At 38.5% G+C, this 144179-nt stretch overlaps 2 protein-coding genes across 2 annotated transcripts in view; one reads left to right on the top strand and one right to left on the bottom strand.

The window, feature by feature from the left end:
• The window catches only part of LOC145996683 (very long chain fatty acid elongase AAEL008004-like), a 37089-nt gene extending 36906 nt beyond the window's left edge, over window positions 1–183 (top strand). The window contains exon 6 of the mRNA XM_083133208.1: window positions 1–183. This exon is cut by the window's left edge and continues 3516 nt beyond it. The gene's annotated coding sequence lies outside the window, so the exon portion shown is untranslated.
• A 25112-nt stretch (window positions 184–25295) lies between these two features.
• On the bottom strand, window positions 25296–129585 carry LOC145996631 (very long chain fatty acid elongase AAEL008004-like). The gene is made up of 9 exons (XM_083133203.1): window positions 129199–129585; window positions 73420–73572; window positions 48816–49006; window positions 47257–47337; window positions 45054–45110; window positions 40100–40205; window positions 34644–34780; window positions 33173–33345; window positions 25296–26858 (listed from the first exon to the last, which is right to left on the bottom strand). The coding sequence occupies exons 2-8, from the start codon at window positions 73475–73477 to the stop codon at window positions 33187–33189; spliced, it is 789 nt and encodes a 262-aa protein (XP_082989329.1). The 5' UTR covers window positions 73478–73572; window positions 129199–129585; the 3' UTR covers window positions 25296–26858; window positions 33173–33186.
• Window positions 129586–144179: the final 14594 nt, after the last annotated feature.

The raw sequence follows: 144179 nt of genomic DNA, 5'->3' as shown, positions 1-144179 counted from the left end.
TATGGAAAAATACCTTATCAATATAGCATAATGAAGACAGTATTTGGCATAGACATATCACAGGTGTAAGTCACCATACTATTTGCAAGGTCGGAACTTTGTAATAGTACTAATATCGCCTTATTTTCGTTATTACATTCATATTTTCATGTATTGTACACCATATGTAAATTGAAAGAATATTGTATGAAATGATAAAACTTGAAAATAAAATTTATTCTTTTTTTAGAAAAATAATCTTGGTTGCATTTTATTTACATATGTGGTTTATTTCCCAACTCTCCTGATTGAATTAAAACGTCATGGCGTTGTTTGAGAATACTGAAGCTTAATGAATTTATGTACCACACTATTTGAGTTGTACATACCATGAGTTATTACAAGAACATGCGCTCAAAACTAACTTCAATTCAATAGAACAGTTGTTGAACTGTAGTAATGGGATTGTGGACATAATGGAATTGCATTCTAAACATACCTAACTCACTAACCCTTTTTTAATGCCGACATGCGTATCAAATAACAATTATGCTCGTATCTGTTTACTACAAGATTGCACAATTCAAATGTAACTAAATTATATTTGTGATCTGGCGTGTTAATTATTTAGTATAGGCCAAAATTATATCCAAGCACTCTAAGAATATACAGGGTGGCTCAATAAGTCACTTAACACCCCCAGTACAACGCCACTGCGGCATGGAACGTGAAAATGGCGATGACCAATCGTTATCAGGCCAAGGGGGAACCACATTGACGTCACCCGCATGGTCGGCAGCCATCTTGATGTCCGCCATCTTGAATTCAACTTCAGAAATTTAAATGGGAAGGGGGTCGTGCGACATATCAAAATGGGCTAGAATTTCACCAGGAAAACAACTGTGACACTTGTTTTCACCTAACTTTAATTGTTGCAGAGTTAACAATACCACAAAGTTATGGCTCAATAAGTCACTTAACACCCCCAGTACAACGCCACTGCGGCATGGAACGTGAAAATGGCGATGACCAATCGTTATCAGGCCAAGGGGGAACCACATTGACGTCACCCGCATGGTCGGCAGCCATCTTGATGTCCGCCATCTTGAATTCAACTTCAGAAATTTAAATGGGAAGGGGGTCGTGCGACATATCAAAATGGGCTAGAATTTCATCAGGAAAACAACTGTGACACTTGTTTTCACCTAACTTTAATTGTTGCAGAGTTAACAATACCACAAAGTTATGGCTCAATAAGTCACTTAACACCCCCAGTACAACGCCACTGCGGCATGGGACGTGAAAATGGCGATGACCAATCGTTATCAGGCCAAGGAGGAACCACATTGACGTCACCCGCATGTTCGGCAGCCATCTTGATGCCCGCCATCTTGAATTCAACTTCAGAAATTTAAATGGGAAGGGGGTCGTGCGACATATCAAAATGGGCTAGAATTTCACCAGGAAAACAACTGTGACATTTGTTTTCAGCTAACTTTAAATTTAAGGGCGATTTCCGCATGGGAGAGTGACACGTCCTTTCCTTTTTGCTTAAATGTTTATTGTTCAAATAATCGTTAGTATGTGATTATGTGGTATTTATTGTTAGACCAATCACTGAAAATGTCCGGATATTGACTTACCGGTATGTACATATCTTGTAGTATTGGTTGGCATGGGAATTCCGATTGTGTTTTGTCTTTACATAAAAGTTTAAAAGAGTGATGATGTGAATTGATCGTGTCAAGAGTAGCATATTTCCTTTTTCACTGATCTGAACGAAAATGCCACTAACACGTGAGGAACGGATTGCCATCATATTGATGTCAGGGGAGAGAAGTACGCGTGACATTGCCGCAGACTTCAATAACCGCAATCCTGCAAGACAACCGGTGTCACATGTGGCCGTCAGCCAGTTGCTGGCAAAGTTCCAAGATGCTGGATCTGTGGATGACAAGCCGCGACATGGACGTCCGAAAACAGCCACGGATGAGGGTACTGCTGTAGCGGTGTTGGCATCATTTGCAAAGTCCCTAACCCGTAGCACACGGGGACTGGCACTGGAAAGTGGTGTCAGCAGGGGTTCAATTAAAAAAATTGTACGTGACCACCACTGGCATCCGTATAAGATACAGCTGCAGCAGCACCTTAGTGAGGACGATCCAGACATTCGTTTGCAGTTTTGTGAGTGGGCTATAGCACAACTGCAACGTGACCCTGCCGTCGATAGCAAGATTCTGTTCAGTGATGAGGCTAATTTTTGTGTCGGGAGAGGTGAATAAGCAAAATCTGCGGTACTGGTCACCCGAAAATCCACATTGGACAGATCCCAGCAAGGTGACGGGAGGCGGGAAGCTAATGGTGTGGTGTGGTACTTGGGGTTCCCGACTTGTTGGTCCATTTTTCATTGAGGGCAACTTAAATGCAGAGGGCTACTTGCTTCTGCTACGGGAGCAGATCTTACCATCCTTACTGTCCGAGGATGGGAGCTAGCCTGAATGGTTCCAGCAAGATGGTGCTCCACCGCACTATGGGATGATAGTCCGTCAGTACCTGGATCAACAATTCCCTCACCACTGGATTGATCGCCGAGGGACTGTGGAATGGCCTGCACGCTCACCTGACCTGACACCATTGGACTTTTACCTCTGGGGACACCTGAAAGCCATGGTGTATGCTACGAAAATCAGGGATCTGGCCCACTTGCGCACACGCATTGTGGATGCCTGTACTGCAATAACTCCTGAGGTTCTTCAGAATGTGGTAAGGTCATGGGAGAGACGATTACACGTGTGTGTTGCGCAAGAGGGACGTCATATTGAGCATGTGTTATAACTTTGTGGTATTGTTAACTCTGCAACAATTAAAGTTAGGTGAAAACAAATGTCACAGTTGTTTTCCTGGTGAAATTCTAGCCCATTTTGATATGTCACACGACCCCCTTCCCATTTAAATTTCTGAAGTTGAATTCAAGATGGCGGACATCAAGATGGCTGCCGACCATGCGGGTGACGTCAGTGTGGTTCCCCCTTGGCCTGATAACGATTGGTCATCGCCATTTTCACGTCCCATGCCGCAGTGGCCTTGTACTGGGGGTGTTAAGTGACTTATTGAGCCACCCTGTACAATACTTTTCTCAATAGTTGTATTATTTGCAATTGTTGCATAACTTCCAACAATTTGATATCGCGTTCTACCTATATATGACTAATTATAATTATTTTTAAAACGTGCAGACTTGTTAATTTACATTATACCTTCGACTTAATTTCTCTGAGAGCTACAAGAATATTTTAATTGCTGTAACTGAATTATCCCATCTCACAACCTGTAAACAAATTAATTGTGGAAAAATACAGGAACGAATTGAATTAAGCATGAAATATTTGCTTGGCTGGCTTATTTTTATATAGGGAAATAGTTTTGGTAGGCTACACTTTTAAAAGTGCCAACATTTTCCATTTATGTAACTCCTCGAGTGAAAATTCCCATGCGCAAGTTTCTCTTATTACATGTAGGCTTAATATCGATGATTTCATAATGCTACCTTCAGTAAGAAATTCTGGGCATATTTATTGCTGTTTTGTGCAGATACGTACATATTGAAACTTTTGGGGTTGTATGAACAATACAATTTCCGATTGATTGATTTGGTTATTGTACTTTACTTTTCTGCTACTTTTGACTAATAGCGAAGATGAGGATGAATGGTGAGAAGATGAAATGGATTAAGAGACAATTGGAAACACACATGTACAGCACACGACAGAAGCCCCACAGAAATGAAAATATTTATTGAGTCCATAATCATCATAGTTTACAGCCTAGGTCATTTTAAACCAGAATTACAACTTGCACGCTTGAGTGGCATACAAGTGAGAAAATATTGCATAAAAATAATAGTATAAAATAATTCTAGGCATGTCATTAATTGATGTATCCGACTTTACAATAGTCGCATCCTAAGATTGAAGTAAATCCAAGTATTATTGTATAAAACTAGAAAAAATATATATCGGTATTACATTTGTTGCAAATGAGAAATACTTTCTGAAAGAAAGTCGATTTTCTAGTACTTCATTGTTGATGAGCCTACACAAAGGAAAATATGAGATTAAACGGAAGGGGACAAAAGAGGGGAGAAGAGAGAAAGCGAAAGGGGAAGAGAAAAATCAAAGAAGGGAAGAAAATAATGGACAGAAGTGGATAGGAGAAAGGCAAAGGATGCGAGAAGAGATGAGGAAAATGGAGCAAAGAGGAGAGAGGATGGAAATGAAGATGAGAGAAGAGGAGTTTGAAGAGGGGAGAGGAGAATGGAGTAATAGAGAGAAAAACGAAAGGAAGAGGAGAAGAGCGCAGTGGAGTCGGAAATCTAAGACAAGAGACGAGATGAGTGGGATGGAGACAAGAGGCGAGAAATAGAGGGAGAGCAATATGAGTTAAAAGCAGAGGAGGAGGAGAGTAGAGAAGGAGAAGAGAAGAACATAAGACACTGGAGTCGAGAGGAGAGAAAATGTAGTTGCATAAAATATCGTCTGGGCGTCAAGGACTGATGCATTGATCAAATTATCGACATAAAACATTCAATAAAATTTCTAAATGTATTGGAGAATGTATTCGATGGGTGCGAGATGCCTCTTGGTTGAATCAGAGCAAGATAAAATCTTCCACGTAAGATGTTTGATTCTACCTGCGATTATACCACTAAAAACATGAATCAAATTTAATATTCATAAGAATTATCCAATTTTTCTCCACTTCTCGGTTCGTTGAAATGGAGATTTTTTTATTTCCCCTCCCCCCATCGTTAATTCCAAACTGAATCATTCATTTTCACACGGCGTGGACAATGAACACAATGGGATATGTCTAAAACGTATGAAAATTTTCTGCTACCGGAGGGGTTTGAACCCACGACCATCAGGTTGACAATAATGAACGGTCCTGAAAGCAGGTAGAAGCAGCTGACCATGTGAAATGTAGATCAATCTCTCCTACATGTAGTGTGCAAAAATACTTGTTTGTAACAAAGAAAACGAAGGTAGTAGGAATCGGCGAAAACATTTAATGGAGAATTGCACATGACGAGAACTTTTCATTCTATATTTGCGGAGGTATGCTGGCATTGAACTCGAGTGGGAAAAGGGGTACAATTAGTATGTACTGTATTGCCACAAAGCAGACATTTCGGCTGTAATAACTAATAACGAGTATACACGTATGTTATGATGTTCTGAACACTCATAAATGTTAACCTCCTTTCCACGTACTTCACCTCAGCAACTACAGCCTTGGAGACCAACGAAGCTCTGGCGTCTGAACCTACGGCCAGCACAATCCTTTGTAGTGTTGTTTGATTTGACATTTTATTTTTAAGTGCACTTTATGCACAGATAGGTACCCTTGATCACAAAGCGACGACGTTACACTAAGCAATCGGGGAGGCTACCTTTGTATGGTTGTCTATATGGTCTCCAATGTATTGCTAAGGAATATATCTGCTGAGTGCTCCAGTACCGCCTCTGTTTTTACCCTGTGTAAGGAGGTTTTAAAGACACGCATGCTGATTTTCTATACATTGTAAGGGGCTTGGCCTCATATAATATGACGGGTGAATATAGCCTAAGTGCTGACACATACAAAATTTTCATTTCAACCAATCAACATTCTTCCATGAACATCGGTAACAATTAAAAACAAAATTAATGGCTAGTTAATACTACAACAACAAAAACGACTATTATTATTATTAATAATAACAACAATAATAATATCAATTATTATGATTATTATTACGTGTAATGAAATAGGACTAAGGACACATGCTGCTAGAAGAATTCAATGCACACACCACATAAATCATATGTTTTACATGAATTCTAAGGTGAAAACCAACAAGTGTAATATGTAAAATTAAAGATAGGCGTTTACGCTACATTGTTTGTTTGGAACATTGTCTTCTCAGATGGCTAGATTATTAACAAATTAATGTTAAATATAAAATTAATAGTAAAATATACGATGTGTTTTTACTAATCCGTGATTAACTACTTAACGGTTGCTTCTATCGAAAATCTAAACATGACATTAAATATAGAACATATATTAAGCTTTCATTTTAAAAAATATTTGTTGAGATCGGGCCGTTGGTTTCAGAGATAGTCATTTTTTTTTCAAATGTCAACATCCGCCATCTTGGATTGGCCGCCATTTCTATTAGCTACCACTTTGAGATGGCAAGCATGTTTCTTTGGTATCCTTACACACCCATATAACTGTGGCATAAACAAAAATTAATACCCCCAAATTATACCGACTTCTTGGCTTGCCCTTTACAAATTAAAAATATACCAGTGAAATCCAATAATATGCTCACGTTCCGAAGTTCTCCCCTGTGCGTTGCACCATGCCATGAAGATATATAGAGGGTGTGTAGGTAGAGCCTCACACTTTCTTGATCTCGGCCATAGTGGAGGTGATGTGATCAGCACCACGCTCCGGCCGCCTTTGCCCTACCCCGGAGGGTTGCTCCCAGGTACCCATTGATGACAGGCTGGGTGATCCCCAGAGAAAAATTCCACCCGCAAATCACCAGGAACGGAACCCGGGGCTCCCACGTGGCAGTCGGTCGCTGTATCGACTTTTAAAGGAAATCCCCTAAGCGGAAGCTTCCCCCATCACACTTCATTCATTCATATCATTTTCACTGAAGTATCTAGTTCAGGATTTTCAGGACAGACAATCACAAACATCCACGTCAGAGCCGGGATTCGAACCCGGGACCTCTGGCATTGCAGCGCACTGTGTTAACCACTCCACCACGGAGGTCGACAGTGGGCTACCGCGGCTCACCTTAGATTATGTGCAGTTAGTTTCCAAGTTCTCCACACATATGTACATTTTCGAACTTAGCAGTTATGTTAGTTTACTGTAACTTCGTTTTTCAAACCTTCCCATTGAATTTGTACTTTTCCGTTTACCAGCAACGACTCTTAACACAATTATCACGTTCTGAAAATATTCAACGTCTTAAAGAGCGACAACATGTATTTACTTATCTTGAATTTTGCTTCGAGGTTAAGGCTACAGTGTGTTCTTGTATCTGTTTCTGGAATGTTACTACTGACGAAGAGGTATGATGGCATTTCTTATTAAGCAATAACTTTATAAGGTCGATTTGTTAATTTATTGATTTGATTTATTTTTCTTCGCTTTTCTGCCACTTTCTGTCAGTGTGCGAATTAACGGGAGAGAGGTGTCGGGGATTGCCCCCCACAAAATATTTTATCCCTGGCAAAAAAACATTATTTTTATCCCTGCCAGGGATGTTTTTATCCCCCTGAAAGGAAATGTAATTGAAAGCGTACCCTTTCTTAACTATGTAACAAACAGAATTGAAAAATCATTCGTGGCTATTAATGGTCCGGTCGTCTTAAGATTTCCCTGCCCAAAAATATGCAACCTCATGGAAGTGGATTAAAGAAGGACGCCATTCGGCAACTGACCAACCTCATCGGGCTAACAAAAAGCTGTTTTCCACTTAAGATTTCATGGCATAGTGCTGATATTTTACATATATTAAAGTGCTCACAAGAAACTTGTAGGTAGATTAGACGGACGTTAAGTTTGAACTTGGAAATTTAAAATTTTGTCAAGTTTTCGGTGTTACTAATTCGATAGCTCTTTTCGTGTGTGACTTTGGATTTTCTTAGAATGTAAATACACTGTTTCTAAATTACGTCTAAATGTTATCATAAGATTTAATGTATTAAGTAGAAACTTAGAACTGGAAGGCAATAGTAGAGTTTACTGACTGTTAAAATATATACATATTTGTATACACCTCCCAAAAAAAGATTTCCCAAAATGAAATGACAAGCACGCCACCGATTGGGCACCTCCCTCAAAGCAAATAGTTTAATTCGCACAGTGCTTTTGGTTATCTGAGTTATGATATGATGAAGGAACACTCACAAAGAATACCCATGCTCATGCCGGGATTTGAATCCGAGACCCTTGCCGTCGTAGCGCGCAGTGATAACCACTCCGCCACGGAAGTCGGCTTTATAAGATCGAGATCGTGAATGCCTGGGGTCCTGCTCCCCCCCCCACCTCCCAAGCTTCCCCTCCTTTGTCACTTCATGTCACAATGCAATGAGTACGGAACACTTCGTCTTCGACTTACACAGGAATTCCATTCCATTCTTATAATTGTAATTCTTAGTTTATGTTAAAGTACGCGTAAAAAGGCAAGGCAAGGTTAATGCTGTATGTTTCCATTTGCCTTGGATTCGAATCATTCCTCCTATTATATTGAGTTTACCGCAGGTAGTCGTCTCTTCCGTTGGAGATTTTGTGTAATTTGATGCAAGGCGTAAGCGTATCGCGTCCAATGTTGCCATATCTTCTACTGAAGGGATGGAAACCTTGAGGCAATAGAGAGCGCCAACTTTTGTAGTACGGAACCTTGTGGAAACTTTCATTAACCGCACGAAGAGTCCTGAACAGTGGCGGTCCCTCCATGGAACAGAGGGAACAGGCTGTTCCCTCCTACTTACTGCGCTTTTGGGCTATTTAAATTATTTATATTAACATAATAAGAACACTTTTCTCTCGAAATCAACGTTTCCAAAAGTAACACTGAAGAAAATCTTTCACCGTGGCTGGACGTTTGTTGACGTCATCTACCCCCAACGCATCATGGTTCTCACCCCATGCTCTACCATGGTCTCTTAGTATCATGCCCTCTACTGTCTGAAGCCGAGTATTTCCGACCACGTGCGAAGTTAAACGATCCCCACGGCACCACGGAAGCTGAACACTCTAGCTGTTCCCTCAGAGAGATATTGCGGATTCGCTTTTCTTCCAGTTTTTGCTATGTGCTGAAGTTTAATCGCGTCACAAGTGATACATTTGAGTGTAGAAAGTCTATAATCCTAATCTCGTTGAGAACTTGCGTCTGACATTCATAACGAACTGGAAAAATCTTCTACAGTCTAAGCGTCTGCTAAATGCCTTGGCTAAACGCTGGAAAATAGCTTCCGAGGGAACAGCTCACATCCACCTGTTCCACCAACCCCAAGACCAAAGTTTCAAGGCATTATTTTTATCCCTGCCAGGGATGTTTTTATCCCCCTGAAAGGAAATGTAATTGAAAGCGTACCCTTTCTTAACTATGTAACAAACAGAATTGAAAAATCATTCGTGGCTATTAATGGTCCGGTCGTCTTAAGATTTCCCTGCCCAAAAATATGCAACCTCATGGAAGTGGATTAAAGAAGGACGCTATTCGGCAACTGACCAACCTCATCGGGCTAACAAAAAGCTGTTTTCCACTTAAGATTTCATGGCATAGTGCTGATATTTTACATATATTAAAGTGCTCACAAGAAACTTGTAGGTAGATTAGACGGACGTTAAGTTTGAACTTGGAAATTTAAAATTTTGTCAAGTTTTCGGTGTTACTAATTCGATAGCTCTTTTCGTGTGTGACTTTGGATTTTCTTAGAATGTAAATACACTGTTTCTAAATTACGTCTAAATGTTATCATAAGATTTAATGTATTAAGTAGAAACTTAGAACTGGAAGGCAATAGTAGAGTTTACTGACTGTTAAAATATATACATATTTGTATACACCTCCCAAAAAAAGATTTCCCAAAATGAAATGACAAGCACGCCACCGATTGGGCACCTCCCTCAAAGCAAATAGTTTAATTCGCACAGTGCTTTTGGTTATCTGAGTTATGATATGATGAAGGAACACTCACAAAGAATACCCATGCTCATGCCGGGATTTGAATCCGAGACCCTTGCCGTCGTAGCGCGCAGTGATAACCACTCCGCCACGGAAGTCGGCTTTATAAGATCGAGATCGTGAATGCCTGGGGTCCTGATCCCTCCCCCACACCTCCCAAGCTTCCCCTCCTTTGTCACTTCATGTCACAATGCAATGAGTACGGAACACTTCGAAATGGATTAAGAGACAATTGGAAACACACATGTACAGCATACGACAGAAGCCCCACAGAAATGAAAATATTTATTGAGTCCATAATCATCATAGTTTACAGCCTAGGTCATTTTAAACCAGAATTACAACTTGCACGCTTGAGTGGCATACAAGTGAGAAAATATTGCATAAAAATAATAGTATAAAAGAATTCTAGGCATGTCATTAATTGATGTATCCGACTTTACAATAGTCGCATCCTAAGATTGAAGTAAATCCAAGTATTATTGTATAAAACTAGAAAAAATATATATCGGTATTACATTTGTTGCAAATGAGAAATACTTTCTGAAAGAAAGTCGATTTTCTAGTACTTCATTGTTGATGAGCCTACACAAAGGAAAATATGAGATTAAACGGAAGGGGACAAAAGAGGGGAGAAGAGAGAAAGCGAAAGGGGAAGAGAAAAATCAAAGAAGGGAAGAAAATAATGGACAGAAGTGGATAGGAGAAAGGCAAAGGATGCAAGAAGAGATGAGGAAAATGGAGCAAAGAGGAGAGAGGATGGAAATGAAGATGAGAGAAGAGGAGTTTGAAGAGGGGAGAGGAGAATGGAGTAATAGAGAGAAAAACGAAAGGAAGAGGAGAAGAGCGCAGTGGAGTCGGAAATCTAAGACAAGAGACGAGATGAGTGGGATGGAGACAAGAGGCGAGAAATAGAGGGAGAGCAATATGAGTTAAAAGCAGAGGAGGAGGAGAGTAGAGAAGGAGAAGAGAAGAACATAAGACACTGGAGACGAGAGGAGAGAAAATGTAGTTGCATAAAATATCGTCTGGGCGTCAAGGACTGATGCATTGATCAAATTATCGACATAAAACATTCAATAAAATTTCTAAATGTATTGGAGAATGTATTCGATGGGTGCGAGATGCCTCTTGGTTGAATCAGAGCAAGATAAAATCTTCCACGTAAGATGTTTGATTCTACCTGCGATTATACCACTAAAAACATGAATCAAATTTAATATTCATAAGAATTATCCAATTTTTCTCCACTTCTCGGTTCGTTGAAATGGAGATTTTTTTATTTCCCCTCCCCCCATCGTTAATTCCAAACTGAATCATTCATTTTCACACGGCGTGGACAATGAACACAATGGGATATGTCTAAAACGTATGAAAATTTTCTGCTACCGGAGGGGTTTGAACCCACGACCATCAGGTTGACAATAATGAACGGTCCTGAAAGCAGGTAGAAGCAGCTGACCATGTGAAATGTAGATCAATCTCTCCTACATGTAGTGTGCAAAAATACTTGTTTGTAACAAAGAAAACGAAGGTAGTAGGAATCGGCGAAAACATTTAATGGAGAATTGCACATGACGAGAACTTTTCATTCTATATTTGCGGAGGTATGCTGGCATTGAACTCGAGTGGGAAAAGGGGTACAATTAGTATGTACTGTATTGCCACAAAGCAGACATTTCGGCTGTAATAACTAATAACGAGTATACACGTATGTTATGATGTTCTGAACACTCATAAATGTTAACCTCCTTTCCACGTACTTCACCTCAGCAACTACAGCCTTGGAGACCAACGAAGCTCTGGCGTCTGAACCTACGGCCAGCACAATCCTTTGTAGTGTTGTTTGATTTGACATTTTATTTTTAAGTGCACTTTATGCACAGATAGGTACCCTTGATCACAAAGCGACGACGTTACACTAAGCAATCGGGGAGGCTACCTTTGTATGGTTGTCTATATGGTCTCCAATGTATTGCTAAGGAATATATCTGCTGAGTGCTCCAGTACCGCCTCTGTTTTTACCCTGTGTAAGGAGGTTTTAAAGACACGCATGCTGATTTTCTATACATTGTAAGGGGCTTGGCCTCATATAATATGACGGGTGAATATAGCCTAAGTGCTGACACATACAAAATTTTCATTTCAACCAATCAACATTCTTCCATGAACATCGGTAACAATTAAAAACAAAATTAATGGCTAGTTAATACTACAACAACAAAAACGACTATTATTATTATTAATAATAACAACAATAATAATATCAATTATTATGATTATTATTACGTGTAATGAAATAGGACTAAGGACACATGCTGCTAGAAGAATTCAATGCACACACCACATAAATCATATGTTTTACATGAATTCTAAGGTGAAAACCAACAAGTGTAATATGTAAAATTAAAGATAGGCGTTTACGCTACATTGTTTGTTTGGAACATTGTCTTCTCAGATGGCTAGATTATTAACAAATTAATGTTAAATATAAAATTAATAGTAAAATATACGATGTGTTTTTACTAATCCGTGATTAACTACTTAACGGTTGCTTCTATCGAAAATCTAAACATGACATTAAATATAGAACATATATTAAGCTTTCATTTTAAAAAATATTTGTTGAGATCGGGCCGTTGGTTTCAGAGATAGTCATTTTTTTTTCAAATGTCAACATCCGCCATCTTGGATTGGCCGCCATTTCTATTAGCTACCACTTTGAGATGGCAAGCATGTTTCTTTGGTATCCTTACACACCCATATAACTGTGGCATAAACAAAAATTAATACCCCCAAATTATACCGACTTCTTGGCTTGCCCTTTACAAATTAAAAATATACCAGTGAAATCCAATAATATGCTCACGTTCCGAAGTTCTCCCCTGTGCGTTGCACCATGCCATGAAGATATATAGAGGGTGTGTAGGTAGAGCCTCACACTTTCTTGATCTCGGCCATAGTGGAGGTGATGTGATCAGCACCACGCTCCGGCCGCCTTTGCCCTACCCCGGAGGGTTGCTCCCAGGTACCCATTGATGACAGGCTGGGTGATCCCCAGAGAAAAATTCCACCCGCAAATCACCAGGAACGGAACCCGGGGCTCCCACGTGGCAGTCGGTCGCTGTATCGACTTTTAAAGGAAATCCCCTAAGCGGAAGCTTCCCCCATCACACTTCATTCATTCATATCATTTTCACTGAAGTATCTAGTTCAGGATTTTCAGGACAGACAATCACAAACATCCACGTCAGAGCCGGGATTCGAACCCGGGACCTCTGGCATTGCAGCGCACTGTGTTAACCACTCCACCACGGAGGTCGACAGTGGGCTACCGCGGCTCACCTTAGATTATGTGCAGTTAGTTTCCAAGTTCTCCACACATATGTACATTTTCGAACTTAGCAGTTATGTTAGTTTACTGTAACTTCGTTTTTCAAACCTTCCCATTGAATTTGTACTTTTCCGTTTACCAGCAACGACTCTTAACACAATTATCACGTTCTGAAAATATTCAACGTCTTAAAGAGCGACAACATGTATTTACTTATCTTGAATTTTGCTTCGAGGTTAAGGCTACAGTGTGTTCTTGTATCTGTTTCTGGAATGTTACTACTGACGAAGAGGTATGATGGCATTTCTTATTAAGCAATAACTTTATAAGGTCGATTTGTTAATTTATTGATTTGATTTATTTTTCTTCGCTTTTCTGCCACTTTCTGTCAGTGTGCGAATTAACGGGAGAGAGGTGTCGGGGATTGCCCCCCACAAAATATTTTATCCCTGGCAAAAAAACATTATTTTTATCCCTGCCAGGGATGTTTTTATCCCCCTGAAAGGAAATGTAATTGAAAGCGTACCCTTTCTTAACTATGTAACAAACAGAATTGAAAAATCATTCGTGGCTATTAATGGTCCGGTCGTCTTAAGATTTCCCTGCCCAAAAATATGCAACCTCATGGAAGTGGATTAAAGAAGGACGCCATTCGGCAACTGACCAACCTCATCGGGCTAACAAAAAGCTGTTTTCCACTTAAGATTTCATGGCATAGTGCTGATATTTTACATATATTAAAGTGCTCACAAGAAACTTGTAGGTAGATTAGACGGACGTTAAGTTTGAACTTGGAAATTTAAAATTTTGTCAAGTTTTCGGTGTTACTAATTCGATAGCTCTTTTCGTGTGTGACTTTGGATTTTCTTAGAATGTAAATACACTGTTTCTAAATTACGTCTAAATGTTATCATAAGATTTAATGTATTAAGTAGAAACTTAGAACTGGAAGGCAATAGTAGAGTTTACTGACTGTTAAAATATATACATATTTGTATACACCTCCCAAAAAAAGATTTCCCAAAATGAAATGACAAGCACGCCACCGATTGGGCACCTCCCTCAAAGCAAATAGTTTAATTCGCACAGTGCTTTTGGTTATCTGAGTTATGATATGATGAAGGAACACTCACAAAGAATACCCATGCTCATGCCGGGATTTGAATCCGAGACCCTTGCCGTCGTAGCGCGCAGTGATAACCACTCCGCCACGGAAGTCGGCTTTATAAGATCGAGATCGTGAATGCCTGGGGTCCTGCTCCCCCCCCCCCACCTCCCAAGCTTCCCCTCCTTTGTCACTTCATGTCACAATGCAATGAGTACGGAACACTTCGTCTTCGACTTACACAGGAATTCCATTCCATTCTTATAATTGTAATTCTTAGTTTATGTTAAAGTACGCGTAAAAAGGCAAGGCAAGGTTAATGCTGTATGTTTCCATTTGCCTTGGATTCGAATCATTCCTCCTATTATATTGAGTTTACCGCAGGTAGTCGTCTCTTCCGTTGGAGATTTTGTGTAATTTGATGCAAGGCGTAAGCGTATCGCGTCCAATGTTGCCATATCTTCTACTGAAGGGATGGAAACCTTGAGGCAATAGAGAGCGCCAACTTTTGTAGTACGGAACCTTGTGGAAACTTTCATTAACCGCACGAAGAGTCCTGAACAGTGGCGGTCCCTCCATGGAACAGAGGGAACAGGCTGTTCCCTCCTACTTACTGCGCTTTTGGGCTATTTAAATTATTTATATTAACATAATAAGAACACTTTTCTCTCGAAATCAACGTTTCCAAAAGTAACACTGAAGAAAATCTTTCACCGTGGCTGGACGTTTGTTGACGTCATCTACCCCCAACGCATCATGGTTCTCACCCCATGCTCTACCATGGTCTCTTAGTATCATGCCCTCTACTGTCTGAAGCCGAGTATTTCCGACCACGTGCGAAGTTAAACGATCCCCACGGCACCACGGAAGCTGAACACTCTAGCTGTTCCCTCAGAGAGATATTGCGGATTCGCTTTTCTTCCAGTTTTTGCTATGTGCTGAAGTTTAATCGCGTCACAAGTGATACATTTGAGTGTAGAAAGTCTATAATCCTAATCTCGTTGAGAACTTGCGTCTGACATTCATAACGAACTGGAAAAATCTTCTACAGTCTAAGCGTCTGCTAAATGCCTTGGCTAAACGCTGGAAAATAGCTTCCGAGGGAACAGCTCACATCCACCTGTTCCACCAACCCCAAGACCAAAGTTTCAAGGCATGCAGTGGCAGGACAAGAAGCGAATGTTGCGAGTGTTGTATGATCGACCGGCTGAGGACGAAAGCCTTTAGTTCATTCAACTTTGCAGAAAATACAACAAACCAACACATATTCTAACTGAATTAAAAACTAAAACGAAATCATACACAGAGCATTTTCAAACGAGTTACTACAACTCTGTAAATTATTAACTGGATATTCTACCAGTGGCAAATTATATTGTTGTCCTTGTTTAATACTGAGAAGGGAGTCTGGAACAGGTCGGGTTTTGTCACATTAACAACTTCTACTAACAGGGTGGCTACTCACCGGGAATTTCTTGAATTCCGGGAATTATGCGTGAATTATTGGCTCCGGGAATTGTGCGTGAATTCTGCTTGAAATTTTCTCTGTAGACATGAAAAATTGCAACTTTTTAAATTCCCAATTCCATTGAATTTATACATATTTATTAATGGCCTGAAACAAGTTTTTCACAGTTTAGGTTTTATTTTTATTGAGGAAGGTAAATAAAGCTGCGTGGAAAATAAAACAGAATTCTCTCAATCCATTTGCTTTGTTAGTGTTCTTTGAAGAACAATCCATCTGATAGACTGAAGATTATTGCAAGATAAAATATCTTGAAGTTGATTAGGTAAATTTAAAATTCTTATAGAATTAACAATTTTTCGTAGATTACTATTTCCCGTAACATATGTGACTTGTGTTTGTAGATGTATTTATAGTCCAGAGTAGAAGTGGCGTGCCCAGGATTTTTGTAATTGAGGAGTTACCTATACTTTTTCTCGGTAGTCCGCCCTCATTTTGTCATATTTTCCTAACATTGACGTTCCTTTTTTAGGAATATTGGGCCAAAGGGGGGTATAACCCCTACCAACCCCCCTTGGGCACGCCACTGCCGAGTAGCTATGTGAAATGACAAATGTAAAATCCGCGCCTTAAATTATATATATGTACCGTCCAAGTGAATTAGAATTATTGGATTCATTGGAACCGCACAAACCATATATTGTTAATTAATATAAGTACCTATTTGTTTGTGTGTATGTGTGTGTGGGTGGTGAGAGACTGTAAAACCTTAGTTTGAAATAGAGAAAACATCCGCTTGAATTTTTGTAAAGTTCGCTTTGAAAACCGGGAATTATACTTGAATTTTATTATGGTCCTACAGTAGCCACCCTGACTAATCCAGCGAACGTCATGAAAAACTCAACCATCTGTGTGCCATTATTGGATTGAGAAAGTTTGAATTACAAGAATACTCAACTCTATGAAAAAACGTCAACTTAATCTACGAATAAAGAGATGAAACAGGTCACGACAAAATATTATTTTCTTTCTCTGATGACTCACAAATGTATATCAAATTTTTCTTTGTTGCGCATCAACAATTTTATTTTTAATGTTTTCTTTATATTATATCACATTTGGTTTAAAATTAGTATTGTCATATAATTTTAAAGTGCCTCATGTTTGTCCCTTCTGACATTTCAATAAGGGTTGAATTTTACTTGATCTATTGTATTATATTAAGACACCCATGCGATGGGGAGCAAGTGCAGGTGTCCTGTTCCCCTGCCTGATTTATCACCGCACGCCACTGGTCCTGAAGATTACATGCTTCGTAGAAAGGAAAATAAGAAATGAAGAAGCTTTTGATAATAGTGTTAGGATGCAAAATTTTATATTCATTGAAGAGCTCTGACGTAAGGCATTTGATGTGGTAGTAGAGATAATCGTAATAATCAGCTTGGCACATCATACTTTCCTGTTAGCACCACAGTTTTCTATTGAAAGGCTCGTGTTGAAATTTGGGCAACACCTCATGGAAATTTTCAGTCGTAATATCTAAGAACGCAGTCTAGACGATGCCAGAATGCACTCTCTACAAAAATTGTACATAAATATTGTGAGATCTTGTAGGTAAGTAATTTTAATCTATAGTTAATTTGGCTAAAATCTGAATTGAATTAAATACACAATCTTCCAAATTACTAAATATATATGTAGTAAATGTCCAACGATTGTAAATTTGTTATTTCTGTATCAGGTAGAATATTTCGTGGAATAAATTTTTTTTAAATATATATCTCAATTGTTCTCAAACAGTCTTAATAAATTAGAATTTTATAAATTGCAACCTAGGTGTCATCTCTTGTTGAAAATTTAAGTATGTTGAATTTGTGCCGTAGGTATATGAACAAGAATAAGGAAATCATTTAACTCCTACCGATTAGATACAATTGAACAAAGTAAAATTAATTTTGAAATTTGACATTTGTTTTCTTTATTGTATTGAATTGTAGTCCTATACTAATGAGTAGAGCTAGGATTTTCATGACTTAGCATATTTTTTTTTATTGGTAAGGGTGATGTGTTCCACAAACATAAAGAAATTAATATTATGAAGAAACTAATTAAGTTAAGGTGCTTTTGAAGGGCATATTTTGGCATATTTGGCCATTTTTGCGTGATATAGCATATTTTGACAGATTATTGGTCAGCATATTTTTTTCATTTTCAAGAAATATACAGTTATTTTCGAGGTGGGTTCGTTCTTATTGCCATGTTTACTCGGTTTTTTTTTTTTAACTGTAGCAAAATCTTTTTCATTTTTATTTGAAAATTTAGAGAAAGTATTCATCGTGCATTGCAACTCAGGGTCCATAAAGTGAACTAAAAAAAGTACGTATGTGAAAATATCTCAGCATGAGTTAAACATTGATGTTTGAAACAGTCCAGTTATAAGGGCATATTTTTCAAATTATAGTGCATATTTTGTGAAATTTTAGGTCATAAGAGCATATTTTATTTTGCATATTTTGGTGATATTTAGGTCATAAAAATCCTAACCCTACTAATGAGAAACCTGAAATTCACTTGATGTAAATTTTATGTAATAACTGCATATAGAATATACATATATCTATTATTAGATCTATAGATGGCCACTTTACAATTTGCAGTATTTATAGTTTCTTAGATACAAGGGTTGATAGGTCGGAGTGAAGGACATGGTAATGTAGAGTAATATAAGTAGTACAAGATAAAAACCAGACGGTGAACAATTAACATATTTAATAGAAACTGGACGTTATGTCCGAAATATTCAAGTACATTGAATCATGCAGTACGAATTCACACAGAATACATCTGCTTATGATTTCTCTTTTTTCTGGCCGTCAAGACCAAGCCTTGTAGCCATACGCTTAATACCTGGACCGTATCAAGGGTCGTTCAACGCTGACCGAGATATTTGAACATAAAAGTAGTGAATAGCTGGAGAACGACAAAACTGCCGGAGGATGTAGCTTTATCTTTCGTGAGTATTGCGCATTCGTCCCGATGTAGTTAGCGCATGAGCAGTAGTGTTAGCGAAAATTGTGCAAGTAATGTATCTGTATCTCTGCGACAGCGGTGTTTAATCAAATTCCTTGTAAAAGAGAAGGTTAATTCAGCTGCCACTTTGAGAAGTTTGCAAGCACAGTATGTGGAAAAACCGTGTAACGGGCAAAAGTGTACGAATGATGTCAACCGTTTGACGAAGAACGATAGTTGATGACGAATGAATCACATGGACATGTTCGTTCGACTGGGACATGCAAGGTGTTATTCATGTGATTTTTTAAAGAAAAGGTCAGAATGAATGCCCAGTATTACTGCGCAGTTAATGCAATTCGCAAGAAAGACCGGGAATGTTGTCCGGAAATATCATTTTTCACAATGACATTGCCCGACCTCACACGGTCAATTTGGCAGCAACAACTCCCTCAGAAATGCACTGCCAGGTTTTGTTCCATGTCCCTACTCTCCGGACTTAGCCTCTGTGATTATCAGATTTGTTTGAGCTCAGCTGCACGAAACTAACTTCTAGCGGTATTGGTCGTTCATTTGAACGACAGTGAGCGAGCTCCTGTGAACTGCCTCCCGAAGAGGAACTACCATGACCCATTACTACTGTCACTCAGACTGGGGCGTTTTCATCGTGCCACTTCGATATATTGTTGCGCATGCGCTAAGTGGTCGAGTCCACTGCAAAATAGCGGGTGACGGCTGCGAGTGGAACGCATACGGGAAATAGGTTTTGTGATCATCATCGTCTGCTGAAGCAACATTAATGTTCCACACACAGTAACGTGTGTACCTACCTACCTCCCCTTCTCGCATGTAGGCTGGTCTCGTCTTCAACCTCCCCGATGGCGCGGTATTCGTCTTATAATCAAGGGGTCCCCGGTTCGATCCCCGGTGGAGGCACATAGTGGTTCGGATCCAACTTTAAACTGTAGGTCCAGTCCCGATTAGCCTTATTGTGCACAAAGTGGACTTAGAACAACAAATCAATCAATCAATCTTGTCTCGCCTTGCGCCATCGGAAAGTTGTGTGTACTTAAAATGAACAAAAAGAAGTTCGCACACTAAACTTCAACAACATAATTTTCTTTGAGTAACTAAAAGGGAAAGAGGCAGTTAAGTGACGAAATAAGGCCGAGAGAACTACCTTCATTCTCTTTATAGATAAAAGAGCATGTGTTGCGAAATAGTCAACACTGGCCAAGGACATTATATTTTATATTGGAGACCTTTCGCGAAGATTTCAAATTTACTTTGGAAGGGGTTGTTAAGATTGGCATAACGACTACAAAAAATAATGTCAAGAAAACCTTTACTGTGAGTTGATAAATAATCATTGTACAAAGAGTAAAAAGGTGCAAGAATAATATTTGCTTTTAAATATATTAAATATATATATATATATTGCGAAAAAATATTCAGTTTCTTGACAATCTGCCTCCTTTACACACAGAAATGTATCAAGGCAGAAAGTCCCATAAGGTAACCCAACAACACCAGTTAACACCACGGTATTATATACTTAAAAAAATAGCATGACGACAACCAGCATGACTGATTAATTCATCATCAACCAAAGATTGACTCTCCAACAGCTACAATAATATATCACGAGTCCTTGAAGAGGCACATACCCTATTGTTGTTAACGTCTCTCCCACACACTTTCTTTCGCACCGTCGACACCGCGCTTCAACCGCATTTAATACGACCGCAAACGGAAGGAGAGAAAGTTGTGTAGCGGTAGAGAGAGAAAAAAGAAGTTTTCAACAGCCTTCGAAACAATTTCACCTTGCCTAACCTCGGCACATTAGACGAAGCGACAAAAAAGAAAATAAGAGTTTAAAGGAGCATTACTGTGTCAAGGTGAGCGATTTCATGCCTGGGTTGTGTTACTAAAGGTTCATTAGCTACTTACGTTAGTCTGTTTTTTTTTTTAAAGTGCTCTATGTTTCTAGCTAATTCGTAGATGTCACTACTTATCCTGTTCCGGAGTGAACTATCCTCTTATTATGTATTAAAGGTACAGTTGGATCTATGAGTTTTACCGTGCAAACTGTCCATCACCATGTTCGTGCACTTTGTTTGACACAATAAGAGCTTCAACCAAAACTCAAAACAAGCTGTTGACAACTTCTGCACCAGCATACATAAAAATCCATCGCTTAAAAACACACAGGATGTAAGAGGAAAATTAATTAAAATAGTCATGGACAATTTGCACGGTAATACTCATGGATCCCACTGTACATGTTTCGCTTATGGTGTATGAATGCTAAATACTAGAGCTGAGCCGATGTATCGATATGGGAAATTTATTTATCAATACCAGCTGATATTTTTCAGAATATTTGGTCTTTTATTGGATCTGCAAAAATTCCTCCGACACTTTCGCGGAGTCTAGTTATTCTGGAAATTATGCAAAATTCAAACTTTCTTTTTATTTTACGCCAATTGTGCATGAAAAATTCTGATTTTGTGATTACATAACATCTATTTTAATATTCTGATGTAATTCTTGAATATTATAAACCAAATTTCTTTGTAAATTGATGCATATTTACACACTGACATTAATCAATATTTTGAACAACTTTTATTAATTATTACAATTTTAAAGAATTGGTATCGGTCCGAATTGATAACAGTATCGGTTCAAATGGTATCGACTCAGCCTTACCAAATACAGTATTTTCTTGTAGAATGTGTTCGATTTTGAAGGGGAAAGCCAGGGAATTCCCTAACTCTTTGCACATCTAAATTCATACAAAACTGGGAAATGTTCTTTCTCTTCAAAAGTTTCATTTTATGTACTATAACCCCTATTATTTATTATTTATCAATACTTTTTAATATTACAACTTACCTTTAACCTAGGAACATGCCGTGTATGTGGAAGCAATGGACAAACATCGTGATCTCATCTCCTGTTACTGACATTGACATCTGATATACAGAGTCGTTTCAACAATTAAGCCAAGTTGGGTCGTACTGAACTATTTATTTTTAATATTTCTTATTATGGTTTACTTATATTGTTTTTTTATATCTTGTGTTCATTTTCAAAGCAATTTTTGTTTCACACACTTACCTGAGTTGTAAAGTACATTTCTAAACAACTCCTACTTTTAAATTTGTTCATTGTTCACACAACACACTGCTTACTTTGTGTGTGCCACTTTCCTGATTTTCATAATACGAGTACAATCCCACTTCGGTTTGCAGACAATGTTTTACTTTTTGCTTTAGTGATTGACTGATTTGGTTGATTTTACTTCGCTTTGCTGCAATCCCCAGGCCGGGATTCGAACCCGGAACCCCTGGCATCGTAGCGCGATGTGCTAACCTTCCGCCACGGAGGTCGACTCTTTACTATACTGAAATGATATATCGAACACATCGACATTCCATGGAAATTTCGTATTGTATTACATTCATAGAACGATGACAGGCATAATTATTGCACGGAATTATTATATATTTGTGTAAGAAGTAAATTCGAAATATACAGGGTGGGCCAAAAGTCCCACACCACCCCTTGTAAAAATCGTTCTAGTGGAAATTGATGAATAACAACCATGTGTGACCACATTAGGCCTAGGGGGAAGTCATAAGGTGGGGGTGCCCTTGACGGCGGCCATCTTGAAAGCCGCCATCTTGGATACAAGTCCAGTTTTGTAAATGGGAAGGTAGGCATGCGATACATGATTTTAGGCTAGAATTTAATAAGTAAAACAATGGCGAAGTCGTAATGTTGAAATCTTCATTTGTTAAAAAGTTACAGGCATTCAAATGTTGGAATCACACCTTCATTTTTTATTTGTTGCAGGTGCCTAAATCATGCAACTAACCACAGAGGAGAGGAAAGAGTTAATAAGGGCATGGGGTGGAAGGAGTGCAAGGGTTGTAGCAGCTGAATTTAATGAACGGCACCCAGATCGACATCCTGTGTCTCATGTGAGTGTTGCCAACCTCTTCCAGAAATTCATGGATACTGGTTCAGTAGCGGACAAACCCAGGTCTGGAAGACCCACTACTGCAACAGACGAAGGCACAACCATAGCAATGTTGGCATCTGTTGCAACATCACCACACCGCAGTACTCGTCGCCTCTCAGCGGCATGTGGTGTCAGCCGTACATCCATCAGACGCATCCTAAAGAAAAACAATTGGCATCCGTACAAATTGCAACTTCAACATTATTTATCAGAAGACGACCCAGATCGACGCCTGGAATTCTGTGACTGGGTTGCCCAACTTGAAGCAGATCCCACATTCGCCTCAAAAATCCTGTTTTCCGACGAAGCGAATTTTTATGTGCAAGGAGAGGTCAAAAAAGGTAAAGGTATAGTGCTCTCCTGTGCATAGCACCACGCCATGAAGGCGTATAGGGGGTGTGGGGGTAACGCCCCACACTTTCTTGATCCGGTCATGAGTGGGGGTGATGTGATCAGCATCACGCCCCTGACCGCCTTTACCTCCCAGGGTTTCCCCCAGGTACCCATGTTATTCGACGCTGGGTGGGCGCCGGGGCCGCTTCCAACCTTAGAAAATTTCCCGGATTTGAACCGGCCGGGGATCGAACCCGGGACCTTGAGCATGGTAGTCAGATGCACAGGAGAGCACTTTACCTTTACCTTTTTTGACCTCTCCTTGCACATAAAAATTCGCTTCGTCGGAAAACAGGATTTTTGAGGCGAATGTGGGATCTGCTTCAAGTTGGGCAACCCAGTCACAGAATTCCAGGCGTCGATCTGGGTCGTCTTCTGATAAATAATGTTGAAGTTGCAATTTGTACGGATGCCAATTGTTTTTCTTTAGGATGCGTCTGATGGATGTACGGCTGACACCACATGCCGCTGAGAGGCGACGAGTACTGCGGTGTGGTGATGTTGCAACAGATGCCAACATTGCTATGGTTGTGCCTTCGTCTGTTGCAGTAGTGGGTCTTCCAGACCTGGGTTTGTCCGCTACTGAACCAGTATCCATGAATTTCTGGAAGAGGTTGGCAACACTCACATGAGACACAGGATGTCGATCTGGGTGCCGTTCATTAAATTCAGCTGCTACAACCCTTGCACTCCTTCCACCCCATGCCCTTATTAACTCTTTCCTCTCCTCTGTGGTTAGTTGCATGAGCCACCGCGGCCAACAAACAAAACTGTCGCTATTGGTCTGCTACCAATCCTCACTGGGTTGACCCCTGTAAATTGGTAGGAGCTGGTAAAGTTATGGTGTGGTGCGGCCTATGGGGTACCAAACTAATTGGTCCATTCGTCATTCCTGGTAACCTTAATGCTGATCATTATTTGGCAATGTTGCGTGATCTCATCCTGCCGTCCGTGTTGTCCGAGGATGGCACATTTCCCTTATTTTTCCAACAGGATGGTGCACCTCCCCATTATGGATTAAACGTCCGTGATTATCTGCATGAACAATTTCCTGGACGGTGAATCGGGCATCGTGGTCCCATTGAGTGGCCGGCAGGTTCACCCGATCTGACTCTATTGGATTTTTATTTGTGGGGTCATTTAAAGGTCAAGGTATACGCCGAGAAGATCAGGAATGTTGCTCACCTGGAAGAAAGGATCTTTGCAGCCTGTGCTGATATTTTACCTGACACACTTAGCAGGGTCATGGACAATTGGGGTGAACGACTACACACGTGCGTGGCGCTGGAGGTCGCTCACGTAGAGCACCATATGTAAAAGTGTGATTCCAACATTTGAATGCCTGTAACTTTTTAACAAATGAAGATTTCAACATTACGACTTCACCATTGTTTTCCTTATTAAATTCTAGCCTAAAATCATGTATCGCATGCCTACCTTCCCATTTACAAAACTGGACTTGTATCCAAGATGGCGGCTTTCAAGATGGCCGCCGTCAAGGGCACCCCCACCTTATGACTTCCCCCTAGGCCTAATGTGGTCACACATGGTTGTTATTCATCAATTTCCACTAAAACGATTTTTACAAGGGGTGGTATGGGACTTCTGGCCCAGCCTGTACTTCAATGCAAGTTACTGTTGTTTAAATTTCGTACAGCTATTTAATATTTTCTTTCAGACAATGCTATACGTTTTCCTTTTTTCTCGAAAAGCATCCAAGGCATGCAGCATATTTATATTATTATTTATTTAAAGCCTAGTGTTCTTATTGGTAAAGGTGATCTTAGCTATTGAAGTAGTTTGTCTCATATTCAACGTTAGGAGCATAATTCAGTGGAATATGATTTGATGTGTAGGTCCACATCCAGCCTATCTAAAGTGCATTTCAAAGAAACTTTCTGAAATTGCTAAAATCGTAGGACACAAGAACACTAAGTTAAAGGATCTCGAGTTTATTTCGTTGTTCGATTCCAAGGTAAAAATGTAGGCCCAGTCCAGTGAGTTATTGTGTAAGCTATTTTATATACTCATTATCCATTCCTATTAGCGAACAGAGATAGAAAAGCAACAAACATTATAATATATCTATAATGAAGCATGATGTTTTTCATACATTTCTTAAAATATGTATTTTTTATTCTATGTTGTGTATATTTTATGAACCTAAGGAAAGTAGGGATTTAGAGTATAAAATTATTAGAAAACTGAAAACAGCTACCACTCATAAATTGTTTTATTAATTTTCATGATAATAATGTGATGCTTGCAATTTGCGTTTTTTCAATATTCAAAGTGAAGCAATATGCATCATTTACAATATATTATACAATACTTCGAGAGGTAGGAACATACACACATACACATATATTAACACACACAAACAATTATAATACACTGGAATAAGAACCAGTATGTATTGGTTTTTAACTGGTAAATGTAGAAACATTTTCTACAATGTCTATAGTGTTTTCCAATAAAGCATTTCGAAAAATTCAATTATATAGTATATACACCTCAGTTACTACAGTAACACCTATACCTAGTAAATTGTCTTTTAACTTTGTAGCTTTGAGATACTGACATATAGTAAGTTGAATAATTATCATTCAAGAAATTGGAAATTTTCACCTTAAAAAAAATTGACTCTTTAATTCGATTCACATCCCAAAATATTAACCTCTATTTTGAAAATGAACTGATGAGAAAACGACAGTCTTTCAGTTGTTAATTTTGTATTTTGTGAATCACAACTGACTAAACTAAGTCATGGAGCACTGACAACCTTGTGAAATGATATAGGCTATTTATTACACATGCTACAGTCGCTCATTATATTTAATATATGAATGGCAGGATTATTTCATACATTTCAACACTCAGTAAACCAGCAGATTGTCTATTATTCGAATAGACCTTTATACACACATCATTTCAGTCTTTTTATACATCGACATCCTTGTGATGTGATACATTATTGACTCTTACCATAGAAATATTAATATTCTAATAAAAACTATTCAAATTGTCACAATAAGCATCTCAATGTTATTTATAACCATATTACTCATATGATGTAACAAACTTTTAACAAAAAAATATTGAAATTTTATTCGATTAATGAACCTAACCATTGATATTTGTCTTAACGCGATATGTATCGAATTTTCATATAAACCGATTGTCATAACATTGAACTGACTAATTCTCGACATTTCAAAGTCTATTCCTATTAACAATATTGGAACTATAACATTTAAGGTACAAAGATTGGCCAACATCATTGTTATTCGAGAACCTGAAGTTACAAAATACATTTCCAAAAATGCATATTCACATATTCATCTTCATGTAACAAACGCACGGGTAAAAATTAAAGATATAACAGCATGTTTCAACAAAGAGAATATTAATTATTTTTCTTTAGCATGTATATTTTTAGAAAAATCATTATCAACAGTTAAAGTGATAGTTTTAGCAGAAACTACGGACTCTGAACATGAACATCGCATCATGCACATTAAAAATATAAAACACACGTACTTACATAGCTACAAACATACACTCGATCACAAAAAATATATATTTAAACGTATTGTCTTGCACTGAATACGTCATTGAAAGCAAAGAACTGCAGCACTCTTCAGAATGTTCTAAAGGCACGTCTCTGCAATCCATTTTCTTCGAGTATTTTCCGTCATAACTTAAAATGTAAGTTATTCTGCGCCATGTTATACGGTTGGAGACGTTTATACATAATACAATGCAAGTTAATTTATTCGAAGTATCCTGAAACGAAAATATAATGTTTTGTAAAATTATAGAATTAATAGTCGCTTTTCCACTACTCATTAAAATAATAGGAAATGAGACATATAAACCTTAATTATTTTATCTTTATACTTTGAAAAATATTTTTTAATGCAATATTAAACTCCGTATTCAAAATGTCTGATTATTAGTTCAATTGTGGAAATGGTTCATGCATTACATTAAAAAAATCGCAGTTAGATAGCGATGCTTAACTTGTTCGGGTGCAAGAGAAACTGTGTAAATTCTTGCTTTAAATTTCTTACAATAAATGTTATTAATAGTCATGTCATGGCAGAAAGTACGAACAGTTTTTTATATCACATCACTTCTCAAACCAGGAGCCCTGAAAATAGTCACGGACCAACTGATTAAATATAACATACAGATAGCTGCCCTACAGGGAACAAGGTGGACAGATAATGTTATATGGGAAACAAAGACACATGTTATACAGTGGCAAAAATAAAGGAAATAGAAAAGCAGGGATGGCGTTCATAGTAGAGAGAAGAATGAAAGAGAACATAATTGATTTTAAGCCTATAGATGAGAGAATATGTAAAATAAGAAGGAGAACTAAATTCTTTATTGTAACCATCATAAATGTCTATGCACCTACAGAAGAAAAAGAACAATTAATAAAAGATGACTTCTATGATAACCTAGAAAAGTCAATAGACAGTGTGCCATCCAGCGATGCAAAGATGATAATGGGGGACCTGAACGTACAGATAGGTAAAGAAGAAATCTATAAAGAAACAATTGGAAGGCACAGCCAGCTTACATGGAAATTCGAACGATAATGGTCATAGATTTATTGGCAATTAGTAAAAATATGATGATAGCATCCACAATGTTCCCCAGAAAACAAATCCATAAATATCCATGGAGATCACCTGATGGAGGAACCAACAATCAAATAGACCATGTTTTGATAGATCGAAGGAGAGCAACAAGCATTATAAATGTACAATCATACAGAGGGACCAGTTGCGGAACAGACCATTACCTAGTCAAAGTAGTCTTCAGAGGACGAATAACAAAATCACAAAGAAACAAACATATGTACGATATTAAGAAACTGACAGATAAGATACATAGTGAGAGGTTTAAGAAAGAATTAGCGCACAAACTAGAACAAGTAGGCACAACCAACAAGCAAGTAACAGAAGAAGAAGAAGTGGAAGAAATATGGAATAAGATAAAATCAAATATTGAGGAAACAGCAAAGGTAGTGTTAGGACCAATGCAGTACAACAAAGGGAAGGAATGATTTGATGAGGAATGCAAAAGGGCCATCCAAGAAAGAGATACAGTATATCAGTCATATCTAGATAGACCAACAAGAGCAAGGAAACAAAAACTGGAAGAGCTAGGAAAAATAGTGTATAACATATGTCGAATGAATAAAAGAAAACATGTAACAGAGAAAATAAATAAAATCAATCAAGACTTTAAGCAAAGAAATACATACGTGCATACAATGAAATAAATAATATAAGGGAAGGATTTAAACCAAGAACAAACATCTGCAAAGATAGAGGGAAAACATTCTGGGGAATGAAAGGCAAATATTAAATAGATGGGCTGAACATTTTGAACAGTTACTGAACAACACAAAACCCCAAAATGAGGACCAAGAAATGAGACCAAGCAGGGAAGAAGAACCAAAAGATCCACCCACACTAGCAGAAATTCGAAAAGCTATTCGGAATCTAAAAAATAACAAAGCACCAGGGAAAGACAGGATACCAGCAGAAATATGGAGGGAAGAAGCAGTTAGAATCCCTACACTTACTCCTGTGCTATGTCTGGAGCCTAGAACATATGCCAGATGACTGGAAAGAGAGTATAATTTTCCCCATATTCAAGAAAGGGGATAAACAAATGTGTGAAAATTACAGGGGAATATCGTTGCTGTGTGTAGCATACAAGATATTGATAAGCATACTTAGGGAAATACTACAACGATATGCAGAAGAAGCATTAGGAGAGTGCCAAGCTGGCTTCAGAAAAGGCAGGTCTACAATATATGAAATACAGTCAGACAGATACTGGAGAAGTGTTGGGAAGGGAACTTAGAAATAACACAAGTCTCTGTCTATTTTAAACAAGCCTATGACTCCATTGAGAGAACTAAAATTGGAAACATATTGAGTACATTCAGAATATCCACAAAATTAATTCGATTGGTAGAAATGACGATGCAGAACACCAAACCACGTGTGAAGATACAAGCAAATATGGGAGAGAGCTTTTCAGTTAAACAAGGTCTCAAACAAGGAAATGGCTTGGCACCACTCCTGTTCAATCTGTCTTTGGAATATGTGATAACGAAACTAATGATAGATACCAGAAGAACATTAGAATATAAGTCGACCCAAATAGTTGGATATGCAGATGAACACCAATATCATAGGAAGATCAATAAGATCAATTAAAGAAGTAGTGGAAACACTAAGACAAGAAAAGGAAGGAAATTGGATTACAAATTAACACAAATAAATCAAAAATATTAGTCCAAACAAAGAAAGCAAAGTCAAAAGAAAATGATATAAAAATTGGAGAACATGAATTGGAAGTGGCATCAAGTTTTCCTTATCTAGAAGTATTCAACACAGACAAAAATGATGAGATGATAGAAGTAAGAAATAGATTACAAAGAACCAATAATGCATACTTCTCATTACTACCATTCCTTAAATATCATGGAGTAAACCATAGAGTCAAAGTTATGTTGTATAAAACCCTAATTCCAAGTATAATTATATATGGGAGTGAAACATGGACATTTAATCAAAGCGGGGCTGAAGTGGTGGACTTGTTTGAACGGAATATACTGAGGAAGATATTTGGGCCAATAAAAGTGCAAGATATCTGGAGAATAAGAACCAATCAGGAATTACTTGAACTTTTCAAAGACGTACCCATCTCAGCTTATATAAGAGCTAGAAGGTTAGAGTGGGCAGAACACGTATGGATGACAGCCAAATCCCCAAGAAGGTGATGCAAGAAAGTTTTGGAGGGAAAAGATCAGCGGGGAGACCCAGAAACAGATGGGAAGACGTGGTTGGAGCAGATGCAGTACAACTGCTTAGAACTAGGAATTGGAAGAGAGCAGCCTTGGAAGAGGAGGATTGGGGAGGGCATGGACCGAATACTGACCGGAGCGCCATAGAAGAAGAAGACGAAGTTTACATCACATCTTTATAGTATTAAAGTGGAGTAAGATGCGAAGGAAACCAAGTCTCAGCACTGCAACATTCGCTTAGGAGACTCAAACAAGGATGCACCCTGTCACCAGTCCTATTCTCACTGTTCATAGATTGGGTAGCACATGAGATTAAAATGGACCAGAATTCAATCCCATACATAGGAGTGCAAAGTATACCAGTTCTTATGTATGCAGACGACATAGTCATCTTGTCCGAGACAATAGAGGGTTTACAAAGGGGTATAGATAATATATTGAGGGGTGCAACAAATATAAAATGAAAGTAAACATTAAAAAATCAAAAATTATGACTTTCAAAAATGGCTATATGTTTAGCGGTCAGGAAACATGGATATACGGGGGGGATTTAATGGAGCGGGTTAAAAACTTCACGTACGTGGGGACAATACTTTCCTTGAGAGGAAGCTGGGCACACCAAATAAGAGCAAGAAAGACTAAAACAAAATATGCAATAGAACAAGTCATAAGGACAATAAATAAGGCACTTCAAATGCCTTTCTCGGTCATTCAAAACCTCTATTCATCAATAATATTAGGAACATTAAACTATGGAGTAGAATTGTGGGGGTTAATGGGGACAACACAATAACCGGCACACAAACAGAATTCTATAAGAGGATAATGGGCGTAAGCAGAGGTACGGCCAACTGTGGGATCCTCAAGGAATTGGGCTTGAACAGGGACACGGTACAAGCACGAATGACGGTTGTTAAATATTGGATGTGATTATCATTAGAGCACCAAACTACGCTGAGGGAACAATGCCTAGAAATACAGACAAGGGAGGAAAACTTTCACAACTGGGGTTGGGAAGTGAAGAATCTTATACAAGAATGGAATAGGTTAGGTATGGAAAGAGGGAGGAAGGGGGGAGCATTTCAACAGAAAAACAAATCGGAGACAGATTACTGGACATAGACAGACAAGAAATAACAGTAGACTGACAAACGAAGTCCTCAATCAGAGAACAGTTAAGAGTAAGAGAATGGCGGAAAGCGAAATATATTAATGTTGTGGGGAAAAAAAGGAAAGAGGCGCGCTGGCATGGTTCAGACTAGGGGGATGAAAACAATTAAGGAAGATAAACGAAGAAAAATAAACGATAGCTTCTATGTGCGATGGAGAGAAGACGGACGAGCATATCCTCCTGAACTGCCCTTCTACACGTGACCTAAGGGACAAGTTTCTGAAAAACTTAACAGGGAGGAAGGTGATAGAAGTGGCAAACGATAGAATAAAGACAAAAAAAGCGGGACAACAAGTGGGAAAACACCTGTGGGAAGTAATAGAACTGCGGGGGAAAGCTATTAGAGAAAACAGCGAAATTATTGATCATGCTCAAACCGAGCCATCTTTATAGTGTAACGTAAAGTGTGAACACCCCTTATCACATAAAGAATTTTCTTATATCTAATTTTCTTATTTTCTTATATATGATCAACTACTAAAAGTATCTGTATATTAGCATAACTATGGTACAATATTAATGCATGGCTGTAAGGGAAGAGTAAGTGTGTGTAAAGAAACATTTATGTAGTGCGTACAACGTACAGCTCGCACAAGGAAAATACAAATAAAATATTACCAAATATTAAAGTGGATACATTTTTGTTACAAATGTGTACATAATATTGAAATTAATAATAAACCAAAATCAAGTGTTGTTGATTTCTTAAAACGCTCCCAGAATAATATATAAGAATAAAAGGAGAGAATATTTAGAATAGAGGATGTCGTGTACAATGTAAATATTAATCGTTTGCTTTACCGTGAATTTTTATTCAGGTAATGGAAATTTTTCCGTGTATTTGCGATTTTCAAAATATGACAATCCTATGCAAGTACGTCAGAGTTAAATTTTGTATGGGGCTTCATATTGACTAATTCTTTTGTAAGAATGAAGGTTCTACGACACATAAATTCAATGGACAAACTTGTGGGTTTCTGTATTCTAATCTTGATTTCTTCTCCAAGAATTTTAGAGATTTTATATTATAAAATTGTATCTCTGAGAGGATGTATATTTGGACTTCATCGTTCTTACCTTTTACATAGACTCTTTCAATTATATAGATTGTAAAAAATAGCGTTCTTTCTTTATGCATATTTTGATGGCGCAGAAATTTTGCAATAATTTTCAATGGTGTCATCAGTGAAAAAGGAATGTGTTTGATTTGTCAAAAACATGAGTCAGTCTTGCTAACCCACACAATAGAAAATCCGTTTGAAGGACACGTCATTCCAACTAGTCAAAGCTAACCGATTCTGTTTATTAATGAATCGCATAGTCATTCATGAATATATGATTTTCACGTCAGCAACTCTTCGTGTTACGAAGCTGATCATTATTAAAATACGCAAGGCTTTGAGTAACTTGAAAACAATTGAAAAGCGCAGTGTGTTGGCCTAGTACCATTCACAATACCTGGTTACCTCCTCACCGTAAAGCTTGGTGAACAGGTTGCGACACGGTGTAGAGATGGGATGTTGGTATATGCCTTGGAGAAGAGTATGCAAACAGTATTTCACTTTAACCTAGCGGACAATACACCCAAGTCTCAGCAACAGTGATGAACGCACAAATCCGATGCCAAAAATTTCCTCAACTTCCCCTTAAATTTTTTCATAAAGGCCCAAATTATTGTCAATTTGTCTCAAAATTTACCCTCCTCCTCCCTAGGAAGGGAAAATTCTAGTAAACCGCAATTTGAATTCATAGAAATAAACAGTGTAATCACACGAACCTTTCCTGGTCAATGTATTATTACCAGTGTTTTTTTATTGTGTGTGTGGGCGGGAAGTATGTGAAGTGCTTCTTAAAGGGAGAAAACAAACCAGTGCCTTCTTATGAAGGTTCGTGCAGGCAGCCTTTGGACGCATGAATATACAGAAATCTGACATAGTGTTAAAGCAGCTTCAATTGTGGGCACCCAATATTTCATTGACCTGTCGCTGGACCCCTTTGGAGTGCAGGGCTTAGGGCCGCACCTTTAAGATTTGCCCTGCAGCAACTGGATTTGATAACGTGCTCTTCTGCTACTTACTTCGCAATACTAACCTTAATTTTTGGTGTTACGTTGATTTCACTTTATACGCCCGCCTGTAGAAGTCCGAGAAGAGGAAGAAGAAGAACATGGCGTTCACTCCTAAGAGGACGGTGATTCCCTTTGGGTAGTTGCAGCCGTTGAAGAGTATCTGCGCCGAGTGGAGGAACACCAAGCAGAACTGACCCTGCCAAACAAAAATATACGTGCTAAGCATGTTGGACATGTCGGTGAAACAATCGATTCTGACTTTGTATTGCTATTTTCATATTTGTTTAACGTGACGAGATTTTTAAAACAACAAAGTGGGACATTTTTCATAATTTCCTGAAGGAAAAACTGTACGGCAAAACACATTTTACACATTTTAATTTTCATTATTATTATTTATTATTTTTCAAAATTAACTAATTAACTATAAATACTGTGATATTCACTGCATTCTAACCAGCAGTCCTTTAGAATTAGAAGCCATTGATTGATATTTTGACGATAAATGGATCTTCTTCAGTACATCCTTCTTTTCAAATAGCATTTTGTTAAAGTTTGCACACGTCTCATTAAAGTTTCCTTATTAATGAACAGAGCTTTCTAAGTTTCTAAGTACTGAAAGAGCCTTCGTCATTTGTTTACAAACCATTCGTGTACAAGAACACTCGTTTAGTGGGGTCATTAGTTTCAGGTAAACAGAAAAGAAACTCCAATATTTTAAGAAGATTGGCACATTGTTAACATTGAAATGTTAACACAAAATAATTGATATCCAATAATACGCCATGGTTTCATAGTAATAGTAGAGAAGGTGTATTGTTGCAGTAATAAGTCATTGTCACAATAAGGAGACATTTTGGCGTCAGGTTTTACGGTCCAAAAATGTCGGGACAGAGACTCAAAAAATGGGACTGTCCCACCTAATACGGGACGTCGGATTACCTTATATTTTTTATCAATTTCAAGTTGTGTGAACTAAATAGCTGTAACTTCTTTCACAAAGATTTCAATAATTAATACAATGAATGTAATGATCAATCAAAATTTTCGGCTGCCTCGGCAAAAATGGACATGTTGCACCCTTCAAAGTATATGAGAAAAAAATCTCTTATCTTAAACCCTTGCCTTGAAGTTAAAAGAAGGGGTGTAAAGAGCTCCTTGAGAGAAATCAAAAGTGAATGGTTGTAAAGGGGCCTGCACAGGACACACTAACACATTAAATAGTTAAGGAGACACTAAAAATGTCCTCAGAAACCGTGTAAGAGGCTCGCTCTTCTCAAAAAAACTAAAAACATTTGGTAAAACATTGTCATCATCTCCCAACATGGATGATAAACAGTTGGGAAGATTAAAACTTTGTCTGAGGACCCACCTTGCCGGGCGAAAATTTTATCTTGAACCGGTCCTGGTACGCAGAACTAAAATACAGTACACTAACTGATTAATTCCTTAGCTTTAACGTAAGCTTGTACTACCAGTAAAGAGGTAAGTTACCATTTGGAGTGAGGTGAGGTACTTCTTCCACCACAAGTACTTCTGGTACTGGGGTCCCATGGCTGACACCAGATAATACCCGTACATAATGATGTGGACGAAGGAGTTGATCACACCAAGGAGAGTGCCATGACCACCTGGAAAATAATTCAAACAGTTTCACTGTTGCCCGAAGAAAGTACTTTAGGCTCAAGAAATTTACTTAAATCTAATTACAAAGTTGTACATTTTCTTTTTTGCAAGGTTTAACACGTCTCTGTATAATTTATGCTATATCTATCACCATAAACTGATCAACATTCTTTCTATTGGCTTTGCTCATAAGAGCAACCCTCATAGCAGGCCCGTAGCCAGAATTTAATTTCGGGGTGGGGGGGGGCTCAACCCTTATCAGCACGGGCGTCGCTAGAAATATTTATCAGACCATAGATAAAACTTGATTACTACAAATAATGATGACATTAATAAATATTGTTATTTTACAACAATAACTATTATAAACTATTAAAAATATACTAATTTCAATCCAAATTTATTGTTGTTATTACATAAATGGAGAGATCCACATCCACCGTATCAGTGAATATCTAATACAATTGTTGTCCTTTATTTTTCTTATATTTTGTACAGTTAGTGTACTAACTAACTAACTAACTCCCTAGCCTTCTTAAACCCGAAGGTTCATGACTGCAGCAACACAGGCCTTCCATCTTTCCCTATCTTGAGCAAGTTCTATATACTCTTTTCCATCCCTACCGATTTCCCTTAGGTCCATCTCAACGTTGTCCCTCCATCTTCGTCTTGGCCTTCCTACAGGTCTCTTACCATCAGGTTTCCCAACAAGAATCCTGTAAACTCCTCTTTCCTCTCCCATTCGTGCCACATGGCCTGCCCACCTAAGTCTTCTTGATTTAATTATTCTAATAATATCTGGACATGAATACAAATTATGTAGTTCTAAATTATGTAACCTTCTCCACTCACCTGTCTCCTCATCCCTTTTAGGTCCAAATATTTTCCTAAGGATCTTATTTTCAAATACTCTCAATTTATGTTCCTCTTTCAATGTGAGGGACCAAGTTTCACACCCATATAATACTAGAGGCAAAATTACTGTTTTGTATATTTTAACTTTTAGTTTCTTAGATATTAAACGAGAAGACAAAAGTTTATGAAGAGAGAAGTAACATGCATTTCCTGAATTAAGCCTACTTTTTATTTCCTCTTTAATATAATTTTCATTTGTTAATATTACTCCTAAGTATTTGAATTTGGAAACTGGTTAAAACGAGTTGTTATCAATAATTAGATTTTGATTATTACCTAACACTTGGTTTCGGCCTGTAAGCATATATTTAGTTTTCTCTTTGTTAACTTCCAAACCTATCTCTTTAGCAGTTTTGAAAAATATTTTAGCATTATTCTTAATTGTATTCACATCATCCCCCAGTAAGTCTACATCATCTGCATATGCTAACAACTGAGTCACACCATTTAATTTTAGTCCTTCTTTAGTTTCTTTTACCGTCCTAACAGCATATTCTAAGGCAAAATTAAAGAGCAATGGAGATAATGCATCTCCTTGTTTTAACCCATCATGAATTGTAAATTTGTCAGACATATTAATACCCACACGAATTTTACTTTCTGTTTCACTGGTGCATATTTTTATCATACTAACAAGCTTCTTAGGTATTCCAAATTCTACTAATATATTATATAATTTATCTCTTTTGACCGAATCATATGCTTTTTTGAAATCAATGAATAGCTGATGGACATTTTCATTATATTCCCACTTTTTTTCAAGTGTCTGTCTGATGTCAAAAATTTGATCTGTAGTTGATCTGTTACGTTTAAATCCACATTGATAATCACCTATAATTTCATTAGCATATGGGGTTAGTCTTGTTAAAAGAATGTTAGATAATATTTTATATGTTGTTGAGAGTAGAGAAATTCCACGGTAATTATTGCAGTTCATTTTATCACCTTTTTTAAACACAGGAACAATTATGGATTCTTTCCACTGTTGAGGGATTTCTTCTTTATTCCATATTAAACAAATTAATTTATGAATTTGACATATTAATGAATTTACACCATATTTAATTAACTCAGCTGGTATTAAATCAATGCCAGGTGCTTTGTTATTCTTTAGCCTTTTAATAGCATCTTTAACTTCAGTCAAGTTAGGTTCTGGAACTAAAGGTTCTGCTGTGTGGGCTTCATTTACTTCTGATTTATCTCCTACATGGACATTTAAAAGTTCATTAAAGTAGTTCTTCCATCTATTTAGAATATCGCTTGGGTCAGAAAGAAAATCACCGTCTTTATCTTTTATCAAGTTTACTTTAGGTTGCCACCCCTTTCTAAACTCATTTACACCTTTATATAAATCTCTGATATTTTTATTTTTGCTGTTTGTTTCAATTTCGTTAATTTTGCTTTTCAAGTAATCTCTTTTTTTACTTCTAAACGTGCGGTTAACTTCTCGCTTTATTCTATTATAATTGTTTAGATTTGTATCATCAGAGTTATTTAACCACCTAAGTCTAGCCTGATTTCTTATTTCTATTAGATTATGACATTCATTATCAAACCATGGCTTACTTTTTCTTGGTTTATGGTATCCTATACTTTCTTTAGCTGCTGATTCTATTGCATTACGTATGTGCTCCCAATTCTTATTTACGTCTGTTTCATTTATATTTTCATCATTATTTAAATCCTGCAAAACATCAAATCTATTTGACAGTTTAATTTGGTAATCTTTCTTAATTCTTTCATCAGTAAACTTTCCTGTATCAAATTTTAGAACTTTTAGATTTTGTTGCTTATGATTTATCACTGCGAGTCTTTCTCTTAATTTAGCAATTACTAAATAATGGTCACTGGCACAGTCAGCACCTCTATGTGTACGAACGTCAATTATACTAGTATGCCTTCTCTTATCAATGAGAATATGATCTATCTGATTATGAGTTTTACCATCTGGAGAAGACCAGGTATATTTATGGATATCTTTATGTTTAAAAGTGGTACTTTTCACAATTAAATTCTTTGAGGTTGCAAAAGTAATCAATCTTATACCATTATCATTACTTGATTCATGAAGACTTTCTTTACCAATCGTGGGTTTAAATGTCTCTTCTTTTTCAATCTGTGCATTACAGTCACCTAACAAAATTTTCATATCATACTGAGAAAATTTATCAAAGACCTGTTCTAACTCTGTATAAAAATCATCTTTAGTATTATCATCTTTATCTTCCGTTGGTGCATGTATGTTTATTAAAATAATTTTACACCACCTACCCTGTAAAACTGCATATGATATCCTATCATTAATAAATTCTACTGTTTTAAGAGCCGAGATAATTCTATTATTTATGAAAAAGCCTGTTCCAAAATTATGATTTTCAGTACCACCATAGAAAAAAGTATAATTTTTAGATTTACAATTCCCTTCTCCTGGCCACCTAACTTCCTGGACAGCTGCTACATCTAATTTATACTTAACTATCTCATTAACTGTACACTGAAATGCCCCAGGCCGGTAAAGGCTCAGAACATTCCAGGTGCCTAATTTAATATCCTTATTCCTAACGTAGATCTTATCCTTAGTCCAGGGACCTCCCAAAGTAGTCCCCACCCGGAGATCCGAACGGGGGACTATTTTACCTCCGGAATATTTTACCTTGGGAACATCCATGGCCTTATATTGCTGTTTCTTGACATTTTTTTTTTTTACAGTGCAGAGTTGTCAGCTCTACGCCTAACCCCCAATATGAATGGAGGAACTACTACACAAATCATAATTATTGTATTTTGTTATTAACTTTTTCACAATTGTTGAAAGAAAGTCTTGAACAGCTAGTGGTAAATTTTACTCATAAAGTTTATATTCTATGACGTTTCACAAAGTAAACTATATGTCTTGGAAGCTGTGGATCCATTTATTCTTTGGATTAAATGGAAGAATATAAAAATATAACCTGGTTCTTCTATTATACACTAAACTTTTTTTGATATAATCCAGTTTTTACTGTGGTTATAACATTATTTCTGTTATTAACAATAAAAATAATATTTAAATTAGATATTTGTAGGATTTCGGGAGGCTTCAGCCCTCTTAGCCCTACCACTGGCTACGTGCGTGCCATATAGGCGTCGAGTTTAAAGGGGCAAGGCACTTTCTGCCCCCCAAATTCCTCAAGAAGTATATACATTATACGTTAAAAAATATTGTTGTCAATCTTGCCTTCCAATATTTATGTGAACTGCTAAATGTCATTTCCATCTTCCTCTTTCTGTCTCTCTCTCTCTCTCTCTCTCTCTCTCTCTCTCTCTCTCTCTCTGTGTGTGTGTGTCTCTGTTTGTCTCTTTGCTGTGCTTATATATCCCTGTCTCATCTCTCTGTGTCCCTTTACTTTGTCTTACTTTCTCTCTCTCACACACACACTCACACTCTCTCTCAATTTCTGTCTGTCCCTTTTTCTGTTTACATATGTGTCTCATCTCTCTCACACATACACTTACTTTCTATCTTCTCTTTCCCTCTGTTTGTGTCTGTCACTTTCGCTGCTTATGCATGTGTCTGTGTATCTTCCTGCCTGTCTGCCCCTGCCTTTCTCTGCTTGTATTAACAAACCAGATGTATTTGAAAGTCGCCTTGCTCCCTCCATGTAACCCCTTTCCCTCTCGCCCGTTCTTTGGTCGAGCTCTCTCTAGTTACTAATTTGCTTAGTGTACTTGTTTCCGTTCACTTGCTCCACACACTCCTGGGACAGAGTATAGGTGTGAAACCAAGGGGAAAATAAAGAGATACGAGTTAGAATTGGAGAAACATCAACATTTTGACCCCAACACTTTGCAAGTTAGTTAGATTTTTCCAATGCAGGAACTTGCTTAAACTTCATTTTTTACAATGAAGTACTTGCACACATCTATCTAGTATATCAAATGTGGGATACCTGAAGAACAAGCTCATAATATTATTGAAGAATTTTCAAAAACATACTGCCTGTAGATTCCAAGAGATAGTAAAGTTGACTTTTCCACAGCGAATTTTGCTTCAAATATTTGCGTTTAATCCCATTTTCATGATTCGAAGAAGAAATTACGTACGCATTGTTCAGAATCTTATAAGATAGAAAAATGGCAACAGATATCGTTAGCTAAATTTCTTAATAGGTGCCTTTATTCCTAGCAACGATTACGTGAATATATTTCATAAGTTATTGTCAACAATGTGGCCGAGTTGTGTTTCAAAAATGTAAATGAAATTCTCCAGAAAGTTACTGATGTGTGAGGGAATTACAAATCATAATAGAACAAAATGTCATTCATTAATAATGATTCATATTCATATGAAAATATTTACAAGTATTCATAACATTTTTGTTTCTTTAAGAGCTTATGAATAATCTCTTTTGGTGAGTAAAATTTCTTACCAGCCAAAAATTTTGTTCCAATCCAGGCGCAGATTGGCATCATTGTATGATGATACAGATGTAGAAAAGACACTTGATTTTGCTTCTTTCGCATTACAAAGAAAACCTGAAATTTTGATCAATCATTAATTAAATAACTCTATATTAATGTAATTCTAAATTATAAATTTACATTATATTATACTACATTATAAATCCAAGTATAAAATATATTTAATAGTAGTAGATATTGACATCAGTGAGACATCAGAACAGCGTTAGAAGTCTCAATACTTATACATAAGTGTTCAACTTGTTCTTTATACATTATTGAAGTTCACTAGAATGAATTCGAGAAAGAGCATGAAAAACTTCATTATATAATTAATATTTCTAACGGTGCTGTGAAAGACCTGTGACAAAAGTTACTTAACATAAACTTGTCACATTCATATTCGAACATAAAAATCCTACTGTTGAAAATACATGTACTGGGTGTTCATAAAATCCCGGTACCATTACAAAAAAACGTAACTCCAAAACTACATGCAATAGAACAATGCTGTTGATTGTAAAATGAGTTACAACTCTCGACGTTTATATGCCAACCATAATTTTTCAACATGATGGGCACAACCTCATTGGTCCAAGGATGTTCGAGGTTTTTGGATAGGCATCTCCCTGGCAGGTGGATAGGCCGTGATGGACACCCTTGCATTTCTTCTTCTGGGGGTATGTCAAAGATTGTGTTTACCGCACTCCTGTTCCAGATGTTGCTACTCTTCGAAGAAGAATAACGGAGAGTATCCTAACTGTTACTGGTGATATACTGGGGCGTGTATGGGGAGAAGTTGATTATCGTCTTGATGTTCTGAGAGCAAAAAGGGGTGCACATTGAGTTGTATGGCATATAAACGTGGAGAGTTGTAGCTCATTTTGCAATCAACAGCATTATTCTATTGCATGTAGTTTCCGAGCTATGTTTTTTTGTAATGGTACCGGGACTTTATGAACATCCTGTATATTGGTTTCTTTTCAATGTTGAGAAATATGTGTGTCTGTTTGTATGTTAGAACAGCACTATGAAGGCAAAATAGCAGTTATATCTTCTTTACGTGTTGAAGTATCGAAATGAAAAATGACGTAGTGATGTGTATAATAAGACACATCCATTATGAAATCTGATAACGTTATAACACAATAAATTAAATTTGCAAAAATAAAAATTTCCAAAGTGTGATATTATGACCGGAAATATTTTTATCACTCATACTGATCTTTATATTTGATTCGAATTAATCAATTAAGAAGGTAATAAAATCTATATTTTTATTAACGACATAAATGAATTACATCATATTTTTTAAAAAATATATATGTAATGATAAATTGGGAAATTAGTGTGAAAAAAATAAATATATATTCTCATGCAGCTATTGAATGTTAAAATTAAGATAGATGATTTTAAACTACTACCAAATATTTTTTCATTGACACGTTTCCGTTGCTCACGCAAATCACACATATATGAATTCGGTATTGTTGTGAAGTACGGGGGCTATCCAGAAAGTAACTTACGTTTTGGTGGAGTGGGGCGAAGGGCGAGGCTAACGCCGCCATCTTCGTGTCACAGCGTCCCCTCACTCAGTACGCATCCATCTGTGGTAGCGTTCGGTTCGTGTTGCTTCTGCTGTGTTCACTGTGAATCTTAAAATTGTGTGCTGCAATCGAAAGTACTGCGAATTGTGAAGTGCTGTCAGTGCTTAGAATCTTGTTGGCGAAAAACCACAAACGAATTTAAATTCATCGGTATCTTTGTGAGGTGTACGGAAACGACGTAATGAGTGAAGGCGGAGTGAGGCAGTGGTGCAATATGTTTAAGAATGGCCATCACTAATGTGCACGATGTAGAGCGAACTGAGTGATGAAACGCTCTGACACCAAGATATCGGCGTTATACCGCCCCTCGCCCACTCCATCTAAACGTAAGTTACTTTCTAGATAGCCCTCGTACATTATATATTCTTTCATATTTAGTAGCACAAAATCAATTATCCCCACATTCTCAAATTTTACATGTAAATATAAATTAGTATTTTTTAAAAAAATACCGGCCTCGGGTGCACAGGTGCAGCTGAAATTTATACCATGTGTAGTGTTATTTGTTCTCAAAATCAGTGATATTTTTTAAAAATATTCGTGTTTTCATTTAAGCACACTTTTAATGCGAAATATACTCTATGTGATCAGAAGTATCCGGACACGCACCTGAAAATAATGTACAAGTTTGGGCAACCTTCCATCGGGAACACTGGCAGTCAATACAGTGTTGGCCCACCCTTATCCTTCATGACAGCGTAAACTCTCACAGGCATACTTTCAATCAGGTGCCGGAAGGTTTCCTGAGGAATGGTAGCCCGTTCCTCGCAGAGCGCCAAAATGAGAAGAGGTATTGATGTGGATCGATGTGGTCTAGCATGAAGTCGGCATTCCAAAACATCCCAGAGATGTTCTATGGGTTTCAAATCAGGACTCTGTGCAGGCCAGTCCATTAGTGGGACGTTCTTGTCGTCAAACCACACCCCCACAAGCCCTGCAGTATGGACGGGTGCTCGATCGTGTTGAAAGACACAATGGTCATCCCCGAACTGGTCTTCGGCTGTAGGCAGCATGAAAGCTGTTAAAATGTCAACGTAAGCTTGTGCCGTGACATTGCCATGTAAAGCAACAAGGGGGGCCAAGCCCCCTCCAGAAGAAACATGACCACACTGTAACCCCGCCACCTCCTAATTTCACTGTCGGCACTATACAGACTGGTAGATGTCGTTCACCAGGCATTCGCCACGCACACACCCTACTATCGGATCGCCACATTGTGTACTGTGATTCACCCTCCACACAACGGTTTTCCACTGTTCTACGGTCCAGTTTCGACGCTCCTTGCACCACACGAGGCGGCATTTGGCATTTGTCTGTGTGATGTTTGACTTATGGGCAGCTGCTCGGCCATGGAAAGCAAGTTGCCGCACCTTGCGCCAAACAGTAATGGTGCTTGGAGTAGATCCTTATGGAGTTCGGAATTCCTGTGTGATGGTGGCGATGGATGATTGACGATGATGCTGTACGACCCTCTTCAACACTTGATGGTCTCTGGAGGTCAACATGGGAGGTTGGCCTGCACGCTTTTGGGTTGTACACATCCCTTCACTATAACATTGGAAACAGTGGACAGAGGGATGTTTAGGAGGGTGGAAATCTCACACAGACTTCCTACACAAGTGGCATCCAACCAACTGACCACGTTGAAAGTTTGCGAGTTCCTCAGACCATCCCATACTGCTGTCTTACACTGTCTGCAGACTACTGAGTTCGCTGACTCTGTGTTCCACGCGGTAGATGGCAGTACTGTGACGCCCTCTATGGTAAACACACGTTTCGCGGTGTGTCCGGATACTTTTGATCACATAGAGTACATACAATTATACCTTCTGCCTGCTTTTAAACTAGTATTTTTATTTGTAGATCACATGACCTACACCTGGGGTATAAAGTGTTCCTCTTTTAAAAGACACTTAAATTATATATTAACTATAAAGCCAAGATTAATGATAGAGTTAAAATCCATAAATAAATTTACAGTTTACCACCTATTATTCAGTCATCTCATTCTTGTAACGATGATTATTTTCTACTAACCACAGAGATATTGGTACAATAGATTTAATTTTCGGAGTATGATCAGGAATAGTTGGAACATCATTAAGTATCCTAATTCGTAAAGAATTAGAATAATCAGGAAGCCTAATTGGAGATGACCAAATTTATAACGCAATCGTAACCGCACACGCATTAGTTATAATTACACCATGGACTGTATTTTGCACACTAACGAGGCTCTGGTGTCTGGACTCACGGCCAGTATTATCCTCCGTCGGGTTCGTGTTGTGTTGTTTCTATATGTTTGTGATCGTCCTTTCATTCATCTTATCACCATTCATCATCATCTTCGCGATTAGCCAAAAGTGTGAGAAAAGCGAAGTAAATTAAAACTAAATCAATCAATCAATAATCACCGCCCGTTCGTGACAGTTGCATACGTTGGAAACTATTTTTGAGGAAGTTATTTTAAAATTACTTCTCGTGCGATGTTACGGCTTCCGTATATCGGTAGGTGAGCATTAGATCCTCGCCAAAACTGTGACCCTTCTTTCGGTAACACATTTTTTTTCTCGCGCGATAAATACCTGTCTTACAAGTCCCGTGTAGCTGTAGGTGTATACTCGATACCGGCGAACAGCGGTGAGAATAATGCTGAGAACAAATTCAATCCTGGAAAGATTAGTTTCTGGAGCTATAGTCCAGATAGGGGACCAGCATTCAAATATATGGAAGATAATAGATTTCAAAAATTTCTTAATGGAGGATTGATTTTGATTTTCAGGAAACCTGTACGGAAGATTAAGGAGACGTACGTAGGTTTTTTTTAGTAGTATCTGTAATGTACTTATCAAAGTTTAGCTTTTCCTCATTGATAACACCATTTTTTTTAGGAAAATTTCTTGATAGGCTTGTTTTCAATAGAATAAACAGAATCCACTTTGATCCTTTTAGGGGAATAGTAGGTAGGAATATTTCTGGGAGCACCACAGAAATAGTTCTGTAAGAGTTCCTTGTATGATTAATGAGTCATGTTCTGATGAGATGTCTTTGAAAAGTTTACAATTATCGGCAAACAGTACATTTAGAGGGAGAGAAGACAGTCTGCCAGGAAATAATTTGTAATAATACTATCGTTATTTGTAAATTTTTCATTCATGCTAATTTCATTGTATCACTGGAATGAATAACAATTAACTTGATCGTTTAAATAGTGAAATTATTTCCGTATGTACAAAATCACATGTGAAATTTGTACAGATTTTGAAAGTTTTCTAGTTATATTACACCATTATCAAAGAAAATGTTATATACTTACTGTGTCCAACAATTCGACAACCTTGCACATAAAATACCACCAGCACGCTTTAGCCATCTGAAAAATAAGGCATTATAAATGTTATTACCTTCGTACTTGCGATTTATGCTTTTGAACTAATCCTCTTTGTTATTATTTTTTTACTACACGCATTTTATTCTTATTTCTGCAAATTTATTATAATTTACTAATTTCTTCATTTGACTAACACTAATGTTACTAGAAATAACTTTGTTATATCTTGAATGGAAATGTGAGAATAACAATAGATCAATATTTTATTAAATCCTTGAAACTCAGCGTCATATTGCTTAAAATTACGAACAAAAAAAATGCAAACTTAGGATTGACGATACTTTGCACACTCGCACCATCTATTGGCGGAAATGTGAAATACATGCAGCAACGCGTTGGTTCATTCTGGTAGTTCTTCTTCACACTGATTTATTTTATAGTGTTTGTGAGTCCTGTTGCTGATCTACAAGCTACATAACATAAACGTAATTAAAATGGCGAATATCAATATGCAATTCTAGTCTCACCCTGACCGTTAGCTTAGTGTACTACAATAGAACAATGTAAAAATTGAGAAGACAATCTTTCAGGGATACCAGCAAGGTCTATACACAGAGAAAAAGTTAATATGAAATAACTAATAATTGTTTCTGGTAACAAAATCCTTCAGTAATCGTGCACATTTGTTTAGAGTTACCAAATTTACTAAATCTATTAAAAGATACCTAATTTTTGTTTGAGGTTACCAAAAAACTTAACCAAACAAATCAGTTTCTTATGTGTAGGTTTTGAAGAACTAGCCTCACTCACATCTTCAGTATCTGAACTTCAATCGATGAGGATAAGAGTGGCATTAGCTCCGAATTCTTGAAAATGAAAGTGACGTTCGCTCTCAATCCCTGAAGATGAGAGTGACGTTAGCTCTCAATCCCCGAAGATGGAAAGTGACGTTAGCTCTCAATCCCCGAAGATGAGAGTGACGTTAGCTCTCAATCCCTGAAGATGAGAATGACGTTAGCTGTCAATACCTGAAGATGAAAGACATTAGCCCTCAATCTCCTAAGATGAGAGTGACGTTAGCTCCCAATCCGTGAAGGTTAGCGTGACGTTAGCTCTCAATCCGTGAAGGTGAGAGTGGCGTTAGCTCTCAATCCGTAAAGGTGAGAGTGGCGTTAGCTCTCAATCCGTAAAGGTGAGAGTGGCGTTAGATCTCAATCCGTGAAGGTGAGAGTGGCGTTAGCTCTCAATCCGTGAAGGTGAGAGTGGTGTTAGCTCTCAACCCCCCGAAGATGACAGTCATTAGCTCTCAATCCCCCGAGATGAGTGGTTAGCCCTCAATACCCGAAGATGAAACTGAGGTTAGCCCTCAATACCCGAAGATGAGACTGACGTTAGCCCTCAATACCGGAAGATGAGACTGACGTTAGCCCTCAATACCCGAAGATGAGACTGACGTTAGCTCCCAATCCGTGAAGATGAGAGTGACGTTAGCTCTCAATCCATGAAGATGAGAGTAACATGAGGTTCCAACCCGTGAAGGTGAGGGTGATTTTAATTGTTAATGCCTGATAAGTGTGACGTTAGCTCTCAATCCATGAAGATGGGAGTGACGTTAGCTCTCAATCCATGAAGATGAGAGTAACATGAGCTCCCAACCCGTGAAGGTGAGGTGACTTTAATTGTTAATCCCTGATAAGTGTGACGTTAGCGCTCAATCCATGAAGATGAGAGTGACGTTAGCTCTCAATCCCTGAAGATGAGATTGACATTAGCTCCCAACCCGTGAAGGTGAGGGTGACTTCAATTATCAATCCCTGATGAGTGTGACGTTAGCTCTCAATCCCTGAAGATGAGAGTGACGTTAGTTCTCAATCCCTGAAGATGAGAGTGACGTTAGCTCTCTATCCCTGAAGATGAGTGTGACATTAGCTCCCAACCCGTGAAGGTGAGAGTGACGTTAGCTCCCAATCCCTGAAGGTGAGAGTGACGTTAACTCCCAATCCCTGAAGATGAGTGTGACGTTAGCTGTCAATACAAGAAGGTGAGAGTGACGTTAGCTTTCGATAGCTCGGGAGCTTATCCGGAACTGATTTGGTTGATATTTCCAAGAGAATTCCTTAATAATTCGCCACCAGGAATTATTTCACAGTAAATTGTTAAATTGCTCTGAATTATTCTTAAAACTTACCCTCATTGCTATCGGATTGTCTGAGTAGTCCACTGGTTGACATGTATAGCTATAATCCTTGAGCCAGCCACCTTGCAAACCCTGAAAGAAAAGAAATAAATTATACAACTCAGCGTGTCATGTAATGTATGTGTTTATTACTCGTATTTACTAATATTTAGAAATTTATCCAAAGCAATGATATTTTCCACAACAGACGCGATTACCCGCATCTATAGTTAAACATTTTTTTTTTAAATCAAGTATGTCGTAGATGTATACTAGAGTTCATTAAAGAACATGATTATCATTTCTTTTTTCGAGCTAATTTCTAGCCTGAACTTCTCTTTTTCTTCGTAAACCTTTAATTTTGGCAGTTTTCAGGAAAATTGTTGCAGTATTTTTTCTACGACGTTCTTCCTCAAGTCACTCGTCCATCTATGGATATGTAGATTGTTTGCCCTGCGCAGTGTCTTGTGGGTACAAAAAGTCTACCGATAAGTAGGGTTAGAGTATCGTGTAGGACACACACGCTCCTAGTCCAAGTCCAAACGTGAAATGTACACACTGTCCCGGGAATATGTGGAGCAAGGCTGCATATCTGTAGAGAAAGGGAGACTGCGGGTTGGTGGAGCAATGCAGTTCGCTTGCTCCAGAGATTACCGGGATAGTGTGTTCAGCCATAAGTGTGGAGAAGATGGCATACACATGTGTTCGCTAGCGTTCCCGATAACTCCCTCTAGAGCATGTTTGATACGCTTACGTACTCAGGAAGGCATAGTTTTTTTTTCCTTTTGTGTGGAAGATTAATTCAGAACGATGTTTTAGGTGATATGTACAGTAATAAATGTACTGTAAAATTACGGCCATTTCTGGGCTGTAACGAAACGACCCATTACTAACAATTCACAATGTTTTGTCAAAGCCCGTCCAGAGAAATGATTCAAAACGTAGCTAGAAACATGTTGAGACTTTCCATACAGCACAGAAATATCCAGGAGACATCTAACTGAGATTCGTGTCGGAGTTCTGGATATCCAGTAGACATCTATTGGATATCCATATATCCATCCCGGGATATCCCCATAGGATATGCAGAAATAATATGATTTGAACATTCTGTGGATCACTCTTGAATATTGTATATCTTTCCGTGGGCATCAAAACAGTCATGTCAATTTTTTAGTAACACGTGCACATATACCGTATATCCCATGGATATTCATCACCGGAGATCTCATGGATATCTAATACGGGAGATTTTCTGGATATCCAGGACGGAGTATCCAATGGGCATCCATAGCTAGATATCCAGGACTGGATATCCCATGGTCGTCCATTGGTCATCCATAGTATCCATGGGTCTGGTCTGGACATTGTGAATATCCCATGGATATCCCTTGGAGATTTGTGTTGCATGGATGTTCGATGTACATGTGAAAGTCATGCTTATAACACTTGCTGCAGCTATCCATACACTTAAGTCAAAATGGTCAGCGTTAAGGTGTACTTTTATGCTGAAGATCCTGTAGTACTTTCACGTTCTACCTTATCATGTGACTGTATGTATAAACACTTACCTCCCAGACTAACCATATGCTGAAGACCACTTGAACGAAATTGTAGGCAAGCAGGGGATATTGCAGATTGTATGGCTTCCTGTCTTTCATAAACCTCGGCCCTGCCTTCGTCACGAAGTATAGATAGGATACCAGGATTGTTAACAAAGGAGCTGGACTATCCATGAGGAACCAGTCACTTGTTCTTGGATCTGGAAGACAAAGCAATGATCAAATATTGTAGCCACCTTAGAAAATATTTGAGGAACATTACTTAACTATATACTCACATACATACTTGGGAGGTACCAAATAAACTTTAAGAAGTGGAATATGAATACATAAACGTAATCTCAATTACATTATCTGTGTACTGTTATTATATTCGAATAAATTCGTGTATAAAGAAAGAAGTATTTCACCCTTTAAAATTGTTAAATATGTATTTTTTTAATTCAGTGTTCTAAGTGACATCTACCTTTCAGATTATAATTCAACAAAAAAAATATGAAAGAAATGGGAATTAGACATTGTATTTTATATGTGTGGGCCATCATGATCACTGACAAACAAAACCACTCAATATTTCACTATCCCATGCTCATTCCCGTACCGGGCTTCCCCGATGGCATGGTGGTAACGTCATCGCCTTGTAATCAAGTGGTTTCGGGTTCCATACGCGGTGGAGGCACATGTTGTTTTGAATCCCACTGTAGGTCTAAGTCGAGTCTCAGTTAGCCTAGTTGTGCATAAAATGGACTTAAGAACACGAAAGTCAGAAAACTCATTCCCTTGCTTACCAATAGGTATGAAGAATATCTAATAAAACATGAAAATTAAATGTGTCCATTTTGTTGCAATATTGAAATCGTATATCTTGCCCACATATGGAGTATCAGGCTCATGTAAATATCTATACAGCTACATTGTGCTCTAATCAGACTTCAACTTAAAGAAAACTAATAAATGAAACAATATATCTCGGAATGTCCACAAGGTCTCTTGAGGTGCAAAATGAAGGACAACTTTGGGTATATGTGAAAGAGAATGAGATCTCACATTTACTTTTATGTAAATCACATATGTGGCCTTCGAATTCACGCAATTTACAATACGTCAGATAGGTATTCCTTATATCAGAGTAACAACATCATGATTATGACATATGAGTCATTCCATGCGAAATCAACACAGCCTTTGACCTGACCATCTCCGATTTTCATGAAATTTGGTAAGTTGAAACTATGCATGGAACTTAGTAAGTATAAAAATTTTTAGTTTCGTGCGTCTTGTAATTGTTAAATTATTCAAGGTCAAAGTTAGCATAAATTGCCCTTTTTGAGCCTGCTTAGCTATACTAAATGTGCTGTAAGTCCGCCACTATTTTGCCTAGGAAGCTCAAATAAAGCTTATTGTACAGGGAATTGAACAGGCTTTCCAGTGATATATAACAAGCATACCTTTGAATAAAATAATAATTTTGTCACGTGACCTTGGCTTTTGACCTTGAATATCTCAAAACATGTCATCACCAAAAATCGTGAAAAAAAATATTTGGTCCCTCATACCATACTATAAAACATACCAAAAAATCATTCTGGGACTGCAATGGGATCAGAAGATACAAAATAATATGTGTAACTATGTGACTGATAAAAGCCCCATTACATGAACTATAACGAGTCAAATGTCCCTTAACACCCCCTACAAAATGTGAAGGAGTTATCCTGGGTATAATTGGTCATAAAATAAATAGGTTAGGCATAGGGAGATCCCTAGCCGTGTGTGTGAAGCGCAGGTCCGGCAAATTGTTGACCGCCATATTGAATTCAACGCAAAAATTTCAAAGGAAAGGGGGTGATGTGATATATCAAATGAGGCTAGAATTTCACGAGAAATGAAGTGACGAAGGATGTTTCAACGTATCTTACGCCAGCAAAAAGTTATACACATATCTTTCACTTACGATATAAACACATTATAATGTTGTCAATGTTCCTGTGAGCACACTCGTTGACGTCTCTCACACTCGCATAGAACATTTGGTAATGTAGCATGTGCAACAACATCGCAAGCAGCAACTATGGCTTCTCTCAGATGGTCAATATCAGGGACTTTTAGTGCATGCACCATACTCTTCAAATGTTTCTGAAGGTAAAAGTCCTCCTAAGATGTTAGATCTGGGGAATGTGCAGGCCTTTTAATAGATCCCCGTGTGCCCATCAATCTACCTAGAAAATTACCATGAAGAAATTGCGAAAATGTCCACATAGTGTGGTCACACTCTGTCCTGTTTCAAAACTCTCGAAAAGTGCCATATCCCGTAAGCAAGGGTGAAAAAACCTGTTCACTTAACAAATCCAAGAAGCCCTCACCATTTAAGGTTCCGTTGTTGAATATGGACCAACCATTTCCGTTCGCCATACATTATACCACATAATTAGCTTACCAGCAACAACCATTCGACTGAGCAAATCACAGGTATTGCATATTATTTTTATTAACTTCACCGTGAACATAAAAATTTGCCTCGTCACTGAAGAATTTTTCATTCCAAAGGAAGTGTCACGTAATTGTTTGAAATACTTTTCCCAATATTCTTCACGATTCAACTATTTGGTGAATGTAGCTGATTAAAATCATATGCAATGGTGCGTATACTTCTTTCTCTCCCAAGACGTCAGCGTGATCTCGATGAGTTCCTAACACGTTAGGAGTATTCCAATGCATTGTTTTTAACACCTCGAAAAGGAGAAAATGGTTACAAGCATGCAGTAATAAATTTTTGCTGGTTAAATATATGTTGGAAAATCCTTCGTCACTTCATTTCTCGTGAAATTCTAGCCTCATTTGATATATCACATCACCCCCTTTCCTTTGAAATTTTTGCGTTGAATTCAATATGGCGGTCAACAATTTGCCGGACCTGCGCTTGACACACACGGCTAGGGATCTCCCTGTGCCTAACCTATTTATTTTATGACCAATTATACCCAGGATAACTCCTTCACATTTTGTAGGGGGTGTTAAGGAACATTTGACTCGTTATAGTTCATGTAATGGGGCTTTTATCAGTCACATAGTTACACATATTATTTTGTATCTTCGGATCCCATTGCAGTCCCAGAATGATTTTTTGGTATGTTTTATAGTATGGTATGAGGGACCAAACATATTTTTTTCACGATTTTTGGTGATGACATGTTTTGAGATATTCAAGGTCAAAAGCCAAGGTCACGTGACAAAATTATTATTTTATTCAAAGGTATGCTTGTTATATATCACTGGAAAGCTTGTTCAATTCCCTGTACAATAAGCTTTATTTGAGCTTCCTAGGCAAAATAGTGGCGGAGTTACAGCACATTTAGTATAGCTAAGCGGGCTCAAAAAAGGAAATTTCTGCAAACTTTGACCCTGAATAATTTAACAATTACAAGACGCACGAGACTAAAAATTTTCATAGTTACTAAGTTCTATGCATAGTTTCAACTCCCCAAATTTCATGAAAATCGGAGATGGTCAGGTTAAAAATTGCACATATCTGTGTTGATTTGGCATGGAATGACTCATATACTAAAAGGTACTTTAAAATAAATATTTTTTATTCGACATGGTGTAGCACAACATGTATGTGTGAACCTGACAAAAATCCTTTAGAGATTTTTTATTGAGCCAGACTGTGTTTTGTTTTCTAACTGGACTCAAGTAAAAATTAAAATTTTACAATACGATACTATGACGTTTCTTTGTCCCTTGCTACTTAATTCTTCCACTAAGTGCAGGCATTGCATTGTGGGAATTTTTCCAGCAGTGTTCCTGCATGGAGAGGCTCTGGAGTTCACGCAGCCTCTAGCAAATGGGTACCTGGTGGCAACCATGGTAAGGAGGCCGAAACTTGGTACTGATCACATCGCCTACACAGATGGCCTCCACATGTGTGTCTTCACGATATGGTGCAATGTGCAAGGGGTAAGTTTGCTGTCATTGTATTCTTACACCAACACCACCCCGGCTCCTGAGATCAAAGAGAGCAGTTGAATTTCCTACTGCGCCTGCGCACTCTTCATATGTGCAAGTCAAGCACTTTTCAAGGTCGTCCTTGTAGATCGAATCTCATTCAAAGCGAGATGGTTATTACTTCACTCGCTTCTTACAACCACTTCTTTATATTATTAAGTACACTTGCTCAAATTAATGTTCCACGTTTATTTTCCTTCTCGACTACTTGAAATACAGCAGAAAAAGTGCCGCTTTTAAGCATTGCGCTTTGCACCTGCTGATATTTTCAACCTTGAGGATAATACTTTGCACAGTTAACCTTGATTCTTGCTTTACACTGCATAAGAAAGATATCAAAATATCTGTTCTGCGTCACTAATAAAGTTATTTGTAACCCGAAAGTCTCGCAATCACGTTTATTGTTTCTTTATACAAGTCAATAGTGCCGTGTGCAGTTTTTTTTTTTTTTAGGGGGCGCTGTTTATTCAAGCCTTGGAGTTGGCTTGTGAACACCCCATGGTGAGACAACAAGAGGCGTGCTTCGAGCACTGCTAGTAATATATCCCAAGTTCGGTAATTTTTTTTATGGATATGAATTTTCTCCCTTCCCTCATCTAGCTTACACACAGTCGCACACACACATATTTATACAAACACACACACACACACACACACACACACACACACACACACACACACACACACAACTACAGCCATGAAGTGTATTTTTCCATAGGGCCCTTCCCTTGAAATTTTCCCAACACGTACCTGAGACTAAGAATCTTGACTTCACTGAAATCTGTCTACTTACAGGTATTATCCATAACAGAGATACAACTGCAATATAGATGGAGTAGCACCTTAGGACATTTAATTAGGGGATATTTTTAAAAATTGAAAGAGAGACGCCTAGGGTAAGAACAGTAGAGAATGGTGACAGAAATTCATTAAGAAATAAGTAACTAAATAAATAGAAGACAAGAAAGAAAGGGAAACAGAGATAAAAGAGAAATACGAACAGGTCAATAATACATCCTCATGTATCAACATTTGCTCCGGCTCATCCGGTCAAAATTCTCCACTCCGAAGACAAATTCTTAAATCCATCTGAATCGACGTTAAAATCTTACCTTTATAAGATTTACTCCTGTAGATGAATTTGCCAATCTTTGATAGAGAAAGAGACTTGAGGACCTGTTGTTATTCAACAGGTCGCAAGAACAATGTTGGAATCAAGGTTTTTGTCGAAACTCGTAAAGACTGAACAAAATTGTATTAAGCAGAGTGGATGCGATAGGGATATTAGTTCTAGCTTTACTCCACAAATAACAACACTTTCGGTGCTAGTCAATATCATCTTGAAAGAACAACTTCAGGGACATCATACCATTCAAGAGAAAGAAAGAAGCCAGTTCGTGGAAATTACCCTCCCCCAAACTGGTGAGTAGAACAGCGTTGCATCGTCAGGCTTTTAGCTTCCTTACTCTGTGCCTTGGAAGCAGCGATGATGTGTAAACATTTATTTGCCGCCAGTAAACATTTTGAACTTAACCAGAACATACAATGGTCCCATATCTATCGAGAAATCTAAGAAACGGTAAAAAAAGGTAGAGGTAAAGTTATCCCCTGTGCATAGCACCACGGCATGAAGGCGTATAGTGGGTGTGGGGGTAACGGTAACTTCTTGATATGTGCCAGTACATTCCACGTTGATGCAGAGCACTTTATGAAGAACTGAACAGTAAATAAGTTTAGTATTGATTTTCCTTCATTCCAGTTGGATTTAGTTCACTGTAATTAATTTTGTTTTCAATTTTTAATTTCAAAACTAAGCAACAAATTTTAATATAATATTATTAAATCATGTATTAATTATCATACTAATATTATTTATGTAGAACATACAATGTTATTTATGTAGAACATACACATTTTTCCTGTTATTTTCGTTGGTGTTATTAACAGTGTAAAAATAAGCGAGTACCTTGAATGTATAATCTCAGTTCTATTAACTAACCAACATCCGTGCCTGGTATAAACTTGATCCGAACTCGCTTTTTTGTTTATAGCATCCTAAATTTCATTGTGTGAAAGTGGGAAAAAATATTTGGCGAACTAATGCAAAGTATTTTAGACTAAAAACGTATGCGTGTAACTATAATGTCTTTATTTGGATAGGAAATGAGAATATGGGTTCAGTTAACAGTGTTTCTAACCCATCCTTCTTGTTTCGCGAAATATCTAAGACACAACTAAAATTCAAGAAGCTATCAAATAAATACAAAAATTGATACATTGCATAACTTCGGTAACGTGAATCACGCGTGTCTCAGCTAACTATCTACGTCCTGAAGGAGGTCACAGGGGGCCAATCCCCCTCTGAAAAATAGAAGTCAGGCTACAATTATATATTTAGCACATTAATTGTTACAGTAATTTGTGAAGTAAGACCGGGAAATTGTCGAAAAATACGATAATTTCAAATCAAGGCAGTGTTTTTCGAAACGGCAGCACTGTTTTGGAGGAACGCCTAGCTTGCTCCGGCCTTTGGGGAAAAAAACTGCTTTGCCCTTCCTTGAAAAATTCTACAGACGTCCATTCCCCTGGCAACAAGGAGTGTGGGTGGAATGTACGAGGTGCAGCTGGTGTTTATTATACCAGTCCCAGACGAAACTTAAAACCGGTTTAGGTTTGGAAACCTCTGCAATTTATGTGAATGAAACAGGATGCGAATAAATATTACTCATCACAGTGTGCTTCGCGATGTCATCTGACGAGACGACGTTATCGTCTGCAATGTAGACAGGTACAGGGGAATGTTGAGGCTCCCAAGTTGAAGAAAAAACGGAAGGTAATACTGAATGGAATTCTTTGGGAGCTAACCTCCTATGTCTCGCCATTTGCATTCGATGGTTAAAAAAAAATACGGGAACATTCAGCCTTCTTACAGCTTATTTTAATTTTCTCAGAGAACGGATCCTTGAGTTGGTTTTTGAGCCAATTTTCTGCAACTTTCGACTAATCGCGACGATGAGGATGAACTATGATATGATGAAATTGAGGAAGGGACGCTCGCGAAGAACACCTATGACCAGGCCGAAATTCGAACCCGGGATTCTTGGTGTCGTAGCGATTATTATACAGTAATAACTATGCAAACCAATGAATATAAACCAAGTTTGTTAAAGCATTATTATTATTATCATAAAATAATAATATATTCTTTGGAAGGCATTGCTTTGCTACTCTGCCTACAAAATGACTGAAAATTCAGCAAAAATGTTTTCCAGTTGTTTTTTTTTTCTTTTTACATTTCACAGCTAATGTACTGTTATTAACATTATAACACTCAGTTCAAGAAAATAAATTTGAAAGTTATGGTGTAATTTTCGCCATAAATTTTGTTGTGCGACCTCTAACATAAAACTCTAAATTTTGGAATTTTGAAAACTGTTGAACAATTTTATTCATTCTTCGCACTAAATGGTACAACCTGAAAATATAACCAGTTTCCTGTAGTTATACTCAATTTTTTCGATTTTACTCAGTTTTTATTTTGGTTATTCTGTTTCAATACTAACTAACTGAATTTTATTTCTGTTATTAACAATAAAAGTAACAAACTAAGCTTTCTGCTTTCTTGTAACTTGAAATGAACGAATTTCCAGAAGGGGTTGACGCACTGGTTCAACCACTCCCCACATTCCTCCCGACCGCCATGGTGAGTTCTACCGATTTTGTACACGTATAATATTTCTCACGTTTCAAAATAACCACTTCCTATATTCGCACATCAATTTTCGCCGGGCAAGTTTTTCTTTCTTTTTCTTAATGTCGGCAGCGACGTGTATATGTTCTTGGATGTTAATTTCTACAATCACTCACGGTACACCAACAGTTCTTGGTTTGTTTTTCTAGTGCTAGACTGTCATTCCACAGATCTAGTGAATTCATATTTCTTTGTGGTTGTACTCGAACATAAGAACGTCGCATCCTCCCCCCCTCCTCTTTCCAATGATACATATGAGATCTTTGGTCCTACGTCCATTATGCTTCTTCCCCTTTATTTTCAATCTGAACTCATTACGCTGTAAAAGAAAGCAAAATTTTGCACATTAGAATACCAACAGTAAGCTTTAATCATCTGAAAAATAATGCATTTTATAAATATTTTACAGTTGTACTTACAATTTACACATTGAACTTACCGATGTACGTATATGAGATGGGAATTGGGATTAATTTACACATCTCATCTTATTTCTCGAAATGTATTGTGATGTATCAGATTTCTTCGCACGACAAAAAATAATAGCACTCGAAATTACTTTATATTGGTTCTTGATCGGAAATTGCAAATATTAAGTGATCAATGCCTTTAAAAAAATCTTAATTATTCCATAGCATAATGTCCAAAAATTACGAACAAAAACTGTAAACTTATACTATTTGATACTGTTCACTCAGCACCATCTTTATACGCCTCGTTCAAAGAAGAGTTGTAAAATATATTTCAGTAACAAATTCTTGTGTTGTATGACCTCTCACATAAAACGTAAATTTTGGAATTCTGAAATCTATGGAACCATTTCATTTTTTCTTTGCCGACGGACCAGTCCCCTCTCCCAAGTTCTACAGATGTTGTACACATACTTTCTTCAGTTCAAATGACAACTTTCTGTATGCGCACATTAATTTCTCTTAATGATGACGACTACAGCGTGTATCTGTTCTCGAGTATTATATCTGATCTCGAGTAAATTTCCCCCACCCCCTTTCCTTGTAATATCTTCTGTCCTAAGTTAACTGTGCTTTCCACTATTTTTATGCAATCTGAGTTAATTATGCGAGTAAAATACGAAGAGAGTTAATCTTCCAAATAAAAGACTACCATCAAGCATTTTTACAAATGTTTTGCCTTTGTACTTGTTATTTATGCATTGAACTAAATGACTTTATTCTGGGATATTGACATAAACACATTTTATTCTTATTTCTGCGAATTTATTATAATGTATCATCTTCTTCGTATGACTAAGAATAATCTCGTATCACTCGAGATAACTTTATGTTGTGTCTCGCACGAAAATTGTAGATATTAGTTGATTAATACTTTTAAGAAAATGCATTATTCTTTAATATAATGCCGAAAGTTATGAAAGAAAAAGTGGAAATTTAGGCTATCTAACTATACTCTGCACACCAGCACCATCTTCACGCGCCTCGTTCAAAGAAGAGCTTTAAAAGTTGGGAGGCAATGTTAGTCATAAAGTTTATGTTGTGCAACCTCTCACATATAACTCCAATTTTTGGAATTTTGTGAACTGTGGAATCATTTTATTAATCCGTTGCATTAACTAGTAGAATATGAAGACATATCTGATTCCCGTAGTTTAAACTCAATTTTATGTTTGTTATTCTGTTGAAACACTAACTACTGAACCTTATTTCTATTACTAACGAAGAGAGTAGCAATATTTATTTTTTAATGACGCCGACAGCGACGTACTTCTGTGCTAGAGAATCTGTTAACATCTCATTCAATCACTCAGGGTACACAAACAGTTATTGGTTTCTATTTTTCTTGTACCAGAATGCCATTCTACTGGCTCTGTGGCGGCACTCGTCCAATGATATATATGAGATCTTTGGTCCAACGTTCACCGTGCTTTCGTGATATAGTTAGCGTAGTAGCAACTATGTCGCTTTAGTAACAAGGGGTCCCGGCATCGAATCCCGATGGACTTCTGGTAGCACTTTAAACTGAGGTCCAGTCCCGATAAGCCTATCTGTGCATAAAATGGACATAAATCCAAACGGAATTACAATTACATTATACCGGGTGTTTCATAAATACTTGAGATGTTACAAATATTTATTGGAAGTTAAGTATTGAACTTACGTTAATGAAACCAGTCCAGAACGAACGAGGAACTCAAACAGATTTTTTAAACACCTACAAATGTTCAATGTATGCACCACGGGTGACACTGCACGCATCGACACGATAGCCTACTTCTTGCCACACTCGCATCAACATAGGCCTGTCGATAGTGTATATCGCTGCGATGATACGCCCTCCCTTAAGGCTGCGATATCCCGCGGCATCGGTGGGACGAATACCCTGTCTTTGATGGAACCCCACAAAAGGAAGTCGCACAGTGTAAGGTCACGTGATCTTGAGGACAAAAACATTGGACAAAACACTGTGAGGAATGTGGGTGATTTTAGTGTCGCCTAGCGGCAAGGATATGAACTCTCAGCTTAACGAAACATGCACACACAAACTGTTTGCGTTCCTATCGTGTTGATACGTGCTTTGTTTTGGTTCCAATTAACCTTTCTTGTTCATTAACGTGTCGTCAAATGTTGGTCCCGCACCGTGGCCGAAGGGGCCTAAGGCATCATGCTTTGGACTCCGGCTACGGGACGCGCCCAGGTTCCATTCTTTTTATCTTTTCAACTTTCTCTTCAACAACTTTCCTTCCGAGATTTCGGTCTATGTATGAGACCGGTGGCCACCCACCATTTTGAGGAAATTGGGGAGCTACGAATGAGTAACGTAACCCGATCACGCAAACCTGCAAGAACCACAGACGGTTCGCCGTGCTGACCACTACGCACTTTATTTTAACTCGACCAAGCACAACAAGTTTATTTGTGCACCAATGTAACTTTTTATTTCATTACTTCTCGTTCAATGTGCCTGAGAAATCGTCTGGTGAAGATAGATCTTCCGTTCAGTCAGCCATGGTTGTTCAAAAACCACCAGTCATCTCGCTGACCTCCGGATGAAGCACGCATCAAGTTCACATCCACTTAACCTCCAGTTGAGGCGTTGACCGCAGATGGCAAAACCCAAAATTGCAGTAACCTCTTATTTGCCCTACCCGAACTTTAATCGCACATTGAAAAACCGGCCCTGAGTGAGTGAGTAGAATTAGATGGGAGTGAGGCCCGGCACCTCAATGGGCTGCTACACCACGGGTTATTTTATTTTTTCCTATTATTTGATAACCTACTTGCCTTATTATCATAGGAACACGACCCGAGTCGAATCTGAGCTTAGTAGTCCAGGGGCATATGTCAATATTTCTATAGTCCGTGGGTTTTTGAATGAAGGGAATATATGACTACCGGTAATATGTTGCTAGTGTGGTACACAATAATGTACTACCGGGTGTTTTGCCTCAATTGTGGCAGAAGGCCTATGTGACGTCATAAATCCAAGATGGTTACCGCTTCATGGACTATCAAAGAAAAAACTCCTGTAATACTGGTTTTGGAAGAATTTTTATAGATACATGTTTTGTTCAGAATTGAATAAGGAACAAAATTAATTTTTACAGTTTTTTTCATATCTCGCACTGTTATGGAGATATATCTAGTGAAACTATTTCGTGCACCTTTTCTGGAAGGTTTCTATGCATATTTTACACTTTACTTGACATTCTGGCATATAAAGGGGGAAAATTACTGCCTGTGATATTTTGTTGATGCCTACTATTGTGGCGTATTGCCTGTGTGACATCATACATCCAAGATGGTTGCCTCTGCAGACATTAACAAACAAAAAGGACCCTATCTCTTTAACTCCTTTAGGAGTAATTTTGACCATTTGTAAGTTTGTTGGGTTTTTTCTCGAAGGGAAGACATGTGTATGCTTTCATTTGTTGGCATGCAATCATGCATTATAATGTGTCAGAGACCATACATGACGTCCGAAATCCAAGATGGCCGCCTTGGAGGTTCTGCACATGATATACTGTCCATATCCTGCTTTAGAGTTCGATTATCAGATTTTTCCAGAGGCATTTCCTGTTAATAATTAAGAAGTGAAAAATATTATTATAATTTTTATAACTACAGTAGTATCCAAAAGTTAAACATAACTAAGATATGAGAAAATGTTTTATTAATAAAGTGACAGTACTGCGTGAAAATTAATCAAAACGTTATATGGTATACAATAGAGTACAATTCATGAAATTATTTTTTTTAGTGCAAGGGCACACATGCAAAAAATAAGAAAACAGAAGATACTTCCTTGACGAAAAAAAGAAACTTGTATGGGGTGAAGTTATCCTGAACAGCTACACAACCTTGCACGACGTAGAATGCACGCTATTTATAAGGTGGTTCAAGAGTTGTATAGGCAGCTGGTTCCATTTCCCATGAAGAGGAGTGCGGAGCTATCGAAATGTCTTTGGTGGAGGATCGCGAGCTAACTCGTCTCCTTAAGACACTACAGGATTTATGTCTGGGGACCTTGGTGGCCAGTCCATGTGGTGGAATTTTTCACCTTCAAGAAAGTCATCCACCAATTTCGTTCGATGCGCACATGTATTATCATCACCTTTTCATCCTTGAAGTTGAAGTCTGAGCTAACTGCGCCTCTGAAAAGTCGCACTTGTTGGAGTACCTCGTTTCTGTGCCTCTGGGTAGTAAGAGTCCTCCAGCAAAAACGTACAGCTCCGTACGTCCATTGAGGATGATGTCTTCCCATACCAGTATTCCATCTCGACCAAACTGATCCCTTTCCACGATATTCGTTGGATTAAATCGTGATCGAGGTTCTCTCGAGATTAATGTGCGACGGGAATCATTTTACAAACTGAATCTGAACTGATCTGTGAAAGAGCACGTTCCTCCGTTCGTTGAGGGTTCAATTTCGATTATGCTGACTCCACTGTAAGCGGGCTCTTCTGTGCACTGGATCAAGCGGGACACACGTAGAGACCAGCTATCCTGAGTTTCAGTACACAGTTTGACGAGAGAAACTCTAACCCCTGCGGTGGCTGCAAGCTTTGAGGACAGATGTCTTGCAGGCATCGTCCGGTTTCGTCGTGCAGTTAATACCAGAAATCGGCCCTATTGTGGCGTTGCTACTTGTTGACAACCTTCTTCTGGCCTACGATGTACATCTAATGTGTCTTTGAACCGTCGCCAAAGCCTGGAAATGACTGTGGCACAGACAGTCAACGCTCCCGTGACTTCAGTCTGTGTTTGACCTGCTTCCGGACGTCCGATGATACTGAACTGTCTCTTTGTAGTGCAGATGAAGAAGAGTGTGAAAACAATGACTTACAGGACACTCAGATCAGTGACGAGGAATATGAATAAAGTTACTATATTGATGGCATGATATTTCCAAAATCATTACAACCACTCTCAATCTTGATAACAGGTGAGCTGCTTAAATTTCAAAAGACAATGCGGAATTCACAGGCGATGTTATTTCTCCTTTACTGTAATATTTATAATAATAGTAATGATGATGATGATGATGATGATGATAATAATTAATATTTTTCACTTGTTACTTATTAACAGAAAATTCCTCTGGAAAAATCTGATAAACGAACTCTAAATCAGGTTATGGACAGTATTTCATGTGCAGAACTTTCAAGGTGGCCATCTTGGATTTGGGAAGTCATATATGGTCTCTGACACATTATCCAGCAAAACACCTGTAGTAATAGATTGCATGCCTCCAAATGAAAGCAACTTCCATACACATGTCTTCCGTTCGTGTAAAAACCCAACAAACTTACAAATGGTCAAAATTACTCCTAAAGAAGTTAAGGAGATAGGGTCGTTTTTGTTTGTTAATGTCTGTAGAGGCAGCCATCTTGGATGTATGATGTCACACAGGCAATACGCCCCAATAGTAGGCATCAACAAAATATCATAGGCAGTAATTTTCCCCCTTTATATGCCAGAATGTCAAGTAAAGTGTAAAATATGCATAGAATCCTTCCAGAGAAGGGCACATAATAGTTTCACTAGATATATATCCATAACAGTGCGAGATATGAAAAAAAAAACTAAGAATCAATTTTGTTCCTTATTCAATTCTGAACAAAACATGTATTTTTTTTTCTAAAGCCACTATTACAGGAGTTACGATGGTTTTTCTTAGTTAATGAATGAAGCGGTAGCCATCTTGGATTTATGACGTCACACAGACCTTCTGCCACAATTGCGGGCAAAACACCTGGTAGTACGTTATTGTGTACCACACTAGCAACATATTACCGGTAGTCATATATTCCCTTCAATCAAAAACCCACGAGATTACAAATGCCCCTGGACTATAGGAAACATTTTTTTTTCGGAGCAATTTTACAATACCGGACACTTCCCCAATTTCTTCCATATTTCGCATACTAAATAATTTAGGCCTCGTAATCACGAATCTGCAGTTAAAATTTGGCGCTCACGTGTAGAACTTGCAAAATAAGCGGGTCCGTGATCGCAACCGACACCCTCGATTTCTCAAGAAAACCAATTTTTATCGCAATATATTTGGTGTTTCGAATACTTAAAGAACGAAACATATATTCGTGATATTACTACGTCCCCAAATTTTAACTATTATCCTAACCTAAGCGGCCTAACCGTGCATGGTTCGTGGGGCTATTCGTGAATGGATTGTGGGTCTACCCGTGCATGGTTCGTGGGGCTAATTGACAAGGTTAATTTGCAAGTTCTACACGTGAGCGCCAAATTTTAACTGCAGATTCGTGATTAGGAGGCCTAAATTATTTAGTATGCGAAATATGGAAGAAATTGGGAAGTGTCCGGTATTGTAAAATCATATCATTTTTTTCTTCGGTTCCCACGCGAACTGAAGGCCAACGTCTTTTTAGCTGGGAGTGGTCCAGAGCCCCTGCTTGTTACGTCACTACGGAATTGGAAGCCTCACAGGATGTCCATCGCTGCATCCGTGAAAAGAGGAAAAGTACTTTCTCTCTCATTTTTGGGCGCCCGGCAAACATTGGGAAACCTGCCCAATCGGTGTTCACGGGACAAATAACTTTCTAATTGCTACACATAGCGTCCCTCTCCCGGTCTGGGAGCATTTTATCTTCCAGTAGCAGGAAGTGGTCGAGCTGGAACCGGTGTCGATTTGGGAGACGCCGCTCTCTCTCCCGAGGCGTTCAAGTCCGGTCACTTTTTCGTGAAAGGAGTCCCGCTCTGCCCTACCCACCCTTTCCTTATTCAGGGTGGCTATTCACAGAGAATTCCTTGAATTTCGGGAATTATGAGTAAATTATTGCCTTGGCCAGTTGGGCCAACTATTCACCACCCCGCATTTTCTTTTAAAAAATCGGATGATTTCAAATCAATAGATGATCTTGGAAGTATCTTGAATGCTGATGACGGATATGACATAAATTTCTTCCCATTACATTAGGATTTTTTTTCCTAGATGAGTATTTTTCTCCACGTCATTAAGTTCAATCAACCCATTACATTATAGCATTGAGTTTTGGACATTTAGTGAAGAAAATTTTAATCAGGTATTTCGAAAATAGAACTCAAGGTTTACAATTTTCATGTCAATGTGTCTCGTGAAGATAGAAGGTGGATTAAATGCTTACTACTTATTCTATGTGCATTCATAGTTCAAAATTGGAGAATTTGTATTGTAATAAACCAACATTTTCCCACCATCTAAACAGAGCCATCTATTGAGGAAATGATGGAACTACACATTTTATTGTGAAATTAAGGCAGTTAATATATTGCTATTTTCTGAAAAAACTAGACGTGATGGGTAAAAATGGATTAGTCAGAGACAACAGTTATCTGTGAGTCATCCAAACCCATGCAGGCCTGTGATCTTTGCCGTTGGCTGTGCTGCCTGGTAGAGAGATTAACATTTGGATGTTTTCGGAAAGGGTGACCCCTTACGTCCACAGAGGTGGTGAAACAATAACGATACTCTGAGTATAAAGTAGGCTTAAAACAAACTTTGAGTACTGAACTTTGCCAATCTGTACTTAATTTTATGCGTTTTACAGGAATTTCTGGAGAAAGGGAGGGATATGACCCAAACTAACCCCCCTTTGAGCACGCCGCTGATCTATTTAGAAAGAGACAGCTTTATCTCACACATACTTCTTCACGTTTTCGTCTCTTTCGCCGCGTCTCTTATTCTCTGAAAGAGAGCGAAAAGAAAGAGAGGTGAAGGAACAAGAAAGAGAGAAGAGAAAGGTGAAAGAGGAAGAGTAACATAAAGAGATAGAGCTGAAAGAAGAACGTACGCGCGTGCACACATGCACTCCCACATACATAAACCCACACAGGGAGAGAGAGAGAGAGAGCGAGAAATGAAAAGAGAAAGGGATAGAGGAGGAGTGATGGTAGAAATAGAACAAAAGATGGGTAGAATTAGGAGGAGGTATAAGAAGAAGAAAAAAGGGATAAAGAAAGAAAGATGGATATAAAGAGATATGATGAGGGTTAAAATAAAAGTGATAAAGAAAGAAAGAGAAATAGAGAGTATGGATAAGGCGAAGAAGGGATAAAGAAAGAGAGATGGATAAATAAGAGAGAGGATGGATGAGAAGAAAAAAGATAAGGAGAGACAGCAAAATGGATAAAAAAGAGAAGAACAAGGGATAAGAAAAAAGAGAGATGGGTAGAAATAGGAGGAAAAATTAAAAAGGGATAAAGAAATAAAAATATAAATAGAGGAGGGATAAAAAGGAAATGGGGTAAAGAAATATAGAGAGATAGGTAGAAATAGAGAAGGGATAAAAAGAAAATGGGATAAAGAAACAAAGAAAGAGATGGGTAGAAATTGAGAGAGGAGATATAAAAGAAAAGGGATAAATATATGAAGAGAGAGATGGATAGAAATTGAGAGAGGAGGAATAAAAAGTGAAAGAGAAATAAGGCAGTCCAATTTGCATAACAAGTACCCAGATGTGATTGTTGTTTGAGGTTCGGCTGTTTCTTGTCTTCCGACATTCAAAGAGGACAGACATGGCTATAAAACGGAGCAACTGATGCTGGTTGCATCTAACACCCTCGCTTGTGCCATTATGCAACTTCGAAAGCGACGATAGAACGCATTAGGCGGGTCGCCGGGTTCAAACCCGGATCGTGTTTCGATGCATTTCCTTATTTCGTTGCTAAATGGGTGAGAGGTTAAGGTGTCGCTGTCAATCAGAAGTGTCTCCAGGTTCGATCGTGGCGAGAGGATTTGGGGACAAGTAGTTCACAACTTGAGGCGCAGATTCTTATGGTCTTCCCTGATACTGTTGATTCATTTGGTTTAATTTACCTCGCACATCTGCCACTTTTGGCTAATCGCGAAGATGATGATGATTGATGATATGGTGAAATTCATGAAGGCACACTCATAAAGAACAACAGGCCCAGGCCAGGATTCGAATCCAGTTCCGGCATCTCTGATACGGCATCGCTATTCGTGAAATAACGTCTCCTTCCCTTTCAAGTAGATTATGTTAGATATTTTCAGAATTATTAATATTTAATTATTATAAATGAATGTATAAAATAAATGTATTTAAAAAATAATAAAACTATAATTAATGAGAGATAAAGATATACAAAAATATATCGAACGAGAGAAAGGAAGAAAAGATGATACAGAATGCGGAAATAAAGGAAAGAGGAATAGTAAGATGATGAGAAACGGAAACATAGAAAATTATAAAATTGAGAGGAAAGGAAAGAGGAATATGGAAAGCTCAAAAGAAACAAAGGAAGAAAGAGAGAAAGAAAGAAATTACATATAGATAATAAGACAAGGAAGAAAGGAGAAATAGTAAAATGAAGAGGAACAGGGAAAGAAAGGAATTTATAAACGACAGAGAAAGAAATGGAAAAGAAGGAAAGATGAAAAGAAACAGATGAGAAAGAGAGGAATGGAGGAAGAAAAAATATACAGAATGAGAAAAGAAAGGAGGGAGATATAGAGAAACAAAGAGTAACATGAGAAGTTATAAAAGGAGAGAGAGTGAATGAAAGAGATGAGGAAGGGAAAGAGAAAGATCAAGAAACGGGAAGATAGAAAATATGATAGAGAATTAAAAAGGAAAGAAAATGTAAATATTGGAACGGTGTCGTTTTTAGGGATGGAGGCGACCTTTGTAGGGGAATGGTTAGCACAGAGCGCTACGACATCATTGGTCTCGGGTTCGAATCATCACCTGGACATGGGCGTTCTTTATGAGTGTCTCCTAATTTCATTATATCATCAGTCATGCTCAATGTTGCAATTAGCTAAAAATTGGTTTGTTTGGATTGTTGTTTTAAGTGTACAGTAAAACATCGTTAATCCGGACCCCGATAAGCCGGACTTCGCTTAATCCGGACAGGCAAAAGGAAAAATAAAAAGCAGAATGCAAGGATTTAAATGTGGATAGAAGTCAACAATTGCATTCGTCATATTGCTCCGTAACGGCTAATAAGAATACGTACATCCAACGTCCAAGGGAGAACTTCCCAAAGAAAAGGCAGTCAACCACTGATGAAATTCTGTGTCCCGCAGACTTTCGGGAAGAAGCCGGATTGACACAGGAATGCCCTTTAAATACACCATAATGAACCTGTTTTGTTGCTATAAACGGAGTTTTAATGCCCTTTCTACTGTTTTTTTAGGTTATTTCAGTTAATCCGAACTTTCGTTAAACCGTTCACCTTATCCCCCATTAGTCCGGATTAACGAGGTTTTACTGTACTTTATGCACAGAGGCTAATCGGGACTTACATTTTAAAATGTGTTTTGATTGATTTGTTTTATTTTACTTCACTTCTTGTGCCACTTTTGGCTAATTTGCGATAGGGATGAGTGATGATATGATGAGCAGACACTCTCAAGCATCCATGCCGAGGCCGGGATTCGAACCCGGGACTACTGGCGTCGTAGCGCGATGTGCTAACCTCTCCGCCATCGGGATATCCGAACCAATGTGCAATGTGCCTCCACCGGGTATCGCGCCCGGGATTAGCCAAAAGTGACAGAAAATCGACGCTAAATAACAAAAAGCGGATCAAAATCGAGCAACGGGAGGATGAATAGTGATAAATTGAAAAGAATGAAGGGACGATCGAAAACAAACACAGACGACACAAGCCCTGCAGACAAGTATGGCTGGGTGTTGGTCTACTAGGAGTCCGGGCCTCGTTGGCCTTACAACATTGCTGTTAACTGGGACGTAGAAGTGAGGTTTTCATGTGGCACACATTCATTATTCGTTCTCATTGTTGCAATAGAACCAAAGTGACAGAAAGCGGAACAAATCGGGAAAGGCAACATTGGATAATCTCTGCCTTACATAACAATGAGGTTCCAAACGGAACCTTTACGTTCATTTCTCTCTGACATCACTTTTCCCCTTATCACTTTCTACTGGAGAGTCGTCTTACCTCCTTCCCAAAAGCTTCAGATAGAAATAACACGGAGGAAATGGATGAATGCTATTTCCGCTTGAAACCATTACGACTAGATCGACTCGCTTCCTTCTGTTACGTCACCACAACTTTTCCCAGCCGTCCAGCGACACTGCTGACCGATTCAAGTTTATGGTTAATGGACATTCCATTGGTCAGGTCCGTAGAAAGGAACCTGCCCAGGACCAACAAGCTGTCTTCTCGCATTCTGGAGAACCGGATTTTGAACAGTCACTAATCGCATGCAAGTCTCGTTCCGGACTTCTCCTCTCTAGGTAGTTACTCAAGGTTAGTTACATGTGGGCTTTAATAAGTGGAGAAACTCCTTCACCACTGGGAGAACCAGTGTTGCCTCATGAAGGGAAATTTCCCTTTTGCAGGGTAATTTGGACCCAATTTTTAGCCAGAAGGGAAATGGGGATTTCGATGAAAAATACCACAATTTCAGGGAAATTTTAAGACATCTGACTCTACATTATTAAAGTTTATATTAGTATCCAATTCCATATCCTAACTAACTAACTAACTCTCTAGCCTTCTTAAACCCGAAGGTTCATGGCTGCTGCAACACAGGCCTTCCATCTGTCCCTATCTTGAACAAGATCTATATACTCTTTTCCATCCATTTCCTTTAGGTCCATCTCAACGTTGTGCCTCCATCTTCGTCTTGGCCTTCTTACAGGTCTCTTGCCATCAGGTTTCACAACAAGAATCCTGTAAACTCCTCTTTCCTCTCCCATTCGTGCCACATGGCCTGCCCACCTAAGTCTTCTTGATTTAATCATTCTAATAATATCTGGACATGAATACAAATTATGTAGTTCTAAATTAAGTAACCTTCTCCACTCACCTGTCTGCTCATCCATTTTAGGTACAAAGATTTTCCAAACGATCTTATTTTCAAATACTCTCAATTTATGTTACTCTTTCAATGTAAGGGACCAAGTTTCACATCCATGTAATACTACAGGCAAAATTACTGTTTTGTATATTTTAACTTTTAGTTTCTTAGATATTAAACGAGAAGACAAAAGTTTATGAAGAGAGAAGTAACATGCATCTCCTGAATTAAGCCTTCTTTTTATTTCCTCTTTAATATAATTTTCATTTGTTAATATTACTCCTAAGTATTTGAATTTGAAAACAGGTTCAAACGAGTTGTTATCAATAATTAGATTTTGATTATTACCTAACACTTGGTTTCGGCCTGTAAGCATATATTTAGTTTTCTCTTTGTTAACTTCCAAACCTATCTCTTTAGCAGTTTTGAAAAATATTTTAGCATTATTCTTAATTGTATTTATATCATCCCCTAATAAGGTTACATCATCTTCATATGCTAACAACTGAGTCACACCATTTAATTTTAGTCCTTCGTTAGTTTCTTTTACCTTCCTAACAGCATATTCTAAGGCAAAATTAAAGAGCAATGGAAAAATATGCATCTCCTTGTTTTAACCCATCATGAATTGTAAATTTATCAGACACATTAATACCCACACGAATTATACTTTCTGTTTCACTGCTGCATACTTTTATCATACTAACAAGCTTCTTAGGTATTCCAAATTCTACTAATATATTATATAATTTATCTCTTTTGACCGAATCATATGCTTTTTTGGAAATCAATGAATAGCTGATGGACATTTTGATAATATTCCCACTTTTTTTCAAGTGTCTGTCTCATGTGAAAAATTTGATCTGTAGTTGATCTGTTACGTTTAAATCCACATTGATAATCACCTATAATTTTATTAGCATATGGGGTTAGTCTTGTTAAAAGAATGTTAGATAATATTTTATATGTTGTTGAGAGTAGAGAAATTCCACGGTAATTATGGCAGTTCATTTTATCACCTTTTTTAAACACAGGAACAATTATGGATTCTTTCCACTGTTGAGGGATTTCTTCTTTATTCCATATTAAACAAATTAATTTATGAATTTGACATATCAACGAATTTCCACCATATTTAGTTAACTCAGCTGGTATTAAATCGCTTGGGTCAGCTAGAAAATCACCGTCTTTATCTTTTATCAAGTTTACTTTAGGTTGCTACCCTTTCTAAATTCATTTACACCTTTATATAAATCTCTGATATTTTTGTTTTTGCTGTTTGTTTAATTTCGTTAATTTTGCTTTTCAAGTAATCTCTTTTTTTACTTCTAAACATGCGGTTAACTTCTCGCTTTATTTTATTATAATTGCTTAGATTTGTATCATCAGAGTTATTTAACCACTTAAGTCTAGCCTGATCCAATTTCATATTCACATTTTTATTATTTTTTCCTGTTCCCTCTTATCTGCTGCTTCGAATATAAGTCTGTATCTATTTATATTTCTGTTAAGTTTATTGTACGTCGATTTTATGCACTTTCGGATAATAGTAACGATGAGGATTAACGATTAAATGGATTCCTGACCAGGATTCAAATCTGGGACATCTGGCCACAAAGCAATGAAGCTGACATGTATGTGAAAAAATTGTTTATTTCTTTTTTCATATTAACATGAACCAATGGGAATACTACTACTACCACTGCTACCACCACTATTATTATTATTAATAATAATAATTACAGCTACTTCTACTGCTGCTGCTGCTGCTACTACTACTGTTATTATTATGATTACTATTACATTATTTGTTTAGGCGAAGGAAAAAATTGGTCCAAAATGGGAAGTTTTGCCCCTTGGAAAGGGAAATTGTGCCCTCATGTTGTGGCAACACTGGGGAGAACGTCTTGGAAGGAATAAAAATATAATTGCTAACGCTTGTTCACAAAGTTACATGCAAACTGTGATGTGTGTCCGCGTAAACCACGATTATCTACACGCTGCGTGTAGAGTACTGCATAGAGCCACTTTCATTCACCTCGACCGGGTGAAAAAAAAATATTTTTGAGTCGCCTCTGAACCTCATGCAAATATAACGATATTATCACGTTTAAATTAATCTAATATATTACTGTTTGTTTTTAGTTTGAAATTCAAAAATTGAAATGTATTTAATTAACGATTGAAAATGATTGTTATGTGTATTTTATGTCTTTTATTGTGTATTTTCCTGTTTGTTTCTAAAAGTGTTGGGCATCTAGACTTGAAGCTGTTATATACACAACTGTTTCTTTCTTTCTTACTAATGTCTACATTATAACATGTCACTTTTATAACATAGAAAGTTTACAATATATAAATATGTTGTTGTTCTTACCACTGTGTATCTTTATACTGTGGCCATCCTGGCCTAAAGAGCTGCATTTAAGAAAAATATTTTAGTAGGCTTTGTTTTTGAAGTCGTTAAAATTTTACATAAAATATTTTAGCAATGGAAGAGAGACATCTAGTTAATTCCCACATAAACAAGTGTTATACAAGATAAGCAAAAATTCTTATGTAAATTTTGTTTCATTTTAATTTGTAATAAATAATAACAAAATAGGGGAAGGAAGGGTAAAGTGGCCACTCTAAGGTTTGATGAATTCTTATCATACCTATTTAATCAACAAAGTTATAGATACATAGACCAATAGTAAGTATAATAACTTTACTTCCAATTTCTATTTTTTTCCTTTTTTAATAATTATTGTTTAGAAATGTACACGTTACTTTTTTTAAAAGAGTATGAAGTGGCCACTTTGCCCGCTAAGGTTGGGTAAAGTGGCCAGCCCCTTCCCATTATACCTGCATAGGTAAATGAACAAATCACATTGATTCAGAGTGTGTATTTAATCAACACAAGCTGAAGTAATACACATTAAGAATAAGTATTATGTTTTTTAAGTATTATCTTAAGTATGAAATCTTTACAAGATAAAGTAAATAATAATTCGTAATCAATAGTCTATTAATAAAGGATTAGGGGTAGGCCTATTTGCAAAATTCGCACTGAAACTCATCATCTTCTTCGTCACAACCGGCGCACTCTTCATGTGCCCACTTCTTACATTTTAAACATCTAATCCATCCTTCATTGCCTTTCGAGTTCTGTCTGTTTCGTGGTCACTTTGCCCGGAATGACGCCATTACAAAAACTGTGGTCTAACGTCTAACCTACATGACTTAGCGTTTTCAAACACACATCATTTAAAAGGTTATTTCACGCTGATTAAACAGCACAAGAGCATATAATTATAACACTTACTATTATTTAGCTATAATCAAAAAATATACCCCTTAGCTAAAATCAGACTGGCGAAAAAACAATAAAATGAGTTCACATCTACAAAAGTGCAGTCTCCCGCTTCAAAGTCACAGACAACACTGACAGCATCCGTGGCGACTGCTTCGCCCGGCTCCCGCGTGGCGAAAGCGCTATACAGCGAAGAAAACTCACATGGCCACTTTACCCGTCCTTCCTCTTTATTTACTTTTACGTAATTTCAGCCTCTACTTGATGTAGAGATAATTGACAACAAACTTAGGATTGAATTACAATACACAGAATTGCTCCCGCGCACACACACACACACGCGCGCGCGCGAATCGTCAAACGGCTTTATATTGCAAGTTATCGTACTAATTGCATATTCAGATAACGTGTTCTTGCTTTTCGGCCATCTGGCAGTTGTTAAAGGCATTGGGTTGTTTCTGTTTTACAAAAACTACTCTTCAGCTATCAAACCAAAATATTGAATATTAATATGTTTTTATATCAAAGTAAGATTTAGCATATTTGTGGTTTTGGAATGGTTGCAACGAAATATAGGGTGGTTACAAATTATTGAGCACGTTTAAAGGATGTTTAAAAAAAGAACCAAGCAAAGTACCTATAATTAGTTTTTCTTTCTGTCTTCAATAGACCATGTTGAACAGTTTTATTTACAACACATGTGATGAGTCGATTTACTCTAGATTCTCGTAAAAGCGTTTCTCACTGCCAGCGCTTTGGCTATGTTGTACAATTCCTGCATCCTTAGCTGATATAAACGTTTTATGTAGTCCTTACTAGGAGGATTACTCTTGTACTCTAAGCTAAAACGTCTTTGAATAGTTATTGCATATTTGGTTTCATGAAACCAAACAACACACATAGCGTTATCTTATACGGTAGTCATCTTTACACCGAGGTTCTCTACCTTGCCACCATGGCGCCACGTATGTTCGGTTGATGTCGACACAAACTCTTACTGATGCTCTATTATTTGCAACAAAAGAGGTTGCTTCAATAGTGTTTTTTTCATTATTATTATTATTTATGCATCAAATGGGTACAATCATTTATAACCACCCTGTATTATCAATAAATATTTCAAAGAGCAAGCCATGTGGCATGCATGCTCGATAGGAAATGTGAATCGTTTTTGGGTAGCCTAACGGTAAGGGACCTGAAAAGACTGAACACAAAGATACTATCAATAATACTGGATCGATCCTGAGGATTAGTTAATAAAAAAAACGGGTACTTACCACTTTTCGTCGCCATAAACTCCTTGTAGCCATCTAGCATATTCGCCAGCGCAGCCATGGTTCGGTCGGGATTCGCCTACAAGCTATTCCTCTGAGATCCAGGGAAAGTGTCCGACGCAACCAGCAGGGATCGTGGAACAGGTTTGGTTCGGCCTGAAACGAGGAAGTCAACAAATAAGTTGCGAGCGCAACTGATCTATATTGAGAGTTGCCGCACCGCGAATTCGTGGGAGCCAACACTCCAACAAATATCACGATAAACATGTTTTGTTCCGAGCTGTCTGGGGAATCTCGTGCTTCTGACACAAGGCGAACTAAGCGTGTCAGAAATAATAATACGTTAATATAATTTATAGTTCTCTTCACAAGATGTAATCTAATATTGTGCTGATATTACGTGAATAGAAAAACAGACGGTATACGAATATGCTGATATTACGTGAATAGGAAAACAGACGGTATACGAATAGAGATATAACAGCGTATTCATTATGTAGCTTACGTGTAGTAACGACCGACATTTTTTATGAAAACAACTGGCCTGTCAAGAAAGTTAATGTCAAAATATAAATAATTGAATATGTATTGCATAACAAAAAAGGATGTTAGATCCAGTTGAAGAAAAGTAAACTTCCTGTTTAATATTTTATGCATATTATTGTAAGTAATTGTGTGTATAAATCTTCTTTGCTACTGTCATTCAAAGCCATATGATCCCAATCTATAACTTTTGCCTTCCAATAGGTTCGGCGAGGATATATAACACTAGATTATTGAACAGATGCTCAGCAAGTATATTTTCATTATTTAATATTAGTACTTAGTAAATCTTTCGGGGAGGGTTCGGACCCCCATGGACCCCATAAATACGTCCTTGATTATGAATTAATTCTTATGTACGGTCAACGAATTTAGTAGTAGTGCTGTGTAACTTATACTAGTCCAGGGGCATTTGTAATCCCGTGGGTTTTTGAATGAAGGGAATATATGACTACCGGTAATATGTTGCTAGTGTGGTACACAATAACGTACTACCAGGTGTTTTGCCCGCAATTGTGGCAGGAGGCTTGTGTGACGTCATAAATCCAAGTTGGCTACCGCTTCATGCACTAACTAAGAAAATCCATCATAACTCCTTTAATAGTGGTTTTGGAAGAATTTTTATACATACATGTTTTGTTCAGAATTGAAAAAGGATCAAAATTGATTTCTACAGCATTTTTCATATCTCGCACTGTTATGGATATATATCTAGTGAAACTATTATGTGCCCCTTTTCTGGAAGGATTCTATGCATATTTTACACTTTACTTGACATTCTGGCATATAAATTGGGAAAATTACTGCCTGTGATATTTTGTTGATGCCTACTATTGTGGCGTAATGCCTGTGTGACATCATAATCCAAGATGGCTGCCTCTGCAGACATTAACAAACAAAAACGACTCTATCTCCTTAATAGAAAATTCTACTTAACTTAACAGCTATTGAAAAATGTCTCCCGAATATTACCTTTAACAAAACGTGCTGTACAAAGGAGATAGTTGCGCTACTACTAAATGACGAGCAGTGGAGCGTACTGGTAGATTTCGAAATTAAAATACCTGATCCTATAGGATCGAATCGTGGCTGTATAAAAAATAGATTTTATTACAAATATTTAACAAAGATTGCTATAGAAGTACGATTAAATGGCGAAAGATTTCATGACATCTAAAGGTAGATATGCTATTCAGTTTCAAGATTTTACAGGAAATAGCATTTATCGCAATCTCGTCACATACTCACGCAGAATATTTGTTTTAGAATATCTTAAGAAAAATACATTTTCCAGTTATTGCACATAATGAACGAGAAAAAGATTGAAGAATGTCAGGCCACTTTAAACGAGATATCCGTTTATGTAATGGATGCGCAGATATTTCATTAAGGTAATATAAAATTCAAAATGTATATAATTTTCTAAAATATATGTAAAGGAAGCTTACAACTTGGCACCATAATGCAATATGTGCGATGAGGCAGGAGGAGGGGAAATCGGAATATGCGTCCTTACTAATTCATTTACTTTAGCTGGTTAAAAGTCATTTTTGCTACTAGGTGCACCATATTTAATCAGTTAGATGAAGAAACTGAAGAATTTAGGGGGTCAAGTAAAGTGTTCATTAAAGCTTAAAGAAAGTGAATTTCAGTAATAGCATGGTAGTAGACACTAGAGCCTGCATTGGACCACTTAAGCTCGTTCATACTTGTATGATCCATATTTGAGAGCCCATTACTAGGCACACAGCCAGGGGGAGGGCTAAAGGGGCTGAACCCCCCCCCCCAAATCCTACAAATATATAATTTAAATAGTGTTTAGTGGTAATTAATTTGACTCCCTTAGCAGGATTAAACATCTTGCATAATAATTTGTATTATAGTGAGAAATTCATCTTCAGGGCTTCTACTCCCCCCCAACCACTTTCTCGCCTTTAGATTGCGGCCGCTGATATGGGATGAGCCCCTCCCGATATAAAATCCTAGCTACGAGCCTGCCCACTACCACAGACAAATGACGGTTATACATGTGCTACTATACTGGCCGCGGTGGCTCAGTGTCGACCTCCGTGGCGAAGTGGTTAGCAGAGCGCGCTACAACGCCAGGGGTTCCGGGTTCGAGTCCCGGGTAAGGCATGGGTATTTGTGATTGTCTGTCCTGAAAAAGTCCTGTAATAGAAATGTGAATGAAATGATATGAGTGAATGTGATGGGGGAAGCTTCCGCTTAGGGGGCTTTCCTTTTAAAAAAAAAAAAAAAAAAAAAAGAGAGTCGGTAACGCGTCTGACTACCATGCTCAAGGTCCCGGGTTCGATCCCCGGCCGGTTGAAATCCGAGAACTTTTCTAACGTTTGAAGCGGTCCCGGCGCCTACCCATGAGTACCTGGGGGAAACCCTGGGGGGTAAAGGCGGTCAGGGGCGTGATGCTGATCACATCACCCCTACTCACGACCGGATCAAGAAAGTGTGGGGCGTTACCCCCACACCCCCTTTACGCCTTCATGGCGTGGTGCTAAGCACAGGGGAACACTTTACCTTTATTTTTTACATGTGCTACTAGACTTCAAGTGTATTCCGCTAGTTCGAGCGTTATTGGCTCAAGAGGAAGAACTGTTAATTCCGTACGCTATCTAGCGTCGTCTGTGTGAACTATTTGATGCGCGAGATAGAAGTCCTCTAGGCAGAACTCTAGAAGACACGCTGTCAAAATTCACGACACAATGGTACCGTACACGACAGTAACAGTCGTTTGCATCTTCATCCTCTAGGAGGCAGCACTACAATATCGTATTTAAATATCTACGATTTCGTGATGATTCACGGTCTGCTTTTCGTTGGATGAGGAGGCCCAGGCTTCAAATAGCAGACCATAGAGTTCTATTTCACTATCTCCGCATATAAATACCTTTAACAACTTGATTGTCTTAAAATGATGTTGAAAGCGAGATTCAGAATCGGAAAGAAACAGGGATTCTCGCAGATTAACAACTGCCGGGTTGACTTCGAAACCGCTAAGGACGCCTGTAAATGCAAGCCTAAAATCTGGCACATACGTCATTACTACTTTTTTTTCTTTCTGTAACAGCGACACGAGGATATCCAAAGCTTTCACTCAGGTCACACGTAAGGAAATAGGAAATCAATTCTCTTCCCAGGTCGAAATCAACATAAACCCAATTGAGCGGCGGAGATTTGAATCAGAGTGATTTTAAATGAGAGTCGAAGGAAAACCACCTTAAAGGCATTCTCATATAGTTTCGTTTTCATTGCAGTGAAAGGCAGCTGTGCCGCCTTGCGTGAAATTTTCCGAATAAGATGGTTCACAGTGCCTTCAACACTTTCTCACATGTACAGAGATAGATAAAGACTATTAAGATTTGACATTTCAAATTACCTTGTAATCGAGGGGTTCCGGGTTCGATACCCGGTGGAGATACATGACACGGTGGTTCGGATCCAACTTTAAACTGTAGGTCCAGTCCAGCTTAGCCTTTCTGTACATAAAGTAAAGTACATACTTTACCTTTTTACCTTTACCTTTTATAGTTATTGATACTTTGTGCATACGGTGAAATTTAATGGAATTTGCAGAAAAATCCACGATCAAGCTCTTGGTGCATAAAATTAATCTTGAGATACTGATGTATCGCCAGTAATGCAGCCATTTTTGATCACAACCTACGTTATATTGCAAGTGTTAACACCAGCTCTAGACCAGTTCATTTGATCACGAGGACGCCACTTCATCGAGCATTTCTCTTAAACGTGTTACAACTTCTCTACCATCATTCGAAAGTATACGCTAAACTTTTTTATTGTTTTATTGCCTTTGAAGGTGATATCTCAAAGGCTCCCTGCCTCCAGAAGCTAATAAACAGTAGCTGCCGGCAAAGAAGATGAATGACTGTGGAACGTTTTCGGCTCATTGTTAGGTCTTGTCACTGACACAACAATCGTCTTCCAAATGCCCACCGTTTCTGATGTAGTTGTCAGATAAAAGTGAGAAGATTGGCATCACAGTCAGTAACATGTTTTGATCCTTGTTTGTAGTAAAGTCACTTTCTGGAGCTCGCGAGGATTTGCTGATGTAGTGTTTATGAATTCAACAGTTCTCTTCAAGGATGGTAAATGACAGGCTGTCGACATAACCAAGAGCTTGTTCCTGATTGACCATTTTTTTACGTTAATAAGCGAACAAGTTTATGTGTAGGGCCCCAAAATTCTCAAGAAAGATGCCTACAATTTACATCTCCCCGGTGGCAGAGTGGTAACGTCATCGCCTTGCAATCAATTGGTCTCGGGTTCGATACCCGGTGAAGGCACTTAGAGGTTCAGATCCCACATTTACGTTCACCATTTAAGATAATACACTCTCTCTGTCCCAGGGGTCTGTGGAGGAAGCGAACGAAAATAAGCCCTCTGCGCAAACCCGCGAGGACTCGACCAACTGACGTCCGAGAGGGAAAAAAAGGGACTGCAGGTACCAGCCGTTCTTACTTCGATCTGACGTATTCTACAAGCAACAGACGAGAGGCGAAACGCGATAAATGTCGCTTGGAAACGAACCTACAGTAATAAATTCAATCTTTCGAACCGAAGCGACAAGCATGAGAGGATATCTGAGGATATCTAATCGCCCAATGAAGTTATGCCACAAATCAGTCCCTTAGTTTTAATTGATTATATATCTTCACTGGATTCAAGCGTTCTTTTGCTCCATCTTTAGTTCCTGACCGCGAGGTGTGGGGGGATGGATTACAAACAGCAAGGCAGATTACAGACCTTGCTTTTGGCCAGTTCCTTATATGACACGATTTTATGTGGAATTTCTCTAATTCCTTATGTGGGAATATATAGTGTTGTGAATATATATATATATTATAGGTGTTATAGGTGAAATAAATAAATAACAATTATTGTGTGCCAGCCTTACTATAGCTTACGCATTGTAGCAGTAGATTATTTTTACTTTGAAAGCGTTAAAAACATTCCAACAGTTTTAAGGATAAGCAAATAATTTCATTAATATGGAAAAGCAATCAAAGTCCGCAATTTTCTTCGTAAGGTTTACAATATTTTCATAAATTTCTTACTCAAATTATCGAGAACAGTTCTGTTATCACAATATTTTTACAAATAGATATCTGAATCGGTATTTTAGTAATGTACTTGAATCTGGAGTACTATTAAAACAGAATTATTAAGCTTGAATACATTGATAAATGGAAGTAATGCTGGATTTCGAAAGAGTGTTAAAAATAAGTAGGATAGCCTTTTTTGGATGTAATACACGCTGATTTGGGTTTCAAGGAAAAATGCTTTATTTCGAGTAAATAATTATTTGCAACTGATTAATTATTTTGTTTGTATTTTTTCGGGACTTCCGAGACGAGACGAGACTTTTCATGAGCCGTCTTGGGTCTCGTTTCGAAAACGTCTCGTCTCGAATTTTTAAAAGCCTGTCCCGTCGAGACACGAGACGAGACGGGACACTACTCACAAGGGAGAGATGAACTTGTAACCTTCGATGGCAAGACCGTGACTCGAACACTCAACGTGCTCTACCACCATAGCAAATATGAGGTTTCAATGAAACTGAAAAACGCTGTCATGAAAAATTTTAAATAGCAGGGGAAATCGTACTGTGTGCAAGAAAAAGTGTGAGAACTGAATTTCCTGCCTCGCTTTATAACATGGTAACGAAATGTCCAATTGGACACTTAATACGTATAATGTAATAGTCTATACGTAAATGCCTTGCTAGTCAAGGCACTTCAGTATTAGTTATGTCTCCAGTAAAAAATATACAGCATGCATCCCGAAATGGGTATGGGATATCTTGAGAGGAAGGAAGTCAGTGTTGTATTATTAAGCACCATATGAGAAAACCATATTTTATGTAAATTCGCCATCGATTTATCAGTTTCATTTTAGCCTCTTGGAGATGGAATAGCTGGAATAGATATCAGAACAAAACCAACCCCCTCTGACGTTGTCAGTCACTATCAGTTTCATGACGTCAACAGTGTGGTAGTGCATATACTGAGAAAAGGACTAAAATAATTCTATATATTTCTTAAATTTATGACTGCACAAGTTTCACGTGAAAAATTCTAAACATCATCACATTCCTCAGTGTCCATTAAGTAATACCCAAGAATGAGACCAGGCTCTGTCTACGTTCAGCAGAAGCGAGCGGTTAATAAACAATAACTTTTATGATGTAATAAGTCTTTCAGATCCACTGCCATTGCCCTTTGTTTCGGCAAGACAATAACCAGTTAGGATAGTTACAGTTCACACATTGAAACTAATACAGGGATCAACCAACTACTTATAAGAAACCTTGTAATCAAGGGGTCCTGGGTTCGATACCCGGTGGAGGCACATAGTGGTTCGGATCCCACTTTAAACTGTAGGTCCAGTCCCTATTAGCCATACTGTGCATAAAGTTGACTTAAAACACCAACTCAATCCTTATTAAGAACTAGAACCAAATTATCCATACTTATATCAAAAGCTGAGCTATATACGTCTCTCGCAAAGCACAAGGAAAAACCACAGGGCTGCACAAATCCCCGCAGAGGAATATTCTTGAACCTCCTCGGTGACTGAACACATTTAGATATCGACACATCATCTCGCTACCGAAGGTCCGGATACGAATTCCGGCCTGGAGAAAGATGTCAGTGCATCATTCGTCCTCGTGGTTGTGATTTGCCAGAAAGACGGAAAAGTGACGTAAATGAGAAGATTAATCCCAAATATTATCCTGGAGAAAATTTATTCAAGTATCAGAGGCTCACTCGTCTGTAGTTTCCAGGGTAACATTTGGGTGCCTTCCGAAAATGTTACTTTACGCTTAAATGTTAATATTATGTTGGTATAGTGAATAGCATAACAAGATGCCACTTTGGGAATGTAAAGTTATTTTTTTGTCAGGTATTGTAATTATGAGTGCCTAAGTTCGTGTATTCAAGTAAGTGCATATAAACTTGGAAGTTTGCTAAAATACGCAATGCTCTTTTAAATTATACATTGCTTTTCTTTCTTACAGTACTGTAACAATGATATAATATGTATGTATTTTAAAAATCCTTTGTTATTTTGGCGAGTTTCCCCAAAATTGGATGTCATATCTCAAAAGGCTTTCGAAGCTTGCAAAATATTTACCATATACATACCGCACTGGAACTATTTTATAAAGTGTGGTGCCAACATTACACCAATGACCTCAGGGGTATTTTCGGTGTCGAAAGTTCTTGAAATATCAATCAATCGATTATTTTCTTTACACCACTTTACAACGGCAAATTTATAACGGTCAAATATTGAGTGACAAGTAATTAATCTAATTGCCCGTTAGTAGGAATTAATTGCAATTGGTATTATTAATATCCGTCGCGAATACAGGTGTCTAGCGAACTGTCTTAGCCAGCACTAGCTTGCTCAACCACCGTTTTCGCCCAGATTCGGATTTACATGCATTCTTATGGGAAGAGCAAGAAAAATGCAACTTCTAAACCAATGGACCGAATTGGATGAGATTTTAACCAGCGGAAGACCACATCATGAAAGTACTGATTCCAAGATTTGAGCCTAATCAGAACAGAAATACGGGAGTTATGAATTATTAAAGATTCATCGCTGAATTGAAAGGAAGACGGAACCCTACTGAGTTGGCCTCTCTGAACGTGTCGAATACAATGGAGGAAGAGTTAGCCTAATCTCTGCGCGAGGGGCTGCTACCAGGGGTTAAGGACCGGAGTGAGCATTGACCAGGATAGGAGGACAACGGTCAAAGCACCAGAAACAATAAACAAGCACCTGATCATAGAGGGTACAGCGTCACTACGTTCAAATCTGGAATAAAAGGGATGATTTGGAATAGCGAGACACAGTTTTGCAACAGTTTTGCCTACAATCGCCACCGGAGTGTGAGCTACGCGCGACCTAGCTGCGAGGTCTGGATTTGTTTTCCTCGAGTGAGTGTTTCAGAGCCATGGAGTAGAGCAGAATAGAACCAGGGGGTCGTTCTCCCCTTCGCCGTCAACGCATCCGTGCACATACGTGTGGTTATGTGAGAATAACGCCAGACACGTCCACCCGTGTCAATCGTCCGAAACAACGTCCAAAGTAGTGAAAGTTAATAATATTTGATATCCATGTGAAACCGCGAATGGCTCATCGCGTATGTTCGTCTCATCGCCCAAGTCACGTATCTGTACTTACGAGTGACCGCGAAGAACTGACCTATTATTGCGCAAGTTGTCGTATGGAGTCGACAGTGGGCGTGTACCGTCCTGGACGTCCCTGCGAAGTGAACGAGTGAAGCCAGGATCCGATGATGCCAGATGGAGCTGCCGACTGATCCACTTTCGCCAACCAGGATAACCGTGAAGTGCAACACTGGAGTGTGGAGGCCTTCCAAAACTGTAGGACCACTTTCACCCAACCCAGGTCAGAGGGAATGCAGCTAAGGTAAGATCCAACCATGCGCGTGTGTGAGAGAGATGACGACTATCTACCGCGAATCTGCGTGAATCAAATCATTGCATAACTTAAATCAGTGCTATGGCAACCCTAAACATCTGTTTTCCGGCGGAGTAATCAAATGTTAAAGATGAGAGTTTATGTTAACAGCAAACAATAATTCATTGAAATATATTTATACCTTCAGAAAAGATAGAAGGGGTTCGCACAAGGAACAATTATTCATTTTATACTTAAAATCCTAAACGGTAAATTGTAAACGGCAATGTAGCCAAGACATAGCAAGAGTATGGTCAAAGTAGTAATTAATCTAACCTTTGTATTTGTCATATTGTCGCAATATGCCATAGAATGAGAGAATGAATGTGAGATCGAGTGAAAGAGGGCAAGATGTAATGTGTATTTATCTGTGCTTTAATATATGTGTATATTCAGAAACACCGTAGTATTATGTAACGTCATTTCAGGTATTTAAAATCAAATCCTCCTAGGTTTATTCTCGGTAACTCCGACTGTTAGGCACTTATCCTGACCGTATTATATTTCATGTAATGTTTAATTCGCCCAGCAGGTGAGGCGAGAGATTCTTCGATGTTGCGTTGCTAAGCTCAGTTCAGTTGAGTTAATTGAGTTAATTAGTTATTAAATTAGCAGCCCGTAACAAAATATGGCGCCCGAACATTCGACGAGTAGGCGAATAAATATGTAGGCATATAAAAGTTGCCCGAACAAGCTACGAGTAGGCAAGTAAAAAAGTACGCCGAATAATCGACGAGTATGTGAATTGACAAGTAGGGGTGTAAAAAGTAGACCCGAACATTCGACGAATAGGCAAATAGAAGAGTAGGCAAATAGGAATTAGGCTCGTAGATCGATGTTACAGGCAGGCTAGTAAGGAACCTGGAGGTCACGAGTATTCTAATTAGTTGCTTATCTACTCAATGTGAATTTTATTAAGTTTGATTGTAATGGTTAACAATCAGTTATCTCTATTACCCAAGGGAATTTAATACTTGTTTTAAAGAGAGTCTTCAGCCTACGAATGTCTACGACAGGGTACCAGAATTTAACGCTAAGGGGGAACTAAGATTTTTTTGTTGAAAGTTAAATAATTGCAACCTGTAACTGAAAATCCTGATAAGAATCTATAAAGACGTGTTCATTTAAAGTATTCATGTGTAATTTGTACGGTGATTTTAATTAACTGAATATGCAATCGATGTGTAGCTAGAACCATTTTGTGTGTTTTTTATGGTGTAATAGTGAAAATAATTTGTTGCGACTATAGCATTTTTCCAAAGCAGAATTATTAGAGGATCTTATTATTTTATTAACAATTGGCGTTATTAACTTCGGACGATAAAGGACAAAAGGTCACGATATGACGCACGGAAGCAGGTGAGGAAAGCGATCCCCGGGATCTGAAACCAGAAACCAGGAAAAGAATTTTGATATCTTTTTCCTTCGGCGATAGCCAGCCACGAGAAGAAGTAGATTGGCATGCAAAGGACCACTCGTCTCCGCAAGAGATTAGCCAACAACAATACCATGGACCGCCCAGGGTTTGAGCATTCTACAGATACAGGCGTTTCGTCAGCCGGCAACGTTGATAAGGATCTAGGGAAAGATCAGTCGGTAACAGGGTTGCCAGTTCCAGAGAAGATGGACGTACAGGCCATGTTCTCTCAGCTAATCAGCTATCTCCAAGCCAGAGATGAAGAAAGAGAACAGAAGAGGAAGAGAGAAGAAGAAGAAAGGCGGAGGATAGAGGCTGCCGAAAGGAGAGAGCAGGAAGAAATGGAAGAAAGAAGAAGAAAAGAGTGGGAAGAAAGATGGGACCGCCGTTTCCAATTACTGCTATCCGGAAATGACCAAATGAAGGAGAAAGTACTTCAGTCGGAGAAGGATTGCGAAAAGGGGCAACAAGAGATGAACAACAGTGTAGTCACAATGGAGACGACGTCCAGGAATGCGAACCCAACTCCTTTGCTCGTCGCAGCAGACGTGACCAACCAGCTGACCTGTCAATCAGCACCAACTTCCTTAGATCGCCAAGCAGCGCGTGACGTCATCAGTCGGAGCGGGAGTCCGCCGAGCTTGAACGCTTTCGCCCAGCAGGAGACACGCAGTATTTCTAACCCGGAGTCGAATACTCGCGGAATATTCTCAAAGGTCAGCCTAGATCATTTTCAAACGTACAACCCCGATCACGACGAGATTTTACCGTCAATCTTCATTAGGGACTTCAAGAAAGATTGTTTGTTATACGGTGTCGATAGCCCAGACTACTTGAGGCTAATGCGAAAATTACTCAAACGGAGTGCAAGGATCTGGCTAGAGCAGCGGAATCCACTATTTAATAGCTTTGAAGAGTTTGAACAAGCATTTCTGCAACAATTTCAAGGTCGCCAGCTAGTAGAACGCAAAATCACTTTGCTTAGAAATCGCAGGTTTGATGAGAGCCAGAAAATCACCTATAAACAATTCTTTTGGCAGCGAGTGAGTGATTTCCACGCCCTGAAGCCCGGAATTGAGCCAGTTGAAATGTTAGCCGCAATACGCGCAATGTTTCCGCATTATGTGCAACGTCAGCTAACCGGAGACGCACTTTCCAACCTGGACACGATGTCGATGATTCTTTGCGATTTGGACGCGCTGGAGCAAGAGAAACGAGCATCCTGGGAAAACAAGAATCAGAGAAGAAAGTTTGGAGATTTTGATGAAGGAAGGCAAGGGGGATTCCCGAAAGTAAACTTGGCAACGAACAATAGTCGGAGACAGAACTCTGGGAGGAACAATAGAGAAGCTTATCCCCTGCGAGGCCAGTACAGCAATCACCGCCCACAACAACAACACTTCCGAGACGATAGGGATGGAGAAAACGCGAGATGGCAACACTGCCGGGGTCAAAACATCCCGAGTCAAGTTGAGAGGAATCGTGCTGTGAAGGCGGTTAGAACAGTCGTGTCCCCACAGACTGGTGCTAATTTACCCGACTGGAATAGACCGTCTACTAGCCGTGACTTGGACCCACTCTCCCCAGATTACCAACCTGGACGAAGTGGACTGAGGCAAGAACAGCGATCTCTGGAGCAGACAACCGATATTCAAGGCCCGACGGGAGACTAGAGGACTCCTTTGTCTGTCCGGCTCATGTCAAAGGAGACACTGAAGAAAATATTGCACTAGAGCCACCCCGATTGTAAAGTAAACAATAGAAAAATTAGAGATTTTTTTTTTTATATTAAAAGGCAAAAAATGTAGACCTTTCTTATAATTAATGCAAGAAGTATTCAAACATATGTGTGAGAGGGAACAAATTGCAAATCAAATATTTACTTATATCTTATTTAGCTTATTATTCAGTATTCACTTATTATGTATAAAACTACAGGGTGTATCCAAAGTTAGTATATATGTGGTAATATGGATTGAGATTTTGATGTCAAAATGTACTTTATATTGTATTCTTGTATACTTTATTATATTCGTTTATATTTTCATAATTATGGTACAATTGCAGAAAGTATAACTTCCTTCTAATGTTGAGTTAAAAGTTATACAGTCCAGGGTTCGAGTCCCTATTCAGACGCCTATGTGTGCGATCATTAACAAATATCATTAATATGTGGTATGCATTTTTTCCTGTCACTCGCAAATTCATAATTAAAAGGAGGGGAATTTTATAACGGTCAAATATTGAGTGACAAGTAATTAATCTAATTGCCCGTTAGTAGGAATTAATTGCAATTGGTATTATTAATATCCGTCGCGAATACAGGTGTCTAGCGAACTGTCTTAGCCAGCACTAGCTTGCTCAACCACCGTTTTCGCCCAGATTCGGATTTACATGCATTCTTATGGGAAGAGCAAGAAAAATGCAACTTCTAAACCAATGGACCGAATTGGATGAGATTTTAACCAGCGGAAGACCACATCATGAAAGTACTGATTCCAAGATTTGAGCCTAATCAGAACAGAAATACGGGAGTTATGAATTATTAAAGATTCATCGCTGAATTGAAAGGAAGACGGAACCCTACTGAGTTGGCCTCTCTGAACGTGTCGAATACAATGGAGGAAGAGTTAGCCTAATCTCTGCGCGAGGGGCTGCTACCAGGGGTTAAGGACCGGAGTGAGCATTGACCAGGATAGGAGGACAACGGTCAAAGCACCAGAAACAATAAACAAGCACCTGATCATAGAGGGTACAGCGTCACTACGTTCAAATCTGGAATAAAAGGGATGATTTGGAATAGCGAGACACAGTTTTGCAACAGTTTTGCCTACAATCGCCACCGGAGTGTGAGCTACGCGCGACCTAGCTGCGAGGTCTGGATTTGTTTTCCTCGAGTGAGTGTTTCAGAGCCATGGAGTAGAGCAGAATAGAACCAGGGGGTCGTTCTCCCCTTCGCCGTCAACGCATCCGTGCACATACGTGTGGTTATGTGAGAATAACGCCAGACACGTCCACCCGTGTCAATCGTCCGAAACAACGTCCAAAGTAGTGAAAGTTAATAATATTTGATATCCATGTGAAACCGCGAATGGCTCATCGCGTATGTTCGTCTCATCGCCCAAGTCACGTATCTGTACTTACGAGTGACCGCGAAGAACTGACCTATTATTGCGCAAGTTGTCGTATGGAGTCGACAGTGGGCGTGTACCGTCCTGGACGTCCCTGCGAAGTGAACGAGTGAAGCCAGGATCCGATGATGCCAGATGGAGCTGCCGACTGATCCACTTTCGCCAACCAGGATAACCGTGAAGTGCAACACTGGAGTGTGGAGGCCTTCCAAAACTGTAGGACCACTTTCACCCAACCCAGGTCAGAGGGAATGCAGCTAAGGTAAGATCCAACCATGCGCGTGTGTGAGAGAGATGACGACTATCTACCGCGAATCTGCGTGAATCAAATCATTGCATAACTTAAATCAGTGCTATGGCAACCCTAAACATCTGTTTTCCGGCGGAGTAATCAAATGTTAAAGATGAGAGTTTATGTTAACAGCAAACAATAATTCATTGAAATATATTTATACCTTCAGAAAAGATAGAAGGGGTTCGCACAAGGAACAATTATTCATTTTATACTTAAAATCCTAAACGGTAAATTGTAAACGGCAATGTAGCCAAGACATAGCAAGAGTATGGTCAAAGTAGTAATTAATCTAACCTTTGTATTTGTCATATTGTCGCAATATGCCATAGAATGAGAGAATGAATGTGAGATCGAGTGAAAGAGGGCAAGATGTAATGTGTATTTATCTGTGCTTTAATATATGTGTATATTCAGAAACACCGTAGTATTATGTAACGTCATTTCAGGTATTTAAAATCAAATCCTCCTAGGTTTATTCTCGGTAACTCCGACTGTTAGGCACTTATCCTGACCGTATTATATTTCATGTAATGTTTAATTCGCCCAGCAGGTGAGGCGAGAGATTCTTCGATGTTGCGTTGCTAAGCTCAGTTCAGTTGAGTTAATTGAGTTAATTAGTTATTAAATTAGCAGCCCGTAACAAATTTAATGCTAAGCAAATTGTCCATCAGAATGCTCTAGCATTCTGTTTTCTACAACGTGGAGCTCAACGATTTAAACAAGAAGCTTCAATAAGCAGAGGACACCTTCTGGTTCAGGACAAGTTCATAAGAACACACAGAATGAAGAAAACATACCGCAAATAGCGATGGGCAATAACAGTGTATCAATACGTGTACTGTATGTTGTAACATTCAAGAGCATTGTTCGTGTTGAAGCCTCTCGGGACAAATCAAATACAAGGAAGTCTTAGTTTTCCATTATTTTGTTTTTTATTATTATTACAGCCGGGAAAGGAACTTTCACAAAAAAAGTCGACATGGGCATCCTGCGTTATTAATATCTGCTTCTCCTCCAGCTCAGCCGTACAACATGCAATTGCTGAGTACCAGGGAAGAGTAAGCGATTAATGGGAGTGCATATGACGTCACGTGAAGTCGAAGGACATGCAACCGGAACAGGTTAGGTCAGTGCTGAAGAATGAAAATAAAGAAGGAGAGATGCTGCCCGAATGTATGAAGACATGTAGATAGATTAGAGCCGACTTACACTGCAGGCCATACAAGTCATGATGGAATTTTCCACAGAAGAGCAAGTACATTGGCTTCTTTACAGTTCGCGTTCTCTGGGCGACGTTAAGAAGCTTGTCGCCTTATGTTGCATCTTGCACAGAATGTCAATTGTAGGTTCATTCGGTACACACATTTTGTTATTTGCTCTAAGACGCCATGGGTCCCTGATTCGAATCCCGGCATGGGTGTCCTTTGTGACATCACTCATCCTCATCGTGGTGATTAGCCAAAAGTGCCAGAAAAGTGAAGTAAAATAAATCAAACGTTTGTTTGGTTTGTTTGATTTTTCTGTTTAGTGTTGCTTTCTAATACTTTTGGTTAATCGCGACGATGAGGATGAATGACGATATGATGAAATTGAGGACACGGTACTCACAAAGAATATTCCGTCCTAGGCCGGGATTCCAACTCGGGATCTCTAGCGTCGTAGCACGCTGTGCTAATCAATGATGGAATTGTGAACCTAGCACTCAACGCGCTCGGCCGTAAAGGCCACATGTGTGTATATTTTATGGAAGTGGCGGCGATTAGGATGGAACACTTGCCCCCCTCCCCAATTTTCGTCACTTTTCCCACCGCACTATGCTAAACCTTAACTACAAAGGAAAATATACTGTTTTTGCCCCCCTCCCCCACAGTTTTGGCACCTTGCCCCCCGGTTTTGGAACCCAATCGCACCACTGACTGTATTATTTCTAGCTCTAGCACTACGGCTCTCTCTAATAATGCACCTTCTTCCTTACAGATTTTACTGCTGTGGGACAATTTCGAATGGCTGAATTTGGAGAGCAAGGTATGTGATATGGTTCCTTTTAAGACTTCACACGAGAGATATACCCTCCCCCAACACCCTCCTAATACTCTTTGAAATGTTCTCAACACCCCTAACCCAATTGTATGGATATTTTGACTCTAACATACTTCTAAATTTGGGTTTTGTGGGGAATTCCCTTGCATACCTCCCTTAAGTCAGCACTTTGGTATACTGTACGTGAGGATTGACACCGTGACGTCAGTCACGGAGGCTTTGCTTATCCTGGGTTGCCCTGGAGTCGAACCCAAACAGATTTCATTACGCAGTCAGAAAACTGGTGGCAGATCTGTAACTGGCCACCAGCGACAACGGGACACTGGCGTAGAGGTTACTTTAACTCGGCTTCGCATTGGTCACAGTCGTCTCACACGTGGTCATTTGCTGCCAGGGCTGGACCCTCCAGTCCCTCATGTATGTTATGTTATTGTAAGTGTTCGACATATTCTTATCGAATGTGTCGGTTTTAATATCATCAGACAGACTTTTAACCTTCGCGACTGTTTCTTATCCATGTTGGAAGATGATCAGTGTGTTTTAACAAAGGTTTTCAGCTTATTGAGAAGAGCGAGCGTTCTGTGTATTGCATAACTCCACGGCGGTGGTGGAAGTTGCCATTCAAAATTTGCTATTAAAATCCCCTTATCGCAACACACATGACGCCTTGCAAGGAACGAGTATTTCAGGATATAGTTGTCCCATTATTATTGCTGGTGACTGTACAATGTGTCTCCATTAGAAAAAAAAACCAGGACCCTTGGATCATAACATGATAACATTAGTGAATGTTTGTGAATATTAACAATAATTTCCAGAATGAAAGAATACTCTTACTTTGTACAATCAGTTCAGACTTAAGTTATTATCTTGTAACTAAGAATTCCTTGATTCGATTTCTTATGTCGACATATTTAATTGTGTAGTAAATCTAGTCCTGATTACTGCATTTGTGCTAGCCTTTTTTTCTTTTACCATCTGGAAAACGATTGCTCAAACATTATTTTGTTCGGTGTAATGTAATGCTATTATACATACATTTTGTAATACCTAGTAGCTATTCCATTTGGGAGGGGCACTTGCCCCCGTGCCCCAATTAGCCGGTATTTCCGAAATCCGAGTCATCTTTATATCACGACTTAGAAAATTTGCTGGTCCACATTTGAAGCAGAAATCGCAAGCCTTAATTTAAAGAAACATGTTGACATAATGCCTCATGCCTTGCACCAGATTATGTAAGGAAAAAAGTCCCTTCGTAAGACATTCCTCGCAGTCTGCAGGATCCACAATACTTATCAAGCAAATTCATAGCAAATGGAGAGCATGCTTCAGAGTTGAATGACAAAGCAAGTAGTCGGAGGTTTGGGGGCATCAACAAATGGGACCATCATGTTATGTCCATCTGGCATAGTCCTTAACCAAAGTTGTGTTTATTAGCTCAGGTATCGGGAAGGAGGATACGTGGGTAAAGGAAAGGGTACAGGATTGCACCCCTTGCGTCCCCTTAAAATAATTTGACAGACGCAAGATGCTGGTGTTCAAAGAATGTCGTTTATAGTAGTTAAACGCAAGAAGTTCCTTTTGTTCACATTATAATCATTAGAGCCCGGAAGTTTGGCAAAATGCCTCTTTTTATCTGTAGGTCCAGTCCCGATTAGCCTTACTGTGCATAGAGTGGACTTAAAACACCAACTCACTCAAAAACATTTTTTTGTTAAGAACTAAAAACTATTTCAAATCACGGCAAGAGAAGAAAATCGACGCTAAGCAAGAAAAATCAAATCAAATTGTACAGTCACCGGCAATAAAATTGGGACACCTAGATCCTGAAATAGTCGTTTCCCTGCAAGGCGTTATGAGTGTTCCCTAAATCTACGGAGGAGGTAGAAGCTGCCATTGAATATTTCATATTAAAACCCACTTATCGCTCTAGAGATCGACACACACATAAAGACCTTGCAAGGAAGCGAGTGTTTCATGTTCAAGGTGTCCCATTTTTATTGCCGGTGAGTGTACAAGGTTTTAAAACCTCCAAAAACCAATTTAAAAGTAGCCATAGGGTATTTATAAAATTCAAACTTCTTGTGAATGTTGCATTTCTTATTTGCAACATAGTTTACGAAAATAAAATTGAGAACTGTGTGGCTTATTCTAAAATAAGCGTGTGTTTCTTTGTGTAGATTGGACTTTATAACCATCAAATTGAAAACGCTCATTCCCAGTTGGTTGTATTAGCCAAAGATCCTTACTAACATATTCTATCGTCTTTGTTGTCTCGGTTTTATACAGTTAGTCCAGTTGTCTGCAGTGGTGGCGATTGGATTCCAAACCGGGGGATGGGGGGCAAGGTGCCTAAACTGGGGGGCAAAGACAGTATATTTCACTTTGTAGATAAGGTTTAGCACAGTGTAGGGGCAAAGGTGGCGAAAAGTTGGGGGTGCGAATGCCCCCTAATATCCGCCACTGGTTGTGTGTATATAAACGACAAGCAATAAATAAATCGAGTAATTTAATCTGTCCACTTCTTGTTGTTTTTGTATTACGGATTATTTTTTTTTAAATGAAACCTTTTCTCTTTCTACAAAAAGGCTCTGGACTCAGGCCTACACCCCCTAAATCCGGAACTGATCACTGGACTTCTATAAGCTATTTTTCACGAGAAGAAAATGCGGTGAGTGTTATCATAAAAAGAGTCGGTTCTCCATCTAGATAAGAGTGCATAATTATTCTTGCTAATATGGACTTTCTATTCTGCACAACACCTGCATCTATGTGATGCGCGAAAAAATACTAATTAGTCGTTGAAGAAATTTTTAACATGCAATTAATTAAAATCAGATAGCCATCAGTTAGAAAAAAGTGCATCCGTAGTGCATTTTCAGTACAGAAAGTTAGGGTTACAGCACCACACCCGTTTGAGCAAAGACAACAGAATTCTTATTGGCAATGTGCCTCACGTTCAACTATCACATCATTAATCATACAAGATTGCATCTCTGCATACTGGTCCTTTCTTTCCTCCATTCTCCATCGGTCTGGGTTCCTTTTTGCTCTTGAAGCTGGTCATGAATGCCTTTTCTTTTATCACTTCCTACGTAGTTTACTTTTTCGTCCCTTGTCTTCATACATGTAAAATAAACTCATTAATTTCAACAGATATCAGAAGTGATCAAGTGCGGCGCCAGTGTGTGATGCGGAGAGGCGCTTCCCCTTTAACTTCCTTCTGCGGCCCTTTTTGAAACCTATTTTCAAACGAAAATGCTATTAACTCCTGTAGTGTCATGTTACATTATCACTTATTAGAACCACCTCCGGGGCATTCCAGCGTTACGTGTGACATTTTTCACACAGAATTTAACGTTCTAGACATAAGATTGGATTAAAATATTCATAATGAACTGATTTCATAGAATTATGAAGTGCCTTGTGGTGTCTGGTAACAAATGAAAGAAACTTGAGTGTGATAGCATAGGCTGAATGCATGAAAAGAACTAACAGTTTTAGATGATGATCATCAACAGTTTTCATATTCGATGAGAAGGCACTCAAAGAGCAGTTATCTAACTAAAATGGGCTAAAACTACCACTACAAAATTCATGTATTCCTCTCTGAAACGGCCTGAAAGAATTTTTTAACATAAAAGCCTACATTTTCTGGCCAAAGAACGAAAAAGGCATTTTAGGGCACATCCTCAGCCTACTTATTACATATATTATTGCATAAAATTATGAAACAAGTCTCCAAGTTCAGTGGCGCCACTGTGCGTAAACCTTGAGAGAAAGTTTCGTCAACCCATTACCTCTTCGGCTGCACTTGCCTTACCGATTAGAGCACCTATTTCTTAAGGCGCTGGCAGACTCCGTAATTACTCTAAGCGATGGCTCATCGTAATGGCTTCCTCCGTGAACTGTTCAGGGCAACGCGGAAACGTTGAGGCAGATCAGGAGCAAAAACAAATGAATGGCGTTGAGGAAAGCGGCAGATACAATGACAGGGCGTGCGGGAAACTTGCTAATGCGATCGCCCGGTGACACTTAGGTGAAAGGCAAGTGGTTGTCACAACGAATCAGCCTCTCCAATCTTTTCCTGACTTCGGAGGATGCTGTTATCTAACTGTCCGGGAAGAACAATGCGGACAACTACTTTTTTTGTTTTCTAATGGTGGGGTATTCCCAGAAGTGAGCAATTCATTAAATTGTTCTTAATATAATTTTTATTAGGGTGCGGTGCTATAATGCTGTGACGTAATCAAGCCCAAAGTTTTACTTCCGGAGTACTGGAAGCCATTTGATGGCTGAGATTTCTTTCTGGATTTCCACCGTCTGTACAGTCACGGACAATCCTGGGCATTGACTTTTAATAGAATCATTACAATCCAGAAGTGTCCATGACTGTACAGTGGGATCCATGAGTATTACCGTGCAAATTGTCCATGACTATTTTCATTAATTTTTCTCTTACATCCTGTGCGTTTTTAAGGGATGGATTTTCATGTATGCTGGTGAAGAAGTTGTCAACAGTGTGTTTTGAGTTTTCTTTTAATTCTTGAAGCTCTTATTGGGTCAAATAAAGTGCACGAACATGGTGATGGACAATTTGCACGGTAATACTCATGGATCCTACTGTACAGTCACGGACACTTCTTGGTTGTAATGATCGCATGGAAATCTCAATGGTTTTGATACAACCCACAAGTGTCCGTGACTGTACATATAATAAGAGAAAGCGACGAACTCCGGGGAAGGGCGATCAAGAATATTCATTCCGAAGACCCCAAATAACAACCTCTCTTCCACATAGTACACCCTGGACTGCATTATTGCAGACTAACGAGGCTCTGGCGTCTGGACTCAAAGTCAATATAATTTTCTGAGGGGCTCGTGTTGTGTTCTGTACACGTGTGCTTGTGATTGTCCTTTCGTCACTTTTAATCTTACCGCTTTCATACTCATCTTCGCAATTAGCCAAAAGTGGCAGAAAAGCGAAGTAAAATAAAACAAATCAATCGATAAAAAAACACTTTTCAGGGCTCAGAAACGGAATCTTCCACTTTATTAAAAGATGTGGAATGTCTGTCTGTCATCCACGTGTCAGTTTTGCAAAGTTCAAGGCACTTATTCCAATGCATACGCATCGCCCAGGAGGGAAAGGGTGCCCCGGAGTATGAAGAGTAATGTTCTCTATTATGTCACTCTTATCTTCCTATTCGCCGAGTGGTTAGCACATCGCGCTGCGACGCCAAGGGTCCCGGGTTCGAATCCCGCTCGGGCTTGGTTGTTTGTGAATGTCCATTCATTAATTTCATCATTTCACCACTCATCCCCATTTTCGCAAATTAGCCAAGAGGCACAAAACGCGAAGTAAAATAAACTAAATCAATCAATCAATCAATCAATTATCTTCCTATTCCTTTTCCCAATTTCCAATTTTTCTGACTTTCTCTGTGGCCCTGTCTCCATTAATACTATCTCTCCAAGGAGGAAATTTCCAAATTTACAGCTGCATTAAAAAATACATACATTGCAGTTAGTATGTAGCAAGTTAAGCTAAGAGCTTACTATTATTTTGATATCATTATGTAGGTATTACATAAGTTCATTTAAAGCAAGGATATTATTTTTCTGATTTAAAATCGGAAATATGTAACATGGGTGTGGAAAGTAGGGGGACCAGAGTGGAAAATTAGGGATGGCAGGAGGGGGATGAAAATTTTATCTTCAGCCACCGCTGACGGGCTGTATTCAATATCTACTCCGAGGATGGCACAAAGTTGTTCAGGGTGTCGACCAGTCAAAAATGTCAAGAAAAAGTCAAGAAATCAACAGGTAGGTCAAGAAAGTCATGAAAAAGTCAATAAATTATGCTTATGGTCAAGAATTTTTGCTGAATTTTTACAGTGAACCACTTGGAATTCTTCCATATGTAATTAAAGCTTGCGCTGAAGTGCTTCAGAAACTATTATGTTTTATTCATAATTTAATAATGAAGACACAATGTTTGCCCAAGATTTGGAAATTAACTAAAGTCTGCCCAATCTTAAAATCAGTTGAAAGTACAAGAAATTAAAATTATAGACCACCAATTGCTGTAATATGTGCACCTGCCAAAGTGTTGGAGCAAATTTTATATACAAGAATATTCAAACATGTTAAAAACTACATAAGCAATTGCCAACATGGGTTCTTTCCAGGTAGATTTACTACAACCAATTTAACAAATTTTGTGCAAGATGTATATAATGCATTCTGTTGTAGATCTGCTGTACACACAATCTATATATTGACTGTGAAAAAGCTTTTGATAAAATCAACCATGATATTCTTCTGCATAAACTATCAGGCTTTGGTTTGACAAATAATATGTTGAATTTCCTGAAATATCTTCAAGGTAGGAGACAATATGTAACTTACAAAGAGTCAAAATCATGTGAATATACTGTAAACTCCGGTGTCCCACAAGGATCTAATCTAATCTCTCTTATTTATTTTATATGTAAACGATTTACCAACTTGTGTTAAGAACTCACAAATTATTTTGTATGCTGATGATATTAAATTGTACAAATTAATTAATGGTATAGACGATACAATATATCTCAAAGAAGATATAGACAAACTATATGAATGAAGCTGCTTAAATGACCTCACATTTAATACAAATAAATGCTACTTTATGCAATTAACGAATAAAAGAAATAATTTGAGGTGTGCATATTCAATTTGTGGTAAATTACTTTCAGAGGTGAATCTAATGAAATATCTCGGCGTTTTCATTGATTCTGCTTTGACATTCAAAGAACACCTATCATATATGGTAAATAAGGTCTACAAATCATTAGGTTTTGTTATAAGGAATTCTAGAGATTTTAAGTGTATACATTGTATTACAACTCTATATAACAGCATAGTAAGAAGTAGACTGGAATACGCATCCATAATTTGTCTCCAATGTTTAGATCATACGAAAACAGCATGGAAAGAATTCAGAAAAGGTTCCTAAGGTAGCTGTTTTACAAAAAATATATGTCCCCACGACAAAATAACGTGAATTATAATAATCTGCTTGACATATTTGGTTTTAAGAGTCTTAGTAATAGGAGGAAAATATTAGAACAGTTGAACTTGTATAAAACAATTAATGGTGTCTTAGACAACAGCTCCTTTCTCGGTCAAATACAATTCAATATAAGAAAAAATAATCTGCGCAATAGAAATATTCTGACTTCTAAAATTTCAAAATTTCAGAAATATAAAAACTCACCAATAAACAGAATGCTGCACAGTTACAATATCCTTGTTGCAAATAACCAATATGTAGATTTTTCACTTCCATTTGACAGATATAAAAGAATAATAGATTCAGTGCTATAGAAAACGAAACTCTGATACAATATAAATGTTACCATTTACAGTGTGCAATACTTATGAATTACCTATAAACCTCTTGCCTAAATGTATGCATATAAGTGTATATGTTCTCATATGTTATATGTGTTGTGCGTGAATGAATATGTGTTTATACATTTCCATGTAATTTGTATTGCATTAACTAAACGCAGTCTACACCTTCTGTAATTGGAGGTTCAATCATCTGTAGAAGTGCAAAGTATAAATAAATAAATAAATTCACATTGTTGTATACCTGTGCTGGGATTTGATGAAATTGAATATTTGGAAATCTAAAATTGTATTGAGTTCTGGTTCACTTTGTATTGAAATTTTGTAAAAATATTAATTAATGTGGCCATTCCCATCCAGGATGAAGTCTGAAGCATTAATTTGTACATGCATTAACAATTGAATCAAGTTTAAATCTCTTGTTGAAGTACAGCTTCAGTTTTCATCCTAACCGGTCTTGTCGTAGGATTTTTTTTATTAAATGAAAATATGCATTTTCCTAATTTCCAACTATACGTAAGTAGCGGGCGATTAAATAAATATTCAGGAAAAGATGCAAAAGGGTCAAGAAAAAGGAAAGAAAGGTGAAGAAAAAGTCATGAAAAAGTCAAGAATTTTGGATTTGTCACTTCGGAGATACGTAAACTGATAAGCCCAACCACAATCGTATAACTGAGGATGTGACATATTCATTAACCACCGACCACAATCTGGTATAGACTCTGTCTGTTTGTCTTCTGCTGGTTTTCCCTGTGTTTTCTTTTACTCTCGCCCTTCGTGAGAGTCACGAATGGCTCCTGCTTCATGCTGCGGATGTAATCACGAATGAATGTCAGTGACGTTAAGACCACGTTCAGACAAAAAAAATGCAAACACTCTCGACCTTGTGGGGAAGTAATAAGCCCTTGGCACAAGTGGGTACTGTTAGGAAGTATGAGAGGATTGCCGTTTCCAAAAGAGCCTTGAAGAAAATTGTCGATTCATTGGAAGCTAAAGAGGGGCGTAGAGTAGCTAATTGAAAACAATATGCAACATTCCTGTTGTGTGTGCGTAAACGATGACGAGCACGATAAATATCCAACAATGAACAGAAAGAGGCGTTCTAATTGTTTTGTCTTTTTTGAGGGTACACTGTGTTAATATGTACTGCGAGGCCGTTCTGTCCCTGTGGATTCATCAGAATTTTCAATCCTTTCTTGTAAGTCATTCGTGGCGAATGCTGAGATGGTATATTTAGCAAAGGACAAGAGTAGTACAAAGATGATGTGGGATTTGGCACAGACTCTTCTGTCTTCGTCTTCTCTCGAAGTCACGTTTTCGATACCCGATACACACACACATTGTGATTCAGAACCCACTTTAAACCACAGATGAAGGTAAGCCCGGTCCCGATTAGTCTTTCTGTGCATACAGTGAACATAAACACTCAAAAAACGTCACTTCTATTTCAAAAAGTAACTCTGTTACAGTTACTTATTTTTAAAAGTAACTACTTACAGTTAGAACTTCTCGGAAAAGGCAACTTTTACTTTAACTAAGTTACTAGTAACTTCCAAGCATTGATATATGCTAAATTCTGTGACGCAACAGTCCATTGTGGACAAAGGTCTACCAAAAACGGCTTTTTGTTAGGTGACGCATGGTCAGCTCTTCGATTCCCATTGCCGCTGTTTTCTGACTTCCGAGACCCCGAGTCTTGTCAATATGAAATTTTGTAGCTCTCTGGAATCGAACCTGAGACCGCTTCCACCAAGGCAAAAGCATTTACAATTCGGCTACGTCGAAATCCTGGGAAATGTGTAAACCCGATACAATAGTAATATAAAGACGAATTTCCAACTTCTATGCAATGATTTAAGCCACAAAGTGATATTTTTTAGAAGGGTGATCAAAGATAATTGTACGGTCAACATCTTATATTCAAGGCTCTTAGTTGTTTACCCGAAACGCTATCAGTGGTAAGTCACGAGTTACAAGTTGGATTGTAATCTATGGCCTACCATTGATGACGTTTCAGAGAATTTCAGCACAGGCCTTACAAATGATTACTTCCCGTTTCGCCGAATGCCCTAGAGACAAATATCTCATCGAAGTAAAATTTTTGGCGAAATGGGAATTCCCATTTTGCCGAATCCACTTTCGCAGGATATTCTGAGGCGAGGGAATATTCCCTCTGTAGGGAAATTTCAGGAACTAAAGGAAAAATATATTCTAACCAAGTTAAAAACTCATTATACATCTTCATTTCCTATGAAAGTGAATGTATTATAGGTTTAGATAATCGGATATCAGAAACTCGTCGAAAATTCAAAGAATGTTTTATTTTATTGTTTTCAAAGTGTAGCGACGCTAGATTTCTTGTGGTGAATTAAATCAATCTTCCCAACTCTTACTCTTTTCTGAGAAGAATGTCAGCAAAGAATCTGTTAGTTTAATTAATTAGGGGTGTAGGCCTCGACCAAGAACTACCATCTTCCTTGGAAGTTATGAATCAAAAATGTGGAGGGACATTTAAATATTGAAACGGAAATTATCCCCATTGCTTGAAATTTCCTGAGTTCTCAATGATCTCATCAACCAGATAACGTAAAAAATCAGTACTCCCCTGATAGAAATTTGATACTTGCGCAAATCAATAAGAAACCAAATACACTACGCCAGTGATAAAATCCAAGGTTGTAAATGACGGTAACAAAAGTTAAACAGCTGCGTTTTGGCTTCAAACACCTAAAATTCCCCTGTGGAGGGAAAATTTCTTTCATTCAAAATATTCGTCGAAAGGGAATTCGGCAAAACGAAAACGAACATTTCACCGAAAATTTTACTTAGCTGTGAAATCTGATATAATGCGCCTCTCGGTCATTCGGCGAAATGGGAAGACACGTTACCAATATGACCCGCTTGAGACGGAAGGATTTCCTTTTGCTAGCACAAAATATATAGCATTATAGCATTTTTCATAGCAAGCAGTAATTTACACGGAACTTTTACTCTAACATTCGGGTTAGCGATTGCGACGGAAAACATTAGATGTATACATCACGAAAGGAACACCTTGTTAATGGTTTTAATTTAATAACTAATAAATGTAAAGTGGAAGAGTTGTAATTTAAGAGATTTAGTTAATGAGATAGCTTGTAAACAAATTGAAACTAAACATTTTTGATGGTAATATGATAAACTATCAACCTCAGCTACATAGAGATATTTCTGTCCATGCTCCAGTGCCTAGTGTTTACAATTGAAGTAGCTAATGTATTCTTCCATACGTGTACTGTGTACATTACAAAGTATGTATTTAAGCAGCACCATTAATTTGTATCTGAAACCGTTTCATAGGAAACTTTTTTCCCTTCGGTATAATAGTTGTTTTTTAAAAAAATGTGACGTGATACATTTCTTTCACATCGCACTTGGACACCACTACATCCGCAATTGTGACGTACAGCTCGTTTCTGGTTGGTTACGCTACGCAAGAAGGTAGGAAAATTATGACCGGTTCTATCTGTGAAATATGCTATGGCATCAAAATGTTATGAGATTTCTTCACTTTACACGGTAGATATCGATCGAGCAGCAATGTTAAGACACAAACACGTTGGTGTAAAGAGGACCTTAGATTATTCAACTAATCAAGCGATTCAAAGTTAATTTATAAATCGTCAGGAGATGGCGGGCTGATTGACTAAATTTACAATTATGTAGCTTATTATTTTGTAAACAAACTCGCATAAACCCTACAATGAAAACTATTTTATTAAATATACTGCTGGACAAAATAAACCGGACACTTGCAGTTCTTGTGATAACGCATAAATTCTGATTCGAAGGCTAACTAAATGTTGCAGAAACGGAATTAAGTACGAATGCTAAAACAAAGTCCGGACCTATGAATAGTGCATATGGTAATACTACATGATCTGCCAAACATTCTGTAATACGTTGCAATTCAGATGTCAAATATTAAGGTGTCCGGTTTTTTTTGTCCAGCAGTATATTTGGTTATTTGTAGGGATAAAGTGATGACACCCGAATAGTCATAACTGCCCAGCATTAGAATTTTATCTGTAACAAACACTGTATATCTTATTCTAGATTACAAGTACTCTATTACATTGGGGTATTGCTAGCATTTTACTTCACCAAACAAATAGTCAAATAAAGATCTGGCTAGCGTTCCTTTTCATTCAGTTATAATTTACATGTTCAGTTTTTTTGTAATATAGGAATAGCTGTTGAAAACATTGGCGTTACAAGTAGATCAATTTGTCTGCTTTATTGTTCTCGTATTTGCCTATTAGATTATTCCTTGCAGTTCAAAACTAATAGTTGCTGATTTTTGTTTGTTGCATAGAATCTCAAGTAATGATCTTACATCGATGTGCGTACGAAACAAATTTTTTATCAATATTTTGACTCGAGACTGTAAAGTAGAGAGACATTAAAGTACCTAATGGTGAAGCACTTAGGTTTATCAAAATAAGTTTCTTCGAAGGAAATTACATCAAATATGTATCAGTTGTGGAGAATAGACATTTCAAAATCATCCATATATGTTAATAGAACCTTATCCTCTGTAAGGTATGTTTAATATATGGACACATTCTCCGAAATCTTATATTTTCATGATGTACGATACACATCACAATTTTGTTTTATGACTGCTGTCATAATTTTCAAAGTTTCCCCTTGCGATGGATTTTTCCATTGCTATTCGCGATTAAAATTATCCGATATGCCATCTGGTGAGATTTTCAGGAACCACTCCGCGTAGGATACTTCGCTGCGCTTTGCTGTGTTGAAGCCGTTCAAAGCATCGGGTACATGCGGAAAAGTAATGTCTACTGTTCAGTTTTTTTTTGCTCTAAATTGTTTTGTGGGTCAGGACAAGTGAAAAACTTACAGGTGATTTCCATCCCGTGGAATAAACAAAATGAAATTTGTAAATAAACCAGGGAAAACAGAACTGATTGGCATAACTGAAATGCGGCAAGGAAATTACGAAGAATGCACGAGTCTGTTCACTTTATTTTCCGAAAGATAATTTTATTACCATGAAAGTAAGTTTTAAATTTTTTTTCGAAAACAGTGTATTAAGTATGTAATTTGGAATAGGTGCAAGTCGATTAAGTGCGAAGATGAAAATGTTTGAGAATTAATTAATGTCTGTAATAGTAAAGGTAAGTCAGAAAAAAGAAATTGACATACTAATGTTGCTGTTTCATTCAATAAGTTAATTTTCAGTGAAGACTGAAGATAGCCTCAATTAAATTGTTGTTATTATTATTAATAATATTATCCTGTATTGTTATTAAATAAGCCTGCCTCTTTGGGGAAAGAATTGCAACGGCATGTTTACATCTTTCTCCTGCTCAAGCTTTGCAATACAGGTGAATTGCTTTATATTCAAATCATTTCTGAACCCCCCAGTTACAACCGAGGTGCAGATGAAACAGCACTGCTTTGAAGAACCAATGCGTATACATTAATTTCGTCTGCGTTTTCCGTGTTATTTTTGCCTATCATAATTAAATGCTTCGTTCTCAGCACAGTTTCACCTTCGTTATAGTTCCTGCGATTCACATTGCATTCTCAATATTTAAAAATATCGCGTCATTTAGACGTTTCTTCCATACCAGCAATGACAACACGCTGCTATTAATTACTACTACTGAATATAAACAAACATTTATCCTACATAGAGCGACCATATTGGAGGCGACACTAGAGCGCAGGTGGTAATTTTAGTCGGGAATAGCATAGGGAAACACCACGTTACGTTTGTTTGGACTCAATCTTGGTCAGTTGTCTGCTGTTGACGTTACCAATAATATGGTCCATTGGAGTGGACAGTCCCCACAGATAGAAATCCCTCACCTCATCAAAGTCAAAACTCAAAAGTGTAATTCGCACATTGGTTCAGTCACTATAAGATCTTAATTCGTTACCTTCACAAGCGAGTAAGGACATTTGTACTTGCAGGTTTGTATATATTTTCCCCCCCTTTACTCAATTTTAAACCTTGCCTGTTCTTTGTCTGCATAGATAGTTTGATACGTATATCCACCGCAAGATGGATCCACTTACATTAGCAGTTTCCTTCTTCACAAGCCCTCTGCAAACACTTTCTCCTGCGTGACCTTTACTCTCAGTTTTTGTGTTTGTCCACGAATCAAATTACTTACACTCTTTTTTGTTGTTTTTCTACCTATCTACTGCAGAGTGGCAGTTGGTCACTGAAGTATCTCTACCTACTCGACTCTCAAAGATGACTTGTAAATGTCCTTCTGAGGCAGGTAAGTCATTCGCAACTAGTATCATCAACTCCTGGTGCATGGCACCTGTTTACAAAATCCATGGGGGTAATATTGTCATTCTTTATACACTTTTATTGCTTGTTACGAATTGATATGGAAAAATTCTCTCTCTGGTTATCTACCAGATTTTCCACAAAACTGAAATTCGCACTATTAACAAGAACGTATCCATGGGGGATTTGAGATACCTTCGACATAATATTATTAATCATAAAGCATGAAATGTTAGTAACATTTAAATCTTAATTTGCTATATACATACATACATACATACATACACACACACACATACACGTATATATATATATATATATATATATATATATATATATATATATATATATATATATATATATATATATATATATATATATATATAGTGTGCGTGTGTGTGAACTCTTGTCCCGAATTTTATTTCTGAGCTTATTCTGAATCACAAAATAAAACTATGCCGTACATGCACTCACTTTCCCTCTTACGCGTTCATTCGTCGAACCTTTTTGAGTCACTACTTGCGCAGAGGACTTGTTTTCTTTCGCTTGCTCCGCAAATTCCTGGAACTGAGTATAGAAGTGACGAAGGCAAACAAATTCTCCTTTTCTTTTCGACCCTCAAATCCTCACAAAACGAAATTTTACCCTGAATATGTAAGCAACCAAGATGCACAGCTTCACAGTCGCAACCAATGGACTAACTATCAAATTGCTATAAACAATATATATGACCTATCTATAAGTAATCAGGTATATATCTTCTTGCTTTGTCTTAATTACTCTTTCAGTAAAGTAATTTCGATTTTCAAATATCATAGTTCATATTTAGTCTTAGAGAGAACCGAGGCCCTCCTCGATGGCGTACGCTGTCTCCTTGTGATCTCGGGTTCGATCCCCGGTGGAGCCACATTGCACGGTTCGGATCCCACTTTAAACTGTAGGCCCAGTCCCGATTAGCCTATCTGAGCATGAAGTGAACTTAAAAAAAAAAAAAAGAAGAACTTAACAGCCGAACTCCCTTGCGGAGTGGTTAGCACAGCGCGCTACGACACCAGGGGATCCGGGTTGGAAACCCAGCCTGGGCACGGGTGTTCTTTGTGAATCTCATTCTCATCTTCGCGATTAGCTAAAAGTGGCAGAAAAAGGAAGTAAAATAAATCAAATTCATCAATCCAAGGTACCATACGTCACCTCTATAACATCGCCGATTTGAAGCAGCAGTGTGTGTATGCAAATACAGAGAACCTTGACAGCACTGACTGTCAGCAAGCCTTTAATTGCTGCCCTTTTTCTTGAAAACCAGCACACGGCCCTGTTCAGTTTTCATTGTGCATTTTCCTCCTTGTAAACAATGCCTGCGTCCTTGAACGTCTCTTGTAGTGTTTGTACCGAGGAAGGCAAACAACGACCTGGTTTTTTTTCTTCAGTTGCACTCCGTGAAATGACTTCCTTCTTCCAGTGATGGATTGATTGAACTTTTCGCGTCCTTGCTAGACGTTGCAGTCTCCGCCAACAATCTCTCATTATGGCTGAAACTCGCATTCAAAAAGATTTGTGGTTTTAAGTGTTACAAAAATAATGTATGATACACGTCACAAATTTGTTTCATGACTATTGTCACAATCTTAAAAATTGCCCCTTCCCATGAAATTTCCAATGCTATTGTACGGGAAATACAGACTCAATCTTGTTATTGTTTAGACTCAATCTTGCTCAGGTGTCTGCTAGTGACGTCACCACGAATTTGGTGGTGATTTACCTCTACTTTCGTCCATCGAGATTGTTGAAACAAATTATTGTCCAATTCTCCAACTCACTGCAAGCACAAAGTTACTGTAAAGGAAACCACGTGACTCATGGCAAATAGTTCCTTTCTTACGCGTATTTGAGACTGGGGCCTTACTTTGTCCATAAATATATTTGTCGCAGCTGTACAGTGGGATCCATGAGTATTACCGTCTAAATTGTCCATCATCATGTTCATGCACTTTATTTGAGCCAATAAGAGCTTCAAGAATTAAAAGAAAACTCAAAACAAGCTGTTGACAATTTCTGCATAAAATCTATCGCTTAAAATACATAGGATGTAAGAGAAAAATTAATGAAAATAGTCATGGACAATTTGCCGAGCAATACTAGCGAATCCCACTGTACGATATTACTGAAAGCTAGATTTCTGCGGAGCTGTTAAAACCAACAGGATTTTTCACAAGCTATGTGTATGGGTTTACACTCAAGGGTGTGCCGAAGGGGAGGGCTAAGGGGACTGAAGCCTCCATCAAATGCGTCAATTTAAATAACTTGAAAAAAAAATAGAAAATAGTTGTGGGGACTTAGTATGAATATAAATATGTTGCAAAATTAACAACTAATTTAACATTTTGGATAGTTTTCCTAATTAAGTATCATTACGGCTGTTGCGTTCTTTACCAGACCATGGTACTCCTCCACACTGTACCTCCAATATTTATGGCCGGACCCTGTGGCTGAGTGGTTAGCACATCGCGCTGCGACGCCAGGGGTCACGGGTTCGAATCCCGCTCGGGCCGGGCATGGTTGTTCGTGAATGTCCATTCATCAATTTCATCATTTCATAACTCATCCCCATCTTCGCAAATTAGCCAAGAGACACAAAACGCGAAGTAAAATAAAATATATCAATCAAATCAAATTCAATATTTATGGGGAGGACAAATTTTACCAACTTTTTCTATGTGGGAAATATTAGGATTCGAACCCGGGATCCCTGGCGTTGTAGCGCGCTGTGCTAACCACTCCGCCACGGAGGTCAGCACGATTTTTAGAATTATCTTGAATAAATTTAAGTAGAGCACCGACAACTTATTTTGTGTTCATTTCTAGAAATGACAATATTGGGAAGAAATATGTGCACGAAATGTAGACTAAACTTTTTTTAATGAACGTGTATATTTTTTAAAAAGTCGCAAATGTTTGTTTATTGAAATTGTTGGGGTGGGAATATTGGTTAGTCCCGTTGTTTCCGTACTTAATCATTTCTCTCTCACATTAGTTCTTTCTCTTTATTTTTTTCTTTCTCTCTTTCTGTTATCTGTTTTCTCGCTTTTCTATTTTCTTTCTCTTTGTTCCTCTCTCTGTTATCTGTAACTTTTCCTCTTCTTTTCTATTTCTCTCTCGTTCATCCTCCCTTTTTCTATCATGTTTTTTTTTCCTCGCCATATCTATTTTCTTGTCCTTTTCTCCCTCTCTTTCTCTTATCTGTACACCATCTTCGCCTTTTCTATTTTCTTTCTCTCTCTGTTATCTGTTTCTTTCCCTTGCATTTTCAATTTTCTATCTCTTCCTTCCTCTTTCTGTAACTTTCCTCGCCTTTCCTATTTTCTTTCTCTCTCTCTCTCTCTCTCTTTCTCTTAGGCACGCCTTTTCTGTTTATCATTCCCCTTTAACCTATTGGGATAAGAAGTGTTTCAAGGATAAATTATTTTGTGTAACCGGCACGCTTTTCATTATGGGAGCTTGACGATCTGCGAAACAAGGTTTGCAGGTTATATTCTGTGAACTTTCTATTTGGCTTCTCCGCTACGCAAATATTGGTCGTGACAATAGCGGACCTTAAAGACGTACGCACGAAACTAAATGTTAAGTTACACGTCTTCGCATGTGGACGTCTTTGTTTGCATGTAGACGGGAACGTGGCAAGGCATCTGGGAGTGTCTGGGTCTGGATAGCGTCGAAACACGAAGGATCAGTACAATGAGTGAGTGTTGACCAGGTTACGTTGGCAGACATAGCAGATCCCATCTCTTGATTGTGTATTTGCTGCTCCTTTCGCCGATTACTGTGTTCCAAGTTATTACACGTTCGTTTATTTTAGGTTTTAAAGATTACAGCAAGAATCTGAGCCGAATAATGGGTTGTGATAGCGTAGTGGTAAAGTATATTGGTGGGCACCCTTGCCTTGTCACCCTATTGCTTACCTCTCTCTCTCTCTCTCTCTCTTTCTTTATTTCTTTATCATTCACTTTCTCTCTCTTTGTCTCTCTCTCATTATCGATATCTTTCTATCTTCCTTCCTTTCACTCTTTTCTTTCCCTCTTTTTCTTCATCGCTTTCTTTTTGAATCTTTATCACTCTTTTTCTCTGTCTCTCATTGCTTTATTTTTCTTCATCAATCTCTCTTTCTCTATCACTATTTCCCTCTCTCTCTTTCTCTGTCACTTTCTTTCTATATATATGTATATATATATATCACTCTCTCTCTCTTGCTCCATTTCTTCTCACTCTCTCTTTTCTATTTCATACCACTCCCACTTTCCCTCTCTCTCTTTCGGTCTCTCCCTTTTCTCTTTCTTTATCACTCTTCCTCTCTCTTTTCGTTTTTCACTTTCTTTCTCTCTGTATTTCTCTCCTTTTCTTAATAACTCTATTACTTTCTTTTTTTACCACTTCCTTTCTTTCTGTCAGCTAGTGTTGCCCACGGGACGAGACGGGAAAGGCTTTTAAAAATTCGAGACGAGACGAGATTGACCATGTGTCATAAGACAAACGAATATTTTCGAGACGAGACAGCATTTCCACGAGACTCCACGAGACGAGACAGGCCAAAGTCTCGTCTCGTGGGCAACACTACTGTCAGCAAGCAATTATTTTCAAAAGTATACTTACAGTTCATAATTTCTGGGGCAGTATACAATTGAAGGTTTTTCTTAGAACTTGCATTGGAAAATATTATTCTGCATAATTATAGGTGGTGTATTTACCATACTCTAGTAGAAAATCCTAAAACAAGCAACTCATCAGATTCAGAGCAATTAGAACTTTCAGAAAATTCCGTAAGATGGCATTACGAACAGTTTTTATAAAGTAGTATTTCTTCTAACCCACCTTTGGAAAATTGCCCGAATTTGGTATCTTAAAATAAACAAAAGAGTAAAAATAATGGGCATTTTATAGCCAAGGAATCAATAATAGCAGCTATTAATCCCATATCGGAAATGTGAATAACATAAGTTTACAAAGGTCAGGGGTGCCCACAGGGGGGTTTCATGACGCTCCTGCGTTATGGGAATTTTTGGGGAGGACAAATTTTAAAATGAGGGGATTGATGTTTGATTGACATTATAGTTATAGTTATTATGTACAGTTTCTCTACCTAACCGTGGGTGATCGCGACGATGGGGTTGAAATGAAAAACCACTTCTTATGCCTTTAGAATCGGGGCCTCCCCGATGGCACAGTGGTAGCGTCGTCGCCTTATAATCAAGGGGTCCCGGTTTCTATACCCTGTGGAGGTGCATAGTGGTTCGGATCCCACTTTGAACTGTAGGTCCAGTCCCGATTAGCCTATCTGTGCATAAAGTGGACATAAAACACCAACTCAAATCAATCAAAACCAAAAGTCTGTAGAATCGGCTTGGTTGGGGCAGGAGGACGTGCTGTTTGCGTTAATACAAGATTAGTGAAGCAGACAATCTGCTAAGAATTAGGTTCAGTACACTAACAATGGCAGTGAGCCTAAAGTATCTAAAGTAAACATATATTGCTTAATTATGTCTGTATCATATTGTCCGGCAATTTTTTTCTGATCAAAATAATTTGAGTAAATAATTCGGCACAAAGGGGGGGGGGCGAATGTTCTACATTTTTGGGGGTAGTGCGTCATAGGCTATGGGGGGTGGCACCCCTGACAAAGGTGAACAAACCTAATCAAACTAGTCGTGGTGAACATTTCCCGATTCCGTTGGAACTGAGTACTTTCAATTGGATTGAGAAGTGAATAATAAATAGTGCGTAAAGACTGACTTTTGGTAAATGGAACATTGGTCATTAACAATGACCAATGAATAAATGAAGTGCATTCTAATATTTGCAAATACATAACATGGGTATTTCAAGACAAAATAATGTGCGAGAAGGTACAAACCAAGTCTGCATATAAGATTCAGAACAAAGGTGGAATTTCAGAGTGCTGCATTGGTGAAATTAGCGGGGGTAGTACGCCTCCCCCCCAAAAAAAGCGATGACTAAGTTTTATGAAAAGTGATGACATCCACACGAAGAAAAAATTTCGCGCAACATAAAATAGAATCCTGCAATATATTTTTTTCAAACTGCCAAAGTGGGCTACAGACAGGCTTGCCAACACTGAGGAATGATCGGGAAACTTTGTTATCTCCCGGAATGACGAGATTTAGTATTATTATTACATTTTATTATTAGCTTTTTTCTTTTCTTTTGGTATGTATTGCCGAGGGAAGAAATTTATTATTGCAAACCAAACAATTAAACTTGACAATATTATTTTTGAAGACTGATTGATTTAGTTTATTTAACCCGGGAGAACGCGCGCGGCGACATCTTACGTGAGGAGGCGCGCGCGGTCAAAATGACTGGGCTTGAATATTTAGGTGTATTCGATTTGTTTCATCATATTTGAAAATTAGTTGTTTTTTTGTATTTTATTATTTCCATCTTTGTTTTGTATATTTTTTTAAATTTTTAACACAGTAAATAAAATTGGTGAGAGTTTTCAAAATTTTAATACACTTTTTAAAGAAAATGTTTTGTTTTCTACTTTGCAAGAATATAATAGGCAAAGGAAACTCGATTTAGCAAACGTTTAATAGGTAATTGTTCTTGATCTTTTTTATTATTGTAAGAATACAATGTAATTATGAAACAAACATAATTTTACATAAGTTTGATGCAAAGGGTTTATGGAGAACAAAATAATAATACGTAAAGGTATTTACGATTGTAGTGTATTTTCTACGTTTACTATTACAGTTTTTTTTAAATTTATCTATTTCATCTCTTTACTCCACATCATCCATTTCAAGATTTCCATTTGCACATTACACACATTAGAAAACTATGTGTTCAGAGCAGACATAGAGTGAACAGTGGATTCATTTCTTTTCTTTTTCTGATTTATATTTTTCATCGCCAAAGAGGTGTCATCTTACTCTATCAAATTGCCTTCCAAGCTCTTTATCACGTTGTCTCTTCTTCTCGAAGCCTATGAATTCGATCCTCTTCTTCCGGGTTCATTATTATAGGGTAAAATCCAATAGAGATCAATTGCTAAATCTGTAATCTGTGTGCGCGGTCAAAAAGCACCGCAGAAGAAGAAAAACTTTGCCTTTTAAATGGTAGAAGGCCACTGTTACAAATTGTTGGCTGGGCAGAGCGTCTCCCACGTGTCCAGCATAGTTGAGGTGGGCGGAAAGAGCCAAACCAACACGTATGCGCAAAAGAGCAATCACAGAAAGAAATTTGCGGTTAAATCCCCGCCACGAGCGTAACATTTCTGCCACCTTTGGCTAATCGCGATGTAAAGACTCGTGAAAATTGAGTTGTTGTTTAAGTTGCCGGGAAGAGGGAGAAATAGAATGTTTAAACACATTGTTGTGTAAGGTAACCAGTATTAGCCAGGGCAGTCTTTTCTTTGTTAGTCCGAAATGTTCCTTTCTTGTGACAATGACTTTTCGATATAGAATTACTGCAACAATAAACCTTCTCTACTATTACTATGAATTATTTCACATTTCAATATCAACAATGTGCCATAGGGCCTCCTGGATGGCGCAGTGGTAGCGTCGTTGCCTTGTATTCAAGAGGTCCCGGGTTCGATACCCGCTGGAGGGACATAGTGATTCGGATTCAACTTTAAACTTTAGGTCCGGTCCCTATTAGCCTTACTGTGCATAAAATGCACTTAAGACACCAAATCGAAATCAAACATAAGTATTTATGACGAAACCGTTTTCATATTAAAATGTACACATTCAGCAGTCCCGTTTTGCTTGAGGAAAATGTCCCATTTTGTTGTTTAAAAAATCTGGTCGCCTTATTCTTGTGCCAAAGTGTCCTCACAACAGGTTCAGAAAAAGAAAACAGGGATTGTTGCATCAAAATCTCGAGATTTCTTTATTTCCATCTACCCAGGTTTTTCTTCATTAACTATATATATTTAGTTCCTCCTAGTATGTTACAATGTAAGGAAACCTCCAGGAATTTTATTCTTTAAAGTTGGCAAACCTAGCTACAGCCCACCTTTGCCAAGGAGAGCAGGTTTCGGGTAGATAAGGAGAGAGGAATGGTCGGTTTCTTTCTTGCTTGTGGAAGATCACGGCGTGGAAGAAGGTTACCGTCTTGTCTATTGCGAAAGAACCATCGACCACGTGTGTTTGTTTACCGACCTTGGAGAGACTTCCAGCCTCTGTGGAATCTCCGTCTCACGAGACTTCGCTATCGCTCTTCCTTTCAGTAACTCATTTTCAATCTATTTGTTTGCCAAATAGAGAACACGCCAAAAGTTCTTGATTTGAGGGAGTACAATGTTCAGCCTATATATATATATATATATGTGTGTGTGTGTGTGTGTGTGTGTGTGTGTGTGTTTGATAATCGAACCCAGGATCGCTAGCACCATTAAAAAATAATGTAGGTTAAATTCAAAGATTTGTAGCTTGCAATTCTGATTTTATGAAAAGAGTTTAGCACATTTAAGAATATTTCAGCTATTGAAGAACATCTTTAAAAACATACCATTACTATTACTACAGGAAACAGAAAATACCAGCAGTTTGTTACCAGAATATGGCTCTGGCAAGTGTAAATTTCTCCGTCGCATGTTCTGATTTTTGTTGTCTTAAAAAGAAAGCTTTGAATGGTGCTCTAGGCTTCAGCCCCCCTAACGTACCCCTCGCTACGGGCCTGAACTTTGAACTATTCTCAAGATAGTTCTTAAGAGGTTTTAAGAACATGCACAATTCCGAAACAGTTAAGCACTAGTCGTCATTCAATCGTTTTGCACTTGTTGGAAACCATTTTTACTTCCTTATAAAGTTTTCCAGGAGCACAGATCAAGTGAGCCAACTAGTACAACATATTGTAATAGGTTTTTTTGGATATGGAGATAATTTACGCAAAATAAACTTTTTTGAGTTTATCTAGTAATAGTGATTTTTTGAACGGAAGCATCTTGGCGCTGTCGAATTATTTGAAGGGAGTTACAGGCTCGTACAATTCTGATCAAAAATGTAGGTTGTATTGTATCCTTACATTCCCCAATTTCTGAGCCACTGCTCACGACAATGGTTAATACCACAGACAAATGTAATTACCTTTGTCTGTGGTAATACTAAGCACCTTTGATGAAGAAAAGACGGCAATGTTTTTCTCCCTCAAAGAAAATGGAACTGAAAACATATAGTAGATACCATTTCTTAACTATGTAAAAAAACTCAATTGAAAAATTATTTGTGTCCATTAATGATCTAATCACGAAATATTTCCTTGCCTTGCAAACAGCAGGCTGTTTTCCACTTACATTTTCATAGCATAGTGCTGAGATTTTACATGTATGAATGTGTTCACAAGAAACTTGTAGGTAGGTTAGGTATACGTTAAGTTTGAACTCGCCAATAGAAACTTGGTGTTACTAGTTCGATAGCTCTTTTTGCATACGAGTTTGGGTTTTCTTAGAATGTAAATACACTGTTTCCAAATTACGTGTAGATGTTATCATACAATTAAATAACCTAGATTATAACCATTATTTTAAAGTACTAAAACAGCAAGGCAAGAGTTTAGTTAACTGGCTAGTAACGTGCACAAATTTGCATACCCAGAAAACTCCCCTCCCAAAATGGAATCGCAAATATGCCACTGAGTAGACAGCCCCCCCCCCAAGCAAAAATCTTAATTCTCACAGTGTATATATCAAAGAGCAAAATCAGAATTCCTGTGTTTCGTTGGTGTGCACATGTAGTAACATGAGTTCGAAGATGAAAAGGCTTTGCATTTGTTGGTCGTGTTGAATCAACGTAAGCTGATGGCAATTGGGTGGGTATATGTCACAACGGATATATCCAAGCAAGAGCTTCATGTTAGGTATATATTTCTGTCGTAAAGCTTGAGAAAATTAACCAATTTACGGCGATTTATTGTCAAGAGTAGGGTGTAAAATATTTTGCTCATATGAAAGGTTTTCGAATGCGTACGTCAATAATTGAAGCAATGTGATAACCAAACTTAAGTAGAATATAATCTGTATAGTTATTTACTCACAAAATTGCTTCTTGGTTCGGTTTCATGTTTGTTTTATCTGCAATTCTATGCGAATTCGAGGTCAACCTGCATGTCCCGATTATCCTTTGAACATTGCACGTTGTGCGAAAATATCCAATCATCCCCGAAGGCGTAGCCATAACCCTCTTGCCTTGTAATTAAGTGATCCCGGGTTCGACTTCCGGTGGAGGTACATTGAATGCTCGTACGGATTCCGCTTTGAACTGTATATCCAGTCCACATTTACCTATCTGAATAAAAAGTAAGCTTAAAGTTTTGGAGAAAATATTCAATAATTATGGCCAATAGATGGCATTAGCATGAGCAATACAAATCTGATTGTAAATAATCTTAAAACGTTTATTTTGATGTAAGAGTTGCAAGTAATATGTTGATTGCATTAAGGCCATTAAAGAACTGTTAAATAAGACTAGGTAAAAATAATTTGTCTCAAAAATGTACTCCTTGACGCCTGAACACACGGGAGAAATTTGTAAATTAGCATATAGAGACATGCCATTCAACAAATAAAAGTAGTGGTTAATTATAAGAATGTAATTCTCTCCCCTAAGTTATTGCTTATACTAGGTTTTTATAGCCGTGGTTCTCAAACTGTGGTAAGTGTACCCCTAGGAGTATGCGATCAGCTTGGAAGAGAAATGTCGAGGATACCCACACAACATTTTTTCTGAAGGTGTGTGGATCAGAGTTCATAGCTTTAAGACTCAACAGGAAAATAAGGCTGACTTTGTTCACTGACACTCTTATCTTTGTTTCACATATTTTGAAATGAAATACTCGTTCGAAATTTATAATAGACTAAATTTGGAGCCGAATCTCCGCTTGAAAGTTTCAAGTGCACAGCCAGACATCAATAAACTGTGTCAGGCTATGCAGGCACAATATTCTTACCGGAAACACTGAGGATTTACAAGAAAAGCTCCAAAATTGTGCTTGACAGTTTGTTTACAAACTTATCTTTGGTCTTTACTTCTTTTCAAGAACTCTGGGAAAGTATTTGAAAATTAAATTGTTTTACATACTTCTTAGCATACACGTGTTTCACTTTTTATTTTTGTAACTAATCATAAATATTGTAAACGTAGGAACACCCAGTACAATAACAAACGTAGGATTCTGATGTTTATTCGTTTACCATCTTTCCACATACAGCTCGAATGCCATTTTCTCTATTGCAGATACACGCCTCCAACATATCAAAAACATCCATCCAATTAGGCAACCAAAACAATTCCCTAAAATCATTCGGAGAAAACCTGTGGTGCGGGTACATTAGACGTTTAGTTACGACTAATGGGTACAATGAGAGAAAAGTTTGATAACTGCTGTTTAATAGGAACTAAATACCTTAAAGCCTTAAACTATTCAACTAATTTCATTTGGTACTAAATTCTCGGGTCTGACGCGGGCCACACCCAGCTTGCAACAAAACTAAATGCTAAAAGCTCTAAACCTGTCCCTCCTAACCTAACCACATAGCATTATTAGACCTAAGCGGAATTTTTAGATTATGAGGGTCAGGTTTAGAGTTCATATCATTTAGTTTTGGAGTTGCTGCAAGGTGGGTGTGTACCGCACCAGACTCCTGTTTCTATGAGACTAACTAGTTCATTTCCTATCCTACCTGACGCAATGCACCTTGTGCGATGAACATCGGCACGTTCCTTTCAAGTGTCTCAGAACTTCCTGCGTTGTGGCAGTCCCAAGCGACGAAGAGTGTCGGACTACTTATGCAGACAGCCCTGACACATATAAAAGAAGAAACCCACGAGTCGTTGCAGCTTCCAATGGCGGGGCTACAACCTCTGTCCTCCTGATTTAAATAAGAGAACTGCTGTCTCACCGTGACACAGGCTGTCTGGGATAAAACTTCCCGCGATCGGATTTGCTATGAACAAGCACATTCGCTGTGAGGACCTTGGTATTGTTTGACGAAGATGACGACAATCAGTTTGCCATTCGTCGGCTTTTGTAAAGAGATGACCGGAACTTCCATTATTATGGTCGGTATTGCTGCAACAAACCATTGTTCGTCGTCTCCTGCTTCTAAGAGAACCACCACAGATTATTCACTACCCCCCAAAAAGCTACTAGCCAATGGCAATGCTTGCAACAGTTGTACCAGCAATCACTACCCATTAATTATATGCAGGACAGCTGCTCTCTGGCACAGCTTTTACCTTAGAATTATTCGAGAAGGTGGCAAGTCAAAAATGTGGAAACAACTCTGTAAACAATAGACAAACGGGCTGACACACACCCCATAATATGTGGGTGAGGGGAAAAAACCATCTGGGCCATGCCACCAACATGGCCGCCATCTTGGAGTTGACCTCATTTTCTTAATGGAAAGGTGGTCATTTTATATCAAAATGGGCTAGAATTTGACGAGAAACTCGATATGTGTTCAGTTTTTTCGCTCAACTCCTTGCACCAGGGATCTCGCGTTAGAATCCCGACCTGTGCATGGGTGTTCATTGTGAGTATCCCTTCATGAATTGCATCACTCATCATCATCTTCGCGATTAACTTAAAGTGACAGAAATGCGAAGTAAAATAAACGAAATCAACTCCTTGTACAGCTTGCGGTTCCTGTAAGGATGATGTTTAGAGAAGAGCATGTTGGTCGAAAGTGCATGACCTGCTTCGTGCCAACTTTGGCGACGATCGTGTCATCTCCAGAGGTTTTCCAGGTGCTTAGGCACCCTGTTCTCCGGATTTGAACCCGTGTGACTTCTGGTTGTAGGGATTCATGAAAGATCGTGTTTAGCAGAAACGTGTACGGACTGTGCCAGAGCTGAAAGCCAGCATAATACGACATGTCGCTACCATACCAGAATTCGTACCTGGTACCTTCAGAGGCAGGATCTTATTAAGTCATGTACTCAACACATTCGGCCACCGAGCCTGTTGATACGTTAGGTTTTCACTAGAACACGCAGAACATATTAAAGTTACACGAAAAAATCCGCAAGAAATGGGTCATTCCAGCGTTACATGTGTGACATTTCACACATAAAATGTAAGGTTCTAGATATGAGATTGGATTAAAATATGCATAATGAACTGATTTCATAGGTGTATGAACAACATTGTGGTGTCTGCTAACAAATTTTAAAAAAATCCCTCGGGTGTGATGACGTAACCTGAACGCATGAAAAACATTAACAAAAATGTGTTACGTGTGTGACGCTTTATAAATGTACCAAAATTTGACTTTATTTGTCTGTGAAGCATACAGGAAACAGATGATAATATTTTTTGTTGTGAAATATTCAAATTATATGCATTCACAAACATTTAAACCTTAGCTATTGTAATTTAAAAAAATAATAATAATTTTCAGATTAATTCATTTTGTTATTTACATGTGGTAGGATCACTTTTCGTAGAATGTCCAAAACCTGTTTTCTGAGCAGTAAATCTGTTAATTTCATTACACTGAGAACACTGTTTTCCTTTCCAGGTCCATTAAATCGTGATGATGTAGACCACCATTGTTGACCACCTTGAAAAATGCAGTTCACTCCTCTGCCCTATTTTCTTCTCATTGCGAAGGTAAGTCAAACTGCTATTCAGTTGCATCACTTATTTGTGTTTAGTCAGGGAGAAATACTAATATTTGCATTAGTGAGAATCTAACTTTCTTTTTGTAGGCAAAGGTTGAATATAATAGCTTTGAAATTGTCCTTTCGCTGGGACAATGAAGTTTTCTGCTTTTCAACTTGAACTGTATCGAACCCCTTTGACCTTGCATTGGGGTAGGTTATGCACAATGGTGTTATAAATTAAAGATGTCTTGCTTGTTCGTCCACGACATATTGGCCTACTTTGCTTCTGTGCTGCCACCTGCACGTGTCAGTCTATATATAATCCTCATTAAATCATCTTCGTAAATTTGTCTGTGAGCAATGAAATAACTGTGGTGTTCGAAAAGATGTGTCTAATTTGCTTGACTGATTGAATTAGTATATTTTTCTTCGCCTTTTGCAACATTTGGTTGATCGCAAATAAGATGAAATCGACGAAAGGACAATCACATGTGGACAGGATACAACACAAACCCCACAAAGGATTACACTGGCTGTCTAGACGCCAGAGCCTCGTTAGTCTGCAACAAAGTGAGTGTGACATTTGGGTGTTATGGGAAAGTCGCCCCTTACACTCCAAAACTATTTCTCGTTCATACAATGTAAGTAATGTTGGAGTCTTGTTGAAATTTGTCCTAAGCCCACTTTATGTGCAGGCTAATCGGTACTGGGCCTATGAGAACCGGGGTATCGAACTGGGGACCTCTTGATTACCCCTGCGTACAGTTTTCTCCTTTACTAAGTGATATAAACACTTGCTGAATGAAGGTGGTAACGATGTGTAAAAGAACGCTACACATTTGGCAATGCATGGGCAGGAGGATTACATTGCAAGCAGCTGATTGCATCGCTCACGCTCACTTAGGACTGAAAATTGGACGAGAGCGCCAGAGGGGTTCTCTTCATGCAGGACCGCTCGCAAAGACACTTCCTTTCCGGGATTCGATCGTGGAACCTTCAGTGACAAGACAAATGACAAACGTGGCGGCTAAGTGTCCAGATGACCTCCTTATGCCTGCAACTAGGGATGGACGATATCAGAAATTTGATATCGCGATATATCGTCAAGAAAATATCGTCACATACGGTACGATACCATATTTTTTTCCTTATCGTGATATCGGCGATATATCGTCTCCACGATATATATCGCCAAATATCGTGACGATATATCGTCTAGTTGATATCGCCTGGACGATATTTTTTTTAATATCGCTATATGCTTTGTCTGGACGATATCGCCCAACACTACCTGCAACGCAACGACAAATGTCCCAGTGTTTCCATTTTCCACAATTGCCTTGGAATATTGGATTTTAACTTCTTAGCAACTCCTTTGCTACTGTTCGTGACAGTTGCGTTGTAATGCGATTTTTTTTTTTTTGGAAAGGTAAACACATCGTTAAAAATTTCTACCAGCACTTATGCTAATGGTAAGGGAATTATAACCCAGGCAAGCAGGGGGGAGGCACACAGGCTTCTCACACTTTAAATTGGCTCGTGAGCCAGAGGTTAAGGAAACCGTGCATTATGCGCACGCACAGGGAATGCTTTCATTTACTATGCCGTAACATTCCTGCCACAAGACTTTGTGGTAATGATGCTTAAACAGAGGTTAAATTCGACAATGTTGTGTCATTGTTTCTTCTAGGCACACTTTATGTTCAAAGTGTGATCGGAACTGGCATTACTGGCACGCGCAACCACAGGGAGGGTCAAGGTTGGCAGTGGCGTGCCCAGGATTTTCGAAAGGAGAGGGGGCGTTACGTATACTTTTTTTAGTAGTCTCTCCTCATTTTGCCAACTTTTTCTGCCTTTGACGTTCTTTTATAAGGGACACGTGTAGAGCGCCAGGGCTCGTGGAATGTGAGCTTCTATTGTTTAGGCTTACCAAACGTCCGGGATTAGCCTGGACAGTCCTGGTTTTGTAGTGCTGTCCGGGATTGCAAAACGTTCAGGGTTTTGAGAATCTGAACACGAAAATAGCTACCCGTATTGAATATTCACGATCAGAATTTATGACCGGCAAGGATCGATCGATTATAAGGATCGATTATACCTTTTCTTTCTTCGAGATATCGGCTTCCGAGCGGCTTCGTTTCCGTACTTCCGTGCGTGAGCGTCTTGGTGGTCTTGCAAGCGTGTGAAGTAACTCGTCTGCACGTTGTTGATAATTATAACTACTTACAAGGTCTTTGCATTTGGCAATAGGCAAAATAAAGTGTGTATATAACGTTAACCTGCAGCAGGAATACAAATTCTTGAAACTGTGTAACGACAGTGACAGTGAATGTGTGCAATGTGCACTCTATAATGGAGTATTTTCTCTTTCACATGAAGCAAGAGGTTATATTGAAGACCACGTAAAAACAGTAAAACACAGGAGTGCTATTAATGCTACTGCTTCAGCAAACATAAGAGAGGTTTCCTAAAGATCAGAAAATGTATTATTCAATAAAACATTTAAAAATTAATTGATTGATTTTAGGAAATAATGTTAATATTTTTTTTGTACAATTTATAGTTTAATGTTCCAATAAAATGTTATGGCTTTTAAGCAATCTCAATTTATTTTTGTAAAATAACTGAAATTCAGCACTAACGAGTTGATCGCGAATATGTCCTGGGTTGGACCCAAAAAAATATGGCAAGCCTACTATTGTAGTAACAAATTTCAACTTCTTGCAGATATTTTAACGGTTAGTCAGTCAGCAGTTTACTGTGAAATGATAGTTACGTGCTTGTGCAGTCTTATCAACATTTAGACCCAATTTATTAGAGGTAAGAGGCAATTTAAAATTATTGGAGGGCCTCCGTGATGGCGCAGTGGTAGCATCGTCTCTTTGTAATGAAAGGGATCCCGGGTTTGATACCCGGTGAAGGCACATAGTGGTTCGGATCCCACTTTAAACTGTAGATCCAGTCACGATTAGCCTTTCTGTGCATAAAGTGGACTTAACAATTCAATTCAAGAAGAATATTCGTATCGTTTTTATTAACATAACATAACCCGTGGCTCTACAGCCCTGGAAGGACCTTGGCCTATCTCCACACTGACAGTCTCCCTCCCACAATCCCACCTAGAGGTGTGGAGATTTTCAACCGGTAATGGGTGACGTGGGGTCAGCACGTCGAACCCTCAGCCGGAGAGTTCCGAGACCGGATTACGCTACTCACTCCTAGCTTCCAAATTTCCTCATGACGGTGGGTTGCCACCGGTCCTATACACAGGCCGAGAACCCAGAGACTGAACCCAGGCGGACTCGAACCCATGCCGTCCCGCAGTCGGAGGAAGACATTGTTTTTATTAGTATTATAACTTCATGTCTTTGACATTCCTCCCATGAAGTTTGATATCCCCCACTGCCTGAACATGTGCAAGCGAGTTACACAACTCTCCCTGACGTAAAATACTTTCTTGAACCTGAATAAAAGAACTGTTGAAACATGTTCCTCGCCGTTTGAATGTTCCCAGCATCTAAAGCATAGGAACACTTTAACCTATTTACAGGAAGTTTCATGAGAGAATATCACCTTCTGGTAGGCCCAAGGATTTTCCTGGTGACTAAAGGTAATGGACGAGAAGGGAAATTCCCCGTTCGAAATCCCGCCAAGAGCGAGAATGCCTTTGTTTGTGCAGGAACGAGTTCCAGCGATAAATCGTGCGAGTCACCCACACGCTGTGTGTGAAAATTGAGCGTAACTTGCGTTTACCAATGCTAATGGATTGAATCTGAGAGTGAATGGAATATTACCCAGTCATCGTCTCAGTTTTGACGTCAGATTTCTGCCGTCCAATTGCTTCTTTGGCAAATGAAATCGAGTCTCGATGTTCACTTTGTATCCCGCTGTAGTATCGAGACCAACATTAACCCATCCGTGAAGCCGAGAAGAGGGAAGATGAAGAAGATACAGAGCTCTCCCCACACTTACCTGGACCAATCGCCGCAGGCCCACGTCGGTGTCGCCGCCTCGTCCCGACGCCTTGGGCGTCCTGGGTGACCGAACTCTTACGTTCGCTTGTTGCACTATACTTTCGGTTCTCGTGATTAGTGGCAACTGCAAAATTTTCATCCCAAGGCGACGTGTTATCTTCTTGTCATAATGCGTTGACCCTGGAGGTGTTCATTCCTCTACCACCGGGTTCATTGCCTCTATCAGCCGGACGAACCCAGTAGCGACGGAGGAACGGTATGAGGTATTGGTTGCACGATTGGGTTACCGTACTGTGTGGCAAGGTTGGCATGTTTAATACAAAAGTTTTTAAGACAACTTGTTTTAAACGCTTAAAACACACGGCTTTGTTTTTTTTTTTACAAATGTTTAAAACACATTTTGATACTTGATTTTTGATAGTTTACCGGTTATTTGCGTGTTTTATAACTTTGTATTTTCTTTCATTCCGTGTCATTTTGTTTATTCTGCACAAAAATCTGTTGAGTGGCTGAAAATGTATAGGCCTAATCAGTTAACAAAGAAACATATCGTGACGAGTACCCGTGGGCCTCTTTAAAATGCCTGGGTATGTTTTCTTTACAAGTGTTTAAAAAAAATAAAATTGAATACTGTATGGATGAAACAGTTCTGATCCTCACTTAATAGACTGCATTGCACACAGTTGTCAATGTCAATATTTTGTTGCATTCACGAAAAAAATGTATTCCGAAAAACAGAGTAGCTACCACTTGGATAGAGAGGGGTCTGGTAACTGTGGATGAGTTGAAGCTTCTTGAACAGCGTACATGTGAGATTTAACTTTAAACATTAACAAAAATAAGTATTTTAAGAAGTTAGTCAAGCGTTTCATTATAACTAGGAACATAGTCCTTCCTTGGATTGTTAACAGATTCCTTATTCATCATTATTCTTAGAAAATAAGTCTTCTTGGCATTATGTTTTGAACGTTTTATTTGTTTAAAACATGTTTTTTTTCGGTTCTTGTTTAAAACATTAAAAACATGTTTAAAACAATTATTTTTTTCTTTGTCGAAGAAAACAAATTTTGCCAACCCTGCTGTGTGGAGAGGCGATGTTCTAACGTTTTCTCAGTCACCCTCATCAATCTATAATAGCAGTGATCGCACTATCATAATAAATTTGATACTACGCATTTCTATTTCTATGAATTGATCGTGACGATAAGGATGCAGGATGATTACGTGAACACAAATCCCTGCAGAGGGTATGAAGGTGATGGATGATTTCGGATAGTGTGATAATTCAGTGTGATAATAGAGCTCTAAATGTACACAAATGGTACTTATTACAAGATACATGTTTATTCAGATGTGTCATAAATTATACGGGCAAACAATAATAATGTAACCACTGACACTAACATGCTTCGAAAACTATATATACACATTTAATTTTCCATCAGATTACTAAATGGCAAGGCTCGGTGGCGGAGTACTTATCAGAGCTCGCTGCCGGTCCAGGGTTCGAATCCTGATCTGGGCGTTATTTGTGAGTGTCCATCATTAGTTTCATCATACAATCACTCGTCCTCAGGCAAAAAAGTGAAGTCAAATAAGCCAAACCAAGCAACCAATCATTCCTCGCCGTCATGATTAAACTATGTACAGTCACGGACACTGCCGGCTTGTAATGAATACATTGACTTTCAATGGAATCGTTACAAGCCGGCAGTGTCTGTGACTGTACACCCAACGGCGGAAGAAACAGTAGACGAATTGTCCACCACCATTTTCATTCGGTCTGTATTACACAATGTGATGACAGTGAATTGAAATAATGACGTCAGTGAACAGAGAACAATACTTGCTTCGAACCAACATAGTTTTATTCCTTAAAACAACACAGGATGTATAATTAAAAAGTAATGAAAGTAGTGGTAGGCAATTTGCCTACAATTATCTTCGCCGTTGACTGTACGTGCAGTAAATAGGAACTTGGCAAACACTTAAATCCCTACAGCTTACACGCTATTACGAAAAGCTACAGGGGTCCCGGGTTTCGAATCCCGGCCTGAGCATGGATGTTTGTGAGTGTCCATTCACAAATTTCATCACATCGTCACTCAACCCCAACTTCGCAAATTAGCCAAAAGTGGCACAAAAAGCGATATAAAATAAAGCATGTGAATATAAAAAAAAATATAAATGAAGCTACAGGGAATCGTGTATTGCCTTCTGTTTCTTGCCATTATCCGACTTTTCCGTCAAAAGATGAATATATTTTAGAATAATTTTAGGCTGTCCTTGATTGGTTACTCAATTACATTATTTTCTTCTGAGTGTACGTATAATTACAAGATAATTTTCCAAGAGTGATTATTTTGTAGATTTGTAAAAACTTCTTTTGTTCACACTAAACTGGTCGTTAATAGGTAAGAACTTCCGGGCCTGGAGGCATTCCGTACTTGGAAGATTTGAAATTTATGGCAGATTCTGTCGGACCAAGGACAACGAGTGTCCGAATGTGCAGGTGGGGTAGTCACTAACCCGGAACGTGACTAAATTGTAATCAAGCGTAGGTTACAGCTTGCAGAACGCAAGCAAAATTGGAAGTGGGAGATATTAGCAGTGGCGGCGATTGGGTGTCAAAACTAGGGGGACAAAATGCCAAAACTGTGGTGGATACAGTTTTTGTTTCGTAGGTAAGGTGTAGCAAGGGAAAAGTGACAAAAAGTTGGAGGGCAAGTGCTCCCCTAATTGCCGACACTGATTAGCAGTTTGCAAAAGTTTGGTTTAAGTTCACTTTGTGCTCAGGTAGGCTAATCGGGACTGGACCTATAGTTTCAAAGTGAGATCCTAACCACTGTGCGTTGTGTGTCTACCGGGATTCCTTGATTGCAAGACGACGCTGTCATAGGAAATGTCTAAATTTGGTTATTTTACTTCGCTTTTCTTCCACTCTTGCTAATCGCCACGATGATCATGAAAGATAATGAGGTGAAGTTGGTGAAAGAACAATCACAAACACGTATGGACAGGACGCAACACAAACCGCACGAGGGATTATTCTGGCTGTGAGTCCAGACGCCAGAGCCTCGTTAGCTTCCAACAGTGCAGTCAAGGGTGTACTTCATGAGGTTGAAACGATGATATCCAAAAGGGACACTTCTTACATACCTTGTGAGGATTAAAAAATGTAGGCTTGATTTTCGAAACTATTGGAGTAAAAAAGAAGAACCAAGAGATATATAATATGTATTATTATTATTATTATTATTATTATTATTATTATGAAGAACACTAAGTGTAGCAAAATGTTCAAAATGGCGGCTTCCAGCGTCTCAACTTTGAACACCTACTGTAACGTTTTCGTCATAGAGTGCCAGGATACACTGCAGTAAAGTCCGTATTAAATCTACAAGCCGCATCTTTCAGTCGTCTTGATCCACTGTCATAGGCAGCCCCCAAATAGTTTTGGCTCATAACGTTGTAATGACGACGCGTTTCCGGACAGGGGTTCCTCTCTTATTGATACTTGGGGCAGTTTCCATTCATCCTGCAAGTTGGAATCAAGGTCACTGAAACACCCAGCATACTGCCATGGCGATGAGAAGTTTTCCCATCCACGAGAAATGCCAATTCATCGGTTCATTGGTCTCCCTGACACAGCAATAACCATTCAGGTGCCTTCATACGATTTTCTCTGTGTCATAACCAGGGCTTCGGGATATTTCCGCCTCAACGTAACGTTCTCCCAGCTGGAATTTTTTGTTTACATCCGGTGAAAGTCTTTCTCCGGCCTTGTAGCGAGAGGGGAAATTTCAAAAGAATGCTCTAACATTGCCCTTGACATTATGTCACGAGGGTGAGTGAAAAACCAGCCGTGTATGACAAAAGGGTTTGAATGTCAACACTTTGAGAAACGTGTCAGTACATTAGACTGGGTAACCTCAGTCGGTCCTCATGGTCACATAATCCAGTTTAAGACTACTCGCTCGTGTGTAACAGACCCCAAAGTGTGTCAATTACGACAAAAATGCATTTTTTTTCTTTACTCCAGTGCCACATAAAATTGCATAAAATGCTTCTTACCTAGTAAGATACATCTAAACATTAACGTCTTCTATTTTCTCTCTAAGATGTTCTTAGAAAATACAGGGTAATTCAAAATGAATGGTGCAACTTTACACAGTTATTATGACGTTACTATTTATGAAAGAAAATCAGACAATGCAATATAAAGAAAAACTCTAGAAGTTTTCTTCTCACTAAGTGGGCTTATGCTGCTTTGCTGCTGTTCTACCAGGATCGCCAGTGTTGCAAAATGGCTAGTGACCAGTAGAAAGTAGTGTATTGTATTGTGCGTTGGACCTATCGATAACTTATTCACTCACAATGCTGCAAAGACATTTCCACATGCGTTTTGGTAGTAATGTACATGCTTCACCCTTCCGAAAGTTACAACTCTGAATTATTATGTCTTGGAAACCATGGACAATGACTTGCTGTCTCGTGCATAGCATGTACTTGATTATCGTTTGGACGTTTACCGCATTACACGTGGCTGTCATGTGAGTAAAAGTTCCAGAGTTTTTCATCATGCTGATGGCTTGTTTGATCTTCTATCATAAATAGTAACGTCATAACAACTGTGTAAAGTTACACCATTCATTTTGAATTACCCTGTATATTTTTGACGGAAACTGCATGAAACAACAGGGGAGTGTCGAAAGTTACATAACAGTGAATGCATATATTCACCCCCTGGATCCCACTTTAAGCTGTAGGTCCAGTCCTGATTAACCTTCCTGTGCATAAAGTGGACTTAAAACAACAAATCTATCAGTTGTTACAAACAGTATTTGTTTCTTTTTTTGTGATTGTGTATGATTTTGTATGCTTGGGTTTCTTCCATGGTTCTGTGTAGTTTAAAAGAGCCAATAAGGTTTGAACTTTCAGCCCTCCCCCATGCGACGCAGGAGGAAGTATAAATATGGCCTCTGACAGAGGACAGTGACAGGGTGTTTATGAACTGGATAGCAGAAGGGAGAGCGATCTCCGGGCTCCAGTGGACTCCCATGAGAAAAAGCATCCCGAGGCAGTTCTGCCGATGCTTAGCTTCCACTTGACAGTTCTGCCGTGGGGCTCAAGTTAGAGGAATGTTAATAATGTAAATTAGAGAATTATTGGAAGAATCCGAGCCTTGTTTGTTGAATTGTAAATAAATGTATAAAGCCCATTTCTGCGAGTTTTCAGCAATCACCCTGCAACATTAATTCAGTAAGTTCTTGCCTGTGATTGATTCTTTGGTTCCGAGCGCTCTGGTGAGGAACGGGATGGGAACCCAGGACTAACCAGCCTATTTAGTTGTTTATTGGGGTTATTCCTGCCAGAAGCGGCCCGGTAAGGGTGGAGTGTTGCGGAACACAGTCAATCAAGTATTCACCCCCTGATATCATTGGAATAATTTAATCAATAAAACTTCATCGGGAAGGCCACGTATCGCCTTGGGAGAGATTGGGAAGGTTTACTGGGTTCCTGTTGGGAAGCCTAATGGTAAGAGACTTGTAGGAAAACCAAGAGGAAGATGAACCTGAAAGAAATTGGTAAAATTGGTCAAAAGTGAATTGATTTTTTTTCCCGCTTGTGTTTCTGCGTCAATAAACCTTCGGGATTTGGGATGCCAGAAGGAGGTCTAAGTTCGTCGATTCCTGGGTACAAATTATTTACGTACGGATATGAAATAAGAAATTCTAATATCTAATGAAGGCTAATTAGGGGATTGAAAATCAAAGGACTCCAGACCCTCGCTAATTAGGCAAATACACCGACACAAGTTACGCCAGGATAAATGGTACGCGTTTTTTGTAGCTATTGCTTTTGACGCACTGAAAATACATTGAGTTGCTGTTTTAAGTCCACTTTATGCACAGTAAGGCTAATCGGGACTGGACCTACAGTTTAAAGTGGAATCCGAACCACTTGTGCCTCCACCGGGTATCGAACCCGGGACCCCTTGATTACAAGGCAATGACGCTACCACTGCGCCATGGGGGAGGCCCACACTGAAAATACATAAATTAGGAATAACATGTAGAAGAAACTAATTTTAAACCGTGTCAGAAATGAATTAAATTTGCTATAAACCTGCAGGCGTCCATATAGTCTCCCGCTAGGCTCGAATTTTTGCCGCCAAGAATCCTCTTTTCCTTATTGCGTATTCCTCATCCTGTAATCTCCTTTTCACATGTCTCCTTTACATCTTACCTTAATTTCAATATTTCACTTTTCGTTCTCTGTTCGGGCTATCTCTACAATAATTTGCACCCAGATAGTTTTGCTTCCTTCTCTATTCTCTTCTTTCAGCTATACTCTGTTTCTTTTCCCATTTTCTCTCTCATAACTGTCGCTTTTCCTTCATTTTCTCTTTTTGTCAATTTCTCTTTCCTACATGTCCCTTTTCCTTCATTTTCTCTCACTTTTCCCATCTTATCTCTCCTACCTGCCACTTTGTCCTTCCATTTTCTCTCTTATTATGTTCTTTTCTCCCTCACTTTTCCAGATTCTCTTCTTTTCCCCTTCATTCTATTCCCCTTCTCTCTCAGTTGTCCTATTCTCTTTCTTTTATCTCGCAGATTTTCAGCTCTCTCTTTCTTCATAATATCTCAATTTGTTGGCCAGGCATCCATGTCCTAATGTGTTTAAATGATCTTGATATTTCTGCGTTTTCCTGACTGTTAAAAAAATGTATGATTCAAGTAGAGCTTTAAATAGTAACCACTCCTGCGGTGATCACTGTAGTAACTAATTCATAGTAGAGTAGCGAGGCAGGTTTTTAGTATTTCCTACTTTGTTTATAATTCGATTTAAATAGCCATATTAAAAGATCCTAAGATGTTGCTTGTAAAATAGTTAGTCAATTAATGTATGAATTCTACGGCTCCACTTCGAATCTACTAAAGAACTACAGTCCATCCTACAATTTTATTAAGAGTGTTCTTTTTTTCGTTGTTGTTAAATAAAACTAGATTTTAGAAGTGTCCGGAAGAGGTCACAAGAAGACAATATGGGGTAGGAAAGTTAATAAGATTCATAGACACACGTGAGGAAATTTTGACAATCGGTGATAACAGGTCTAAACAAAACTATTCGCAGAATACCTAGATTTGCAAGAACTTTATTCTGAAAGAAATGTAGTTCTAGCACTAAACCACTTTCTCCCAAACCCTTTGTAATATTGTACAATAAGATTCTTCCTGTAACATTTCTTCTAAAATTCTTTGAATGTTAGCCGAACCCCTTGCCGAGAGAGTCGACCTCGGTGGCGAAGTGGTTAGCACATCGCACTGCGACGCCAAGGGTACCGGTTCGAATCCCGCTCGGGCTTGGATGTTTGTGAATGTCCATTCATCAATTTCATAATTTCATCACTCATCCCCATCTTCGCAAATTAGCCAAGAAACTAAATCAATCAATCTTTGAATGTTAGTCACAAGATGTCAGTGATTATAGTGACTGAAACTTAGCCACATGTCACATTTCTTTTTCATTGATAGTACCAGCAAAAGTTTAGTTATTTACCAAGAATTGTGCTTTTAACTCTACTAATATATATCTTTGATTTTTGTGTAGTTTTGAACGTTACTTTAAAATGCCTATTGAAGTATTCATATACTTTAGAACAGAACAGCATTAATACAATTGAATTACTACTAAAGAGTAGTGAGGGTAGCATAAGATAGTAGCCTAAATGTAAGCTCTTCTTCTCAAGTACTTTGGTAATTAGGAGATATAAACAGCACCGAAAACGTAATACAATAAAACCTCGTTAATCCGGACGATAAGCCGGACTTCGCTTAATCCGGACAGGCAAAAGGCCAAAAAGAAAAATATAAAGCACAATACAAGGTTTTAAATGTGGCTAGAAGTCAACAATCGCATTCGTCGTACGTACTGCATTGTATGTACGGTATTGATTTACATTTTACTGTACTGTATAGTGTATTTAGGCCTATGCCTAAACACACCATAATAAACCTGTTTCGTTGCTATAAACGGAGTTTTAATGCACTTTCTACTGTCCTTTTAGGTTATTTCAGTTAATCCGGACTTTCGTTAAACCGGTCAATTTATCCCCCCATTAGTTCGGTTTAACGAGGTTTTACTGTAGTAATAAATAGAGCTGAGCCGATACAACTTTGAACCGATACAACTTTGATGCTTTTAAAAAAAAGCATCAGTTGATGCTTTATAGTACAGCTCTAAATAGAAAGAAACGCCCACTTTGTCGTTACATTTATAAATGGTGTACAGAAATGCATGAAACTAGCGTTTCTGACGCTTCAAATAGATTTGTTTTCTATGCGGGGGTTCTGTTCGGGTGTTTGGTGGGAATTTCTAAGGGCAAGACACCAGTGGCTATTGAAGGGAACTCAAAGATGGTTTGGCTTTAGTGAAACAAAATCGGTTCGACGTCGAGTACTTGAGTTTGACTCCCACTCAAGATAAAGTTTTGTTCCGTAGCGGCGCTCTTACCTTGACAGTGGTGGTCCCCGGTCTCGATGGTGCACCAGAAGAGTTTTTTTGGTACGAACCAAATGCCACCAGCGACGCACAACTAATGTCTTCGCAACCTGAGGTCCAGGTATTGTATGCTGACCAGGTGAGCTTCTCTGCATGCATGTAAATTCAGTCGGTGTCGGAGGTGGAAATACGAAATGCGTTGCCTCCCATTGGCTGCCAGGCGTTAAATGTCTCCCGGGGCGACCCGCCCAACAAGTAAAAGTACGATCCGCCTCTTTCACTTACTCTGCTGAAGTTTCTCAGTTTTCTTTCTCCCGCATTTTGCTGCTGGGGTTTCACTCGCTATGTCACAATTCTTAGCGATGTACGCACACAAAAAAGCACAGATTTTCAGTTGCACTTCGGTCGCTGGGTGATCCATGCACGCGGCTGACGTCGTTTGCAATCATCTGGTTCACCTTCAAAAGTTCGCTTCCCCATAAATGAACTCCTTGCATGCAGTCTCCTTGGACCGAACTTTTCCCGTTTCGTTTTACAACCTTCGAACTGCAGCGGCTGCTTCTGGTGCGCTGGGTCATTAGCGCCAAACACTTTACCACGCACGCGATGGAGTTGACTGACCGGTTCATCTCAGAGGTTTCAGGTTCAAATACCGTCTTGTGTCCAAAGATCTTGTAAATGAACACATGTCAACAGACGACGCTGCCGTACTTCATGCATTGCATGCTGGGTGAACTCGAACCTGTCGTGTCTTCACAGAATTTCGTTCAGGTGGGCCCAAGAGCGGACGAAATATTGTCATGGAGTTTCCTTTGGTAGTCATGGATACAAATTATCTTCCCTTTCTCCACATTCCATTTGTCTTTCTTTTCACATTTCTGTATCTTTCTCTCTTCCACGTTTCTATTTTTGTTTCTTTCTTTTTCTACTTTACGTACAAAATTTCTTACTATCTCTGTTTCCATGTTTCTACATTTCTTACTCTTTTCCTTTACACGTTTCTATCTCTCTTCCTCTCTCTTTTAACGTTTCCATATTTCTTACTGTCTCTCTTACTATTTCTCCCCCTCCCTCTCTCTCTTTCTTTCTATTTTACCATATATATCTTCCATAAGTGTTCTCGGTTACCAGCCAGGTTAAGTTGCTTGGAAGCTAACGCAGACTTAACCTGACTGGTAATCCGAGAACACTTGTTCGAATCACATCGCCACGAAAGCTACAATTCCTTACAATATTTCTATCGTTTTTTCCTTTCCACGTTTCCATTTTTCTTACAGTATCTCTTTCCACGTTACCATCTGCCGTCTCTCCATCTCTCATTTTACATTTCTTTCTCACTCTTTTTCGTCCAATATAATACGGATAATAATTGGAACACCTAATATTCCTTAATTTTTGAGAATTATTAGCCAGAACTATTTTTTCATAAGGTTGAGACACACCACACAGATTAGCAAGATGTAAACTGAATAGAAAGATGAAATATTACTTACTTTGCTCCTCTAACTTATACATTTTAATAAGCCTGAAAAGTCTGGGGGGACAAGTGCTCCCTTGCCTCCACTAAGTTACGTCTATGTAATAAAGCATTGCCACAATTTCTAAGCATATTATCTTTGCCCTCCCCGAGGAGCTGTAATTTGTCCCTTTTGTAAAAAAATATTTTGCCCGCAACCTCCTAGAATAAAATCTGAATTCTCTCATGAATTAAAACATAATGTACGTACAATATCCTTTAAATCGTATATCCAGTTAATATCCATTACATACCAAAGATGGCAGCATTACTTTAAATTTAGTTATAAGCAATTTAATTCTGTAAGATATTAAGATAAATAATGGACAATATTCTACTTTTAGTGAACAATAGGATTACATGAAAGAAATCAGTGTATGTATTTTGTGGGGACAGCTCTAGACGCTTATATTAAATGTTTATCATCTAACACACAGCTTTAAAAACTATATTGAATGAAAAGTAACGTACTAATTTGAGTGTGCATATTTTTAATATTATGCTAAGAGATTCATAGGAAATACATATAACGCCTGGCAGAAAAAAGAGTATTTCATGATCTAGGTGTCACATTTTTATTGCTGGTGACTGTACCTAAGAATCCATTTAGAGTATATTCACCTCACATGTGTAACGTGTGGCTTTGCAACCAGGAAGTGAACACCCAAGGGGGCTATCACGAATTTGCATCGATTATGTCCTACAAAGTGCAACCCTTCGCTACACAACTAGATCGCGAGAAAGCAAATCGGTGTAACACACGAGTCATTTATCTCAGGACGAACCAAGTCGATAAATCTGAAATACACCCATACACAATTTGGGAGGCGTTTGTAGACCAGACTGCTGCTGTTTATGCAATCTTATTCCTAGAACACGTACTCGTTGCAGACGTGCTTTACATGTGCTTCAAGCTTCCTGACTACAACTATGTCGGCATAGACAGAATGCACTTGTCGCTAGGGTGTGATTTTTTCCTACTGGCCGTTTTTTCTTTGTATTTTCACCCACTCCACCCACTTTCATAGCTGCATGTTATATTACCGTATACAAGTTGACCACACACCCAAGGCCGCCCACAGGATTTTTTCTCAGAGAGGGGGGGGGGCAGCAGTGCTTAAAGCGAGGGAAACGTGGAGTGATGCTTTCCCGCAGTTAAGATAATTCTCATAAAGCATACCCAGCACTATGATAATTTTCATAGGCATTTAATATGCTATAATTGACGTCACCCCTCATCCATGTTTTCAAGCTACAATTTCAAAATTTGAATTGTATTAATTTTTCCAGGTATCTCGGGTTGAGAGTGCCCCCTGTGGGCACCTTTGCTTCCACTTGACCACTGGCACACGCAGGATTATTTTTCGGGAGGGACTGGAATTGTAAAAATGGATTCTACAAAGCTGCTTACGGTATGCACATTAATATATTTTGTGTATTTAGAACTTTCTACTCTCAAAAATAGCTATAGCAAAGCATTCTAAGACGCCAGGGTCCAAGGATCGAATCCCGGTCTGAGCGTGTGTGTTCCTTTCAGCAATTTCATGATATCATCACCCATCCTAATTGTCGCGATTAGCCAAAAGTGGAAGAAAAGCTATGTAAAATAACCTACGTCAACTATCATCCACCAATCAGACTCTCTCAACAGTACATTTTATAGATGGCAGTCTCTTGTTTTGTGGTGTCAAGTTCAAATGTCAACAACTCAAGGCGCTACCGAGCCAGTTGAGTTACAATAAATAATTGTATTGTATTAGGAGTAAATAAAGTATTATTATTGTTGTTGATGATCTGCATATGGATATTCAAACTTTCCTCTTAGCCACTCACGGTCCGGGAATTTTTTAAACTTGTTTTAGAAGAAAAGCTAACCCGAAACGGAAATCCCATTGAGCCTGCAAGTGACGTCATTGTCTTGAACAGTTCTAGGTTCAAGGACTCTGACTGGGCAAATCCTGGGCAAATAACCTGCCCTTCCTCAAGACAGATGGCGGGGTGGGTGGCGACGCCAAAAGCCATCAAAGGTGCGGAACGAGCGTGGAAAATACAAGTTACCTGTTGTTCAACGAGCTACAACTTCAGATTTCCATCGGGAAATTTCTGGTGGTAATGGCCTGAAATATTATAGTTTACTAGCTGATGGACCGGCGTTGCCCGGGTATTTATTTATCGCAATCTTCTATTAAAATTATCCGTGGGAGAAATATGGCGATCTTAAATCCACTCCGCAGTACTTAATAGACTGCCCCTGTGACTTGTTGATCGTGATCGAGAAATCAAGTGTTTCTCTCTCTCTCTCTCTCAAATGTCATCGTCAATGTCACCAATTAGCTTAGCGACTCCGAAAACTATGGATTCGACACTAATGTAGGTCATTTTTGACATTTTATTCTTCACCCCCCCCCCCCGCCCATGCCGATAGGTGATGAACTTGGAGTTGAACGGCATTCGTAGTGTCACTATTCATCTTAGCGACCCCAAAAACTATGGATTCCACACTAACATCGGTCGTTTTCGATTATTTTTACATGTTACCCCCTTCCCACCCCACCCCTAGCTGATTGCCCGGCATTGCCCGGGTATTTATTTATCACAATCTTCTATTAGACAGTAAAATAATGAATTCTAACTATACTGTTGATTGCTCAACGTGGGTTAACCAAAGAATTTAGCGACTCCGAAAACTATGGATTCGACACTAATGTAGGTAATTTTTACCATTTTATTTTTCACCACTCTCACCCACCACTATGCCGATAGGTGATGATGACTGATGAACGTGGAGTTAAACGGCATTCGTAGTGTTCCAATTCATCTCAGCGACCCCGAAAACTATGGATTCCACACAAATATCTGTCGTTTTCGATTATTTCTACATGTCATCCCCTTCTCACCCTCACTCCTAGGGGTGCCAGTTGTTTGAACGGCATTCGCAGTGTCACTGTTCATCTTAGCGACCCCGAAAACTATGGATTGCACACTAATATCGGTCATTTTCGATTATTTTTACATGTCACCCCTTCCCATCTTCACCCTAGGGGTGCCAGGGTTTTGAACGGCATTCGTAGTGTCACTATTCATCTTAGCGACCCCGAAAAGTATGGATTCCACACAAATATCTGTCGTTTTCGATTATTTCTACATGTCATCCCGTTCCCACTCTCACCCCTAGGGGTGCCAGTTGTTTGAACGGCATTCGCAGTGTCACTGTTCATCTTAGCGACCCCGAAAACTATGGATTGCACACTAATATCGGTGGTTTTCGATTATTTTTACATGTCACCTCCTTCCCACCCCCACCCCTAGGGGTGCCAGGGGTGTCTTACCCCCACAGTATTTCTTTCCAGATTGTAAGTCTTATGTGTACCAAGTTTGGTTGAAATTGCTCCAGGCGTTGGAGACTTTTACTGGAACAAAGACACATACAGTAGACTCGTGATTATCGAAGCTAATTGGGACCGAGATTACCTCGGATACCGAAAAACTCGGATAATACGGAGATAATTTGCTAATAGGTCGTAAATGACGAAACAACGCTTAAAACTGTATAGTAATTATTTATTACTAGTACAACATAAATTAGTAGATTACTTTCTCCGCTTAGAATAGGCCTACACAGACTTAAACACCACCGTAACAATCGGATAAACCAACGTAACAATCGGATACACCAACAATGTAACGAACACGTGCAGCGCGGACGGTGACTTGACTCCAACTTCCTAGTAAACAAACAGGGGGTGCATTATGAAGCGGGATGTTTTCCAACCATTCCCTCGGTTAATCGGGAGTCTACTGTACATCCATTTTTATACATAAGATAACTATAGCTCGGAAGCTGATGATCCAAAATATACACAGAAATAAAACTGACCTATTAAATGACCTTAGAATTATTAAAAAAATGACCCAAAAATGGTAAAAAATGACCCAAAATTAATTTTCGCTCAGAAAGTGACTAACTAACTAACTCTCTAGCCTTCTTAAACCCGAAGATTCATGGCTGCATGAACACAGGCCTTCCATCTGTCCCTAACTTGAGCAAGATCTATATACTCTTTTCCATCCCTACCGATTTCCTTTAGGTATATCTCAACGTTGTCCCTCCATCTCCGTCTTGGTCTTCCTACAGGTCTCTTACCATCAGGTTTCCCAACAAGAATCCCGTGAACTCCTCTTTCCTCTCCCATTCGTGCCACATGGCCTGCACACCTAAGTCTTCTTGATTTAATCATTCTAATAATATCTGGACATGAATACAAATTATGTAGTTCTAAATTATGTAACCTTCTCCTCTCACCTGTCTCCTCATCCCTTTTAGGTCCAAATATTTTCCTAAGGATCTTATTTTCAAATACTCTCAATTTATGTTCCTCTTTCAATGTAAAGGACCAAGTTTCACACCCATATAATACCACAGGCAAAATTACTGTTTCGTATATTTTAACTTTTAGTTTCTTCGATATTAAACGAGAAGACAAAAGTTTATGAAGAGAGAAGTAACATGCATTTCCTGAATTAAGCCTACTTTTTGTTTCCTCTTTAATATAATTTTCACGTGTTAATATTACTCCTAAGTATTTGAATTTGGAAACTGGTTCAAACGAGTTGTTATCAATAATTAGATTTTGATTATAACCTAACACTTGGTTTCGGCCTGTAAGCATATATTTAGTTTTCTCTTTGTTAACTTCCAAACCTACCTCTTTAGCAGTTTTGAAAAATATTTTGGCATTAGTTTTGATTGTATTTACATATATCATCCCCTAATAAGTCTACATCATCTGCATATGCTAACAACTGAGTCACACCGTTTAATTTTAGTCCTTAGTTTCTTTTACCTTCCTAACAGCATATTCTAAGGCAAAATTAAAGAGAAATGGATATAATGCATCTCCTTGTTTTAACCCATCATGAATTGTAAATTTGTCAGACACATTAATACCCACACGAATTTTACTTTCTGTTTCACTGGAGCATAATTTTAACATACTAACAAGCTTCTTAGGTATTCCAAACTCGATTAATATATTATATAATTTATCTGTTTTGACCGAATGATATGCTTTTTTGAAATCAATGAATAGCTGATGGACAATTTGATTATATTCCCACTTTTTTTCAAGTGTCTTTCTAATGTGAAAAATTTGATCTGCAGTTGATCTGTTACGTTTAAATCCACATTGATAATCACCTATAATTTCATTAGCATATGGGGTTAGTCTTGTTAAAAGAATGTTAGATAATATTGTAGATGTTGTTGAGAGTAGAGAAATTCCACGGTAATTATTGCAGTTCATTTTATCACAATAGTATAAAATACGATATTACTGGAACACAAAAGTATGACCCCCCCCTCAGACTGGTTTTGGCTACACTTAAAACTATGTCAAGATGCTTATATAAGCTTATTGCATACAGTGTGCTACTCTGTCGAATCCAAGAATTTGGTAAAAAAGCCCTCGGGGATTTCCCGTGAAAAGTATGACCCCCCTCAGATTGATTTGGCTACACGTACAAAAGCTGCATCTGTCAGATTGTTTTTCCATCGTAAAAAATATGGCCCTCTTGACATTGTCTTGACTACACTTAAAACTATGCCAAGATGCTCATATGAGCTTATTGCCTTTAGTGTAATACTCTGTCAAGTGTGCTTAAATACTTGACAGTCAGTTCAGAGCATTAATATGTTAACCCGAATATTTTAATTGGGCACCAGGCTCAACTTGTATATCTAGTACTAAGACAATGCATTATGCATAGGCTTTCTAGAATTGCTCTGTGACTCTTTCGTTTCTTATATCATAAACATATGATTTCTGACCTATAAGAATAACACTGCATATGGTGTCGGCAGATGGTGTATCATGGAATTCACAGATTATTTTAATGTTTGTCCTATCATTAACTACAACCTGCTTGCGTTTTGAGGTGTTGATTACAAACATCGGTCTCTGTGCTTTGAATTCATCGGGTAATACATGTCGTTATTGCCAGTAGTGACTCTTTCAGTATGCTGTGTAGGCCTCGTATAATTTAAGAAAATCATCCTTGGACATGTCTAAATTATAATTTTCTCTAGGAAACACCTCGTTTCTGCCGTTTTTAAGATATATGTTTTTGATATTGCAGTTATCGAACTTACTTGAATTTTGTTGCTGGTTGTTTCTCGACCAGTCTGAAACAGCACCACCACAAAATCTGGCATGTCATATTGTATACTAGAAAATGAATTCGTAGCATCTAATTCGTAATAGCTGCCAGTGGCAGGCTTCTGAACACATTGATATGTATAAAATTGTAAAGGCACCTGTGGATTTTTTAGTATATCTGCTTTGTATTTAAGAGCATAACTGGCTTCGTATTCAACAACCGGGTTTCTTAGCTCCATAGTCTGAATAAGACATTTGTCTTCGTCAGGTAGGGTATTAGGCAGAGCCGCCCCAGTAGAGTTTAATGTGCTGTACAGCATCAAAGCATTATTATCATTGGCGGCTCTTCGAAATGTGATTCTTAAACCACCCTTGCATATAATGTCTTTGTAATCTGAGAAGAATCCAGATAACAGGCGCATCGTAAACAGTACAGTGTGGCTCTTGGTTATTATTTTATCGCCAGCCTCAAATCCACCGATGTTGTAGTACGAGGCCTCGGTCTTGGATAAATTCAGTGTGGCCAAAGCTTTAGAGGTAATACCAGGATAGTCTACTCTGTTTATGACAACACCATGCTTTCGGATCTCGATTTGAGAAAATAGATGCGGTACAAAATTGTCTACTAGTCTTTTATATTTGAGTTAACAGAATAATCTGTGCCATCGAGCTTGACAACATAAAACTTGATATATATATAGGTCGGCTCTGTGGGGGTGTATAAAGCCATCCCCTACGTCAAGGTCAACCTCAATCTCTGTGTTAGGCTGATTCAAATTGGCAAAGGTCCTACGGTTCGGAGGGAACGACTGTAACTCGTAGCTTTCGATATGCTCCAATTTTTAGTATGTATTTTATTTATATATTAATCTCTATGATGGCGGTTGTTGTGGCTCCAGCAAAATCAACTAATTCTTCTTTTTCGTTATTGACCACCAACTCAATGTAGTCGATTCTATTATGGCACACCGGAAAATATAATGTTGGTGATGGAGTGTAGATGATTGGCTCCATAAATTCAGAGTTAGGTTTGAATGTTGCGATGATGCCAGTTTGTTTGTGAGTGCCTATGCCATCTCATTTGGTGATCATACCAGTTCAAGTTTTGTGTTGTTCTGGAAGCCTAATAGCTCTGCTATAGTACCCAGATCCACTGTCTCTGTAGCAGACACAATCTCTACTCTGTGAGTGACAGAATTTTGAGTTAAGACAACACCACTAGGTAACTGAGAATTTAAAGTAGATATATTATACTGCCCTGGAGTGATGACATTTTTTTGATCCCCAACTGTGATTGTGTTGTTATGGTGTGTAATATTAGGGATCAAGTACATGCCGTTGAATGCTCTAAGAGCTATTGATTTGGGATACATCATGTAGTCTGAGTTTTAAGATTGAATTCTGGCTGGTCAGATGGAATATGCCCATGATGTTTTAGATACCACAGGGCCTTTTGAAAATCTTCAATTGATGGTTTATTTATTTGGGACAGATATCTAAGAACAGATAAACACAGATGTCCACAATTAATATCTTCAAAATTTTGAATACGATCGTCATTGTAATACAGATTATGAGATTTTAGATATTTTACTCCATTATTAGGTGGAATCCCCCCCAAACGAATCGAACACAAATGCCTCCTTGTTTGAATATTTAAGATAGCAGATCCAGTGTGTGCCCGATTTTTGTAGCTATCCAAATTGACTATGCCACACTCTTTTTTGAGCGGTTGTTTTGGTAAAGAATCAATCAGACATGTACGCACCTCTAAAAAATTTTATGCCCAGTGGTTCGCTTAAAGCTTCAATATATTGGTTGGTAAGCGGCGCTTGTTTTTCTTAAACTTATTTATGACTCTTTAAAAGACCTTTACCTTGTTTCTCTATGGCCAGATTATGACGCCCTAGTTCAGCTAATTCGGCCTTATTCTTCTTGGCATCTATTACTGTTTTTGCTATGGCAGCCGATCCCCCTGCTAAGCTACCAACTGCACCGAGTGCTGCTAAGATAGCCGGGATACTAAATATAAAGCCACCTACATGTGATTTTTTTCTGGATTGCTGTAATTTTTTTAATTGGGGGTTACTAAGTAACAACTTCATACCATGGCCTTTGGCAAGACAAGAGCTTTTCTTTTTGCGCTGTTTGTTGGTTAAAAAACTATCGATAGTACCAAGAGATTTAAGACCTGCATAAGGTACCTGATACATAACACCCTTGGCCTTCATCGTAGGTTTATTATATACATATTCTGGGATTACATAGCTTAATTAAGTGGTTTAAATTTAAGTCGTAACACTTATTGCTGGTCCAGTTTATTTAGTCTGTTACAACCCCCACCCTAGTTTTTGTTTGGTGTTCATAGCTATAGTAGTCCCCAACGCTGCTATTTTTCACCCAAAAAAGCATCTCTGCTTACTAATCTACCGAATGCAGCCTCTTCTAATTTTTTGTCTGCCACATGTCGCTTGTCAAGATCGGTATGTGTGTTGTATGCTATGTCATGGTCTCTACAAGCAGCGTCTAGGGGATTAACACCAGGGTCCCCTCTGCTTAGTCTATGGTCTAGTTTGGTACCGGGACCACAATACTAATAGCCTGGTATGTTTAGCTCAAATGGCAGCTTGTTTATGATGTCATTAACCAGCCCCCGACCCTCAGAGATATTCCAAAATTTAGGCGGTAGAGTATTAATAATTTTTATAATATATCCAATCCCCTTAGTGTCGTTGACTATAAAATTAGACAATTTGGTGGCTATCATATCCATAATTCCGACTTTTTCGTTGTAAAAGTTGTGGTTACCGGCATTTTCTTCGCCAGCTATAACGAGCAGCCTATCTATTAGTTTTCTTACATCGTCAACCCAGACAAATTCTTTAGGCAGGGTGTTGTAATGTTTGATCCCGCTACCTGTCTTGATCTGTGTCCATATGGGCTTGATTAAGTTGTTGTATTTTGCTCCACTGCTAGACTTGACTCTTTTTTGTGTAGGGTCGTTGTTTTGGTACAGGGCATCCGATTTTATTAGTATTTCTTTGTAGTGCTCGTAGTCTTGATCTGTATAGTCGTCAGGCCGTTTACGAGTCATCAGTTCCCACAATCCAGGTGTTCCAGGATACTTAACCGCCTCTTTCTCCAAGATGAGATTCTGAATATACAATCAGATCATCGCCCATAAACGTAACTCTAAAATTGCTAATTTTATGTATGATGCTACCGTCACGCTCTGTGTCAGCATATAAACCGAAGACCTCGTCTTTGTTGTCTTTAGGTGTGCTTAAATATTTTTGAGCAAGAAGGCCCAATTCAATAGGATCCTGACTAGCTTCGATTCTTCGAGGACGAACAGGGCTAGGTGTATGAATACTAGAAAGGGGGGTGATTGGATAATCTAATATGTTCCGAGCAGCTACCGGCACAAGCTCTGTGATCAAATTTTGGTTCTGCTCTGTAACAGTTTTGATATTTTTACCCAGTTCACTAATAGCATCAATAATAGGCTGTTCTGTGCGCTTGTGTTGTTCATAAAAACCTCGGTTCTTTGATTTCCATCCCTTGAATCGTTTTACAATATAGTCTCTTAATTTAAGATCGTCAATGATTGGTCGTTTCATGGTTGTTTATATACGTCTCTACGTCTAGAAAATCGTTGATTTTACTTCTATATTTACCACTATTGGGCTTTCTTGTCATATCAATTGTGACAAACTCGTAGCTGTTCTGGTTCCAGCACCTACCACAAAACTTAGAAAAATCGTTGTAGCTTACGTCTGCACCTACATACTCGTCATGTATGTGTTTGAGGTTAGTATGATCTTGACGAAACGCACATATGAAATTGCTGTTGTCTCGTAGCAGCTGTTTCGGTATTTTGGAAAAGGTCTGCGCCAGGTAGAAGCAATCTATTTTTGTGTGTCGCCCCTTTGTAAAAAAATTTCGAACCTCGTTTTGATTATCTAATATAATGTCATCAAACACAACAACCGAGTTATCGAGACAGTCATCGAGTGGCTTAACATCTGATTCAAAAGTGACTATATCCAGTCCATCGTATAGCTTCATCAGCTGCTGATATTTTAATTGCTCTAAGCTCTTAGAAAAGACGTACAAGTGCCTGTTTTTCCAGTCTAACCAGTTAGGTGCCAGTAAAAATTATCAACCAGTAGCGTAGTCTTACCACAACCCGATGGCCCAACAATAAGTCAACCAATATTATCAGGTAGCAGATTGCCATTTTTCTTAGTATGCTGTTCGGGCTCTGGTAGTCGCTTTATAACATCCCAGGTGATCATAGTATCCCTTTGTCTGCTTTGATCCAGCTGTTTTCTGGATGACCTAGCCATTTGACCAGTGGCTTGTTGCCTTTTTTGCGGATGACTTTTTCTATGAGATAGTGTCAGGCTGTTTAGTTTTGCTACGTTCTTCTTCATAGAATCGGCCTTTGAGGATTTCGTTGTGATGGTCTTTTATTATATATGTGTTACGGGTCCCAGGTATAACTTGAACCACTGTAAATAATTCAGTGCTCCAGTTTCTAGTAAAGCCTCTTTCGAATATGTGTTTATATTTACTAATCCTTACTTGATCACCTACCTTGTATTTAGGTCTTCTGGTTGTTGGCTGATATCTCGGATAGTAAACAGTGTTGATCAATTGCTGCTCGTCAGATTTGGTTACATCAGATGGCTTCTTATTAATTGTGGTGTGGACCGAGTTGTTATACTGATCTAGAAGTTCTGGTATCATAGCAACCCATTTATAATTACCTTGAAGCGTAAATTGCTTATACATATGACTTTTTAGGGTCCTGTTAAATCTTTCTACAATAGAGGCTTTGAGATCGCTGTAACTTGAGTAATGTCGTATTGAATGACTCTTAACAAATTGTTGAAATACCAAATTATAGAATTCTTTACCGTTATCTGTTTGTAGATAGCGTGGTAATCTGCCACTCTGATTGATGATTGTCCTAAAAGCTTCTGTAACACATGCTCCAGTCTTGGATTTGAGCGGCACAGCCCAGGCATATTTTGAAAATGTATCTATGACAGTAAGTAGATACTTGTAGCCCTTGTTGATCTTGTGTATGTTTTTCAGCTGTCCACTTGCCATCTCAACCAAGTCAGCCTGCCACAAATCGTCTATGCCTTTTGTGACCACTGGCAGTCGCTTATTGTTACGTCTGGCTGGTCTGTGTAGCTCGTCAACTATGGTTTGTCTAGACATAGTATGTAAACAAGAATATTGCAACTATGGGGTGTTCAGCAGCTGATACTACAGGATTTTCTAAATACAGCTTATCCCCTATATCCCCTTATCCCAGCTTTACACCTATCCCCTGGTGTAAACGGTGATTCGTATTCTTTGTTGGGGACACTGTACAATTCAAAGATTACTGTGTGCTCAGGATTCTCGATTAGGCCAGTTATTTCTTTTCTGCTGTAAGCAATCTACTTATTACAGATTCAAAATGCTCGTTGATAGTCCTAACAATCTCGTCGTGGCCTGGTTTGATTCTTATGTCCACAGCAAGTTTCTTGTATTGTTGCACAATCTCTTGAAGCTGCGTGGCAAAAACAGACAGAGCATTTGCTTGGTTGGATTCCATGGTCCCTAGCTGTTGCTTGATGTTGGCTACAATTTGCTTTAGATTTTCAACAACAGCCAATTTTGAATTTTCGGCTGTAAGATCATGGACTTGGGTTCTGATATCCTCAAACAGGGCATGCAGTTCGTTAATATGCTGATTGGTTGGAAGAGTAGCCACGGTCTGAGTAAGCTGTTTGATCTCTGTCTGAATATTCTTGATGTCTTCAGATTTCAATATGCGATGTACGGCTCTTTTAATATTTTTAAGTTCCTGTGATGTAGGCAGATTGGCTACCGTATTCTGCAGAGACTCAAGGGCCAATTTTACAGCATTTAATTCACTAGCTTCAGCCACACTACGCATAGCATCTTGGAGCAGGGCTATGTCTGCCTGAGTAGGTGTCGATTGTTGTAAAATTTCAAGCTTTGTTTGAATATCTTCGATCAAGTGATGAAAATGTGATAGCTCAGATTCGGTATTAAGATTTTCAAGTTTAGTGATCTGTTGCTGAACACTGGCAAGGGTGTCTATGATACCAGGTAAACGGGACTCCAGAGTTTCTTGTACATTTGTCAGATCGTTCCGTACTGCTGCTATGGTACCCTCAAGATGGCTTATGGTACTCTGAATTTTGCCAAAATCCTCGTATGTCTCTAGTTGTAGCTTGATTTTGGCAACACTACGAGTAATAGCACTCAGAGCATCCGAAGATGGTAGGTTGTTCATAAAATTTTCTAGTGTCTCGATTTTTTCTTTGACCTCGGCTATGGCTTTGTTTAAGGGGTCCAGATTAGGTATCTGTAGTGATTAAATTTGTTCTTTTAAAGTAGAAATCACTAGATCAAAATCATCTTGGGACTTTATGCTTTGAACAATTGTTTGGAGCTGTGTCTGGACACTAGCAATCTGCTCTTCTAGTTGCTGTTTTAGTTGCTCAGAGTTGGTAGCCTGAGTCTTAAATTTGGCTTGAAGAGCTGCTACGGCCTCTTCAAGACTCTGTAGATTATCTAGTGTAGCCAAGTCAGTATATTTCTGAAGCAGCAATTTAAGTTCTGAGTCGATTTTAAGAAGAGGGTCCATGCATTGTGATTGTATTGGTAACCTCGAGTTGAAGACTGGCATTGAGTGTGGTTTGTAGAGCTTGTAAATCACTTCTTAATTTCTTGACTCTGACGTCAAGCATCAGAATCTCGTCGCTGTGATCTTCATGCCTTGTATGGCCAAATATATCGTTAGGCATTGTGCTTTTTTAGCAGTTATTTATTATAGAGTATCTGATTCTTAATTCTATAAAAAGAGGTATAAGCTTGTCGTAGTGTCCCAGGACCTCAATATATAAGCAGTCACCGGCAGAGACAGTATATACAGTGCCAGAAACCATGTTTGAGTGCTTAATTCTGTAAATATTTCTGCCTACTGAAACCTTGACATTGCCCTCGGGGGTTGTAATAAATTGTAATTGACCACCTACAGGTAACTGGTAGTGGTTTAAGTTATTGTTAAATATGTACAATGTTTTACCTGTATTAACATCAACATCTGTAAGTATGCTATTCAGATGAATAATTAACAAACCACTTAGTTTAGATAGCATAGACTGTATATCAGGAGAGGGTGCTGGTGTTGACAGGTCCATAATAGCCTGTTTTTTGAACCCAAATAAGTTCATTGGCATGTTTATTTATTGCAAGGCATGCTCTGTGATTGGGCATTGATTGCTACTTAT

This window comes from Lepisma saccharinum, chromosome 1, assembly GCF_977018435.1.
Source record: "Lepisma saccharinum chromosome 1, izLepSacc3.1, whole genome shotgun sequence".
Taxonomy (NCBI): domain Eukaryota; kingdom Metazoa; phylum Arthropoda; class Insecta; order Zygentoma; family Lepismatidae; genus Lepisma; species Lepisma saccharinum.
This window is presented reverse-complemented; position numbering and strand designations above follow the sequence as displayed.

Coding starts and splice junctions, on each gene's coding strand:
- LOC145996631 (XM_083133203.1), bottom strand. CDS start 73,477: ATGGCTGCGCTGGCGAATATGCTAGATGGCTACAAGGAGTTTATGGCG. Junction 49,007..73,419: donor GTTTATGGCGACGAAAAGTG/GTAAGTACCCGT, acceptor TTTGTCTTCCAG/ATCCAAGAACAAGTGACTGG. Junction 40,206..45,053: donor TTGTCGAATTGTTGGACACA/GTAAGTATATAA, acceptor TCAAAATTTCAG/GTTTTCTTTGTAATGCGAAA.